The sequence below is a fragment of the Dasypus novemcinctus genome, chromosome 4 (assembly GCF_030445035.2).
Source record: "Dasypus novemcinctus isolate mDasNov1 chromosome 4, mDasNov1.1.hap2, whole genome shotgun sequence".
NCBI classification, from domain to species: Eukaryota; Metazoa; Chordata; class Mammalia; order Cingulata; family Dasypodidae; genus Dasypus; species Dasypus novemcinctus.
In genome coordinates, this window is record NC_080676.1 from 2,880,412 (window position 1) to 3,024,590 (window position 144,179).

The following is a 144,179-nucleotide window of genomic DNA, read 5'->3' on the forward strand; positions in this document are numbered from 1 at the left end:
TTAATCTTCAAAACAATTTTTTCTACCTCTTATTGTTAAGGTTTAATTAACCCAACAATAAATTCCAGTTCTGTACCCATGGCTTGGCATTTTCTCCCAGAAAACAGGAAGTGAATCAAATGCTCACTCCAATAAGTACACTTGTTATAAAAATATATTTTCCATGGAACTTCAAAAACAAAACTTTAACAAGGTCACTTTCTAGTATCCTATGCCTTGATGATAAATAGTGTTTGCATCAAAGTGCTGTGCACTTTCTAGTTTCACTGTAAACAAACAAACAGACAAATAAACAGATAAATGCCAAGGACCCTGATTTCCTGGGGCGGGGCAGGCGAGGGAGGGCCGCTTGCGAGGCGGCCCCTGGAAGCCGCTGTGACAGCCACGCGTCCTCCCCCTCGCGGTAGGTAACCAACTGCACCGCTCCTCCAAGCGACAGTCTAGGTGGGGTTTGTCCAGGTGAGCTGGAGAAGGGAGTTGGTGGCCATGGGTCATTTCCTTATTGACTCACCATCCCAGCAGCAGCCCAACCCAAGCAGCCACCCTGTGGCCTCAGGCCCGGTCACAGGCGTCAGGGCCCCTGGGCCCAAGTCACCACACTGAAAAAGCGACTCGGGGACTTCAGCAGGACCGCGCACGTGTAGCTGAGGGGATAAATGAGCACCGTGAGCCGGACTCCAGGAGACACACACAAGGGGTGGAGGTGGCGCCGGGGGTGGCCCTGGCGCAGGGCTGGGCAGAGGAGGGGAGCGCAAGTGCGGCCGCGGCGCGGCTGTGGGAACGGCGCCCTGCGAGCGGCCGTGCGGACACTTCCCACGCACAGCCCTCTCCAGCCACGGAGCAGCACCAAGGGCTCTCCCTCTCAGGTGTGTTTCTTAGATCCCAGCCTAGTCTCTGGTACCCGTTTCTCCAAGCCTTCTGAATACAGTTAGGGTTTTCTGCCCCTAGGAGCTCAGATAATGCATTCCGTATGTGCCCATGTCTCCGTGGAGAGAGGAAGGGCTGCCTTTATTTGATGAGTCAGAGTACCTGCTCGCTCCAGGAAGTCACGATACTCAACAAGCCCTAAGTGCTAGAGGACAGTGCCCAGGAAGGGATGAGCGCGCCTCCCTTGCCTTGGGGAGCTAACCACGTACAGGGGAGTAAGTCCAGCCCTCTTGAGACAGACCAAATGGCGATGTCTTTGCCATTCACGTGGCTTTGTACATCTGTACTTGCTGAAGGAAAACATTTTTCATGATATTTTTTTCAGAGTGTTTGAAATAAATGCTTGAGTGATGTTCAGATAAAGGACAAAGTTGTCACTGGCTACCAGGGTGGGTGGATCCTCGCGGGGCAGACGCTGGGGGCAGGAAGCCCAAACAGAATGATCTTGTCAGTGTCTGGGTGGGGAGCAGAGTGGAAGGGGGAGCTGGCGCCACAGACCCCGCCGGCACCCCAGGAGGACGGGGCGGGGTGTTGCAGGGCTGGGTGACTCGGGAGGAAGCGCAGCAGGAGTGCAGGTGGCTCTGTCCTGGTCCATCCTGGGCTGGGGAGAGGCTGAGCTCAGCGCCTGGCTGGGGACGAGTGGTTGTATGCCAGCCAGGCGGGGGTGTCCAGGAAGGGAGGCCCCGGGCCTAGACCAGAGCCCCACTGCGGGGGTCCTGGGCACAGAGCAGTATCTGAGCACAGATGGAATCATGAGAAACGGGATGTGGGAGAAGAGGAGGAGGGCTGGGGTGGAACGTCCGGGCCCAGCACTGAGGAGTGGGGAGAGACAGAAGCCTGTGCAGAGGGCGGGAGGAGGAAGAGCCCCAGGGAAATGGTTTCAGCAGGTGACGTGGTCAGCAGGAACAGGAGGAAAGGACGGACAGAAGACCACGGACCAGCAGACGCGGTGGTCTGGGGGGATCCAGCCCAGAAAGGACACCGTTCCCGAGAGGCCCTGGGGCCCTCAGAGCCTGCAGCTGACCCGCCGGCCGGGGCAGGCTCCTCTTCCGGCACCCTGCACGCCGCGCAGCCCGGGACCTCTCTCTGTCTAACTGCTCTGGCCTTGGTCAGCTTCCTGAGGCTCCCAGCGGGCCTAGAGCCCCAGCCAAGGGAGGTGCTGCCCTCTGGGCGCTCCCTCTGAGATCCCCTCCTGGGCTGCGGGTCTCCAGCTGCTGGACAAGAGCTGTGCCATACTGTCCCAGCCAGCCCGTGGTCAGGAGGGCTCCCGTCACAGCACGGCGAAGGCGGCTGGGAGCAGAAGGGTCTGGAGTGGGGAAGGGTGGGGGAAGCCTGTCCAGGGAGGGTGGTGGAGGGAAGGGGGATGAGGGGAACAATCCAGACATAACGGAGCGAGGAGGAGCGAGAGGGGGGAGGCTCGAGCTGGTCTCCAGGAGCCGGCTCTAAGTGTCATCTGGAGAGGAGGGGCCTTTGGAGGGGTAGGGTCCCAGTGTGAGCCCCGCACGCGTTTTCTGGAAGCCGGGGACCCCTCGGGAGCGGCAGCGTCGGTGTTCCTGAGGGGTGTGGAGGTGCGCAGGGCCTGAGGACCTGCACGGGGCTGAGAGGGGCCACTCTTCAGCTCCAGGGTCTGCAGGGCCTTCCCGGGGAGATTCAGGGGCAAGTGTCCCCGAAGGAGCCCAGCTCTGGGGAGGCCTGGGAGGTCTGGCCTGGGGGCACCTTCTGACCCGTGGGCCCCCACTTCTCCAGCTCCTGTTCTGGTAGTGGCCATGGCAGGCGGGCCTGGGGGCCTGGTCGGACCCCACACTGTCCTGGGAAGAGAAACCCCCTTTGACCTAGGGGGATGCAGCTTTCCAGAAGACGGGCACTTAAAGGTTTACCTTGGGAAATGGAGTGTTTTTTGCCCCAAGAAACTGATTCTTGAATAGAAAGAACTGATTTTTGCAAATAAAAGCTTTAATAAAAATGGGGGAAGAGGGACAGAGGGAAGAAGGCTGATGCCAGTTTGTGCCACCCGTGGTTTCCTTCCTCCCGGGTACGAGTCAGCTCCAGGGTGTGTGCACAGCTGCAGTCACGCCCTGGGACCGAGTGCTCTGAGTCACCCGTTTAGAGGGCTCGGGCAGGGGGCTGAGGCCAGAGACGCCCGGCTCTCACTACCCCAGCAGGGCCAGTGAGAAACCACACTCAAGGGCGGAGGTGAGGGCCACGCAGGTAAGCCGCTGGCCCGCAAGCCGGGTGTGGTGCGCAGCTCCACAGGCGGTGGCTCGGAGCCCCTGGGGCCTCCTGGGGCTCTACAGGGGCCCTCCCTTCGTGGTGTGCTGGCCCTTGAGGAGGGCTTTGGGCGGGAACCTGCAGGCAGACCTGTCCTCCCCAGACGCTGAGCCGATAGCAGTGGGTTACGTACCACACCTGCCTCCCCTCCAGGCGGTGAGGACGGGGCTGGCGCCTTCGCGTCTCCATTCCCAGCGCTTGGACAGACCAAGAATGAATTCTCAACCAGCTGATCAGATCCCTTCAGGACAGGAGAGGCTCATCTTTCCTGAGTGGGGAGCAGAAAAGAAGAACTTGTATCTCCCCCCCCCAAACCCCTGCCATACCCCAGACCTGGCTGGCGGGTAAAGCCGTGATTGGGCCACATTGCCCCCCACTCCCCTTAGCCCACCGGCCTTCTCAGGGCTGACCATTCAACCCGCACACAGCCACAGCTTCACAGTGGACACGGCCTGACTACAGAGGACGGCGGGCGAGCTCACCAGGTAGATCGCCTCTCTTGTGAACTTAAGACGAAAATAAGGAAAGTGCCAGTTAGCATCAGAAGCTGAGACTGTAGGGTTCAACTGTCCTATGTCAACGTCAGTTACAAGCTATAAACAAGCAGAGGGAGAAGCCATCAGCCCTTAGAAACAGAGGACGGGTGAGCTGGGTTTTGCAGGTGAGGGGAATTCCCTATATTGACGGGAAATGGTGCAGCATTAGGGAAGAGAGCATGTGAAGGCGTGTGTGTGTGTGTGTGTGTGTGTGTGTGTGTATATTGACGGGAAATGGTGCAGCATTAGGGAAGAGAGCATGTGAAGGCGTGTGTGTGTGTGTGTGTGTGTGTGTGTGTGTGTGTGTGTAAGGACTGATTCGGGATGGCCAGGGGAGAGGAAGGTGTGTGTGAGGCCTGAGCCGGGGCCCGATCGTGGAGGGTGCTGTGTGCTGAGGGGCGCTGCCCGCTGTGCAGGGACACCAAGCATGCTCTGCGACTGCCTCCAAAACCTCCCGTGCCCGGCCACCTCCCACATCCATGGCTCCCCAGAGCCAACCCAGACCTTGAGCACATCTGCAGCTCCTTTCCCCTTAGTCTCACAACCTCCACATGGCAACCCGCTGGGCCCGAGGCTCCCGGGCGTTCCACTGTCTCTCCTCTATCAGACCTCCTCTGGCCACGCAGCCTGCCCAGCTCGAGCCCACTGCCGGCCTCCTGATCCACACTCTCCAACACCAAGTTCTCTTGCACTGCTGTCCTCACACATCGGTCCAGCAAAACTCCAATCGCGGGTCAACCCCGCGGTCAGCTTTTCCTTCTGTGGCAGGCTGCCAGCTGGCCCCCAACTCTATTCTCCTCTCCCACAGTAAAAGGAAACTTATGGCTGCACAGCTAGAGCCATTTCCCAGTTTTCCTTGCAGCTAGATGCCTAAGTAATTGCCATTGGACTGGAGTAGAAGTGATGTGTGCAAATTCTTTATCACTTGCCCAAAAGGAAATTAATTGCTCGCTTCTGTTCTTACCCCTTCCAGGAGCTGGAACATCAATGTGGCAGAGTCCCAGCTTAGCCCAGGCCATGGCACAGCAAGTGGAAGGGACCTGGTCCCTGAATGAGTCCAGAGGACGACCACCCTAACTGGCCACCCTCTTTCCTTTGGACTGTAATGTGAGAGAAATAAACCTTTATCTTATTTAATCCACTCTTTCTTATGGCAGATTCTACTACAGCCAAATTAGTGGATAAAAATTCTGTAACCGCTGCTTCCTTGTTGCCAACCTCAGCTGAGTCCCACTCAGTTTTTCTTGGTCATCTCCCTTTCTAATTTCCCTCTGTGAAAGCTTCAGAGAACTCAAGCTCACCAGGCTCCTACACTACCTCTCACTCGACCAGCAGCGCCATCCTTTTTATCCTTGAAAGTGTTGAGACTGCTCGGCAGGATCTCCTGCCCAGCGCGCCCCACCCCTGGGAGCCTTGCCCCCTCTTATCCCAGGGGTATCGGGTCCTTCTCTGCGCTCTGTCAGACTCCCTGGATTAAAGTCCCAGCTCCACTCCTTGCTACCTGTGCAAGATCTCTCAACTGCCAACTTGGAGACGTTACAATGGAAATGGTAACAATACTGCTTTACAGGACTGTTGAGAAGATTAAATGAGATAATGCATGTTAAGTAATTGGCACACTGCCTGGGACACAGTAGGAATAGCCACCTGCCAGAAAGACTGCTAAAACAAATATGGCCACAGCACTAACAGATGAAAACTATTTCCTGAATCTCCGCCACCTGCAGAGCAAAGTCTAAGCGCCTCAATCCATTAGGCCTTTCATAGCGTATCTGCCACATTCCCCTTCTATCTTCTCTTGCTACTCTCTTCCTGGAACACTATTCTCCAATAGTACCAAACTGCCCAGACAAAAGAAAATTAAAATCAATTTTTCACTTATTCAACAGATATATATTAAGTGCCCAATAGTGGAGTGCCAATGAGTACTCCAATAAAATTAATTCTCCTTCCTGAAAATAGCCAACATGAAAGAAAGCCTATTTCCATCTTGTGTCTAGGAAGTGATACCGAGTTCAGTTTCCTTATTTATGAAATAAAAGGGTTAGATTACTTTCCTTCCAGCTCTAAAACAAGAAGCTGTGCTGATGTGGCTATGGAAAGAAAACAACACGACACACAGACACAAACCCACGATTATCTATCTACTTTTAAATTCTACTACTTTTAAATCTTAACTACATTCTGTTTAAATGCATCTGAAATGTTACAGCTTGTGGAAAGGGACTAAGTTCTTTCAAGTGGGACAACTGAAGCTCGAACCTGACAGCGCGGCTGGAACGGAAGGTGTAGAACAACGGAAGAGGGCCTGCTGGCTGGGGGGGCGGGCTGGGGAGCCCCTGCTGGGGGGGGCAGGCTGGAAGAGGGCCTGCTGGCTGGGGGGGCGGGCTGAAAAAGGGCCTGCTGGCTGGGGGGGCGGGCTGGAAGAGGGTCTGCTGGCTGGGGGGGCGGGCTGGGGAGCCCCTGGCTGGGGGGGGGGGCGGGCTGGAAGAGGGCCTGCTGGCTGGGGGGGCGGGCTGGGGAGCCCCTGCTGGGGGGGGCAGGCTGGAAGAGGGCCTGCTGGCTGGGGGAGCGGGCTGAAAAAGGGCCTGCTGGCTGGGGGGGCGGGCTGGAAGAGGGTCTGCTGGCTGGGGGGGCGGGCTGGGGAGCCCCTGGCTGGGGGGGGGGGGCGGGCTGGAAGAGGGCCTGCTGGCTGGGAGGGCGGGCTGGGGAGCCCCTGGCTGGGGGGGGGTGGGCTGGAAGAGGGCCTGCTGGCTGGGGGGGTGGGCTGGGGAGCCCCTGGCTGGGGGGGGTGGGCTGGAAGAGGGCCTGCTGGCTGGGGGGGCGGGCTGGAAGAGGGCCTGCTGGCTCGGGGGGGCCCGGAAGAGGGCCTGCTGGCTGGGGGGGGCGGGCTGGGGAGCCCCTGGCTGGGGGGGGCGGGCTGGAAGAGGGCCTGCTGGCTGGGGGGGGAGCCCCTGGTTGGGGGGGCGGGCTGGAAGAGGGCCTGCTGGCTGGGGGGGGCGGGCTGGAAGAGGGCCTGCTGGCTGGGGCGTGGGGGGGCAGGCTGGGGAGCCCCTGGCTGGGGGGGGCGGGCTGGAAGAGGGCCTTTTGGCTGGGGGGGTCAGGGGGGGAGCCCCTGGCTGGGGGGGGCGGGCTGGAAGAGGGCCTGCTGGCTGGGGGGGGAGCCCCTGGTTGGGGGGGGCGGGCTGGAAGAGGGCCTGCTGGCTGGGGGGGGCAGGGGGGGAGTCCCTGGCTGGGGGGGCGGGCTGGAAGAGGGCCTGCTGGCTGGGGGGGGTGGGGGTGGGCTGGGGAGCCCCTGGCTGGGAGCCAGGCCCAGGTTTCCACAAGGCCCCCAGTGCCAGGCGACAGCCTCCCGACAACTCCTTTTCCTGCCTTCCTGGAAGAGGCAAGGACTCCAGGGAGTACACTTAGGGGAGTAAGACAGTCTACCCTGCTGCCCAGGAACGCCTGTCAGGCCAAAGAAAGCTGCCCCTCTCCTTTCAGCTAAGGCACTGGGGTGAGGCGGGCAAGGCCAGAGGACACTTCCTCCAAGAGTCCACCCTGAAACCCAGCACGGGCTGATGGAGACATCGCACCTCCTGGTGAGGAGATTGCAGACCAGTTAGACCCAACCTGGCCTGACCAAAGCCAGGGCTGGAGGATCCTTCCTTAGAACATTAACTCTGGTGCTGTGGAGCCAGGACCCAGGACCATTCCCATCTCCCCTAATTTACGATTTTGATTGAATCTTCTCTCGTTTTTTTCAAGTCTAGCTTGCAAAGGAAGTCTGGCTAAGGGTTTTCTTTTCAGAAAATGAACTTTAAGTTTTGTTAATTCTATTGGTGTTTTTTTTTTTTAAGTGGTACCAGAGATTGAACTCAGGACCTTGTACATGGGAAGCAGGTGCTCAATCACTTGAGCTACATCTGCTTCCCTATTGTTTTTTATTCCTCGATTTCATTTATTTCTGCTCTAACCTTTGTTATTTCTTTCTTTCTTTGTTTTGGGGTTAGTTTGCTTTTCTTTTTCTAGTTCTCCCAGTGTGGTTAGGTTTTTTTATGCTAGCTTTCTTCTTTTTTTACTGTAAGGGCTTATGGTTTTACATTTCTCTTTCAGTACTGCCTTCACTGCATCCCATAAGTTCTGCTATGTTGTGTTCCCACTTTGTCTCAAGATTTTTACTGATTTCCCTTGTAATGTGTTCTTTGACCCACAGATTAAGCATGCGTTATTTACCTTGTATATATTTGTGGATTTCCCAGTTATTATGGATTATGTTATTGTTTCCTCTTCATTCCATATGGTCCGAGAAGATGCTTTGTGTAATTCCAATCTTTAAACATTTATTAAGACTTGTTGTGGCCCAACTTGTGGTCTATCCTGGAGAATGATCCATGCCCCTGAGAATGCATATGTTGCTGTTTGGGGGTGCAATGCTCTCTGTTAGGTCTAGTCCATTTATCTTTCAAGTTCTGTTTCCTTATTAATCTCTTGTTTAGATGTTCTATCTATTGAGAGTGGGGTATTGAAATCTCCAACTATTATTGTAGATATGTCTATTTCTCCCTTCGGTGTCTGCTTCATTATTTTGGGGCACTGTGGTTAGGTGTAAAAATATTTTATGATTGCTGGATTGTCCCCTTTTATTATAGTTTCTTTTATCTCTTATAACAGCTTGTGACTTAAAATCTATTTTGCCCACTATTAGTATAGCTACCTCAGCTCGCTCTTGGTTACTATTTGCATGGGATATCTTTTTGCATCCTTTCACTTTCAACCTATTTGTGCCTTTGGGTCTAAGGTGAGTCTCTTGTAAACAGCATATAGTTGGGTTATACTTTTTAAATTCTATTCTGCCAATCTGTATCTTGTGATTAGGTAGTTTACTCCATTAACCTTCAGTGTTATTACTGCAGAGGCAATACTTCAGCCATTTTATGCTTTTTTATAAATTTGTCTTTTCCTTTATTGCAACTTCCTTTTCTATATAGTTAATCTTTTATGATGTATCTGACTGATCCCCTCCTTGTTACTGTACATTTTTAAGATACTTTGTTATTATCCTGGGATTTATATTATACAACCCACATCTATAACCTACTAATTTGAAATGATACCAACTTAGCTTCAATGGTATACATGTCTTCTGGTCCCAAATCCCTGTTTCACCTCCTTGTGTTGTTATTTTTTTCACTTTACCACTTTATATTTTGCTTGTCCATTATCAGGAAATAAGTGTTTTTAATTGTTCAACTGTATTCTGACCCATATAGGAATTAAAGAGTAGAGTTGTATATTTAGGATACAGTATTATTGGGTTTTGCATTTATCCTTTTATTTATTTATTTTTAAAGATTTATTTATTTATTTTAATTCCCCTCCACCCCCCGGTTGTCTGTTCTCTGTGTCTATTTGCTGCGTCTTGTTTCTTTGTCCGCTTCTGTTGTCGTCAGTGGCACGGGAAGTGTGGGCGGCGCCATTCCTGGGCAGGCTGCACTTTCTTTCACGCTGGGCGGCTTTCCTCACGGGCGCACTCCTTGCACGTGGGGCTCCCCTACGCGCCCTGCGTGGCAGGGCACTCCTTGTGCGCATCAGCACTGTGCATGGCCAGCTCCACACGGGTCAAGGAGGCCCGGGGTTTGAACCGCGGACCTCCCATGTGGTAGACGGACGCCCTAGCCACTGGGCCACGTCCGCTTCCCTATCCTTTTATTTACCCTTACTGAGGATCTTCATTTTGCCACATTACTCCAAGCCACTATTTCCTGCCTTTTCCTTTCAACCTGCAGAACTCCCTTTAGTAATTCTTGTAGAGCAGGTCATTTGTTGATGAACTCTCTGTTTCTGTTTTTCTGTGTATATTAAACTCTGATTTTTGAAGGACAGTTTTGCTGGATAAAGAGCTTGATTGCCAGTTTTTCTCTTTCAGAACCTTAAATATATTACACAACTGCCTTCTCACTTCTATGGTTTCTGGTAAGGATTTGGTTCTTAATCCTAGTGAGGATCCAATATCTGAGACAAATTGCTTTTCTCTTGCTGCTTTCAGAATTCTCTCTTTATCTTTGGCATTTGACATTCTCATTGTTCTGTGTCTCAGTATAGGTCTATTAGGATTTTTAATTTTTTAAAATTTTTACTTCATTGAGCTTCTTGGATATATGTATATCTTTCATAAGAATGGGGAAATTTTGGGCTACTATTTTCTCAAAAATTCTCCTCTCCCCTTTTCCTTCTCATCACCCGTGACATGTATGTTTGTGCAGTTTGTGCTTTTACTCAAATCCCTAGACACTGCTCATTTTTTTTTCTATTCTTTTCTCTTTTCTTGTGACTGTATGATTTCAATTGTTCTGTCTTCTAGTTTGCTGATTCTTTCTTCTGCCTTTTCAAATCTATTGTACACCTCTAGTGTATTTTATATATATACACTTTATAGTGTATAGTAATCTCTATTGTACCTTTCATCCATGTTTTTTATAGTTTCAAATTCTTCATCCTTACACCTTATCTTCTTAATATCCTTCAGCTCTTTATCAATATTTTCCTTTAACTCCTTGAATTATTTGTTTGAAATTCTCCAATTAGTTTTCCAAATTCTTCTTCCTCTGAGGTTTTAATGTGTTCCCTTGACTGAACTATGTCTTCTTGTTTTTTAGTATGGCTTATTGTGAATTGCTGATGTTTAGGCATCTGATTATCTTGATGAGTTAACTCTGATGGTCAGTTTCTCCTTCTTGTCTAGTGTTCTACTGTTGATTGGCTTTGTGTTAAGAATCTTGACACTTGGTTGAACTCACTCTAGATCTTTCGAATAGCCCATGTTTAACTGTTAGATTTTCTCAGCATTTCTTTACCTGATTCTTGTCCTGGGTATACAGTGTGTGTGTGTGTGTGTATTTTTTTTTAGGTATTGGGGCCGGGGATTGAACCCAGAACTTTGTATGTGGGAGCCACATTGGTCCCAAGTCAGTTTTTTCATTTGTTTGTTTGGTTTTTTAATTTTAGGAGGCACTGGAAATTGAACCTAGGACCTCATGTGGGAAGCAGGTGCTCAAGTGATTGAACCACACCCAGTCTCCTTAATTAAGATTGCACTATTTTTGCAATTGTTTCACCTCCAGAAGAAGTCTTCCTTTCCTCTATTCCTTCTCCAGGAAACTTGTCTTTGTTTTTCTCTCCAGCTCTTAGGATTTGTTTAAATTCTCACCCTCACTCAGTGCCCCACTTTTTCCTTAGAATTTTCAGTTCCGGGACCTGTCCTGTCTGATAGCCATTCAGTTTAACCCTACCCCCCCCCGCCCCACCTTTTTTTTTTTTTCCCATGAGGCTTTTCTGCCTCTGGTTTCTTCCCCTTTAAGGTATCCTGCCCTTGGGAGCCAGATGGGGTCAATCCAGAAAGGTGGCTCATTCCAGAAAAGTTCATTTTGGATTCAGGTGGTCCTGCCAACAGAAACTGGATTGAGTGCAACACGTGTCAACAGTTCTGCTACAGTCTCTTCCCGCTAGACCTGAGGACCTTTTGTATGCAGAATACAGCACAAGTAGAGGCTCGTGCTCCCCCTGGGCTCTGTGAGCTTGGGTCCCTGTGCCTGGATATGCGTGGGGTTCTAACTTGCGGCTGTGAGTGGCACTAGTCTGTGGTCATGGCAGGAGGGGCCTGGGTCACTGCCTCTGCACAACTCCCAAGCTATACGGGATCGAGTTAGGGGGAGGGCAATGCACCAGCAGGTCTGGAAGGGAAATTTCCTACCTTATATTTTTTTCTTCGACTCAGCATTTGCAGAGTTCTTCTCCAGTCTTTAGCTTCCTCCAGAGTCCCAAACAAGTGGGATTTGTCTTTTTATTTGCTGATTCTCCAGAAGCTTTTTTCCAGGGATGTCATATGTTACCATGTTGATGACTCTGGGGTTAAAATTTAATATCCTAAATATATAACTATCATATTTGATTTGATACAAACTTGACCTCAATAGGATATACATACACATTTCCTATAACCCTCTCTGGACAGTTTGAAGTTATTTCATGAATCCCCCAAAAAAATTGTTTTATACTTAATCCATTCCTGTGGGTGCAGTGCCCTTTTGATTGTTCTATGTCAGTAATGCCTTTTGATTGTTCTATGTCAGTAAAGTGTGCCTCAAATTGGGTCTCTGCCGTCTCACTGGAGGTGTATATAAATGGAGACACACAGAGACACACAGAAAAAGGAAACTGCCACCTTGATCCTGTCATGTGTGAGAGAGAACTGCAGGAAAACAGACACCTCGAGAGGATGAGAGAGGTGCTGGAGTCTAGGATCACACAGCACAGAGGCATGGAAAGAGGCCCCCAGTGGGCTGGGCCCACAGGGCAGCTCAAGGCTGAAGAGATGAGCAATATGTCTGATAGCTCATAGCTGAACTTGACAAGAAATTGGAGCCGAGAGGAGGCCTGGAAAGAGAGAAGCCCTATGCCTGGTTGCCCACAGCTGAGCTCTGGAAGGTGGTGAGCCTGAAGGGGAAGGCAGGGACTTTGGCAGAAATCAGCTGCCATCTTGCTGCCCCCCATGGCAGGAGCCCAGGATCGTGAGTAGCTGACTTTGGTAAGAAAGATTCTTTGCTGATGCCTTGGTTTGGACATTTCACAGCCTCAGAATTATAAGCTTTTACTCCCCCAAAAATGCCCATTATAAAGCCAACCCATTTCTGGTATTTTGCATCAGCAGCCCTTTGGCAAACAAAGACTCCTCCACCCTTCCCCCCATGATTTTTTGTACTTGTCACCTTTTTTCTTTGTACATTGTATCTCCAAAATCATAGATTTAGCCTTACTTTTCATGCATTTGCACTTCAGCACCTGTAGAAATTAAGAAGTGGAGTTACATATCAAGTAATACAATACGATACAATAATATTGGCATTTTTATTACCCAAATGGTTACCTTTACCAGAGATCTTTATTGCTTTATCCTGCTTTGAACCACTATCTAGTGTTCTTTCCCTTCAGTCTGAAGAACTCCCTTCAGCATTGCTTTAGGGCAGGTCTAGTGGTGACAAATTCCCTCAGCTTCTGTTTATCTGGAAATGTCCTAAACTCACCCTCATTTTTGACAGAAAGTATTGCCACATATATAATTCTTGGTTGGCAGTTGTTTTCTTTCAGCACTTTAAGTATTCCAACCCACTGCCTTCTTGCCTCCATGGTTTCTGATGAGAAATTGGCACTCGATCTAATTGAGGCTTCCTTGTACAAAACACACTGCTTTTCTCTTGCAGCTTTCAGAACTCTCTTGTCCTTTGCAATCAGTATTGTGAGCAATATATGACGGGGTCTATTTTCTTCTTGTTTATCCTGTTTGGTGTTCTCTGGGCTTCTTGAATTCACATCTTTTGCTAAGTTTGGGAAGTTCTCTGTCATATTTCTTTGAACATTCCTTCTGCACCTTTCTTTCTTCTCTGTCTGGGGCTCTGACAATGCATGTATTGGTACGCTTGATGGTGTACCAAAGATGTCAGGCTGTTTTCCCTTTTCATATTTGTTTCTTCTTTCTGCTCCTTAGCCTGACTCATTTCATTGTCTTGTTTCAAGTACACCGATTCTTTCTTCTGACAGTTCCAATCTGCTACTGAAACCATCCTGGGAATTTTTCATTTCAATTATTGTGGTCTTCAACTCCAGTAGTTCATTTTGATTCCTTTTTAAGATTTCTATTCACTATGATTCTCATATTGCTCATTCACTGTTTTCCTGGTATCCTCTAGTTCTTTCCTGCATTTTATTTTCCTTCATCTCCTTGAGCATTTTTTAAGATTCATATTTTTAAAGTCCTTGTTTGGTAGGTCCACATTCTGACCTTCTTTGTCAATGTTTTCTGGATTTTTATCTGCTTCCTTTGGAAGGGCCATCATTTCCTGTTTCTCTGTCTTGCACTCTTTTGCATATTGTACATTTTAATATTTTAAATTGTTAACTCTGGGATTTAGTCCCTGAGATGTCTGTTCTTGTTTTTGTAACCAGGTGGTGAATATTTTCTTGAGTCTCAGCCCTCCTATCAGGAAGTTGCACTGTATTAGTCATGAAAGGGGTGCTGATGCAAAGTACCAGAAATCTGTTGAGTTTTATAATGGGCATTTATTTGGGGTAGAAGCTTACAGTCACATAGAGCAAATTACCTCCCTGACCAAAGTCTATTGCCACATATGGAGCAAGATGGCTGCCAGTCTCTGCCAAGGTTCAGCCTTCCTCTTCAGCTTTCATGGTCCCAGCTTCTGGTCTCAGCTGCAGGCTGGTATAAGGCTCATGTCTCTCCCTGGGGCTTGTTTCTTTCAGGGCTCAGCTGCTCTGTTCACTTAATGTCAGTTGTAGACTATCAGGCTCTCACTCTTTCTGGGGCCTCTGCTGTGTCTATGGAGCCATTTCTATTCCCCTGTGTATTTACTTCCTGGGGCTCCAGCATCATAACTCCCGTGTTCTTCTTATCCATGTCTTTACTTCCCAGGACTCCAGCATCAAAACTCTAACTCCTCTGCCTTGTTTTCTCTGAGTCCCCACCTGCCAAGAGGGCAGGACTCAACATCCTACTGATGTGGCCAACTCAAAACTCCAATCTAAATCAAGTAAAAGAGAAACATCTGAATCTAAAAAAATCTAATACACCCAGAGGAACAGGTGAGTTTACAAACATAATCCAGTGTCTATTTTTAGAATTCATAAATAGTACCAAATTGCTACACTGTCCAAGGCAAATGTAGAGTGCAGGGTCCTTGCTGTCTTTCCTGAGGCAGTATCTTGTCCTGGGTCTGTCCTTATTAGTTATTTTGGAGCTACCCTGTTTACAGGAGTATGACTGCCCCCTCTATTTCCCAGGGGACAGACCTCCTTCTCCCAGGTGCTTAAAGCAGACAAGCCTTTGCCCAGGCTGTCTAAGGGGGTTCAAAGCAGCTTCAAACTGCCCTGGGGAGGGGATCAGGATGGGCACCGGTAGCTTCTTCCACAGCTCCAAAGCTCAGTTTTCTTGACCTGATCAGCAAATGCAGCCTTTGACTTGTTCCCTGCAGCCCTGAGAGCTTGCCTTCAGCAGTCCAAAGTTGCTAGTCAAAGCATTATCAGTGATGGGCAATGCTGACTCCTGGTCTTGGGGAAGAGGATTTTTTATGTCTTTTTCTGTTACCAGGGAGCTAGCTAGGGGCTGGCCCCCAGGGTACCTGCTGAGACTGGGGGATGGACACTGCTAACCCAAGTTTGGAGAAGGCAGTTTAGTGGGCTTTACTGAAATTTACCAGCCTCTTCCTCCTGCTGGTGTCTGGTTGCTGTACAATTTTCTACTAGCCTCCAGAGTTTCGAAATAGTTGTTTCCAAGGTTCCTGCCAGTGTAGGAGCTGATTTCATGAAAGGACTGAATCCTGGAGCTTCCTACTCCGCCATCTCCCCACAACCCTTCTCCGTGGGAAAGTTTTGCCTCATAAAAAGGACTCAGCTGACTCAGCCTTTTAACCTTCTTCCATCTTCCTAACTAGAACAAGGTGTAGGCACTGGGTGTCTTCAAGGATAAGAACCATATGTGAACAATGGCAAAGCTGAAAATAGGGGGGAGGATGCTAGGTAATGAATGATATCCTGGGGTTAATGGATCAGTTTCTCTCTCTCTGGATTTAACTATGAGAGAAAAATTAACCTGCATTGGGCTAACTGATTGTAATTGGCTGTTACATGCAGTCAAATGCTATCCCTTAGTGATACATGCCTGTCAAATACACTTATTACTGGAGAGGGCTAAAGGTAAAGTAGACTCAGAAGGAAGCAAAAAAAAAAGTTGACAACAAATGTAAACTTGAGGCACTACGGAGTTAGCCTAAATTTCTTAATGAACAGTACTCTCAAGAAGAGAGGCCCAAAGATTCAGTTTACTTATTTATAAAATGTATATAATCAATATATTTATGACGCATGTTCACGTATCCAACAGAATTGAGTTCAACGTTATCCTAAAATTTTAAGGGCAAAAATGAATGTAGAAATAAAAATTAACATTTGTTTACATTTTTTATTTCTAGCCCATTAATTAAATCACCTTGTATTTTCTAGCTCCCATAAATTAAATCACCTTTTTATTTTACGGAGTGGAAATAAGGGGCATAGGAGAATAACACCAAGAAAACAATATTCCACTAAAGTCAATCACTGGATTTGGGATAATTGTTTTCACATGTAACTCTAAATAAAATTGACCTTGTAGTAATCAGGTTAACTACAGTCTAAGCAAAGTAAATACAGGGAAAATGAAATAAGAAGGTGGAGGGGGATCTTAAGCCAGAACTGGGGTTGGGATGTGGTCTTGTCTGCCAAGTTGTCTCTATTTACTCCATGCTTTTTGCTTTATATTACATAAAACTTAAACTCTTCAAGTTTGAATATAAATATTTGTAATGGAACACAGTATTTTAAATAAGCTATGCTCTTAAGGAATTAGACTTTTTTCCATAAATAAAAGCCTCTTTAATTGCTCTTGTGCGAATTTTGACTTTTTACTTATCCATTCATTAAATATTCAACCCTACCATGTATCAAGTACTACTTAAGCAATGGATAGAGAATTGACTAAAATGTACATCCCTATCTTCAAGAAACTCACAGAGTATTAAAACAAACCCCTTCCTTACCTTTATCAGAGGACAAACCCAGGAACAGGGCTGAAAGGCAACTACAAACAAAGCCTGGGAGGATGCACGAAGATGGCAGCAATCTTCTGAACAACCAGGTAAACTGGTGTACAGCACGAGATTCTGGGCAGAACAGCATACACAAAGCAAAGCAGAAGACACGTGTAATCAGTGGTGTGCTTAGGTAGGAGGAAGAGAGTTGGCCAAGCAGCAGGAGGTAAAACTGGAGAGATGAGTGGAGAAGAGAACACCTAGGAGTGCTGAACTCTAGCCTAAAGGTTTTAGGAAACCGCTGAAAAGTTTTAAGCAGCGGAGAGGTGTTCAGTTTTAGAATCGTTACTCTGGCAGCAGCTGGAAGATGGATGAAGGCCATTTAAGCATCTACTGAGACATCCGGTCAAGAGAAGGTGATGGCCGTGAGGAAGGTGACAGTGATGGGGCTGAAGTCCTAGGGGCAGCCAACTCAACAGAAGCAGATTTTTTATATACGGGGACTGTTTTAAAAGTTTCCCACATCATCTCACTTCCCTCCCTTTCACCTTTTTCCCCCAATAAAAACAACATTCACTGTAACCACAGGTGCTGGAGGTCAGAGCAGTGAAGCTTGGTTTGTGGGTCAAATGACAAGAAAGAGGAGTGTCCTATACACCAAAAGAATTTTCTCCCTCTCTACTGGATCATTTCCATTAGCATATGAAACATTTTCTGGTACTGTATCTTCCACCTAGAAAATAAACCTCCCCTCCTTTCAGCCTTCCCAGTCACACAAAAAACTTCTTTGATCGTCTCTCTAGTTACTACTCTATTTCCCTCCACAGCAAAGCTTTTCAACAGCACTGACTTCAGTATGATCTCCACTTCCCCACCTTTTATTCATGTGTCAACTTGTTTCAATCCCTACTGCTGATCAGTAAATTCCATGTCGCCAAATCCCATGGAGACTTCTCTCCCCATCTTGAAACAATCTCGTTTGGGCTTCCATTTTATGTCATTTTCTTGTTTTGTTACTGCTTTATCCTACTGCACTGGCTCCTTCTCAATCTTTTTTTTTTTTTAAGCTCTTAGAACAAATTTTGGAGTGTTCAGGACTTGGCTCTAGGATGTCTTGCCATCTGTACTCTCTCTAGGTGAGCTCTTCCAGTACCATGGCTCTTAAGTGCCTTCTTTGTGTTACAAATATTATGCGCAACTGAGACCTCTTCCCTGAAGGTCAGTCTCTCATCTTACCTATACAAAGTAGCCACTTAGATGGCTATTCCCCCTGCCAGAGGAAAAAAACCTGTTCTGCCTCTAGTTTTTCCCATCTCAGTATGTACTATGGTCATACAAGCAGATGCTCAAACCAACTAGCCATCCTTGAGCACTCCCGTTTCCTCTCTACCCCATCCTGCAACACGCCAAGGATGAAGGTCCTGGTTGTTACCTGCAGAAACGCACCCCAGTTTGCTTCTGCTCCGTCTCGCTCCCCACCCGTCGCACTGGCCAAAGCCACCACCTTTTCCTTCCTGAACTACTGCAAAGATCCTTAAAGGGCTCATTATTCCACCCTTGCCTTCTTGCAATACATACTCCAAAAAATAGTTACCATGTTTTGAAAATGACAAATGAAATCTTATAACTCTTTGAAAATCCCTTTAATGGATTTCCGCTGTTTAGAATAAAATATAAATGTGCCCCATGGTTTCCAAGGCCCTGCTATCTGGTTCCTGTCTCCCTGCCCATTTGGTACCACTCTCTTCCCTATGTTCTAGCCACACTGGTCTCTTCTTTCTTCTTGCAGTAGGCCAGCTTGCTCCTGTTTTAAGGCTTCTGCAGTTATGTTCCTTCTGCCTGGAGCTTCTGGTCCTTCCGGTCTCAGGTGGAATGCTGCCTGCTCAGAGAAGTCGGGCTACCATGACACATGAAATTACTCTCTAGGACATAACAGTGTTTTTTTCTTTCACAGCACTTACCAAATCTTATTTGTGTTAATTACTTGTTACTTCTGACTAATTTAAGACCCAGGAAGGCGGAACTTGATCTAGCTTGCAAAAGTACATGTTGAATGAAAACCCCATTCCTCATTACTTCTACAAATAAAATTCCCTTACTGGGGCTGTTACAAGAAAGGACAAAATACATTGATGCTCTAAGTCACTAGAGCTAACTTATAATATCACATGAGCACTTTGCCAATTTGCTTCTTTCCTAAAAAAAAACTGTAATTTCTGCAAAATATGTCCCATAATATTCACAATCTAAGACAAACATTCAGAAAGAGACCATCCATGGAAATCTTATAATATTTTCTTCCCATGTCAGTGACAACTCCAAGTAGCTTAGCAAGAAAAGTCTATCCAAACTTTTAAACCACCCACAAGTATAAATACATAAAATAAAAGAGCTTAGAAACATAAAAAGGTAAGGTTAAATAAAGGTACCATAACATCCCAGCCTACTCAGAGCACACTGCTTACTACTTGATAACTTTGGATACAAATAAGCAGTTTTTCTCTTTAACTGATCCTGTATATGGAACTGTCATGTCTAAACAATGCACTCATTTGAACACGAAAGAGAATTCACTGAATGCTGGAAAGGACACAAGAGTTGGACCGTTTTAAGTATCTACCTAATGCACAGTAATTGGTAAATAAATATCTGATGACTGAATGCTGTGTGGATTGAATCATGTCCCCCACAAAGACATGTTCAAGTCTTCACCCCTGGTCCTGTATATTCAGACTTGCTTATAAATGGAATCTTTGAAGATCCTATTGAAATGAGGCCACAGTGAATCAGCGTGGGCCTTCATCCAGTATGACTGGAGTCCTTATAAGCAGATAAATTTGGACAGTCCAGAATAGGAGACAGACGGAGACAGACTGCCATGTCGGAGGCAGAGAATGAGTTACGGGCTGCCCGCAAGCCACCATCAGAATGCTACAGGCTTTGCAGAAATCACACCCCTACCGACACCCTGAGTTTCAACTGCTAGCCTTCAAATGGCAAGACAATAAATTCCTGCTGTTTAAGCTCATTAGTGTTTGGTAATTGTTGTAGCAGCCCTGGCAAACTAAGACAAATGCCTTCTACGAAAGCAAAACATGAACAAATATCTGTAACTTGCACACTGTTTAAGTTGTTGTTTTTTTTTTGAAACAGCCATTTGGGGCTGAGTACCTCATAAAACCACGGGACCAACTTTAATAACAAATGGTAGATGGAAAAATCATGCACTTGGCTTGTTGAAGGCAGAGCAAGGACTTTGTAGGCTATTTTTCCAGATGTGCTGCTGATCCATAAAGCTCCTTTAAGAAGAGGGAAACCTTGCAAGTGCCTTGCAGTCTCCCTTTTTACACCTGTGAGGACAGGAATAGAGTGGACACCTGCAAGTAATCCTTTCAGCCCTATCTTAGGCCAGTTAAAAGTGACCACCAATACACTCATTTTTAAAGCTTTGTAGTAAAGTTTCAGTGTTGTCATAACCTCCTTGTAACAATAACTCAAAGTTTTTATTAGAAACTGGAGGCTGAGTAGAGGCAGCTCTAATTGTGTTCGAACTTTGAAGTGTAAGTTGAAACCACTCATGATATAAAGCACGAATACCTAGTTTTTGCATGTTCATGGGCTTATCATGTACAACGAGCAATCAAAAATATCATAAACAGTATTTCTGATACTATAATATAAAAACAAATCCTTTAATAGTTCACATGTTTTAAAAAAACAAATCTTATACTTTAGCCAGCCTTGAAAATAAGCACAAAATTTACCAGTTTACTCTGTTTTACCCATGCCAACTCCAGCACCCACTCTGTGCATAGCACTATTCTAGGTGCAATGAAAGGGATTCTTAACCTTAGAAATGTAGTATCACTTTCTGGAATTGTATTATCTCCCTTTTCAGAGAATAAAAATAAATAAAACAGCTATTGTTTACTATTAACCTCCCCAAGCCCACTTCTGACTCATGGAAAAGCAAATTTCTGCCCAATTTAAGATATAATGAACTCAGCTCCTGATTCCCTCAAAATAAAAAAAGAATTCCATTTTATTAAAAAAATAAAATAAAAAATAAGCCATTTTTCATATAAGAGCAGTTTCTGTTTCTAATAAGAATTACAAAAAATTTAATTTGAGCTCTTCTATACATTTCTACCTCCAATAATGCCTTTTCTTGTACAAGGTATACCAGACTTCTTTTTGTTGCTTTTCCTTTCCTAAGAAAAGTGGTGTATCTTGAAGGCAAATCATTTCCAAGATTAGTGATAAAAATATGTTAAAAAACTTTAAAGGTGGATCACCTTCAAATTACCTTGATGAAGACAAAAAAAAAAAAAAAGCAGCTATTTCCACACTAAAATAGCTATTCCAAATATCTGTGTTTAAACAATTTTAAAAACTGTTTCTTTTGTAAGAATGCACCCCTAGTCCAAAGTAACTATGTTTTAAAAATCTTTAGGCCAAAAAAAATTACAAAAACCCTTTCAGGTCAATCTAATAAAAGTGATATCTAGAAAAGATTCCACATTATTAAGTCTGTCTTAAAGAGTTCAGATTCTAAAGCATTTCTAAGGCACAGTGTGGAAGACAAGTGTGCTTCTGCTGGCGTTGTGCTACACACGAAGCATCTGTGACTGGCCCCCAATGAGCCCCGACGGGCATCTTCCTCGGGAAGCTGCTGGGATTGTGAGCGCGATCAGACGTAGGCTCCCAGGGCTGCATGGAACTCAGTGAGACACTGGACCAGCTGCTGGAACTTGGGCCTCTCCTCTGGGTCTAAGGCCCAGCAACAGGCCATCACAGCAAATCTGCAGAAGTGACAAAATGGAAAATCTGGCTAGTAAGGAGATACTGCTCCTGACCATTTGATCATTTATTTTCTCTGACTAAATGTGGGCATGCAGAGGATAAGAAATTAAAAATCAACTTTGCTATCTGTTGAACAGTTCTGGAATGTAAAGAGTTTATCTGGGTTATAGGTATGGATTTCAATTTTCCACAAGATCTCTATCAAAACCTACCAGTGATTACAGACATTTAAAGTAAATAATTAAAGCACAGTTAAAATAATAATCTATATTATTATCTTGTATTTAAGTTCTGAGAAAGAACTTGCAAGAAGAGGAAGGGAAGCCTTTAGCGTCTAAGCTGTAAGAGTCATGAATCTATAGTAAAAACCAGTGCAAAAGTTGCTTCCTTGCCATGGCCTAGAAACCTTCAGAAGGTTTTAGAACTAGAGCATACTCACCCATGAATAGCCTCCTGTCCCTGCCAACCCCAACTCCATTACATGGGAAGATGAGATTGTGATGAAAACAGGAAACAGGAATTAACTATTTCACTCACTAGCTCAGACCATTTTCCTTATGCATCAATTTATACTAATTGACAAGGCAAGATGACAATGAAAAAAGCTTTTTATAACTAAATATGTCCTTAAGGCTGCATAAACAAATGTCATCACTTAACTCTACAGAAAATAATCTACAGTCTCCAGTGGGTTTCTTCACTGCAAATGTTAGTCCTCTGGGTTAGAATAAGCACTAAAAATATAAAATACCAGGAGAGCCCTAATGTTAAATGCACGAAGTGAATATGCCTGCCTGACTTTGTGGTTCTCCTTAAGAGTCATATCTGAAGGATCATTATTATCACAAGGGAGAATATGTATGAACTTGTATGAATATGAAAATCTGCTCTTTTTATTTATTTTTTCTCAATATAATAATAAATGTAATAAAACACGGTCTTTGAGCTCAGGAAAACTCACAGTTCATCAGGACAGTTGATTGGCTGGGCTATCCGGTAGCCATCTTTCAGGTATGCGGCCATCTCGAAGGGATCAATGTCCACATATGGTGTTTGGCCCAGAGTCATGAGCTCCCACAGCGTCACTCCGAAGGCCCACTAAGGAAAAGAGCAGTAGCAGAAAGAGCGGGACGTTTAAAACAGCCGACAGGGTGCTGCTGCCTATTCGTTAGCTAGCCAAAGCCCCAATCAGCAGTTCAACTAACCTTCTTTTAAAAACTTGATTTCAACTTCAAAACTAAAATAATAGACAAAAGGTAGCTTAACAAATCAGGGAAGTATTTCTTTTAAAAAAATTCTGTCCAGGAACATTTCATTTATTTAATCCTAAAAACAAACTCAATTGTTTCTCCAGTGTTTTAAAAGATGAAAAATGGGCACTAACTGATTAAATGACATGACCGAGGTTTCCTTGTGGGGAGGGGAGGGGAGGGGAGGGGACGGGAGGGGAGGGAAGGGAAGGGAAAAGAGCCTGATCATATTCACATCTCATAATGCATCCTTTACTCTGAATATTAGTATTGTATATTCTACGGTTATTAGATCTGTTGGAAGAAATAGTTTTTACTATTTCTTAGAATTACCCATCACCCAAAACTGTTAACTATATCTGATTTTCCAAATATGGAATTTATAACTTTAGATATTCTACCTATTCTGCATAACTGAGAAGAAAATAAGTGTAACTTTGGTCTAATTAGAAAGAAGAACTTCCTGAGAATTAGTGAAATAAATGAAACATGTAAAATACAAGTAGCCATGAATTTTTACTATATTCAAAATAATTTAAATTAACAACAAAAGTGTCCTAAAACAATGTTCTTCTGTTTTTGCCTGAGTAAATGATCAGATTTATTTAAAATCAATACGAGAACTATTGATAGGAGCAGGACTCCTAAGCAGTGGCAACAGGGTCCGTTCACACTGACCAGGGCCCCACGCCGTGCTGTGGCCCTGGGCAGTGCATGGAGGACAGGCCACGTGTCTGCACGGAGCTGCTGCCAGCTGGCTGGGAAGGACTCAAAGCGGGGATTCCCGCTGCTCTGCTGCCTGGTGGGAATGCTGAGACGAGGGTCAGAATAGCTGAAGCCTGATGAGGAAGAAGAAGGAAACTAAGCCTGGATACCATGATATCATGTTTATGAGTGCCTACAAGTTCTGGGTGTTTTGCATCCTTCATCTCATTAACTTTTCACAAGAAACCTGTGAGAATTACAGACAGCCTGCTATTAATATTAAAGGAAATGAAATTAAGGCACAGAGAAGTAACTTTCCCCAAAATACATTTTTAATAACTAAAAGGATGGACAACCACCACACCAAGGAACCAAGAGAGTCTACAGCTGCAGGCACAAGAGTCCCATCCACCAGCCATGTGGGATCAAAGTCCCCTCTCAATTTAGAGGTAGAGTGGGCATCGCCATCCCAGGGTCCTGAAGATGGAGAAATAAAATATGGACTAGAGTGGACTGACTGATATTCTACTATAGAATTATTGTGATTCTAGCAATGGAAGAAATTATATCACTGATGTGGAGACAGTGGCCACAGGAGTTGCTAAAGGCAGGGAGGGAAAAGGAGGTGTGATATGGGGGCATTTTCAGGACTTGGAGTTGTCCTGAATGATATTGCAGGGGCAGATGCAGGACACTACACATCCTGCCATAGCCCACTGAATGGACTCAGGGAGACTGTAAACTACAATGTAAACTATTATCCCTGCTATGTAGCAGAGCTCCAAAATGTATCCATCAAATGCAATGAACGTATCACACTAATGAAAGAAGTTCTTGATGTGGGAAGTGTGGGGTGTGGGGAATGGGACATACAGGACCCTCCTATATTTTTTAATGTAACATTTTATGTGATCTACGTATCTTTTAAAAATATTAAAAAGACTAAAAGAAAAAAGGTAAAAATGAAAAAAACACAACTCAAAAATAAGTCTATTTATGAAGTACAGTGCATTAAATTTCAGATATTGAAAAATTACATTCTATTTTTCAATAAAAACAAAATGCAGAAATACTTTTTAAGAAAAGGTTTTTAAAACTTTTTATCAGTGAACAATAGTTTTCTTATCAGAACCCACAGAAATCAGAAAATAATGGAATGACAACTTTAAAAATATTTTTAACTGCCAGTGGAGAATTCCATATTGAACCAAAATATCCTTTTAAAAAATAAAGGCAAAATATAATGTCTCTCACACAAAAGCTGAGAGGATATCTCACTAGCAGACAGAGACACAACTGTAGGATATGTGAAAGCAGTACTTAGTGTGAAAGGAAATATGATACCAGATGGAAACTTGGATCTTTTTAAATATTTTTTCCTCTTTATTTTTTAAAAATGTTACATTCAAAAAATAAGAGGTCCCCCCACCCTCCTTGTTCTTAGTATTTCTTTTTTTTTAATTTTTAAAAATTCATTTATTCATTTATTCATTTAAAATATTACATTCAAAAAACAGGAAACTTGGATCTATACAAAGAATGAAGAATGCTGAAAATATATGGGTAACTATTAAGGTTGTTTTTTCCCCTCATTTTTAATCTTCCTGAAGAGATAAAATGTTTAAAGCAAAAACAGCAAAAATGTACCCTGGGGTTTATTACATATATAGAAGTAAAATAATGTCCACACAATCTGGTAGTGCCTCAGAAAATGGAAAATAGAATTACCATATGACCCAGTAGGCAATCCCACTTCTTGATATATAACCAAAGAACTGAAAGCTGGGGCTCAAACAAAAATCTACCACAATGGAATATTATTCAAGTGTAAAAAGGAATGCAGTTCTGATGCATACAACAATAAAGATGAACCTTGAAGACATCATGTTGAAAGAAATAAGCCAGACACAAAATGACATATATTGTACGACCTCACTTACGTGAATTACCTCAAACAAGCAAACCTCAGGGAGACAGATGGTGGTTTACAGGTCACCAGGGGCCAAGGGTAGGGCGGGGAAAGGGGGTGGAGTGGGAGGAGGGAGTTATAGCTTAAGTGGGGGGCAGTTTCTATTTGAAGTGATGAAAGAGTAGGAGCAATGGATGTTGGTGATGGTAGCACAATATTGTGAATATAATTAATACTACTGAATTGTACACTGGAATTTGTCTAAAATGGGAAATTTTGTGCTGTGTATTTGTTACTTCAATTAAAAGTTAAAAACAAGAAAAGTAACCCCGCAGTAGCATAAAGGATGGAGGGATGAGTAGGAACGTTACAAGGTGCTTACATTATATATGACGTGGTATATATTTGACAGTAGGTGTACTGTAAACCCTAGCACAGGTTTCTCAACGTTTGCATTACTGACAATCTGGGCCAGATAATTCTTCATTGTTAGGCGCTGTCCTGTGCATCCTAAGATACTTATTAATTGCATCCATGGCCTCTACCCTCTAGATGCCAATAGCACCCCGCTCCCCATTTAACATTCAAAAAATTGCCAGGATTAAAAAGATACAAATTACCAATATAAAGAATGAACAGGGGGACATCATTATAGATCCTATAGACATAAAAAAATATAAGTGAAATATTATTAATTTTATGCCAATAAATTCAGTAACCTAGATGAAATGAACAAATTCCTTGAAAGATACAACTTACCAAAAAAGACCCAAAAACAAACAGAAAATCTCTACTGCCCTATAACTATTAATGAAAGTCAATTCATAATTAGAAACCTTTCCACAAAAAAAAACTCCAGGTCCAAAAGGTTTCACTAGTGAATTCTATCAAATTTGAATGAAAAAATAATACTAATCCTACACAAATTATTTCAGAAGAGAAAGAAATATTTCCCAACACATTTTGAGGCCAGCAATCCTTTAAATACAAAACCAAAGTGTTTGGCCTTTTGGAACCTAGTATCTTTTTCATTATGGTGGGGTAAAGCCCACTCTTGGGATGTGTGCTTTAGGGGAACAAAGGGACAGATAGAGATTGATGTATAGTTTTAAAAATTCTACAGAGATACAGAGCCTACTGGAATTACTGGTTTAAGGGGAACATTCTACTCTGATCAAGAATGGAACAATGGTATCAAATTAATAAAAGTAAAAGGAAGGTGCCTGCTTACATCCAGGTACTTGACTATCTTAAATTTTTACTTTATATAAACTTTAATAATTATAGTGATTAGTAAGTACAGTGCTTTTTAAAAAGAAAATGTGTCCAACTTCCATAGAGAAGATAGTTCATGCATAGATGGAACAGAACCTAAAGAAATGAAACTTGTTGGGAGGCTGTTATCACCCCTTCTTCCTGAGACTAAATGGGCCTAATATTCGCTGATTGTTCCCCACAGGGAAAAGAATAATCAATACAAACTAGATTTTGGAGGAAGAAACAAAGGGAATTGGTATCAAGTGGATACTGTATCCTTTACACAGGGAATAACCCCATCCACTGACAAGGAAGGTACACACTAACAACTTCTGTCAGGGGACTTTTGACAGTAATGTTGGTGGTGTCTAAGATCTGGAATTGTGCACGGATATCACAATAGTGTATCAGCATTTAAACATGACTTTAAAAATTTACTTCTCTGACATTGTTAAGTCCACATTATTATCATGAAGTATTCACCTAAGGTTCTCTTAGTACATATTGCAACACTAATAAACACCACAAAAAAAGAACATCAAGCCAAAGGGCACACTGCAGTTTCATTTCCTTAAAAGCCAACAAAAGTGATTAATTACATGTTGGCTCACCAACCCTTAAAACAAAACCCAAAACCAAATGGCACAAGGATGATTTGTGGAAAACTTGCTCTCTAAAGCCTTCCGATAACTGAACCATTTAAAATTTAGGCACTTATTCTATAATTTCCTTTTGTTTGACGTCTTTGGAAAGAGGGCAATGAGAAGGTCAAACTGTTTTTTCCAGAGTTTTACAAGAGACTGCTGATACTTCCATTTAAAGGATATTTAGAGAATAATAATGTTCCTGCATTCATCTTATTCCTTCCCCCCAATTTGTTATTTAATAGCTTCCTAATATATAGTATGTAAAACAGATTTTTCCCACTTACAACATATACTGGTGTGACTTTTTAAAAAGTATAAAAATGAAATTCTTTTTAGTGTTAACCGAAGTTAGGGCTATTGAAATAAGAGATTTCCATTCCATTACTTCAGGAATTTGTATCAATACAAAAATTTCTGTTTTGAAACAGTGACGACCTTTAATTTTTCATGCCAGTATACTATATACTGGTGATACAAGAATTTCCATTTTAAATTATCTCACCTGACTACAATAAAAGTACAATCAGGTGTTCCATGGCTAGACCTTTCTTTTAATTCTAGAAACCTAACATGCCTTTTTTACATATGAATATGGATTCAGAGGGCCAAACTGTAATTAATTTACGTATGTCAAGTGCTTTCCAAGTTGCCTAATGATAAGATACACCTAGGATGTTTGTTCAAAGTATAGATTCCCCAATCCTAGCCTAATATTCTGAAGCTTAGAACCCAGTAATTTTAACAAGAGTCCCAACTGCGTTTCAGGATTCAGCAAATTTAGGAGCTAGATTAAGCTACGTCAGCGGTGGTGGAAAGACAGTGAAGAACTATTTTTATTTTGTTATTTTTACTGTAGTATGGCTGACATACAACAGAATATACATAATGTGCTCAATTTGAGATTCTGGCATATGTATCCCCTGAAAACTTTACCAAAATCAAGATAATGAATACATCTATCACCTCCAAAAGATTCTTCTTGCTATAATCCTTCCTTCCAACCCCTCCCCACCACTACCTTTATCTGCTTCCTTTCACTATAGTTTGTATTTTCTAGAATTTTATACAAATGAAAACATAAAAACTGTACTTCTTTTTTTGGCCTACTTTCTTTCACTCAGCATAACTACTCTGAGATTCATCCATGATGGAGCATATATGACACTTCACTCCCTTTTACTGTTAAATATAGTATATAATAGTATAGCTGAATAGTATGTACATAGCACAGTTTGTTTATCCAATCATCTCTTGATGGACATTTGGACTGTTTCCAACTAATAAAAATAAAGGCATTATGGACATTTGTGTACAAGTATTTGTAAGGACATACACTTTTGTTTATCTAGGAGCAGAATAACTGGATCAGATGTACTTATATGTTTAATTTTTAAGAAGCTTCCCAAATGTTTTCCACAGTAGTTGGACCATTTTATACTCTGACAAGTAGTTTAAGTGAGCTCTAGATTCCTTCAAATCACTAATGTGATTTGTTCAGTCTTTAAATTTTTAACTTCCAAAGGGGTATGCAATGGTATCTCACATGGTTTCAATTTGCATTTCCCTAATAATTAATGTTGATCATATTTTCATGTGCTCATTTGACGTGAACATATTTATTGGTAAATTACCTGTTCAGATATTTTTATTTTGGGTTGCTCCATTAGTGAGTTTTTAGAGTTTATATATTTTAGATGTATGTCCTTTATCAAATAAATGACTTGCAATTATTTTCTCCCAGTGTGACTTTTCTTTTCATTCTCTTGTTTATTTCAAAGAGCACAATATTAATATTTTGATAAAGTCCTATTTGTTCTTTTATGACTCTTGCTTTTGGTGTCTTATCTAAGAAATCTTTGCTTAACCCAAAGTCCCAAAGATTTTCTGCTACATTTTCTTCTAGAAGTTTTATAGTTTTAGATTTTACATTTAAAAGTCTGTGATCCAGGTTGAGTGAATTTTTACATGTAGAAAGAAGACGACAATGTGAGGCCATTTAGGATTTTTTTACACAGTCCACTGTACAGCTGTCTGGGAATAAGATTAATACTTTTGGCTGAGAATGTTCTTAAAATAAATGACCCAAAACAATCTCTTCTTAATGTTAATAATATTAAACCCTAAATCTAAGTTTATTTCCTAAATATTAATATCTCAAATGATCCTTTCGTGTCTACATATTTTCCAGATGTCTTAAATTTCTTTTAAAAGGAATTAGCCTTCCATCACCCTAAGCTAACAGGAGTAATAAGCACTCTGTTGTAGATGCAATTTCTAGGTAATATTACAGATTTCCCTCTTCTTCTAGGTAAACTTTAATGTTCAAAAAATAAATAATATAAAGGGACAAGAAAGAGAGTCTGAACTTACCTTGCATCCTAAAAACTGTTCACATAACTTAAAAAGGATCTTAGTGTGGAAGTCATTTCCTTGACTTGTTTTTCCCAAGAAAATGCTTTTTAAATACAATTCCATGCTACAAAGACCAGAAAACCAGCAAAAAAGAAACTCTAAACTGTGCATTCCCGATTACATTGTCTCTTAATGCAAGATAGTCTCAACAGCAGAATTATGCTAGCTACTGTAATTAGATAAGTAATTTGAAAAAAACAAAAATCTAGAAATCTATTTTGAAATTTTAAAAAAAGTCACAAAAAAAGTCTATGGTCCTATCCACATCTGACAAAAACAATAAAAACAATATCCAGAAATTCTTAAGAATGCCTATGATGATGTCATGTCTTGGAATAATATTAGAAAGAGATTTATGACTATTCAAATCTAGATCTGCAAGCTTCCTAAGTTTACCAGTTAAAAGTTGAGATTAATATTATAGGAATCTTGACATAATGAAATATGGAATCCTTCCAGTTAAAAGTTGCAAAAACACAGCCCAGAGACACAATGTATTTTTCTTAAGATGGAAAACATGAATATATTTCTAAAAAATAATGTAGAAATTTTAACTACTAAGAAATATGAAAATGTTAGAGTATTTTTAAAGGACTGAGAAAATATTCCTTTCAAGGTAGCAATATCCTTTGTTGGGTGCTTCATTTATACCTAAAAATATGTTTTTTACCCTTACAGAGAAACTCTGGTGGGAGTGGGGTTATGTTACTTACTTTGCATATGATTCCGAACGAAGTTTTTCAGCCTCAAAATAGACATGATGCTTTTAATTCCCAACTGCATCCATAAAAGTGGAAAAAGAGCATAACAATTGTGTAGACACATTTTCAATACAAATGTGAAGAAGCTCTCTTTAACATTTGTGCTTTAATATACTTGACTAAAAAAATACTCAATCCCACAAAACTGAAAGATCGAATTTTCACACTAACAGTCACATGATAGTCATAAAATGAAAGGATGCTCCCACTCCTTTCAATCCTAATTATTTAAGCCAAAAGATATTCAGAGAATATCTAATTAAAAAAAAAAAAAGGAAACAAATTTATAGGAATCAAAGAAGAAAAATCTGAGCATTTTAAGAGTAAACCATGGGGAAGCAGATGCGGCTCAAGCGACTGGGTTCCTGTCTACCGTATGGGAGGTCCAGGGTTCCGTTCCAGGGCTCCGTTCCAGGGCTCCTGGTGAAAGTGAACTGGCCCATGTGGAGTGCTGGCCCATGTGCATTGCTGGCCTGAGTGGAGAGCTGGCGCAGCAAGATGACGCAACAAAAAAAGACACAGAGGAGAGACACTAAGAGATGCAGCAGGCCAGGGAGCCACACAGGTATTTCAAGTTAAGTTTATGCCAAGACACACTGAAAGTAATGATGATTTTGGAGTGATTCTCTCGTTAAGTTGCTCATTTAAGTTCATGGTGATTTTTTAATTTAATGTGTTCAAGCAGCAGCAAGGTATCTGATATGACTGCATTCTGACAGAAGACAAATTTTTACATAAAATATGTGAACTCTTGCAAAATTTTTAAAATATCATAATCATAAAAAGATACCAAGTTTTACATATGATTTTGAAATGTTCTTCCTAACTAATAAATCATGTATCCTCAACATGAACTTTGCCAGCTAATATAGGGCAATGTATCCAACCGAAGAAAAGCCAATAACATTTTTTAGAGATGTATTACTAATTCCAGTCTCACTGGTTGAAGTATATCTACCATCTAATCTAATTTTCACTCTGGGGTTCCTGGAAAATATTTTTGAGCATAAATGTTATTGAAAAATAACATTTTAATGATGTATGGTTACATATGGTTTTCTAGGTAAGGTTTTATGCATTTATGGTTAAATACGGACAATGTAATACTTTGCAAATGTTAAAACAACAAAGGACATTATTAAGTAGAGATATGACGTGGTCTCCAAAATATATTTTCAAGTGAGAAAAGCAAGGTTCAGTAGGATACATATAGTATGCCATAATTTTATGTATAAGTAGGAGAAAAATTAGAACAGGTATGTATACTTCTTTATTACATATGCACTGAAAACCTCTGGAGGGATACATTTGGAAGCAATAATAATAATTACCTTGGAGAAAGGGAAATGGGTAGTTAGGGAGCAGGATCTGGAAGGAAACTTTTCACTTAGAAATAAAAATATTAAAAATTACGCATTGTGGGAGAGGATGTGGCTCAAGTGGTTGAGCACCTGCTTCCCACATGGGAGGTCCCAGGTTCAATTCCTGACCCCAGTTCCTCAAAAAAAAAAAAAAAAAAAAAAAAATTAAGCAATGCGTATTTTGTGGGCCTCCACCTTGCAAGCAAACAGCCACTATTGGCCATATTGCACACACCTCTGAAATATTAGCTAATAATAATCCACTATCAAAGAGAATAACTGAACCATCTCCAGTCTCCTGGAACTACATCATGAAGTTACATGAAATACTTGCAGACTATCATCCGAGAAGCACCCTTAAAACGACTATAAAGCCATGAGCCTAGCTACGGATTCACAACTGCCACTTCATTTCAGCTTAGGCAGCTGGTGCGACAGGTGACATTCCTTCCCAGATCATTCATATTTTTTTAATTGCCTTTAACAGATGCATAGATCACAAAAAATGTTACATTAAAAAATATGAGGTTCCCATACACCCCACACCCCACCTCCCCACTCCTCCCACATCAACACCCTCTTTCATCCCTGTGGCACATTCACTGCATTTGGTGAATACATTTTGGGGCACTGCTGCCGTGCACAGATTATACCTTACATTGTACTTTACACTCTCCCCCAGTATATTCAGGGGATTATGGCAGGATATATAATGTCCAGCATCTGTCCCTGCAATATCTATGAGGACAACTCCAAGTCCCAAAAATGCCCCCACATCACATCTCTTACTCCCTCTCCCTGCCCTCAGCAACTACCAAGGCACTGTCTTCACATCAACGCTACAGTTTCTTCCATTGCTAGAGTCACTACAGTTCTATAGTAGAATATTAGTGAGTCCACTCCAATCCATATTTTATTCCTCCACCCTGTGAATCCTGGGATAATAATGTCCACTCGAAATCAGCAGCCACCAGACTCTGGAAGAAGTGAGGAAGGTTTCTCTCCTACAATCTCTGGGGGAGCATGGCCCTGCCTACACCCTGATTCCAAACTTCTGGCCTCCGGAACTGCTACAGAAAAAAACCTCTGTTGTTTTAAGCCACCAATGTTGTGGTAATTTGCTACTGTACCCACAGGAAACTAATACACTGAGGAAAAGAATATTTAAATAGCAATTCTTAGAGCATATGAACTCAGAACTAAAAACCTAACCCTAAATTATAAATAAAATACATCAAGACTCAAGATACAATGATATGGTAAACCCAATTCTTAACAGTTGAAACTGTGAAGTAAACTACTCTGTAAGATTTTACATGTAATAACAACAGACATCACTGAGTGATTCACTGAGTGAGTGAGCAGAAGTTTAACTTACTATCTTACTGTTCAGCTACATTAATAAAAATCACCAGGCAAGAGTTGTGAAAGTAAACTAAGCTTATTCTTCAGAACCACCCAGAAACAGACAGAGGTCTGAGAAAGTGACATGTGGGGAAAGATAAAATAATGGCCAACAATACTAGGAAGAGGTCATTTGAAAAAAGAACAATATATCTTTATGACCTGGAAACCACTGGGTCATTTCAGAGTTTTTCCCAAAAAGAAAAACACTTCAATACTGTAACTTCTCTAAGCCTCAATATCCTTATCCTTAAAACTGGGATAACAGTGCCGACCTCACAGTGTTAACAATGCCCCCCTTAGAGGCTGAACGCGAAGATGAAAAAAAATTGCACATAGTGCTGATCCATGCATAGGGTCACAGCTTCTCTGCATAAACTGGCTAAGTCAATGCTAACTACACTTGCTTTATGGGAGAAAAATTTCAGCAAAGAGTTAGCTACTACATACAAAAATGAAAAAGGGAAACACGTTAAAGCAGAAAGCTTTTTCTCCATTTTCTTGCTATCCAGGGATCCCAACACTTACCACATCACTGGCACTGGAAAATTCATTATTAACTAGACTTTCAAGAGCCATCCATCGAACTGGCCTGTTTTCATTGTCCCCTAGACAGTGATAGTCCATGGGGAACAAGTCTCTTGAGAGGGCATTGTCTGTGATCTTCACTTGAAGCGTATCATCAATTCTGAAAAGTTAAGACATGAACAACAAATGCAATCAGAATATTTAAAAACCATGGATCACGGTTACCCTTGAATACAACATGATCCCCATTGTGACTCCTGGAGAGAACTCCAAATCCAGGGAGCACCAAATATCACATGAGAGTGACAAGTTCATGGCACCTACACACAATTCCTAGCAGCTAGATCTTTGTGGATGACTTCCCTTCTGGCCAGATAGCTCATTCCGCAGGCAATCTGAATGGCCATGTGTACCAGGTCCTGTTGAGAAATTGCCTGTGAAAACAGAAAATGACAGTATTTATAGTCAACACAGAAATTATGATGGCTGCCACTTAGTTACACATTCCTACTCCTTATAAACACACTCCTTCTCAAACACACACTGATTTTTAAAAAGTTACTCTTACCAAGAATATGTTCCCATAGTTCCCTGCACTTATATTGACTATAGTTCTTGCCATCCTTTAATTTACTATTCACTTGACTGTCTTTTCTCATCTGTCAGGTATGTTATGTACCCAACATCTAGCACATATGGTAGCTGCTCAATAAAATATCTGTTCAATTAATGCTGAATTCTCAAAGTAGTATTTCAAATGCTTATTATCCAAGAACTTCTTTTCTTTTAAAAGAGTAGTTCTTATTAGGAGATAATCCCTGGGGACTGTTTTAAAATTAATATAAGTCTACAGTACTTCTTACTGATAAGCTCCTTTAGAGGCATGTCAGTTTATGGACTGAGGAATGAAAGCCTTCCCTAGCTGATGCTGATGGGCCACAGCTCCCAGCCACATGTTTGGAACCCCAACTTTAATCCTGTATATACAAGACTCATACTTCATACTGAGCCAAATAGTTGTGCAACCTTTGAATTCATTTTCTCCTGGCAACTGTACTAAGTACATTGTTAAAAATCCTAAAACCAATTTAAAAGGGCTTTGTGATACAGCTAGCGGCATAAAGAATTTGGAAGCTGGCCAAACACTTCACAGCTATGTACACAAGCAGTGATGAGAGAGATACTCTTAGGTGACTAGTCTTAAAGCCAAGCATATTAAGAAAATACCCAATTGTACCCCAAAATCTAAACCTCTAGTCACCACCAACTTTTGGTATAATATGGACCAAATGACTCTGTAAAGTCTATTTCCATTCCTAAAAGGAAGATCTAGTATCAGTGCCTTCAAAGAGTTACTAGGAAAATGACTACGATGGTTACAGAGGGCTTGAGGTAACTACGAATACACACACAGAGGGACTGTAAAGAAAACATCAGCCTCAGCAAAGCACAGGGCTTAAGACAGGACTCATAAACTGTATTTTCTTCTAAATCAACATGTTATAAGTATTTTCTGGTTTCTTTTTTAATACCTTTAAGCACTTCATATATAAGAATGCTACCACCTCCTTTCAAAGATACTATCAGAAGCTACTGGTAAATAATTGGTACTTAGGCAAATTTTTCTCACCTGAGGATTATTGGCCTCTACTAATTTGCACTGCCTTAAGAACAATTTAAGATTCCCCCAATTCATGTAAGGCAATATCACCATGGGCTTTTCTCCTTCTTCTATACACACATGAGTAATAGGAAGAAGATTTCTATAAAATAATAAGAAATTGGGAAAAAGACAAGTGAAATTTAAAACCCCATGAGCTAAAACAAAAAACAAAAAAACCTCATGAGCTTATTAACGAAAAGTTTATAATAAAATATAGCCTACTTAAAAATCCCAAACGTACTTAAAAACACAATTAATGCTCCAAGTGTAATATTATAAATGCTCTGCATTTTAAACAAGACTTAAATGTTCCCCATATGTGCAATTTCTTGATAGGGAAAAGTTATAAACTCAAAGTTATTTCCTGTGGACTGGATTCTCTAGATATACTCCGGCCTCACTAAATCTTTACTCCACAGAGTAATCAAAAGCACCTAAGAAATGACCTTGCTATGATGAAATCCCATTTATTCCATCATCAAACTTAAAAACATAAAGCCCCAATCCAGAAATTGCCACAAAAGCTAAGAAGTCCTTACCTACTCACATGGGATTTAGAATCAGGTTTTTGAATCCTTATTTTACCATTTATACCTGTGTGACTATCTTTCTCTCAGCCTTAGTTTCTCTACCTATAACACGGGGATCCGACCAGTAAAAGGCTACTGTGATGACAAAATAAAAGCAAGCATACAGTAGGTAAACACACACTTCATTCTAATAGCTAATGGCATTTCTTCCAATGATATCTGACAATAATGTTAAATTTTTCCAAAGTTATATAACTTTCTGCATAATTACTTCATCTTCCCCACTAAGCTGAAAATGGACAGTAGACAAAAGCTATCATGGATTCTTATTTTTAAACCCAACACTCTGTGTTCTGTTCCACGTATAACAAGCACTTAATAAATATTTGATAAACACAGAAATAACAATAGCCTTAAAAATGTCCATACTCTTTTAACTTAGCAAATTCTACTTCTCAGGATGTTTAACACGGAAATATCAAACATAAAAAAAGCTACATGAACAAGGATAGTTAATGCAATATTAGTAGCAAAAAATTGCAAACAACTTGAATGTCCAAAAGCAAGGTAAGAGTATTCCCAAATAAGAGAATAGTATGTAACAAAAAGGCACAAAAGGATGTGACGAATACGAGTAAAGGCTTATCTTATAGGAAAGCAAGATACAAAACTCATGTATGTTTGCTGGATAATAACAGATACAGAGGAGATAATAAAATTCTGCACAGAAATATACCAAGAACTAAGTGTTATTTTTGTTGAGTTGTAGAACTTTACTTTTCTGTATTTCCTAAATTTTCTCAATTGAGCATGCATAACTTTTAAAACCAGTCATAAAATTCCTGACTAACACTGCACAATGGGCAAATCTGTGGGCTCCCCTCCTAGTGTGCAGGAGTTACAAACACAAGGATAGCATGAACCCTGAAGAGCTGGGAAAATGAGGACTCACATGAGGCTTCAGTAAACCATACAAGGTTAACTCTGTACGATTTCTGCCTGTGTTACAGGCTAAGAATGGTGATGACTATTAGCCCCATTTTACAGGCAAGGAAACACATGGGGAGAGAAGTTAGGTAGCCTGCAAGTACATGGAGAAAAACTGAATCCAAAACCCTTGTGATTTCCTCTGGACCACTGGATATTCCTCCCCCCAGGGAAGCAATGGGGAGTACAGGGGAGATTACAGAGTTTCCTGTCACACCAAGTCTCATGCACACCGACAGTACTCTAGCACTTTACATTCAGGATTAACCTGAGCATACCCTCATTTCAGGAGCAATGTGGTGAGTGAGCTGTCCATCCTCTTCAATCCCCAAAAGATACTTCTGATCCTTTTTTTGTGACTGATACTCATTTAGCAGAGTTAAAGGCATTTCATCCAGGCACAATGAGTCTACAGGATGAGGTCACATCTTTTATTCTACTATCAGAAGATTAAGAACCCACTGAGAGAAGTAACAAGCTGCATGAAAATGTTTCCCAGTACAAACAATAGCTCTTCATTCTTCCTGTTTTATAAAGGAAAAGAGGAAAGTGAAGAAAGTCTGGGATCTGTAAGAAGAGTGGATGAGAGCAGAAGAAGGTGTAGTAGAGGAAGAACAAGATATAGTAGAGTAGGTACTGTAGGGGTATGAAACAAAAACTGCAACCAATTCTCCTTCTTGCTGAGTGTACTTGCAAAGTAAGAGCTGTGAGGAGTTCAGCATAAGAAGTGCTCACCATCAGGCATTCTTGGATCAGTGGAAAAGTAGAAGCTCAAGAGAATACTTGCGGAAACCTGACGTGTCTCAATTGATAAAGCATCTACCATATGGAGGGTCCAAGGTTCAATCCCCAGGGCCTCCTAACCTGTGGGATAAGCTGGCCCACATTCAGTGCTGCTGCATGCAAGGAATGCCATGCCACGCAGGGGCGCCCCCACGTAGTGGTGCCCCATGTGCAAAAAGTGCACCCCACCAAGAGTCACCCTGCTTGAAAAAAAAGAGCAGCCCGCCCAGGAGTGGCACCACACACAGGGAGAGTTGACGCAGCAAAATGATGTAACAAATAGAGACGCGGTTTCCCGGTGCTACCAGATAATGCAAGTGGATGCAGAAGCACACAGAGTGAATGGACACAGAAAGCAGATAATTGGGGGAAGGGGAGAGAAATAAAATAAATCTTAAAAAAAAAAAAACTTGCTATGAGGCATTTCTGATACAACTGTAATAGTTTGAAATTTATCTTTCATTTATACAGCTATTTTAACTTAAAATAAAAATCATTCTCACAAATTCTAGTGGATAAAGGAGTGAAAAGATTTCAGAATGCTTCAAAATATCTCAACACCATTTCAGCCTTTACTCATGGGATGTTAAAACATGCAGTAAACACACTGAATTAGCACAACCAGTAAAAAGATTTTAAAAATCTGAAACCAGGTGTTATTTCCTGATGAGGATGTATTGAGTTTGCTTATAAATCCCCATGTGACCTCTGAATATCATTATTTTATCCCAAGTACCTAGCAGAGTTCCCAACACAAAATGGGCATTTAAAAATTAGAATGAAAGAATGAACAAACAAATGTGTACACACACAGCCATGAAGAGTCAGACATGGGGGGTGGAGGGTGGGGTGGAGGATGTACTGTAGGCCCTGGTCTCCTTAGAAATGAAATAAACTGCACAGTGAATGGCAAGTGTAACAGACTTTCTGCACACTGAAAACAAGTTTTTCTTATTATAAACTACAAGTTCTGGTGTCTTATTGCCAGGAAAAACAATCAACCATGACCAAACTAAAATCTGCCTCTAGAAGACTTCTTTCAAACACTCTATGTCCTGTATCAAATAATCCCAGTTCAGTGCGTCATTCCACTCCATAGCCTACGGGTAGCCTGAGCTGCTAACTCACCCTGGTAGAAGGCTGGAAAATCCCATAGCTTACACCCACATGCGAGAATGACTACAAACGCTTGCTCTGAACATTTTTCAGCCAAAGCATCTTTCAAGGGCTAAAGTAAATAAAAACTATTTCTTGGGAAAATCCTGGTTTTGCCTACACTTACCCGGCAGCCCACTTCTGTGCTGAGGTGGGGCAGACCTTTCATTAGGGCAAGAACACCATCTAGGTCCATAAGCAGTAGGTTAACGCTCCGTATTAGCTCTAAAAGTTTTTGCCTCTTCCCTCTAGCATCAACATAACAGAACATCAAACACTCCCAACGCCACCAAAAAGGACATTCCAACTGATCATGACCCAACTCTTACAGAAGCCCAGAGGAAAAAGTATGGGTTTTTGTTTGTTTTTAATATAGTCAAGGGATGAGTTATCCATCCCCAACTCTGCGAATCATGGGTTCTACTACTGATCAATGGAAGGCAAAATTTTTTAATCACATGACTATAATGCTTTAAAGGAACACTGTCACTGTCCCTCAATTATGTGCATTCAATGTTTTAAAATGTTCCTATAGGACTTATAACTTATTTCTTAAAACTATCCAAAAAGTATGTCTTTTCATTATACTAATTAATGTTTCCAATATATGATAAGCGAAATGAGACATCTGTCCAGGAATGTGCAACTAGGAAATCTTTTTTTCTCTCCCAAGGAAACTGTTTCTTTCCTTTCTGGTAGTAAGCTTTATCAACTTTGATTATATCTATCATCCTTACTGCCAAAAATCTGAGAGTCTTTTGTATTCAATCGCAGCAAAAATATTTGTCCTTATTATTAGCTTATTTGTTTTCTACCACTACAACCTCAAAACAGTTTTCTTTTTCATTACCATTTTATTGATATTACTGTTGCTGCCTTCTTTTCAGGCCCTCAGATCCTTTTGAATATGAACTAAAATATTAAACACTATAAAAATAAAGCTCTGTGCAGTCATTTTATTTTTTAGGATGCTAGTAAAAGCCCAGAAATTAAAATTTAAATGTATGATTCATTTTCTATCTTTTTTCATCAGAAGTTTATACCTATCTTCCAACAGGGAGCTCATCCCTGTTGGAAGATAGGTTTCATTTTTCTTTTTTAAAGATTGATTGATTTTCCCCCTTCGCCTCCCCCTCTCCATGCCCTGATGTTTTTGCTGTCTGTGTCCATTTGCTGTGTGATCTTCTGTATCCATTTCTCTTTTTGTCTTTTCTTCTCATTTTTTCTCCTCTAGGATTGATCAGGATTCAATCCTGGGGATCTCTGATGTGAAGAGAGTTTCCCTGTCAGCTGCACTACCTCAGTTTTTGGTTTCTGCTGCACTTCACTTTGACTCTCCCCTTTGTCTCTTTTTGGTTGTATCATCATCTTGCTGTGTGACTCACTTGCACAGGTACTAGTTCACTGTGGAGGCATTTAGCTTGCCACATGGGCACTGAGGGTACTGGTTCACCATGCAGGCACTCACGCAGGCCCTTGGCTCACCACATGGGCACTCGGCTCACAGTGCAGGCACTTGGCTCACTGTGCAGGCACGCTTTCTCTTCTTCCTTTTCACCAGGAGGCCCCAGGGATCTAACCCGGGTCCGAGCATATGGTAGGCGGAGGCCTGATCACTTGAGCCCCATAGCTTCCCCACAGTTTCATTTTTTAAAACACGTGACCAAATTTTCAGCAGGCATACAAATTAAGTTGACTCTGTATTAGTACTAAAAAAAAACTTTGCCCCAATGGATACTATCATACTTTATGATGCTATATTTAACCCCTATTGGTACAGAAGGTAGAAATTTTTGTAACTATTTTAATAGCTCCGTGACAGAACTGGTAATCAAGCTTTAAAAAAAAGCTCTTCATATAAAACTACAATTTTGGTTTTTTTTCACCATACTATGACCTAATGACCATATGTAAGGAATTGGTTAAATAAAATATCATTACATAGTCAATGAACCATTTATAGACTTTTTAAACATAAACGAGGACATGGATTTGTAGTTACTGACATGAAAGTTGCATACATTGTTTCACTAAACTAAAAAGCAGGTTAAACAATAGGCATGCTCTTCTTGTCGAAGATAATAATGCTATTGTTTTTATATAGGAAAATGCCCCTTTTAGGGGGACAGGGAATATATCCTGGAAATCCACTGAAAGTGTTGAGATGTCCAATTTACTTTAAAATATTTTCACATATACAAATAGGTAAACATATACTCACCAACATCCAGCAAATAAGGCAAAATGTTAACTATCACTGAATCTAGGAGGTGGGTTTAAAATCTGGTAAAATTATTCATTAGAGTAACTTCATAACAAAGATGTTTTTAAATGTATGAAATATGCTCATAGAAATGCATAAATTATTTCTGAAAAGTTCAGCTGTGATTATCCACATGTGGTTCACACACTGCCCTTCTTTATACATTTTCTCCTTTATAATTCACTGTGTTTAAATTTTGTACAATGGGCATCCATTTCATTTTTATATTCAGAAAAAAGCTAGTAAGCAATTCCAAAGCTTTCAATTCAGAACTTATCACAATGTTCCTAAAATGAAAATGCAGCACAAAATGTTACCATGGTTAACATGTAAATGCTGGTGGTTTCCCCTCTCACCTGTGATGAAGACCTCGTAGCTTACAACTTTCAGTAAGCATCATTGTCACCTGAATTTCAGAAGCTTGATCTACATGAAGAAAAGAAACTATCGTGAATGATAATACTATATACGTGACATTAGTATTTACTGCTCTAAGTAAATAATTATGTTGAACTATGAGGTAAATTTTCTTTACAAATTACAGGATGGTGAATCTAAAACAGGTCTAGTCTAAAGTTCCACTGGAATAGATAGGAGTCTCATTTAACTAGTCACCTTGAAGAAACCATTAAGAATAAATTTGACTACAGAAAAATTAGAAATTCAGTAGGGTTCCTTAAACAAAGTAGAGAGAGAAAGAACACCCCTGGAAGCACATTTGATAAATAGAGGACTAATTTTTTTTTCCTTCCTTAAAGAACTTATTCAAATCTCTAAAGAAAAAAAATAGAAAAAGAGGCAAAAAATTTAAAAGCACAGTTTATATTGAGAAGATAAACATAAGTAACCAACAAAATTACAAAATTATTTTCAGTCTCATTCCTAAGATACTGAAATACTGGAAGAGATGAAAAATTTAGCTATAGGCCAGTTTGGGCAAGAGTGTGAGGAAACAGGCTTATCAAAGCAACTTGGGGTACAGGAAGAAAACACAAATTGCTACAATCTTTCAGGAAGACAAAAAACATGTAATAAGATTTTAAACACATATACCAGGTTTGCCTCATCAATATTACTAATATTCTACCCTACAGATATACCCATAAAATCTCATCTACATGTACTATAACAAGAATGCTCAAATATAACAGTTAAAAAAATCAAAATGAACAAAGTGTCCATCATCAGAGAACTACGTAAATTAGAATACTGGAATATTATGTGGCTACTTAAGAAAAACGGGATAGTACTTTAAATTTAACAAGCAAGGTGCTGGGAAGCAGATGTGTCTCAAGCAATTGGGCTCCTGTCTACCATATGGGAGGTGCCGGGTTTGATTCCTGGGGCCTCCTGGTAAAGGAAGGCTGGCCTGCGCCAGAAAACTGGCGGCCCGCACCACAGAGAGCTGGCTCAGCAAGATGACGCAACAAAGGGAGACACAGAAGACAGAGAGTGAGAGACCAAGGGAGATGGGTGGCTCAAGCAACTGAGTGCATGTCTCCCACACTGGAAGTCCTGGGATTGGTTCCCAGTGCCTCCTAAAGAAAAAGACGAGAAGAAAAGACAAGCAGACACGGAAAGAACACACAGCAAATGGGCATAGAGAGAAGACAGTGAGCGCAAACAACAAGGGGGGGGGGGGGTGGAATAAAAAATGTAAAAAAAGAAACAGTATCTTCTTTAAAAAAAAAAGTAATGTACAAAACTCTGTGCTTGGTGTGATCAGTAGTTTTAAAATCAGACATACATGGTTTGTTTCATTTCTTACCCATGGAGAGAATCATAACAAATTGTAATGGTTATTTCTGATGATGGGAAGAGATTTACACCTTTCTGTTCTGTTCACACTTTCTAACCTATTTCTAACCTATGTACAACTACACTAAAAATAATAATAACCACAGTTCTGAATGGAGATTATAACCCATCATTTTGTTTTCTTCTTACCACTCTGAAGTTTAAAAAAAAAAAAACCATTAAATTAACAGAAAAATGTCACCGTTCATATAATCAAAATTAGAATAATTATTCCACTTTACTTTTAGTTTCTAAACTAATGGTTTTTGGTCCAAAATGACAAAATAGAATTTAGTTCAATGTGGTTTTTTTTAAAGAAAACATTATAAAGCAATTTACCAATATCTCTCACTTATACCTCCAAAAGAAATTTTGAGCCATCAAATATCTGTACAAATCACTAAGATTCATTTTATAGAGATTATTATCTTAATATTATAGAAGAATTTCTCCACTGCTTGAAAAGAATACTTCTACTATTTTCATTATAAAATTAAAGATGTTCTAATTTTTTAAGATTTATTTTTTATGTATTTCTCTCCCCTCGCCCCCTCTGGTTGTCTCTTCTCTGTGTCCATTCACTGCGTGTTCTTCTGTGTTCGCTTGCATTTCTTGTCAGCAGCACCGGGAATCTGTGTCTCTTTGTTATGTCATCTTGCTGCATCAGCTCTCCGTGTGTGCGGCACCACTTCTGGGCAAGGTGCACTTTTTTTGTGTGGGGCGGCTCTCCTTACGAGGTGTACTTCTTGTGCATGGGGCTCCCCTACGTGGGGGACACCCCTGCGTGGCACAGCCTTGTGTGCATCAGTACTGCGTGTGGGCAGAACACCACAAGGGTCAGGAGGCCCTGGGTTTGAACCTTGGACCTCCCATGTGGTAGGAAGACGCTCTATTAGTTGAGCCAAATCCACTTCCCTGTTTTAATTTTCGAAAATGGTTTTTATCAAAACAAAATTAAGAGTGAAATAGCTTTAAAAGCACTTTTAACAGAAACCAATAATTTTTATGTCAACACTAATAATAAAAAAATAATAATTTCTTCTGACAAATGCAGTAAGAGAAGGAAAAAGATATAAAGTTTGGCAAAGCCAAGATCCATGTCCCAGTCTCACCTAGTAAAATAGTGAACCAACAATAAAACTCAGGTAGGCACTATGAATATGTATCATGTTTACCTCAAAGTTGAAAAATCTCAAATTTCATTTACTTTCATTTACATCTAACAGTAGAATTTCACTCCCTTCCTCATTCCATCTCCCATTATTCGCTATTAATGTCCCCTTTCCAGTCAACTTTTCCTATTTAAGACTTTTGTGGCTATCTAACATGGGGGATGGGGAGAAAGGCAAGGGTCTGAAACATTTTATACTTCTTTGGAAAAGGTATTTCACCTCAATGTCTGCTGGAATAAATTCTAGTTGTCTAAAAACTGTTTAAAATTTGGGATCACCAAATAAATAGCAAAATAGCAAAAGTAAGTTAAGTAAGTAAAGTAAGTAAGTAAGTAAAGTAAGTAAGTAAAGTAAGTAAGTTAAATAAATAAATAGATAGATAGATAGATAGATAGATAGATAGATAGATAGATAGATAGATAGATAGATAGATAGATAGATAGATAGAAACTAGTAATAACCAGAAGTCCTGGCCAATTAGTAACACTGTACCTTCCACCTCGTAAGCAGACCCAAGTACAAAAGGCAATTTTAGGATGTGTCATTTTATATACATTATTTTCAAGGTTTTAACTTTTATAAGCATGTTCTATTAAGCAAGGGACACCAGAACTAGATTAATAGTAAGAAAAATTCACTTTCCTGGATTCCTTTCCAAATCTGGTCCTAGTCTTTAATTTTAAATAGTTAAAGTCTATCATCAAAATATATGTATTTGAAGACAAATACATTCTAAAAGTTATAAGCACAAAATGATAAAAACAAACCAATAATTTTTACGTATTTCCAAATTTCATAAAATTCAGCAGTTACAAAAGAAAACAAGAATGTAAAACCTTAGCCGCAGCACTTGAAATTACCTGGTGAAGGATGGGAGATTTAAAAAATACTGATGCTGGAGTTCCACCAATGGAGATTTTTTTTTAATTGGTCTAGGCATGTGGAGTTTTCAGTGCTAGCCAGGTAATTCTAAAGTGCAGCTATGATTGAGAACCTCAGCTTTTAAGGTGAGACTACTTAAAATATGGATTATTATTTCATAGTAAATAATGAAGTCCAAAGATGTGTTTCCCACTTTACTTTGAAATGATAAATTATGAAAATGTATATTTTGTCCGAACTTTTCTAACTATACACTAAGGTTGAACCAAGAAGTAAGTCCTGTTGATTGTTTTGAAAGGGGTATTTTTCTGATAAAATTACACAATGGCTAATATGTCAATCTAGCAATTCTCCTACATCCCTCATATCCATTTCACAAAGTCCTGCATATTTTACTAGACATGTAATCTCATTTTGTAACCATTTTGCCTAACATTTGCATTGTATTGTCACATGCTGGCAGCAGCTAGCAATCATAGAGAGGTGGCCAGAGATGATGAGTGGCAAAACTAGAGTGCTAGGGAAACGGACTTTGGCCCAGTGGTTAGGGCGTCCGTCTACCACATGGGAGGTCCACGGTTCAAGCCCCGGGCCTCCTTGACCCGTGTGGAGCTGGCCCATGCGCAGTGCTGATGCGCACAAGGAGTGCCGTGCTACACAGGGGTGTCCCCCGCGTAGGGGAGCCCCTTGCGCAAGGAGTGCACCCGTAAGGAGAGCCGCCCAGCCCAAAGGAGGGAGCAGCCTGCCGAGGAATGGCGCCGCCCACACTTCCCGTGCCGTTGACAACAACAGAAGCGGACAGAGAAGAAGACGCAGCAAAAAGACACAGAAAACAGACAACCGGGGGAGGGGAGGGGAATTAAATAAATAAAAATAAATCTTTAAAAATAAAAAAAATAAAAAAATTAAAAAAAACTAGAGTGCTAAATGGGAAGAATGGGATGTATTTGAGTAGGGACTAATTTTATAAGTGGTCAGGTCATTAAAAAGCAACAAAGAAAAAGCCTGAACAACAATAACCCCATACTGATTCATTTGTTTTATGGAATTCAGTTTTATAATATTTAAGTGTAAAAATAAGATTTCCAATTTCAGTATCTAGAAATTAATATTGGAATATCCATTAAGTCTCTGCATAAAATGACAAAGTTTTTAAAACACCAAATCCTTAAGCCTAAGGGCAAATCACAATGCTCTCAAAAAGACTTCTTTCTTGGGTAGCGGACTTGGCCCGGTGGTTAGCGCGTCCATCTACCACATGGGAGGTCCGCAGTTCAAACCCCGGGCCTCCTTGACTCAAGTGGAGCTGGACCACGTGCAGTGCTGATGTGTGCAAGGAGTGCGCCCTGTAAGGAGAGCCACCCAGCGCGAAAGAAAGTCCAGCCTGCCCAGGAATGGTGCTGCACACACGGAGAGCTGACACAAGATGACGCAACCAAAAGAAGCACAGATTCTCGTGCGGTGGACAAAGAAGACACAGCAAACAGATACAGAGAACAGACAACCAGGTTGGGGAGGGGGGAGGGAGAGAGAAATAAATAAATGAATGAATGAATGAATGAATGAATGAATGAATGAATAAATAAATAAATCTTTTTTAAAAAAAACAAAACTTCTTTCTTGCATTCTATCCTGCACTTCTAATCATGAAGCACAGAATAAAAAAGATTCATGAAAAAAACGTTGTAGTACTATGTAGTTTCAATTGAGAAAATTAAAATAACACTCCAAAAGAATAAATCTAGGAGATAATCACATAGAATAATCTAACAATTTTGATGCCAGTACATTACAGTGTGGCTAATACACTACTTCCTCTCCAGCTCTCATGCAAACCATAACCATATCTTGGCTAAGGACTCACTGTGCTTTCTCTTGTTTCCGTCCAGCTCATAGGGAACATTACAATAACAGAAGTTAACACTTGGAAACAACCAAGTGACTGTAATTCAAGTGTATACAGAAAGAGAAATCTTATCTTGTGAAACAGTCCCAGTATCTGCATTGTGTTTTCTTATCAATATTATTTTCTTTTCCCCGCTTATAACCGTAAATCAATCCAATTCTGTACAGAAACCTGTTTTGTTAGTTTAAAATTCATTCAGAATTAAATAATGACTCAGTTCTAAATTACCCATAGGCTATTTACAAACCCTAGAAGAAATGTTAGAATTAAAAGGAAAATGTTTCCTTAAAAAATGAAGAAGGAACAGAAGGCAATTATTTTACTAAAACTATGGTTCAAATACTACAATTACAAAAAAGTAATATGCAAAATGTCTCTCAAAACTGGTCAGAAAACCTAGTGAGGTCTAACTTAATATTAACCTTTAAAAGTGCCCTGGGGGCTGGAAGGAGAAGGGTAATAAAATAAATACTAAATTGAATACTAGATTTATTTAGAAAAAATAAAAGGGCCGTGTGTGTGGTTGTGGGAGTGTATGTATGTATTTGCAGAATCCTTAAACAGGCAATTTTGTTACATTAAAAGCAATTAAATTCCAAAGGTTTTTCTGTTAAGAGTCATACGATCCTACATTTTAGAAACAATATATATCCTTCAGAATTTTCATGAATGCATTTAAATTTAGAAACACAAGCTCTTATAAACTAACTGTAAATGTCACATAATTTTTTCACTTCCTAGTCATAAAACTGAATTTAATTTTTCTCTCAATGTCTGCATTCAAGATGCTAAATTTGTCTTTCAGAAATGAAAACCTGGGAGCAGATTTGGCCCAGTGGTTAGGGCGTCTGCCTACCACATGGGAGGTCCAAGGTTCAAACCCAGGGTCTCCTGACCCGTGTGATGAGCTGGCCCATGCGCAGTGCTGATGCGTGCAAGGAGTGCCGTGCCACACAGGGTTGTCCCCCACAAAGGGGAGCCCCACGCACAAGGAGTGCACCCCATAAGGAGAGCCACCCAGCGTGAAAAAAGTGCAGCCTGCCCAGGAATGGCGCAGCACACATGGACAGCTGATGCAGCAAGATGATGCGACAAAAAGAGACACAGATTCCGGGTGCTGCTGACAAGAATACAAGCGGACAGAGAAGAATACACAGCGAATGGACACAGAGAGCAGACAACAGGGGGGCGCGGGAAGGGGAGAGAGAAATAAATAAATAATAAATCTTAAAAAAAAAAGAAATGAATACCTTCTTGTCATCCCAATATACATCAGATGCTGTCAGATACTAAGCACCCTACAGATTACCACATTTTTCTTTCTCTCAAAATAAGGAAATAAAAGACAACTGATTTTTTTGACAAATAGGGAATAAACCATATACATAAAATACACTGGTATATTCTTTTTAGGGAATCCCCAATTGAATAATTTATACAAATCAGTAAATGAGAAGTTAGGTATCACATTTCAAAAGATGGCCAAAAGGAGAATATGTGAAAATAGGTATTCTGTTCAAGAAAATATAAATTAGTGTTACCCTTTAGAAAACAATCTGCCAATACCTACCAACATTTTAAACATACACACTACTTGGCTCAGCAATTCCAACTGTATATATACCAAAAAATATATATACAAGGATATTCCCTGCAGTATAATACATAAGACAAAAAAAGGGGGAAGGGGGTGGAAGATAAACAGTGGCTGTCCCCATAAGGCACTGTGGGTCTGGAGTCATTTTTATTTCCTTCTTTATGGTCTTTAGTCTTGCAGGGAGAAGCAGACTAATAACAACGTTTTTAAAGCGGGAGAAAGGGGGGATGGATCCAAAGGATTTTAACCTAGGACAAACACAAAATTAGACAGAACAACAATGAAGTCAATGGAGGCAAAGTTTAACTACAAGTCTGAGTGATACCTAATAAATGTTTAAGGTCTTAGAGTCAGGCTTGTATTTTCTATAACTGTTAAGAACAACCCACATCTAGAGAATTAGCCTCCTTATGAGCTATATGAGCAAAGGTCCGTCTGGGCACTGATATTCTGAGACAAGACTGAGCTGGCTTGGGCCACTTTAGACAGCAAAGCACTATGGAGATAATATGAAAAATATCCTACCTTTAACTGTTTTTACAAATGCTTGTTTTTCTTTATTTGGATCTTTTTCATCTATTAAAGTCCCATGGAAAATACGCCCAAAAGTACCTAAAAGGAAAAACAGTGATTAAAGAGATCATATGATAACCTTTATAAAATTATAAGTAAAAAATTTCTGGTACAATATAATTTGAAACAAACATAGCAAGGGCATGTGTGAGCAATACTATACTAACTCTAGAGTATAAAGACCCAAATTCTTGGTCTTGTTAGAAGTCCTCTATTGCTATGAAAAAAAATATACCATTTCTATTTTAAAATAAAAGTTAAAGAAACGTCATATCTAAACTAAGTATATAACAATCCTTCTAAATTATTGTAAATAAACTAGTGATACAGCAAGGAGCATTGGGGCTCTGTAACAGGGTATCCACAGAGGGATTTATGAGATTCTAGGCTTAGCCTCAGAGTAATGTCGAAAGGAGAAAAACATACTCTCTTTCCTGTGGCAGAACTTAAAACGGGAGCTTCAAGGGAGGGCCAAGAGCCACCTGTCCTGGATTCATCAGTCCTGGGTTCCAATTCTGGCTTGCCCACTCACTCCTTAGAGACTTAGAACCTCTCAGTTCTCAGTTTCGTTAATGGTAAAACGTGTTTCTAAAAGGCTTTATCATAGGAAGAGGAGTTATGACCTTGTGAGGGGGAAGGGACTGTTAAAAGTATACTATGAAAATCTCTACAGGTATAATTCTGTAATTGCTAAAAAAAACGCTCCCTAAAGAGGAGATGATTGTTATGGGTCCAATCAGGTCTGCCACAAAAACAAGTTAAAGTCCTAGTCCCGAGTTCTATGAGTGTGAATTCATTTGTAAACAGGATCTTTGAAGATCCTGTTAGTTAAGGTGAGGCTAAAATGCATCAGGGTGGGCCTGAATCCAACATGAGCAGAGTCTTCATAAGCAGAGGAAATTTGGACACGATCCAGAATAGGAGAAAGTAGACAGATGGCTATATGTCGGAGGTAGAGACTGAGTTATGGATTGACAGCAAGCCACCACCAGAATGATACGGCCTGTAAAGAAAGCACAATCCTGCCAACACCGTGATTTTTTTACTTCTCGTCTCTAAAACTGTGAAACAATAAACTGTTGTTTAAGCCAAGTAGTCTGTGGTACAGCAGCCCTAGCAAACTAAAACAATAATAATTGAAAATTAATCTCATTTTACTATTTTTTTCTTACTAGAACCTGTTTATTTTCCTTCCTTCACAATTGAAGATATGTTCGCAAAATACTTTTGCTTTGTTGCAGATGGCACATATACAAGGAGGCCTGTGCCAATGCCTTTCTCTGATTTGGGACTGTTGCTGCCTGCCTCTCAGGTTCCACTATGGCTCAGAGGCCAGGTAACTTGGATCCGTGATGCAGAAAGAGCTTTGGGTCACCTTTCTTGAAGACATCCTGCTAAGGGCTGAGTAAACATCTTCAGACACTCTAGTCCTCATGCAGAGCTACACTCTCTGTCAGTCCCCTCTTTAAGAAGGTCTTCTTGTCTCTCCCCGCTCAAGTTTACCTAGAACTTCTTCACTCTCCCCAGAGCAGCGATACAAAAGCTTTTACTGTCTCCTCTTTCCAATACCTAGTTCTACTTTTAAAAACTTATTCCCAAATATGATTTACATATACTTAAAACCAAAACTATTATAGGTGTGATAAACACACACAAAAATACATTTGTGTATATATACTATATCAAGAGGTTGAAGCAAGGCATATTCCCATCAGCAGTGTGAAAGAGATCCTGTTTCCCCATACCCTGTCAGGCTGGATGTTAGGTATCTTTTGAATTTCTGCCACTCTGTGACAGACTCTTGTGATTTTCATTTACCATATTTTCAGCAAACCTGATCACTTTTTCGAAATGCTAAATGGTCCCTGTGTTTCCTTTTCTGAAATCAACATAATTTTAAAATAAACTACTTTGGGCCTGAAAACATTAAGTAAAACCTCCTGGTTCAGACTTTTCTCTTTTCTTCAAATTACACCACCAAGACAGATTACATATTTTATCCCCTTAGAAACTAGAAACTGCAAATATAGAACTTATTCTTTATTAGTCTCTCATTTCTTTTAATTCTTTAAGAAATGCTCTATATGGTCTACTTATTCTCTTTCAGACTACAGACAGACTTGAAAAGTAGTTACACTTAGAAAATAGACAATCACAAGTACCATTCCTACATTCAAAAACAGACAAAAAAAATGTGCTTCCATTAATCACCATTTGACACTGGAATCATTTCAAGTTCCTCACTTGGCTATGAATGACCTTCAAGCATCCTAACCACAAGATGAATACAGAACATCCAAAACGTTCCAAACTGAATTATGGCAAGAGTAAAAGAGTAAATCTCTATTAAAGAGCTCAGTGAAGTCATTTTTACTAATTTCCTTCCTCTTCTTTCAGAATCTCCCCCCGATCAATACTCTCAAAGTAAAAGCAAGCACCAGTAATAGAAGGGAGACATTAATATCTATCAAATACCTATGTGCTAGTTCACTTATACAGCATTTCATTTTGTCTTCATTAACAAGTGCAAGAAGAGACATCATAGTCCAAAATTTAGAAAAGAGAAAGTGGATCTTGAAGATGTTAAGTGTTTCACCAAGGTCCCATAGGTAATAAATCATGGAACTGAAAGAGTGGAACTTGGGTCTCACTATAAAGTCCATGCACTGGACTAAAATTCCCACACTGTCAGAGAGACATTGACTTAGAATATTTCAAAGAAACTTGCTAGGTAGAGACTGTCTTTAAATAAGAACTGAACATATAATATACCTTACAGGTAGCAAACACTAATATATATGCTTTGATACATGCCAAAGTCAAGAATTATACCAAAACTGTATTAAGGAAAATTAAAGATATAAAGAAAGGGAAAATGAAAATCAATTTTATAAAAGAAAGAAATTGTGCATTGCTTCTTGCAAGGTAGGAGCTTATATTTTATCTATCTTAGAACAGACACAAAATGAGATAAAATTTTTAGGATTATTTGAAACAAACATTTTTAAAGTGGTAACATTAATAAAGCTACCTTGAAAAACTGACTTTGAGATAATAAATACCTTCTTGAAGTACATCTTTTAGAGTTATCCTCTCTCTGGTTATTGCTATATCTTTCACCTTGGCCTTGGCCTCCAAAAGAGTGACACTTCTAAGGTCGTTCTTCTCGATCCGCAAAGTAGGATAACCTGAGGAGCCAACAAAGCCAAACCAAGCAATATAAATACCCTTATTATGGCCTTGGGATCAACTAGTTGAGTTACAGCTCTGGGCTCAAGTCAAGGGAATGAATGGATGTGGGAGTCATGAAAGGAAAAACAGCATCTACATGACCAGGAGAGCTACATATGAAGGTCACAGTAAAACTTTAAGGAACAGTTCTTCCACCAAAATACTACCCCAAAATGTCAAAATGCAGAATTAAAACAAGAAACTCTAAAAACAGTATTACTATTTTCACTATTCAATTGCCTTTCTGCCAAAAGAAACAAACTTTGATTCGTGGAATTTAATTCAATCTCTTATGGAGTTTTTCTCCTGAGAGATTTTCCAATATAGTCTTATAACAAAAGAATTTTTCAAATGAAGAGCTGTTTGAAAGAAATAACTTTTCTCATAAAATATATCAATTTTAACATTCTGGTATTTTTACCACTTGGTCATACCATTGTGTGATTCAACTTTTTGTTCTTAAATTCCCTTAATTCCCATTCATTCTTAATGCATTGGGAGTATTTCCATTTCTGGGAAATGCCAAGATTTGGATTTTTTTAAAACAAGTAAATTTCTTACTAATGGAAGATAAAAAGATAATAAAATAAATGTATTTCCATTGCCTTTTTTAAAAGGTATTTTGTTTCTGGCACACATAATAAATTATCTACTTAATGTAATGTCCACAATTAAAAACAAGTAAATTTCTTACTGATGGCAACAAAAAGTTTTTAAACAAATAATCTCCACTGACTGTTTTTAAAAGTGTTTGGTTTTTAGCATATATAATAACCAAATTACCTACTTCCTTAAAATCCTATCTACAATAAAGAATCAACTTTAACAAGCAAAGCTTGACATCTAAACCTTAAAAAACAATGGCATGCCATTTCAGAACAGTCTGAACTACTTCCGTGTCTGTCATTATATATCCTGAAGCTAGGGGAAATACTTTGCCTTCTTTCTGTTTGTAGTGGTGATAGTAGCTGCTATTAAGATAATCTCTTAAATTTCTTTTAATCTACAGCAACCCCTCCTCCCTTTTTCTTTTTCCTTGCTACTGTCTTGCTGAAGAAATGGATCAGTTATCCTGTCCAATGTTTGACATTCGCTTCTTTAAGTATCATCTGCTTCTTCAAGTCTTGTAAACTTCAAGTCAGTTCTACAGACCTAATTAAATTCAGGCTAACTTTTGTAGGGGCAAGAATACTTCATGGTTGATACTCAAATCTGGGGTTTGAAAATACCTAGTTGTTCCAATTTTAGTGATGTTAAGTTCCATCAGGTGGATTCAGGTGGTGACGGCTGAATCCCTCCATAGTAAAATTCACCATTACTCTTTGTTTTTAAGGTTTTTATCATTGATGGTCTTTTCCTGAATCAAATATTTTATTAGGGATTACAAATGTCATTTTCTAATTCTGGCACTTATTCTATATTTAATAGCTAGAATCCTTCTGTAAAAAAAAAAAATTCCCCTCAACTATGATGATCCAGTTGCCCTGAAATAGTTAGTTCATATAAGCAATTCTCAGAGTAAGGCTTACTGGTTACCTTGGTTACCTCTCATAATGATACCTTTTTTAAAAAAGGTATTAGGAACTGTTGAATTTTTATACATTTTACATATACATTTTCTACATTTTGAAACATTTTACGTTTCAACCCAATACAGTTCTTATTCTTTTTGATGTTCAAATTGTCCCATCTTTGAGCAAGGAGAGATCTTTGGCAGCTCCTTTGATTTCTGATTCAGGAACATGTCCCAGGCTTATCTTGTACATTTCTTCCCCCATATTTGGCGTCCGCCATTTTCCCAAAGCACCCTGGTTCTTTTTAATGGGAAACAGTACTGAGAGACCACAATGGGGACTGGGTGAGGGCAAATATTCTTAGTCATATTACTAACAAATAAAAGCCAGCACAGGGAAGGCAAAAGTTCTTGCCCATGGGAACCTAATTCATTGACAGCACCACTGACCTGAGTCCTGACTTACGGCTTTCTGGCCCAATGTTTATCTTGATGATTATGTTGCTTCTTATTTCTATGTCAATTAATTCCTTATCATGTCTAAATTAAATTCAAAGAATGGTTATTTTTCCAAAACATCTACATGTTACAATGTATGAAACTTTAACCAAAATCCTGTCAAAAAAAGGAAATCAGAGGCCATGCTCTCAACTTCAACAGATGCTAGCTTCTTATCACAATTAACTATGTAAAGTCTCTACCAAGGCCCACAAGGCCACCAATCAATTCATTAAAATCCAAAGTCCCTGTCTTCATACAGCTCAGGAGCTTATTCCACACAACTTTCTGAAAACCCTCCTCCTGAATTTCTATAGATGTGATTCAGTAACCTTTTGAATAATAATGTATGAAAATCTCCCCAAATCAAGACTAATTCTAGCAATTCAATTAGTTTTTAGTTTTTAGTTTTTTTAAAGATTGATTTATTTATTTAATTCTCCCCCTCCCCCGGGGGTCTGTTCTCTGTGTCTATTCGCTGCATCTTGTTTCTTTGTCCGCTTCTGTTGTCGTCAGCGGTACGGGAAGTGTGGGCGTCGCCATTCCTGGGCAGGCTGCACCCTCCCTCACGCTGGGCGGCTCTCCCTACGGGGCGCACTCCTTGTGCGCGGGGCTCCCCTACGCGGGGACACCCCTGCATGGCAGGGCACTCCTTGTGCACATCAGCGCTGCACATAGGCCAGCTGCACACGGGTCAAGGAGGCCCGGGGTTTGAACTGCGGACCTCCCATGTGGTAGACGGACGCCCTAACCACTGGGCCAAGTCCGTTTCCCAGTTTTTATTTTAATATCCTAATTTTAGACGGTTTTATCTGATGCTCTAGAAAACGTTAAGTTGAAGATCAAGCCTAAGTTTGCACACATTAGGTACTATGTAGCCAGTAGGGTACACATGTCCCACAGCCACACAGTACCACTGACAGACTACAGACAACTTTAGTGTATCAGCTTTAGAATTAAATTAACTCTTACTGGTAATGGGAGTTGCATTGTTGGGCGTGTCAGCTCTCAGATACTGAGTCGTCTGGGTGGATGGCTGAGACAGCCCTTGGGAACTACTGCTGGCACTGATGCTGCAAACAATTTTAAAGAAAAATATTTGGCAAGTCAACTTCAATGAGAAATTTCTTCTTCTATACATAAAAAAAAAAAAAAAAAACCTACTCCAAGCCATTATAATCAGCCTAAAATCTTGATAGAGATCACAATAATGCATAGTTCTCCTTCACAAGTGTTTCATATTAGAGTTTAATATACCACATAATCTGGAGCTCTACTTTTTCTTTCCTTTCTCTCTCGAGAGTCATTTGTCAGGTTCACCTTAACAAAGGCATTCAGAAATGTAGGTATTAGTCTTCAGACACTGCAGATAGCAGTTCTGAACCTCACACAATGATATTTTAGGGAACTACAGGAAAAGAGCTCAGGCCACATCGATTAGATTACTATTCAAAAGAAGAGAAGTGGGAAAGGTCCCTTCTAATAATGCCCCAAATTAAAACATATGAAAGACTATCAAACTAAAATCTAATGTGCGAGTATGCTCAAAAATTGGGGAGGAGTATCATACCAGGTTCAAGTTTAATCATACACTTTGGCTTCTTCTACTTCCCCAATCCCACTTTTTCAGACTTTATGGAACTTTTCAGAAAAGTTAGTGCATTTCATTATGTTCTCTAAATTAATACAGGGGACCCAGAAGACAGTAGACTCAAAATAACTGCTAACCCTGTGTTCAAGATTACTACAAATCAAAGACTCTCAAAAGTGTATTTTTGTCTCTTTAGTAGGTTACAGCCTTGCCAGTTCTCAGGAAAGTCACCCTTAGGCACATTCCAGTTTCACTGCCTCAGCTCTCACAAGTTTGTAGCACTAGAGAAGTGAAGCACAGAAATTCTGCAACGAGTGAACCCAGAAGGCACGATGTCATTTCCTTCAGGTTAGGCCTTCCATGCCTCCCTTAGCTACAGAGAGGCTCTCAACCTTTCTAAATATGCAAAATCCTTTTATTAACTGACTAGTCCCTATACAACAGTTGTGTATTTTCAAAACCTAGTGACTGAAAAAATGACAAAAGATTGCTATGCAGTTAGCAACACTTATAAATGATTTCATCAATTTCAAGAGCCTATACCTCTGAAAAGTGTTCGCATGTAATATCCCAGGCAACAAGAACTGTAAGACCCTAATAATCCAACCTACTGTTATAACTAAAACACTTCTGAAAAGCTGTAGTAATAGTTAAGACAGAAATTTCCTACAATAAATATTCAGAGAACATTTATGGTACGTAAGCTACCCTGCTTACTAGCACAGCCATCTGTCTGAGGACACGTGTTGCTAATGAAATGCCGCTCGGCATGTCTTCCCTTAAGATGCCCATCACTTTAGATGGCCTACTTAGCCCTATGACTGCTCAGCCCTGTTTCTTCAGCACCTTTGTCTGAAGATGATTTGTAGCTCACAGGGAATGTAACAGGGATCATCAGGCTGACATCTGGAGAATAACTGTAGGTTGGAGGTTAATCAGGAATGGATTTTCATAAGTCTATGTATGTGCTGGACATGGGACAGTACAGTGAACACACGGAGCGCATAAACCTTAAAAGCAGAACTGCCAGCACCACCGTTTACTGGCTGTGTAACCTAGAGGAAAATATTTTATCTTTCTGAAGCCCCAGATTTCTCATGGATAGAAGGAGTATAATACCATTTCCTAGCAAGGTTGCTAAAAAGGCTATATAAAAATATATATATGGGGAGCAGGTATAGTTCATGGTTGAGCTCCTGCTTCCCAAATATGAGGTCCTGGGTTCAATCTCTGGTACTTCAAAAAAAAACAACATATATATATGTATATATATATATATGTATGTATGTATGAATGTAAACTATCTAGGACAGTGTCCCACAACATATATTTACAAAATATTACTAATTTTTTTATTACTACTATTATACATTTACAAATCTCAGATTGAAAAAGAAACACACGGCACTTATTTTTGTAGTTCTGACGACTACTTATTTATCAGGCTAGAAAGCGAAGTTGTTAGAAGTCCAGGATCCAATAATGGGGAGGAAGAGAAATTTACCTTCCTCAAGAAGGGAAATAAAGGACTTGTGTTTACCCAAAAAAATGGGATTAAGTAAACCTGCCTCCCAGGATTTTTATGAGACTCAAATTTTATAATACATGTGAAAGTGCTACTTAAATATTACCTGCAATCAATATACACTAGTGGTTAAATAAAGACATTACAAATTTTTTTACTATTGTGTTTTTGCCAGCGACTTAACAGTAGGTGTCACTCTTGTACTACCTCAGAAACCTTGAAAAGATTGTGGGCACAAAGTCAAATATGTTAGGGTACATCCAAGTCACTAGTACACTACCAACTTTCTGAAAACAAAATTCATAACAATGGCACTTAAGTGTGTGAAGGGCTGTGTTCTAGGAGCTAGAATATTATCTCATTAAAACCTCATAACCTGTCTATTAAGTATTTGCCATGTTATCTCTGCTTTATAGACAAGGAAAACTTGAGACATGGAGAGCCTACATAACTTTCTTTCTACAGGCCTCAAAGCTATTAAGTAGAATAGCCAGAAATCAAGCAGAGATAGTCTGGCTCCAGAGTTTAGGTTCTTAACCATTAAGCTATTTTCTGAAAACAAGTAATAACAGAAGATGCTTTCATTTAGGCAATTATCTGGAAACTAGAAAGAACTGAACACCACTTCATGGGTGGCAACTAATTATCCCAGCAGGCAGAGGTAAAGGCACAAGGGACAAGGGATTGAAGGTTCTTACAGAACTCCAGCCTAGCATGTGTATAACCTGTTAAGGAAAATGCAACTCTGGTGCATATCAAGACTGACTTCTCAGTGTCATGCTTCAGGGACCACTCTAAGTCTCCTCACATCCTCCCGCAAAGTCCTATCAAAAGGCTCCTGGTACCTCTCGTCCCCCTCAACTACCTTTAAATGCCACCTCTTGCTCTATAAAACCTAAATCTAACTTCTTCATCACAATATACACAAAAACAAGCTCTAAAATGCTTCAACAATGTACTTCCCTCTCATTCTTATTCCCTTCCTCTTCTTCCTCTACTTAGGTAAGGAAAGTAAAACAGTAAGAGCAGAGTACTTTGGGGCAGGTATTGAATCCAACCAGCTCCCGCCCCCTCACGTTCTTGCTCATGCCACAAATATGTTTACCCAGAATGTATGACACTGTGCTGGAGCTGGGAAGTCAAAAATGAGTATGACACTTTGTTCCCTAATTGGAAAGAGTGCACATTCCACTAGGAGAAATAAGACACGTATATAAAAAAATATTATAGAAGGAAAATATAAAATAACTGCTACCCAAAAAAGAAACAGAGAGGAAGGAGAAATGGATGGTTAGGAAGGGATTACAATAGAACTAGAATTGGAAGAATGGACAGGGTTTGGACTGGTGAAAACTGAAGGGAGCTCTATGACCAAAAGGAAAACACAAACAAAGGTTTTGAATGGCAAAAGTGTGAAGCAAAAGAAAGGAACAAGTAATCAGTCATTTGAGTGGGGTAAAAGGGGAGAAAAGATTCAAAGAGTATGGGAGATACAATGCCATATAAAGGAGGATTTTGAAAGGCAAGTCATGAAGCTGGGAATGCCTTCAGTCAGCAACTGGGATTCACTAAGGAGGAAAATGAGAATTGCATGTTGGAAAAATAAAGCTATCATTCCATCTTCACCTCTCACCCTATCATGGCTATATTGTATTCCTTGTCATCTCTGACTCACCCAGGCTGAACAAGCACATTTTATGTTCCCACACTATATTATATATATCACAATCAACAAATTTACGCCTTTTATAATTATGGGTTAATGTCAAAAATTAAATCCTTGAAGCCGTGAGATATATAATCTAGCACTTAGCATAGTATCTAACACAGTGTATCTCAAACTGGCTCCACATGTGAATCATCCAAGAAACTTTCAGAAAAATACTGATGCCCAAATACTACCCCAGACCAATTACATCAAAATCTCTAAAAAGTAGGACCCCAGTACTGATATGTTTTAAGAGCTTTCCACATAACTCTAATGTGAACCAGGTTGAGAACCACTAGTTTAATTCATAGCAGGTACTCAAGAAATGTTTACTAGATGGAGAGATGGAGAATGATGGACAGAGGATGTAGGAGGAAGAAAGGAGTCTACTTTAAAAAAGCACCAAGAGTCTGGAAGAGGGTCATGTAAAAGGGGATGGAAAAGACATCTTTGTCTCCATATATTCCCCAACAACTAATCAACTGTAATTTCTGGCTGCACATATTAAATAAAAATAAAAACAAAATCAGAGACACACAATAACAGTGACCAGAAAATCTGATCATCATCCCTTACTATTCACCAGCGTGCACCTCTGTACATGGGTGTGTATGGACTCCCTTGTATATGCAAATAAGTGTTTTTGTTTTTTCCCCTTCCCAAATATATACGATACCTGTCATCCAGTTCAATCCTTTTCATACTATGAAGGTGCAAAACAGCTAATATTATTGCTACAAGAAATATTACTGCACAACAAACCCCTACACTGATATAAAACACACGCGTAGAAGTGGTTGGAGCTGCATGTACAGGATCATCTGCAATAAAAATGAAAAGCACATTAAACTTTTAAAACCAATATTGATTGCTTTGTCACCCAATATACACAATAAGTATGCTTTTCTTTTTAAAAATATTTTAGATTTAAGTGCCCATTCTTTGACAAGAAACTGATGAGTAGCATATTGGGGTAAGTTCACACAAATTTTTTTATGCTTTTATTGTTGTTTAAAAAATGTTTTAAGTAGAACTTTTGGTTAACGAGTATAATAGTCACCTCAAGTGGTATATGCAAAATAAACCATCTATAATAGTCCACTAGAACTTTCTACAGTAACACAAATGTTCTACAATGTGCTGGTCAATACAGTAGACACAAGCCACCTATGACTGTTAAGTACTTGCAATGTACAGGACAACTGAGGAGGTGACATTTTACTGTTATTTCATTTAATTAATTTGAAGCTGCATGTGCCTAGTGGTTCCATACTGAAAAGTATAGGTGTGCAGATTATTCATATTTCCTCAACAGTGATGCCTGAATTAGAGGGTAAGACATCTTTTTGCTGACAAGGACCACTGATTCACAGGGAAGGGAATAAATACCAGAGGGACCCCCACAGGTTAAAAAGGAAAAAAAAAAAACTTTAAATCTTTTGAGAGTAGAAATTATTTTGCCTATTTTAAAAGATAAGGGAAATAAGGCTCTATTTATTAAATAAACTATTAATAATATTCAGTTTATATGATTAAGAGAGGAAGAAGGCATCAGCAATAGTTAAAATAACCCAATGACAAAAAGACAATGTAGACACCTAGAGGGAAACTGGGAAAAAGACAAACAGAGACAAAGATATACACAGAGAAGAGTGAGTGGAAGACATACAAATAGAAGCAGAATTGGTATGACTAAAAATTCTAGTAGGTATTCACTCATTCGTCGTGCGCTTTATCAAGTCCTAACCTTGATGCTGGGGATTCAGCAGTGAAAAAGGCCAGCCAGAGGTTCTGTCACCATGCTGTTCAGAACTGTATATGCGTGTGTGCAGGGGAGGGGGGGGGCACACAGTAAACACACACGGGTGAAAATAAGACCAGCGCTGCTTGCTTGCCCCTCTGCGCAGGCTGCTCTTCCCCCACATCTTTACTAGGCTCCAGTACACGCAGGACTCTCTCCACTGCCATCTCCTCAGAAGTCTTCCCTGACTACCTCTCTAAAATAGCCTCTCCCTAGCCTATTACTTTTCTTATCCCTTTATCTACTTTATTTATCATCATAGCACTTTTCACTACAGACACATTATATGTTCATGTGTACTTTATTATGTATACTTTATTATCTGTCTCCTGCAAATGGCTCTATGAGACCATTCTGTTCACTGCTGTACCCCAGCATCTGGTACAGTATGTGGTACGTACACAGTAAGCCCTCAAATATTTGCAAAATGAAAAATAAGTGGACAAATTAAAACGAAGTGCTAGAGAATAACCAAGTGGTTACTTTAAAGTGAGAGGTCAGGGGAGACCTCTCAAAGGAGGAATGAGCAGGAGGAGGCAGCATATGGGAAGCGAGGGGTGAGGTGCTTACTGCAACCTGAAAGAACAAACGGTACGAAGAACCTAAAGTAGGAATAAGCTTGGCATGCTGGAGTATCAAAAAGAAGCTACTGTACTAGGGTTAGAGTACAATCAGAGAGGGGAAGAGTGATCTGAGATGAGGCTGGAGAATGAGGGAGGGGCCAGATCAAGGGGAGTTCAAATGCAGGGTACTTTCAAAAGACATTTTCCTTTATTTAGAATAAATCCCAATGAACTTTAAATGGGATGGGAAATCATCACAAGGTTTCAAGCTCTTAAAAGAATGACACGCATAATCATACTTTAAAAAAAAGATTACTCTGGATATTGTGAAGAATGCTGTACAAAGGAGCAAAGTAGAAGCAGAGAACAAGTCTGCTGCAGTGGTATAAGAAAGAGGTAACTGCAGCTTGGACAAGAGTGTTACAGTGAAGGCAAGAAATAAATGGTTTTGGAAGCTGAAACAATAGGCCTTGCTAATGGATTATACTGGGGTAGAAAGAAATAGAAGAATCTAAATTTTAGCTTAAGGAATTAGGTGAATAATGGTACCTTTATAAAGATAAAAAGAACCAGTCAGGGGGAAGTGAGAAACAAGAGTTCCATTTTGTCCAAATTAAATTAGAAATACCCAGAATGCATCCATGGAAGACATCAAATAGACAGATGTATTAAGTCTGGAGTTCTGGGGACAGGTCAGGACAAAAGATAGAAGTTATAGCTTTCAAAATCTTGGAAATAAGAAATAAGGTTGCTTTCTAATATTTAAACATTGAATCAGCAAACAATAAATCAGAACAGGTTAACACAAAGAGACCGAAGGACTTCTTTGATACCTAGACTTAGATGTAGCCTGAATGAATGGATTACTTTCCTCAAAAATGTCTGTATGCCAAAAGAGGGCTGCTTTGTCTTGGGAGGGGCAGAAAAGAAAAGTCCAAAAGGCAAATGCTGGCAGTGCCCATCCAGGTGTACTTTAGGCCAAGCAGAGTAGACCACTCTGCCGGGCAGTCTTCCCAAATGCACATGCTCTATTATCTCCAAGTGCAGGCTTGTGTATACACTGTTCCCTTTTATGCTTCAACTGCCACGACCCAGTCACCCTCTTGTCTCGAATGAGATCTTGCTGTCCTCAGGAAGTTGTCTCTCATTCTCTCAGAGTGGGTTACATGCCCCCTATCAGAGTTCCCAGAGCACCCTATGCGTGCCTTATCATAGCTTGCCAAATTAGGTAGTCATAGCCTATTGCCTTGCCCGTCTCACCTTCCACATTGCAAGTCCTTGGGGGCAGATTGCTCAGTTTAATTCTCTGCCTCCAAATGTGCCACCTGTCATATCAGATGCTCAATAAATTTTGGATGGATGGATAGATAGGAAGGGAGGGAGGAAGAGACAGGCAGAGGCTAAGAGTATGCAATATGACTGTTCTTTGTGGAATATAATGCCCTAGGATAAAAGAAATGGCTTAAATCACCAGAATTTTTCAAGTAAATTTTGAAAGCAGTATCTTTAAACATATATATATATATGTGTGTGTATATTTGTCTTTTCCAAGACAAATCCAAATGAACTATTCTAAAAAGCAGGCAATGTCACAGCATTTTACCATTCAAAAAGGTCTTCTTTGTGACTCCTAAATATGGTGTGCCTCCTGAAGAGATGAAAAAAAAGAAACAGGACGCACAGAGCACCACCTGTGAACAATTCTTGACAAAAAATTGGTTCTCCATCTAGCAAAGTACAAAATCTAACTACCAAAAAAAAAAAAAAAATTCTAACTACAAGGTTAAAGGAGAGAGAAAAATATGTTAAATGAGTCTCCAAGGATTCAGTCAGACTAATGCAGAATGTAGAAGACTCTATGGGACAAATGGTCCAATTTCTTCAACAAGTAAATAACATAAATAAAAGGGAAAAATGGGTTTATAAAAATAAAGGGGAGAAAAGCCAAAAAAAAAAATTTTTTTAAGCCTTTTTGAGACCATAAGTGTGAAATGTAAATAAATGTGAACAATGACTAGCTATTAGAAGGTATTACAAAATTTCTGATTTTGTTATATTTGATAAATCTAATAAAAGGTGCATAGGTGTTGGGTGATCATGCATTTTGAAAAGGCCTTATTATTTTAGAGATCTATACTGCAATATTTAAGGGTGAAATGATATGGCGCCTGAAATGTACTTTGCAATACTCCAACCCCAGGACCCAAACAAGGAGAGAGGAATCAATGAAACAAGATTGGCAAAATGTTGCTACTACTAAATCTGCTAAGAGGCATGTGGAGGTTCCTCAGAAACATTCTCTTTACTTTTGTATGCTTGAAAATTTAAAAAGGAAACCCCAAAACCCCAAAAATCATTTTTAAAGTCTACTTCCACAAAAAGAAATTAGAAACCTCTTAAGATACTGTTACTAAAACTATCTCAGGAAGAAAAGACTCAATGATATGTCCATGTCAGAAAAGGAAAAAAGAAGCCTACGTCATAGTATCTAAATACAACCATTAACAAAAAATAAAAAAAGACTTTGAGTTTCTGCTCTGTGGATTTAAATAAGATGGTATCTTTAAAGCTTGCATCTTCACCTGGATGAGACTGGCTGAGGGTTAGCTCCAAACTGCAAGTCAGATTTCACAACCCTCTACAAGTAGACAAAGATCCTATGCATATTTCATGTTTATACTTTAATTATGACCTTAGAAAAAATGTAATATAAATTCTTATGAAAGTTTTTCAGATCACTTGTTATAAAATATGCATGAATTTAAATTCTCAAATTATTGAATATTCCAACAGTTTCATTTGACCTATAAATCAATCTACAAAACATCAGTAAAATAAATAGCATAGTGTCATTTATCATTTGGCAAACTGATAACCACAAGGGCCTTCAAAACTTTGTGCAACTGTAATCATATGCAATCAGCCACATTTCATCCCTAATAATTGAGTAAGATAATATAGCAACACTTACAAATAGTTCTGCTAGTGTTTTTGTCCAAGCCTGAAGTTTTTACTTCTTCAAGTTCTGAATTAAAGGAGATAAAAGATGCTTTAGAAAGTCGTCTTCTTTTCCATGAAAATCCTTAAATACCATTACTGCATGTTTTGAACTTTCTCTAACATGGTTTTGTGATCTATCAGAATACTGCCTGATTAAGTAACATGGTAATTGCTGCAAGATGATAAAAACTGTATTACCATTCTGATAACCGTCACTAAAACAACCAATCAATAGTCTACGTCAGCAATAGCCAAAGGGTGTTATTTACTTGTAAATCAAAGTACAAGAGTTTCTGTGGCCTAAGAAGTTTGAGAAAAGCCACAGACTATATTTTCCCTTTGGAGGTTCAAAGTGCACATCAGCAGAGTGTAAAGGCTCTAAGGAAATTCCTGAGTGACAAAACTTGTCTAATCCAGTAATTCCCACTCTCCTATGATAAAGGAATCTTTTCTTGTCTGGAATACCTATTAACATTCCATTACTATGTCTTCTGTTGTAGACACTGTGCCTGTCTCTAAGCACATTCAATCTAATCTTCAAATGTGGTGGGCTAGAAAACCAGATAAATAAACACATTAGCATCACATATTAAAGTAAAAGTAATGAATGTATACTGAATGACTGAGATGACCAGAAGTATGATCATCAAATAAACAGGTGTTGGCATATTAAACCTAAATCTAAAACAGAATAGAAAATGACACCCACACAGAATTTTAATGCTGGTTTTTGCCTAAATATTAAAGGAAACAGAGAAGGTATGAGATCATTCTGAGTATCAGCTGATGAGTAGCCTTCGCAGTTACTGGTACGGGTGGGATCTAGACCGCACCACGTTTGGTCATCACTCTGCCATCAGGCCTTAACAGGTGAAGCCCTGAAAGGTACAGCCAGTGCCTCTGTGGGGATTAGAAACTGGGTGGTCTACACTCTTCACTGACTGGCTGGGCAAGCCTGCTGGCCTCTCTAGGCTCAGTCTCCTCATGTGACCTGAATGAACAGTGACTGGGATGGACTAGACAATCTCGAAGGTCCCCTTTGGATTTAAAGTTACATGAAAGCAAGCACATAACAGAATATACTAGATGTGGAAAACATATCAAAACACCAAAGCAAAAAGGTATCGGCTGTTTAAAATGTCTATTTTAATGCAATACGGCTTCTTTATTGACATGTATCTCACATTAGTCATTAAATTCACTTGCTGACCTCACACACCTTCATAACACTCAACACCAGTTTCAATTAGAAAGCTTTTTCAGAGACAATTTAACAAAGAGGCTAAGAACAAGACAGCTATACCATTTAGTTGTCTGACCTTGGCAAATTAGATTCTCTAAGTTTCAGTTTCCCACATGAAAATGGAGATAACGAAAGAACCTAATGACAGGGTTACTGAAAGGATTAAATAGTTTAATGCACATAAGGTACCTGGAACTTAGTAAACACTCAATAAGCTTAGGATTTTTTTTTCCTACCTTAAACACTAACTATTTGTGCAAACTTGTAAATTCATGTCATTTTACCTCTCTGGAATTTAAAGTGACTGGGTTAAAGGAAAACTCTAAATTTCCTTTTTATATGACCAAATGTGCTGGAACACTTTCATACCCAATATCCACTATAATTTCCTGAGTACAGATAAGTTAATATTTAAGTTTCTACATATCTACATTTATTAAGTATCTACATAAGGTATCTCAAGTGTTAGGCTACATTCAATTAATCTTTAAAAAAAACAAAATACCTGTAGCAGGTATGCCCATTTTACAGACAGAAAAATTGAGACGTAGAGGGATCAAGTAACTTATTTCAACATTCTTCAAAGAACACAGATGTGATCCCAACCCAGGGCCATGCTCTTGGACGAAAGTTAATTTTATAAAGGAAATGCAGTTAACACTCAGTTACTCAGGAGCTCCTATCAGATTTACCTGGTTCCTTTACCTCTTCTGCTACTTTAGTAGTATGTCACATTCCTAATGGAAAACATTCTAGCAATTCTGATGAAAGATTTTGAGAAAGCAGGAAATAAGTGGGGCCTGAATGAGAATTCTGACTATAAGCAATCTGGGGATTATCAAGAAATTTCATCTGTTATTGCTTTTTCTTCTCTCACTTCCAACTATATCTAAGATATGATAATAAATTAAATCTGTAAAAAAAAAAAAAGATGACAAAATCTATTTTTTGACCTTCTGACATCTATATAAAACCCACATTTTGGTAAATAAATTTCTTACTTTTGTAGCACATTTTCCTTCGTTTAAAATTTAAGACTGTAAAATTTTTTGAAGAATTTACTGTCAAGTTGAGTTGCATTAGTATCATAACCTCAGAATCTACTTTGCCAGTACAGGAAAGCTCGACCCGAAACACTGTTTAAAAAAATAAAATAAAACAAAAAATTTAGTATTTTAAAAACTCAACATCAGTGCCCCCAAATGGTTCTATTAAATATTTTAGATGATTAAATGATTTTGCTGCATTAAAACTAAAAATATATCCCCATTCCAGGGAAACTTTCAGAGAATTTATCTTCAGACTACCACATCTTTAGCCATTAAGTACTGTTCATTTTATATATATACACACACACACACAAATTAGAGTTAAAGAACCAACCAAGACACAATGAAGAGATGATTATTTTCAACTTTTGCTCATGATTTTTGATGTATCACTATGCCTCATAAGTCCTACTATTAGCATAACCTAAAGCTAAGAATTAGGCAAACTCTGCTATGTTAGCAGCCACTTTAGCAATGAAAATTAAAAAATGATTTGATAAATAGGAAAAACAATTCATTACCAAAATGCAATTATGATTGCTCTTAATGAAGAGATCAAATATAAATCTGTAAATGAATCTAATAAATCTTCAACTATGAATACAAAAACACTTTTCTAAATAGAAATTGGCTTTAATCAATATCTGCGGCAATGAGAAAATAGGCATTAGTGTGCAGTTTTTTTCAATCTTTGAGTTTTAGATACTTTTTCTACAAATTTAAAATAAATCATTCTACCACCTATACGTGTACAAGAGCTGAGCATTTCTGAATGTCTTTAGTAATGCCTAAAATTTAACTAAACATTACTTTCTTAAGCTTAGATCAATGAACATCACTAACAATGATTAGGACTGTGAGAAAAAAACTGCAGAACATTATTGTGGCTTATACTTTCCATTTTAAAACTACCCATTTTCTCAAAATTTCCCAACTTGTTCAAAAGGTTGGTTTTTAAAAGTAGTTCTGTTGGTGTGACTACAGTTGTGTACTGAGTGCCCATCCTGTCCTAGATGCTATTCTGGGCAAATGGTAAAGAGCTGGAAATGACAGAGCTCCCGCCCTCAGGGTGTTCAAAGCCCAGCAGGGAGAGACCAACACAAAGAATTACAGGACGACAAGATCAGTTCAAAACAGTGAAATACAAGGTACTATGGGACAGAAAGAACAGAAAAAGAGTTATCAATTAGAGGGAGAGGCAGAGGCAGAAAAAGGATAGTACAGATTTTGAGCCTGACAGAATGAGTAGAATGAATAGGTGTTCACAAGCAGAAATGAGGAAGATGGTTCCAAATACAGAGATCAGTACGTGCAAAGGTGAATATCAGAACTGCTGCACACTGCAAAGGTCAGGCAAGAACAGCAACGAGGCTAGACAGGCAGGCAGGGGCAAACGGTAAGACCTCCAGTGCACCACCTGAGAAGTCTGAATGTATTCAGGTGACAGAGGTGAGGGGTACTCATAGGCTTGACATGGTCAGGCGTGAGTATGCAATCATCAGCCAGGCCACAGGGTGGGAAATAATCAAAAGGGAATTAGAGCACACAGGAATCCATGCGGAGGCCACTGCCAGCAGTCCAGAAAAGAGACAAGGAAGAGCTGAGCAGAGGCAGTTCTAGAGGTTGAAGAACATGGAGCTAATACTCAGTATTTACAAAAATTACTTATGTCCATCGAGAAAGACAGACCACACATCAGCAGTTAAAATGCTCTTTTGGGAATGGAGGGGACACAGTTGGAAAGACCTTTGAGGACTGATACTCACCTGATAAAGTGCGTGGAACTTCCCCCTGTACAGAAATGTTGACCTGGGGCATGTCCATAGCCACAAAATTGTCTACTTGAAATCCCAGCTTATATTCAACCTATAAAATAAAAAGAAACTAGATCTGTGATAACAGAAAGGACACTAACAGTTTGACGTCACTGACAGTGAATGAGCCCTTCGAATGAAAAATAACCTAGCTATAAAAAATAAATAAATATATCCATACTGCCAGAAACAATCCTAAAGGAGTTTTCAACTGGATACAATTTAACTCAGTAAGCCATCCTCTATCATAAACACAGAACAGCAGCACTACTCTCCTACAAAATCTGCCATCTAGGATACAGAAAACCTGCCGAGGACAATGCAACCAATGGCACAGAAGTCATGGAGAGCTAGATGTGAAGAGCCAAGGAGTTGAAATATGTAATTTACAGATATCCCCTCTGGATGGTAAAAGCTAAACTGGGAGAGCCTATATGTCACTGACTAGTGAAAGTCTGCTTTGCAGACCTACTCAGTGCACAGATTCCAAAGCACAAATTTCTCACAGACAGGTAAGTCACATTCTCCAACTCAGCTTTCACCATTAAGAAAATTCACATCTGGATCCTATCTAACCTCTAGGTTCTCTAGCAATTCAGAGGCAGAAGGCAAGAGAGGTGACCAGTAAGATGTCCCTAGAATACCTACAGTATCTATGAAAATAATTAGCCTAGGGGCAGATGGGGCTCAAGCAGTTGAATGTCTACTTCCCACATGGGAGGTCCCAGTTCGGTTCCGGTACCTTCTAAAAACAAAAACAAACAACAAGCAAACAAATGAAAAAACCAACTCAGGGGAGCCAATGTGGCTCAGCAGCGAAGCTCTGGCTTCCCTCATACAAGGTCAAGGGTTCGATCCCTGGACCCAATACCTCAAAAAACAAACAAACAAAAAACCTAGCAACCCAATGTGGCTTAAAAGAACCAAACAGCATCAATAAACAAATACAGCTCTGTTCCTACAGAGAGAGATTTATGGAGAAGCAGCTCAAACTGCAAAGCAATGGCCAATGTTCAGAAAGGCTGCGACTTCAGGACCTTCAGTGAGGCCTCGTTTTTAAAGTTCCTCTTTGTCTGCTCACTGCTGTCTTCTCCCATTCAAAGGTCTCAAGGACAGTTTTGGTGAAAGGCTGGGATTGGTAGAAGCCGTCCGGCAGTGGCTTGGGAAAGAACTGAGGAAAAAAGTTTCATTCTTTAAGAAACTTTACTAGAAAGAATGGGAGACAGGCAGTAGCTGGGAGGCAGGGAGGATCAAGTTTTCTGTTTTTTTTTTTAATGGAAGAGATTTAAATATGTTTATATGCTAATGGAGCCAATGAAATAATACAGATGAAAGGAAAGAGTATCAATCAGGACTATGAAGGAAGGGGTGGTGCTGGGCCCTGGCTGGGCAGGGGATGTTACCTATGGATAAGAAGGGCTCAACCCAATGACTTCCGTTTCCCCTCTGGGTTTCTCCTTTCACAATCTATCTGAAAGTCCCAGTGCTTAAACATTGTAGGAATATGCAAATATTAACTATTTGTTTGCAGTGAAGATAGGTACAGACAAGTGTTGAAGGGTATTCCCTCTCCCCCTAGAACTAATAGCATCACTGCCACCGAGAGGGGCTAGAAAGCTACAGCCAAACAAGTGTGTGTGTGGGAGGGCTGATGAGCAAGATTCACAGAGAACGCACTAGCTATATCCCTTGATCCATACTCTCTCTCACCACGAAATACTGGAAGGGCAAGTCCACAAAAGAAATTAGCACAGTCAGCAAGACTAGATGGAACCAAAGTGATCCTTTTCGGAGCTTCAGTTTTTGTAAAATGAAAATAACACTTTACCAGGGTCAAGTAGGATAATTAATACATCACACCTGTCAGTCTGGCACTGGTCCCCTCCAGAAAACACAGACCTCAGTGGAATCAGCAGTTACTGCGGCACTCAGTGTGGCTGCCCCATGGCCACTCTGCACTTCCCCATAAGCATCAGCCCACCGCCTCTTGCACCCTGCAAGGACACTGTTGTCGCCCTTCTGTTCTGTCCCCCATCTCGGAACCCCACTATTCTAAACACCCTCCAAACTCTCAGCCTCTTCACAAATGTCTTCCCCACCTTTTTCCCCAAGCAGACTTTCCCTGGAGATTATCCACTCCTCCCTTCTCCTGTGTATCGTCTACCTCCTACAAAGCCCGGCCCTGGACTGTGAAGTCAGCGTTCTTACAGGATCATAAGCTTCTTTCCAGACATCCCTTCCTCATGCAAAATCCCCTACACTCTGAAACTCACACCTTTTACCTATACTGGCTATGCCGAAGATATCAAGAAAAGACACGGGGTTTTCTCAGGTCATCCTTGCAGGCTTCAATATTCAGTATTCAGTGTCTCCGTACACCACACTAAAGAACTGCTCCATAACCAAAACAAATGCAAGGACCCCATCACAGTCGCTGACATCCAGCTCTAATTCCTACAAAACTAATTTTTTGTCTCCACTAGTCCAGGTCAGCAAGATTTATGAGACACTACTGTGAGTGAGAGAATGTGCTTACAGCTAGGCTACAATAGCCCATTAAGCTACCTTCCTCCTCTCTAAGGCCAGCTGTGATCACCTGATTTCACTTTCCATTACTCAGTGTGTGTCCCAGAGAAGACAATGATTATTGACACAGTCATATCAGCACCCTCAGAGGGTTCACTCCCTCCTCCACATCCTTAGAGACTTGCCCTATCCTGCTGCCCAACATTGTTGGAGGAAATCACATCCTGGGAGAGAAGGATGCCCTCATGCAATGACAGCCCCCAGTTTGAGGCTAGGACCTTAGTCCTGCTCAGGATCCCTTCCTCACCCACCCATTTTCTCACTCCAAATCTCACAGCACCTCACTGCAGCACCTGCTGCCCTCCCACTTCCTCACTCTCAAACAAATGCTCTCTCCCTGTCAGCTAGCAAATAAGAACTCCTTCTACCTTCCTTTTTAGCACCAAAATATCTACTAGAGCACCCATCCTTTGCACTCCAGTCCAAGGAAAGGTCCATTCTCCTTGCCAAATGATAAACTCTTTTCTACTAGTACACCAAGTTTTAGTCTCTTTCACCACTGGTGGAATCTTATACCATCAAATGGTCTCTCTCTGTCCTTTATCTTTTAATCTCTCCCATATGTTCAATTACCTACTAAACAAATCTACCCACAGCCCTCAAATCTAGCAGATTCAAAGCCAAACTTATTATCTTACTCCAAACTTTCTCTGCCTTCTTTATTCTGGGCCTCAGTTAATGGCAAAGTCACTCACCCAATCTCTCAGACCACAAATCTAGTGATTATCCAAAACCCTCACAACCAAATAACTAATACTGGCAATTCTATCACAGAAGGTCTCTCTGTTCACTAACTCTATACCACAGCCCTGGTCTAGGCCCTTTATTTCCCCCATGAATTAGTATTAATAGCACCCCAGTACTCTATCTACCTCCTGTCTTAACCCACTCAGGTACACTCACGTGCGCGCGTGCACGTGCACACACAAACACAGAGTGTAGCCATAATTATCTTCCTAGAAGCCAAAGCAGCTTAAAATCCTCTGAGTGGCTGCCCATTGCCAGCAGAACAAATTACTCTGGTTATCATATATAACTCTTCGTAACCTGGCCTCAACCTGCTTTCCAAGTCATCCATTACTTTGCTCTTTCCTCCCACTACCCCTAATACTCTAAACTCATGTCTCACTTAACATTTTTCTATTCCTCAGGACTTGCTATGAGTAGCCCTTTACACAGTCCTTTGATTCTATCTGGAATGTTCTTCCCTCCCTCTTCCCCCAGGCAAATTTCTGTTCAACCTTTAAGACCCAGATCAACCATCCCCATTTCAGGAAGGCTATCCTTAAGTACTGTGACCGACACCTGCATCAATGCTCTGGACTCTTTACCCCTTAGTGCTCTCTGTGATCACGGGATTGCATGTTACCTGTTAATATGACTCCCCCACTAAACTGAGATAACCACTGGCAAATACCCAGGCAACATCTCCTCCTTTGGTACGCTCAGCATCTAGCACAGCATCCTCCGATGGATGAGTAAATGAAAGAATTAATTAATTAGAGAATGAGTGGACAGATGCACAGAAAGATGCAACCATAGCAAGCAGCTTTCCGCTTGTGACTCACAACCTGGCTCTAAGGACGTGGTAAATAAGGCTGATGGCCTGGAGAGCCAGGGACACTCACGTTCCTCCCACCACAGGTGAGACAGGGATCAGGACCCCTAGGAAAACAGAGAATTGGCAGGGCGGGGGAGGGGCCCACAAATGGGTCAAGGTCCTAACTGCATTCCTCAGAGGAAGGGGAGACAAGACTGCACCCCAGTATCTCAGTGTGGCAAGGGGGTAAGGAAAAGGGTGGGAAGAAGGGAAATGAGCTTGTGAGTGGAGCTGGGTAGTCGGGGCATGGGAGAAGTGCCAAAGTAAAATGCTGAGAAGGCAAATCCTGCGGCCGTAACAGCAACCTGGAGGAATACAGAGTGTGAAAGCATGGAAGCCTGCCCTCTGCCCGCTCTCTTTTGAAGGAGTCTTAGCATGCAAGGCATGGAGAAAATCATTCCCTTCTCCTTCTGGAATCTTCAGGATATAAATTTTAAAATTGCCGTATCTGGGGTCAGAGGAGATATGGCCAATTATTAAAGTCAAATATTCTCTATGTTGGCATGTATCAAGCTATAAGAAATCTCACTTTCAATCATCCTTTGAAGAAACAGGTCTGTTCAAAAGCTAACATTTATAGTCTTCTTGAACAAAGGAAATTTGAAAAGCAGCTGTTTACCAGAAAACAGAATGAGCCAAAATATTTCAGAAAAGGAAGCAGAGAAAATATAAATATTTGAATAATTTAAAAAATAAACATTTTTGGTAATCTGCCCTTACTTGGAAACAAATAGCAACTGCAAATAAGCCAGCTGATGAGTAAAGCCATTTCCTGCTGAAACATGGACAATACAAATTTAAATAGTTCTTTTAATTTCTCTGAAATTACAAGAAATGCTGCCTTTCTCACAGAAACCTCCGGCGGAAGGAGACACAAGCAGGCTCTTCCCCAGGAACTGCTGAAGGAGATCTGGACAAGCTCCCTGCACAGCCTCCTGACAACGATGGAGAATTCCCTAAACCAGAGGATGGCTACGGACAGAGGCGGGTAAAGGGGTATCCTGCTGCATTCAGTTGTCTTTTTCACTCTCTACTGATACTTAATAGATACAGTTACATGTTTTCTCTGGATATGAAAGAATGTTTGGGAGTACAGAAGAAACTATCTGTTTAAACCACTGCTTTATTGAGTTTGTAGTCTTATGAAAGAGAAGCAAAACCAAAGTTCTCATCCTATCTCAAAATGCAATTAACACAATGTTATGTTATTTAACGACACTCACTAAAGCATATATAACATACAGGTCAAGAATAAGACACCGCTACAATCTGTTTGGGAAGACAAAACAGAGTCATGTAAACACTGGAGAACAACTTTATTGGCAGAAGATCTGATGTGTGAAAACTAATGCTAATAATCTACAACGCTGAACTGAAATACCACATAGTCTTGGGATCTTTGAAAGCCAATAGTTTGGGAAAATTGAAAAAAAAAAAAAAAAAAGAGGTGGGAGTTTCTGATAAAGCTTTAGAGCTTGCTGTTAGGGCCTTCTTCTCAAGGTTCATGACTGCATCCTGAGCCACCAGTCAGGTGTAGTGTAGAAACCTTTGCCCAGGTCGACCCTGCTCTTTGTGTGGCTTGTCCATTTCAGGTTATCTCTCCCTTCTTTTTCCTCTGTTCCTATTGTTACTATCTTAAGCAAGTCCCTTCTCAAATATGGGTCTCAATTTCCTTTATCTTTTTTTTAAAAATTTTTTTAAGTTTTGTTTGTTTATCTATTTTCTTCCCCTCCCCCCCCCCACCCTGCTGTTTTTACTATGTCCACTCGCTGTGTGATCTTCTGTGTCTATTTCTCTTTTTGTCTTCTCTTCTCGTCTTTCTCCTCTAGTACTCACTGGGATTTGATCCTGGGGACCTCTGATATGAAGAGAGGTTCCCTGTCAACTGCGCCACCTCAGTTCCTGGTCTCTGCTGTGCTTCACCTTGACTCTCCCGTTTCTCTCTTTTGTTGCGCCATCATCTTGCTGTGTGGCTCACTTGCGCAGGCACTGGCTCACCACATGGTCACTTGGCTTGCTGTGCAGGCACTAGGCTCACCACACGGGCACTGGTTTACCACGCAGGCACTCACACGTGGGCACTTGGCTAAATGCACGGGCACCTGGCTCATCACGTGGGCACTCAGCTCACAGGTGAGCACTCAGCTAAATGCGCGGGCACCCACGTGGGCACCCACGTGGGCACCTGGTTCACCACGTAGGCACTTGGCTCACAGCACAGGCACTCAGTTCACCACACGGGCCCTGGCTCATTGCACAGCACACTTTCTGTTCTTTTTCACCAGGAGGCCCCAGGGATTGAACCCGGGTCCACCCATACGGTAGGCGGAGGCCTTATCATTTGAGCCCCACCCGCTTCCCTTAATTTCCTTTAATAGTAACTGATCAATAAACCAATACACAGCACATTATAATATAAGATATAGTCATTTGAGGGGAAAAAAGGAAGGGGGGCAACTCTACACGAACAGAGAGACTTTACCAAGATAATTGCCCAGTGCTCTGCAAACTGCAGCAAAGTAGAAGTGTTGTCATAAAGAGAAAAAAGATACACACATATAGATGCTTATGGTATGTGCAGACTATCCATAGAAAGAGAGGCAAAAACTGGGTAACAGTGATTGTCTCAGGGAAGAGGAACTAGGTGGCTGGATTGCTGGGGGATGATATGAGGTATTATTTTTCACTGTATTGCTTTATGCTTTTGAATTTTGTAACAGGTGCTTATATTGCCTACTCAAGCAATTTTTAAATTATGCAAACTTAAATTAATCAACTGCACTAAAATCCCCACAGAGACTACAATTTTGACTAGAGCTACAATGATGACAGAGGACTGAAACTAGATTAACAAACATTCCTTGGTTTTCACTATAAAACACTTGAAGGTACAGGAAGGTTAATTATGTTTCTCTAAATCCTTAGCAGTGAGAAGATGAACTTCTAAAATACATTTAATTAGATATTCAATCTATGAAGGCCATTAACATTTAAATTTTTCCAAATTTACCACCTCACCCTCTTCATAAGAAAATCCCTGAAATATCTCACCTGCAAAACTGTAGCTGATGGAAAGGACCCAGGAACCGTACTCTCACAGTGGAACTGTATACAAAGGAATGTTCCCAGCCTATGTTTTCATACTTCCAGAAACAGGAAATTCACCACCTCCTAAAGCAGCACCTCCTAACTTTTAAAAGCTCCAAGTACTTAGAAGGAACCAAGGTCAGCTGAAAACCACAGCAACAGAAATTTTAAATTCCTTATAAGGATTCCACAGCAAATCAGAGCTGGCAGAGGAAAGAATCAGGGAACCTGAAGATAAGACAATTGGAATCATTCAGTCTGAGAAGGGAAAAAAAATGTAGAAAAGAGAACAGAGCTGAGAGTCCTGTGGGAAACCATGAAGCACACCAATACAGACTGTGAGAGTCCAAGGAGGAAAAGAAAGAATGAGGCAGAAAGAACATCTGAAGAAATAGTGACTGGAAACATCTCACATTTAATGGAAAATATGAACAGTCAAATCCAAGAAGTCCAATGATCTCCAAACAACATAAAATCAGACACACATGGAAAGATATTATAATTAAATTGCTGAATGACAAAAATAGAGAATTCTGAAAGCCGCAAGAGAGAAGCAATGTGTCGTGTACAAAGGAGGCTCATGAGATTAAATATGGGGAAGCGGATGTGGCTCAACTGAAAGAGCATCCACCTACCATACAGGAGGTCCAGGATTCGAACCCAGGAACTTCTGGCCCATATGGTGAGCTGGCCCACACAGGTGCTGCCGCACACAAGATGTGCCATGCCACACAGGGGTGTCCCCTGTGTAGGGGAGCCCCACACACAAGGAGTGCGAGTCTCTAGGAGAGCCACTCAGTGCGGAAAAAAAAAAAGCCCGCCCAAGAGTGCGGAAAAAAAAAAAGCCCACACACATGGAGAGCTGACGCAGCAAGATGATGCAACAGAAAGAGACACAGATTCCCGGTGCCGCTGAGAATGCAAGCAGACACAGAAGAACACACAGCAAATGGACACAAGAAAGTAGACAATGGGGAGGGGGAGGAGAAGATAAAGAAATAAAAAATAAATCTTAAAAAAAAAAAAAAGATTAAATATGGATTTCTCATAGGAAACTGTGGAGCCAAGAAGGCAGTGGAAAGAGTGCTGAAAGGAAAACCCTGCCAACCAAGAATTCTATACAGGGCAAAACTGTCTTTCAAAAATGAGGGAGATATTAAGACATACCCAGATAAATGAAAGCTGAGGGAGTTTGTCACCACTAGACCAGGACTACAAGAAAGATGAGGTTGAAAGGAAAACACACCAGACAATTGACTGAAGCCTCAAGAAGAAACAAAGATCTCTGCTAAGGGTAATGGCATGGGTAAACATAAATGCCAGTAATACTGCACCTTTTGGTGTATAATTCCAAATTTTACTTCCTATAGTAAGTAAAATGCAAATGTATAAAAAGTAGTCATAAAGCAATGATTTTGGAATCATAATGTATAAATATTTAATTTGTGACAAGAACTACATAAAGGGCGGCGGACTTGGCCCAGTGGTTAGGGCATCCGTCTACCACATGGGAGGTCTGTGGTTCAAACCCCGGGCCTCCTTGACCCGTGTGGAGCTGGCCCATGCGCAGTGCTGATGTGCGCAAGGAGTGCCCTGCCACACAGGGGTGTCCCCCGCGTAGGGGAGCCCCATGTGCAAGGACTGTGCCCCATAAGGAGAGCCACCCAGCGCAAAAGAAAGTGCACCCTGCCCAGGAATGGTGCCGCCCACACAGAGAGATGACACAACAAGATGACGCAATAAAAAGAAACACAGATTCCTGTGCCGCTGACAACAACAGAAGCGGACAAAGCAGCAGCAGCAAATAGAAAAGAACAGGCACCCGGGGGTAGGGGGTGGAGGGGAGAAAAATAAATAAATGAATCTTTAAAAAAAAAAAGACCTACATAAAGGTGGTAGGATGGAAGGGTACAGGATTTAAAAAAGAACATGATTCAACTATATTTTGTTTATAAGAGATTCACCTTAAATTCAAATACATACATAGGATGAAAGTGAAAGCATGGGAAAAGTATCCATTAAAATAGTAATCAAAAGTGATAAAGATGGCTACCCTAATATTAGAAAAAAAGACTTCAAATCAAAAAGTGTTAAAAAGGACAAAGTGCACTAAGTATTGACAAAGGATCAAGTCACAAGATATAACAATTATAAATATACACACATCTAAAAACTGAACCCAAAAATATATGAAACAGAAGATTTGAAGGAAGAGATAGATGGTTCTATCTTAATGGGACTTCAAATACAACAATTTCAATAACAGATAGAACATTTGGAAAGAAGATCAGTAAGAAAATAGAGAACTTCAATAATACTGTAAACCAACTAGACCTTACAGACATTAATAGAACACTTCACCAAATAACAGCAGAATACACATCATTCTCAAGTACACACAGATCATTCTCTAGGATAGACCATATGTCAGGCCACAAAACAAGTCTCTATAAATTTTTAAAGATTACAATCAGGAAAAAAAAATCTTCTCTGATCAAAGGAATGAAGCTAGAAACCAAGAACACAAGGAAATCTAGAAAAATCAAAATACGTAAAACTTAAACAACATACTTGTAAACAAAATAGTGGGTCCAAAAAAAAAATTACAAGGGAAATTAGAAAATATCAAATGCAGAATAAAATAAGAATACAACATACCAAAACTTATGGGATGAAGTAAAAGGCAATGCTCAGAGGGAAATTTAGAGTAATAATTAATAACATTTTTTAAAAATCTAGGAAGTGGATGTGGCTCAGGCGACTGGGCTCCAGTCTACAACACGGGAGGTCACTGGTTCAGATCCCAGTGCCTCCTAAAGAAGACAGGGAGATGGCACAACAAGCAGGTGCCACAAGGTGATGCAGCAAGATGACACAACAGAAATGCAGGAAGGAAAACCACAATGAGAGACAGAGCAAAGCAGGGAGCAGAGGTGGCTCAAGCAATTAGGCACCTCCCTCCCACATCAGAGGTCCCGGGATGGACACCCAGTTCCTCCTAAAAGAAAGAAGGAGATGAACAGACAGAGCAAATGCAAACAACAAGGGGGTGGGAAGAAATAAATAAAAAATAAAATAAATCTTCAAAAAAAAAAAAAAGAACTAATTCTTTTTTAAAATGATGATAAAATAAATAAAAAAGAAAAATCTCAAATCAATAACCTAACCTCGCACATAGAATAAAAGAAGCGCAAACCAAGCCCAAAGTGAACAGTAGGAAAGAAAAACAATACATATTAGAGCAGAGATCAATGAAACAGAGAACAACAGCAAGAACAATAAAAAAAATAGAATCACGGAAACAAAGTTGGTTCTTTGAAAAGATCAAACCTTTAGCTAGACTGATAAAGAAAAAGAGAGAATGTAAAAAACAAAAGTCAGAAATGAAGAGAGGTACACTGCCAATCTTACAGAAATAAACAAGATTAGAAAAGGATATTAATAATTGTAAATCAACAAATTAGACAACCTAGATGAAATGGGACAAATTCCTAGCAACATACAAACTACCCACTCTGACTCAAGAAGAAACAGAAGATCTCAATAACAAGAAATTCAATCAGTAATCAAAAACGTTCTTAACAAAGAAAAGCCCAGGACCAGATAGATGGCTTCATTGGTAAATTTTACTAAATATTCCAAGAATTAACACCAATCCTGCTCACTCTCCCCCCCCCAAAAAAAAAAAAAACTGAAGGGGAGGGAACACTTTCTTATTTTTATTCTATGATACCAACATCACCCTAATAACAAAGCCAGATAAAGATAGCACAAGGAAAGAAAATTACAGACCAATATCCCTTATGAATATAAATGCAAAATTCCGCAACATAATTCTAGCAAATTGAATTCAACTATACAACAAAAAGGATTATACACCATAATCACATGGGACTTTTCCCAAGAATATAAGGGTAGTTCAATATTTTAAAATTAGTCAACATAATATACCACGTTAATAAAATGAAATAAAAAGGCATTTGACAAAAGTCAGCATCCTTTCTTGATTAAAAACACTCATAAATATAGGAATAAGAGGGAAATTCCTCAACATGATAAAGGACATTTATGAAAAAAATCCATATCTAGCATACAAAAGTGAATGCCTGAAAGCTTTCTCTCTAAGACAGGGGTTCTTAATCTTTTTTGTTCCACGGACCCCTTTTCCAGTCAGGTGAAAACCAAGGACCCCTTACTAAGTCTACGCTATACTGTGTATTATTTAATAAATAAATCACACCCACACCAACATGTCCCCACAACAATAATGGTTTTTTGAACTTCAATTCGAGTTATGGAACCCTGGTTAAGAACCCCTGCACTAAGATCAGGAACAAAACAAAGATGCCCCTACCATCACTGCTATTCAATATTTTTATTGGAAGTGCTGGCTAGAGCAATTAGGAAAAAAATAATTAAAAAATAAAATAAATAAAATAAAATGAGAAAAGAATAAAATGCATCCAAATGGGAAAGGAAGAAGTAAAACAATCCCTATTCACAGATGACATGATCCTACATATAGAAAATCCAGAAGAATCTATAAGAAAGCTACTAGAACTAATAAACGGATTCAGTGAAGTGGCAGGGTACAAGATCAATATGCAAACCAGCAATGAACCTTACAAAAGAAAATCAAGAAAGCAATGTCATTTACAGTAGCAACTAGAAGAATAAAACATCCAGAAAAAAATTTAGCTGTTCTGTCTATGGCTTTTCTCTCTTCTGGGTTTGTTGATTTCAACTTGTGGAGGCTTCTCTGTGTCTCTGCCACTTTTTTATGTTCTGTGGCTTTTTATCCTCCATTTATAAAGGACTCCAGTAAGAGGATTAAGACCCACCCCGGGCCCCTCAACTTAATCAAAGGCTCTTCTGTGAAGTAATCTAATGAGAAGTTCCTGCCTACAACAGGTTTACACGCACAAGAATGGATTAGCTTTAAGAACAGGATTTTCTGGGATCCATCTTGCTTCAAATTGTCACTGAAAGAGATAAAAGGACAACTAAAGACAATAAATGATCCCAGAGTGGATCTAAAAATGGAGGAGAAAATGCCCAAAAGGACATTATTGGGACATATAAAAAAACTAGAGTATACACTATGAGCTTTTTTTTTTTTAAAGATTTATTTTTTTATTTATTTAATTCCCCTCCCCTCCCCTGGTTGTCTGTTTTCTGTGTCTATTTGCTGCGTCTTATTTCTTTGTCCGCTTCTGTTGTCGTCAGCGGCACGGGAAGTGTGGGCGGCACCATTCCTCGGCGGGCTGCTCCCTCCTTCGCGCTGGGTGGCTCTCCTTATGGGTGCACTCCTTGCGCGTGGGGCTCCCCTACGCGGGGGACACCCCTGCGTGGCAGGGCACTCCTTGCGCGCATCAGCACTGCGCATGGGCCAGCTCCACACGGGTCAAGGAGGCCCGGGGCTTGAACCGTGGACCTCCCATGCAGTAGACGGACGCCCTAACCACTGGGCCAAGTCCGTTTCCCCACTATGAGCTTTTTACGATGTTAAATTTCTTGAACTTGATAACTGTCCTTAGACAGGTGGTAGATAAGCGAATACAGGCATAGCTCGTTTTACTGTGCTTTGCTTTATTGCACTTCACAGATACTGTGCTTTTTTACAAACTGAAGGTTTATGGCAACCCTGTGCTCATTTTGTGTCTGTTACATTTTAATAAAGGTATGTGCACTGTTTTTTTACATAAAATGCTACTGCACATTTAACAGTCTACAATATATTGTAAACATGAATTTTATATGCACTAGGAAACCAAAAAATTCATGTGACTCGCTTTATTGCAATATTTGCTTTACTGTCATGCTCTGGAACTGACCCACAATATCTGTGAGGTATGCCTGTTTTCTTGTTCTTAGGGAATGTACACAGAATATTACATGTTCAAGGACCATGATGTGTACACCTACTCTCAAATGTTTAGAAAATAAACAGATAGAAAGATAGGTGGATAGAGAGATGGAATTATAGTGCAAATGTGGCAAAATATTACAATTTGGCAGATTTGCATATCTGGGTGGGGGTTATTTGGAGTTCTCTGTATAGGTCTATATTATTTTTGCAATTGTCATGTCTAAGTTTAAAATTATTTTAAAATAAAAATTTAAAACTAAAGTATATGCTTGTTTGTGCCTATCAGAGAGAGAATACAAATGAATGATAAAGTAAACAAATGAAGTGTGGTGGTTTTGGAGCTACGTACCCCAGAAATACACGTTCTTAATCTCAATTCATTCCTGTGGACGGGAACCCACTGTAAACACGACTTTTTGTTGCGGTTACCTCAGCTAACTTGTGGCCCAATTAGCTCAGGATGGGTCTTAATCCTGTCACTGGTGTCTTTTATAGGCACAATGAAATTCAGACACAGAGAAAAAACGGTAGTAAGAAGCCAGAAGTCGATGAAACTAGAGAGGCTGCCATGGGTGACAGAGCGCCACAGTCATCTAGGAGAAAGCATCGCCTTGATAATACCTCGATTTTGGGTTACTAGCTTCAAAATCATGATTCAATAAATTCCCATTGTTTAAGTCAACCCATTGCATGGTATTTGTTTTAAAAAGCAGCCAGGAAATAAAACAGGAAGCAAAATGTTAACCATAATTAAATCTGGACAAAGGGTGTATGAGAGTCCTTTGTACTACTTTTTATAATTTTTCTTTATGTTTAATAAAATTATATCAAAACAAAAAGTTACCAAAAAAAAGAAATAAAAATTCACACTGAGAAGTATATCAGCCTGGTTCTTAAGTGTCCAGCTGCCTACTATTGAAACTAACATCGGAGATGATTATGACTCGGGTGAACCTATTCAGATTTACCTATTCTAAACCATTTACTTTGGCACTTCAACATATCACTATTCCCATTTACTAAATGTTTTTGTTTCACATGGATTTTTTTCTCCTAACTTCTATTTTTATAGTTTTTATCCTAAAGCCATCTATAAATTCCTAAAAGCATTCCATGTATTTGGATATCCCAAGGCAATAGTGCTAGGTAGCTAAGATGCTCCAGGCACAGCACATGAACTTTACCCAAAATCCAAGCAAATTCAACTTTAATCACAATATTTTTGCAGCTGTGTGTTAATGTATATAGTTCAGTAACGTATATGTGTGCTTATATAATAATAATACAAATATATGTATATTTATAGTCAGAACAGCAAACAAATGTACTCAAAATAGTGAGTGTTAAGGAGCAAATAGAAAATGTCAGGAGTACTGATTGATTCATTGGTACCAAGGAGAAATGCTATGTCTAGCAAAATTTTAGACATGCACGCTCTTTGACACAGCTATTTCACTTCTTAGTGGTAATTTACTACTCAGAAATAATTCTACAAAGTACACAAAACTTTCTGAACAAAGATGTTCTTAACATATGTACATATATACACAAACACATCCATATCTACATACACATATAATATACCTATATGCACCCGTATACATACATATATACACTCATATTTTTTCTGTTTTTATATTAATAACAAAGGTAGAAACAGCAACAAATGACGAACTGTCAATTGTTTTCATCATCCTCTTACCACGGGTTTTGCCTGCCAAATGATGTGAAGGAACTTTGTGTAACAGTGAAGAGAAGCATTATTTGAAATAGTAAATGCTATTAAAAATCCACCTATCAATGGGGCACTGGATAATTAACAATACATCATGCATCCATCCATACTATATCATTGCTATAATGCAATTAAAGAGAATGAGTGAAATCTATAAGTAGAGAAATGGAAAGATCCCCAAGATATATTACTAGGTAGGGGGGAAAGTACTGTACAAAATAAGTGTCATAAAACCCCATTTTTGTTTAAAAAGGGATGAAAAAACCTTGAAGAATTTACAACAAACTATAAACAGTAATTACTTCTGGGGGTAAGAAGACAAAGTCTTTCAGTTCCTAAAACATTTCTGTAATATTTGAATTTTCCCAACATCTACTGTTTTCTAAGGAGAAAAAATAAAGATTAAAGAGCTAAATCAAAGTGGTCAAATTTAAACAACTTACAACAATAAGGACAGAAACCACTCTATAGTACTTAAAGTAAATATACACACACACAACCAATTCTTTACTTATTTTTAGTAGCAAGATTATTCTTATTTTCCAAATAAAATCCTACTCAAAAGTTTATGCATAAAGCTGATAAGAACTAAAGCTATTTGGAGGTCTACACTTGGGCTCCTATTCTTTGACCTATCAGAAAATTCATCATGTTCAAGAGGACAGGCAGTCAAAGGAAGCTGGGAAGTTCCTAAGTATTTGAGTGTCAGCCCCTTATGAGTAGAGGGGTTTGCCATAACGCACTCAGGTGCCTCTGTCTGTTGCACCTACTTTTGGTGTTTCCCCATAAATAGAAGAACAACACCCATTATATCAAACAGCCTAAAACAACTACCTCACCAATTTCCCAGTCCCCCCATCACTTCACCATACCAGCAAGCCATTGTCAGGTCTGCCACCTTCTCAAGCTAGATCCACATCCCTGTTTGAAAAGTCTGAAAGGATTTAAGGATTTTGTCACGTACTAATCACTTAAATGATGGCCATCTTCATTTTAAAAGGATTGAAATTTTTAAAGGAATATGCTAAAGATTTAAATTCATAAATCTGAATAGACCCAGTACTGACAGACCCCCCCGCGCCCCCACCTTTTTGTGAAAAGGCAGCCCGCCTCAGTCCCTGGGGCCTGCATGACCCTGTCATGGGGTCTGTGGTTAACCCCCTCTCTTACCTTGGACTTTGCATGCCAAGTGAAGTGCAGGAAATTTGTCTCACTGGGTACTAACAGGTTAAAGGACAGAGCGTAGTGACTAATAAGGTCGTTTCTCACATAATAAAGTTCTGCATCAAGACCTAGAAAAAAATAGTGAAAAAAGGTGAGAAGGAAACAAATACTTAAACTACCCTCATAATCATGACCCATCAGAATTTCAAATATTTTTAAGAGACTGAAGGTAATATTGCAAATGTACATCACAAGCAGCTCTCACAGGAGCTACCATATAAAGCAAAAGGACACTGCACTGGGCTTTATTATGACCAATTAAGATGAAGAAACTGGGGCTCAAAACAAGGAGCTCTCCAGCTAAAAAGAGATGCACTGGGACCAGAGCTCAGGGGATCACTGGGGCTTCTGAGTGCCAGCGTTGACTCTTCCTTCTGGATACAGTGCTTTTCAGAGTAACACAAGGAAGTGCCCCTTCCCCTCAAAACTGATGTGGATTTGGGAAGAGAAACTCAAAAGGGAAGAGAAAGGTACCTAAGCTAAAACTAAGAGTGCACTAAGGCCTCAGGCTTCCCTCGGATAACTTGTGCTTCCTGTGTCAGCACAATGTCCTTGCGGTGTTAGCATGTGCCATGGTATGCTCTGCATCAGTTTCCATGCAACCACATATTCTCTCCTCTACTTGGACTACCCAAGAGGGTAACATGATATTTCTTATTGTATCCTCAGGATCAGTTCCCTGCACAAAAGTAGACACTCAATAACCACTTGCTAAACAGTGTAGTGCAGATTAAACAAATATCCAAAAAGCCTAAGAAATGATGGAGAAGTAGCTCCCAAATTTCACTCATTCCTAGGCCACTTCTCCCAGCAGGGCTAGTTCCAACCTCCAACACATACCGCATTCACCAATTTTGTCATGCCTCTCTATCCCACCTGTATTCAATATTTTTCTTCAAAATTGATTCCATTTTTCACAAACAAAAATTTCAAAGGCAAATTAAATAACTACCCTTGAGTGGAAAATTGGTAGTAGCTGTGGAAAAAACAGTTAAAAGAAAACAAAACAACTTTACTAAGTTCTAATAAAATACTGGTGCCTGCCAAGGCAAGGAGTTTAAACCCAGCTCACTGTTAACAAAAGGGAAGGAGGGGAGTATTAGCAAGTGTAGAGAATTAAAGGCTTCCTCTATGATAAACAGAAAGAACTGAAGACCTAGAAAAACAGTGAGTGACCTTCTCTCTAAACGATTTAATTATTAAAAAATTGTATCCAGGTATCCCTCTAGTAGTAGAGAACATGTATTTCACATGGTGGAGGGGGAAAAAGATACCAACTGGTAATACTGCACACATACTGAGCCTACACTTTGATCTGAAACCTCACCATACGCAGAGATCAAGATGGAGATCTCACTTTCTAAAAATATAGATATAGAAGCAAAGAACTCTGCTACAGGCATTTCTCCTGCAAAATGAGTTCTCATTTCTAAACTAGATCTAATCAATACCATCACTTGATCAGAATGATATCTGAAGCTTACATAGTGAACACCAGCTGCAGTAGCTGGGTGGCACTGTTTCGTTTACACTATGAGGTCATCAAATGCATTGGGAGAAATTTTCTAGAAGCCTTCTGTGCATGGCTCTCTTTGCTGGCAGGACAGGAAGTACTAGCAAACATGAGGTAGGAAATTTGGGGGAAACGGAGAAAAGGAAATGAGGGAGAAAGGGGATGAAGAGAAGAGAAAGCAGTTATGGAGATGGGGGAAGGGAGAGGGAAAATGGAATGAATCTGGGTACAAAGAAAATACATCAGCAATCACAGTAATTGCAATAGTAAATTTGCTTGTTTTTATAAATAGCTTGGATCTTAGGCTTAGGTAGATGGTGTTTTACAAGACACACACTTAGCACAAAATTTAAAAATACACACCCAGTGAAAGAAAGGAAAGGAGGGAGGGAGAGAAGAAGAAGAGGCAGTACTGCTATAAGACGAACTAGAATTCAAGGTAAAAGTGTTATACAAAATGAAGGAATATTTCATATTAATAAAACCATAAGAAGAAATAATAGTGCAGCTAAGAGAAGAACTTCAAAATACAGAAAGCAAAACCGATAGAAAAAACACAAGACGACACATCTACAATCATAGTTGGGAACCAGCATCCTTTTAGAAATGAAAAGGTCAAACAGATAACATTTGATGTAGACATAGATGATTTGAACAATTATGGGACGTGAAAGAAAATGGGAAGGGAAGACCATACACATTAAAAAAACATATTCTAATCAGAAATCACACGGCTACCTTCTTTGATCAAAATACCATTAACAAAGAAGTTAACTATAAGGATAAAGCCAGAAGATGATTATTTTAAAATTTAATAAAATAGAACCCTTTTAAGACGATAAAGAAAAAGAGAAAATACAATTTACTGATATTGGAATAAAAGAGGGAATCGTACTAGATGTTATGGGCATTAAAAATATAAAAAGATTATAAACAACCTTATGACAATAAATTCAACAATTGAGATGAAACAGAAAAATCCTTTGAAAAACATAATTTATTAAAACTGATGCAAGAAATAGAAAATCAAAATCATTTAAAACTCTCCCCCAAAAGAAAGCTTCAGGTCCAGATAGCTTCATTAGTGAATTCCATCAAACATTTAAGGAAGATGGCACACCAGTTTTACATAAACTCTTTCAGAAAAATAGCCAAAAGAGAACACTTCCCAACTCATTTTTGAGCCCAGCATCACACTGATAACAAAATATGATGAAAAAATTATGAAAAAAGAAAACTGGAAACTAAACATTCTCCACAAAACATTAGCAAATGAAACCCAGTAATATATAAAAAGGATGATACACCATGACCAAGTATCTGGGAAAGGTTAACCTTTGCTTCAATATGTGTTCATCAATTGTAACATATGTACCACACTAACGAAGGATGTTGTTAATGGGGGAACAGCCATACAAATGAACAGAATCAAAAAATAAAACCACAAGTATACAGCTAAAGGAACTGCATTAAAAACACCAGCACAATTCAATGGGAAAGTAAACTATTTTCATCAAGTGGTGCTAAAACAATTGGATACACATAAAGGAAAACAAAACAAAACCCTGACCACTATCTTATATATTACACAAAAATTGATTTGAAGGTTACAGGCCTAAATGTAAAGCCAAAACTATCAAGCTTTTAGAAGAAAATGTAGGTGAATATTTTCACAGTCTAAGATAAGCAAAGACTGCTTTGCTCGCACACACATAAAAATGATCCAAAAAGAAAAACTGATAAATTGGACTTCATTTAAATTTAAAACTTAGGGTTCTCAAAGATATGATTGAGAAAATGAAATTCAAGTCACAAACTAGGAGAAAATATTCACAACCCATATATCTTTAAAAATAACTTATTTCTATAATATATAAAGAATTCCTACAAACCAAAAAAATAAAGACAACGCCATTAAATAAAATGGACAAAAGACAAGAACAGACATTTCACAAGATAATTACAAGCCAATATATATCTATATGATGAAGGTGTTAAAGCTCATTAGCCATCAGAGAAAAACAAATTAAAACCACAACACCATTTCCACCCACTAAAATGACTAAAAAAATTAAATGTTGGGGAAGTGGACGTGGCTCAACCAGTTGGGCACCTGCCTACCACATGGGAGGCCTCTCATGCAGGAGGTCCCAGGTTTGCTTCCTGGTACTTTCTGGAGAAAACAAGCAAACAATGAGAACAATGAGCAACTAGATAAGAGAACCATGGGGGGGGGGGGAATAAATAAATAAATCTTTTTAAAAATTTAAATATTGACAAAGAAGTGGAGCAATTACCATTCTCATACAAGGCTGGGAGTATAAAAAAATATTCAACAGCTGGCAGTTTCTTCTAAAGTTAAACATATACCTACTCTATGACCGAGCAATTCCACTCCTAGGTAATTAATTATGCAAAAGAAATGAAAACATATGTCCACAAAAAGACTTGTATATAAATGTTCATAGCACTTTTATCCATAATAGCTAAAAGTGGAAACAATACAAATGTCTATTCATCAGTGGTGAATGGACAACCGATTCTGGCATATGCATGCAATGGAACACTACTCAGCAATGAAAATAAAATAACTAATGGGAAGTCGATTTGGCTCAACTAACAGAGCGTCCACCTACCACATGGGAGGTCCAGGGTTCAAACCCAGGGCCTTCTGGCCTGGTGGTGAGCCGGGCCATGCACAGTGCTGATGCGCACAAGGAGTGCTGTGCCATGCAGGGGTGTCCCCCGTGTAGGGGAGCCCCACGCTCAAGGAGTGTGCCCCATAAGGAGAGTTGCCCCACGCGAAAAAAGTGCAGCCTGCCTAGGAGTGGCATTGCACACATGGAGAGCTGATGCAGCAAGATGACGCAACAAAAAGAGACACAGATTCCCAGTGCTGCTGACAAGAATCCAAGCGGACAAAGAAGACACACAGCGAATGGACACAGAGAGCAGACAATGGGGTGGGGGTGGAGGGAAGGGGAGAGAAATAGATAAAAACAAAATCTTAAAAAAATAAAAAATAACTAGTGAGACTGTTAAAACAGGGATGATTCTCACAAACATCATATTGACACAAATGAGTATAACCACGCTAATTCCATGTATATGAAGTTTTAGAAGAGGCAAAACCAATCCATGGCAATATAAATCAGATCAGTGGATACCTGGAAGACAAGAGAAAGGGGACTGATGAACTGATTACCAAAGGACACCAGGGAACTTGATGCAGAAATGGAAATATTCTGCATCTTGATTGGGGTGGTGGTTACATATGTCAATGTGTCTTTCAAAACCAAACAAGTATGCATTTAAATCTGTGTATTTCATTGTTATGGAAAAGTTTACCTAAAATATTTGAGGGGTGGGGGTGAAAGAGTAAACACTTCACAATTTTGACCTCTCTTTTACAATCTCAAAATGCTTACAAACTGGGAAGCGGAAGTGGCTCAAGTGATTGGGCTCCCATCTACCATATGGGAGGTCCAGGGTTCAAAACTTGGGGCCCCTGGTGAAGGAGAGCTGGCCCGAGGGGAGAGTTGTCCCACGCAGAGTGCTGGCCACGCAGAGAGCTGGTCCACACAGAGTGCTGGCCCATGCACAGTGCTGGCACGCACAGAGCTGGTGCAGCAAGATGATGCAACAGAGAGACAGAAGAGAGACAAAAAAGGACAAAGCAGACCAGGGAGCTGAGGTGGTACAAGAGAATGATCGCCTCTCTCCGACTCCAGAAGGTCACAGGATCAGTTCCTGGAGCCGCCCAATGAGAAGACAAGCTGACACAGAAGAACACACAGCAAATGGACACAGAGAGCAGACAAGGGGGGTGGGAATCTTTACTAAAAAAAAAACAAAAAAAAAAAAACAGCTTATAAATCATGGAATGTTTCTGACATTAACATAAAAAGTTTTAGAAAAAAGAATTAAGCAACCAACAACTTTCACATTTAAACTTTAAACACCTAACAAAGAAATAAAGAACTATTTTCCTAATAAATAAGAGTTATAATTATTGTTTATAATAACATGGAAGCATGTACGTTTCCCAGACATAATTCAAAATATCAAGAACATTTAGGGCTTCTGAAAATTCAACTCCCTACAATACTTAGAAGACAAGGAGCTGTAAACAGTTAGCAAGAAAATAAGGGACAAAAAGGCAAACACATTCTCAAGTTAGGCAAGCAGACATTCAATTTAAATGTGTGGTTTTTTAGTCCTACTAGAAGTTCTCCAAATTCTTGCCTCTCCTAAAATGAGAATGAGGGATAAAACTGCGGAAATGGAATGGTAAATGACTTGATCTGCATGAGCTTCCATTTTATCCAGGGAACTATGAAGAAGAAAAGGGTAAGCTGACATACCAATGATCCTTTCTGATAAGCTAACATACTAATGATCCTTTGAGGCAGCAAAAGAAACCTCTGCCCCTCTGAGGAAAGGAAACTAGCAAACAAGTCAAGGCTGGCTTGACAAGGAGAGTCTGCTGACGGTAATCAAATGTCCCAAATCTTGCAGAAACATTCCACTCCTGCAGTTCGCTGATTAACTCTTCATTGCCCAAGGACACTCCACCCTGATTAACCCACTTATCCCTCACTCCTCACCACCACCCCTTCTGCACAGCCACATAAGCTGCTTCTCCAGCTTAGCCTTTCAAGCAGACACCCTCATTTGGTGCTACTCCACATGAATGCTGCTGTTGCTCAATGAAACTTCCTTCTTGCTTTACAGAAGGTCTCCCATAATCAACACAACCAATTCCCTTTCCAACCTACTGGAGACATCTGTTGTCCCTAAACTGCTCAAGGTCTCTCTAGTTCTACTAACTCCAACTCTAGGCAGAAGCCATGGTTCATAATTATGGAACATTTTCTTCCACCACCACCAGAGCAACTTCCCCACAACATTCCCGTAGAAGGGTCAGCAAAGACTGCAGTCTGCTAACTTTGTCAGGCTTCTGATGTCTACAAGGACCTCAGCTTGTACCGGGATGCTTCTCACCCTGGTCATCCATCCCTGACCGCCCTCTTCAATGATCCCTTTCTGAACTGTCATCCTCTACTGCCTCTATGACTTCCAACAACCTCCTCCCCACCTTTCTGAAGCATAATTCTTCTCTGGCCCTGTGAAGTCCAAAGGACCCATTCTCCCACCCTTAATTGGTATTGTCCTGAGTCCCCACAACCAATTTCAGAAGATTACTCGTGCATCCTTAAACAAAAATCTTGTTTCTATTTAGGCTGATGCCATCTAAGTATGCTACCCTCTATCCTTCTCAATATTTCAGCTACCTCATGTTTTTTGAGGCTTCTGGAACCACTTTATAAAATTTCCAACCATCCCTCTCATGACACACTATGGTAGACTACCAATGTACTTGATACCAACCCATTCTTAACCCTTAAAATAAGATTCAAATTCCCATCTATCACATTAGCAAACACAGTCCATTCTGTCTTAAGTTGTGTTCCTATAACACCAATTAGCTTCTAAGTGGTTAGTAAATAAACCAGTATACCATGGAAGTTGTGCTGGTTTGTATGTGAATTTTCTGAAGGCAAGCAGGAAGAAAATTATAACCTTCAGTGAGAAAGGAAAAGACCCTCACTCAGCTCAGCTACCGCCAAGCAAAAGCCCTCTCAGCTCTATTTTAAGAAAATTAAAAATGAGCACCTGCACCTAGGGTTCCCTCCTCAGAGGAGCACTCTCAGCCTTTACATGGTTCTTGGATCACATCAAGTTACACCCCTTACTGTGCCCACCTTTATGGCAGCCCCCCTGGATAAGAAAGCTACTTTCATCTGCACTGTCTCAAGATTCTGCCAGCTAGGAATTTCCATCTTATAGTTTTTAAAATATCTTCAACTCTCCTTTGAGGCAGCTCTAGTCATGCCAGGAGGATAACGGGCCTATCCATGTTATATCGTAAGGTACCAAGTATGTTTTTGTTGCACTCTGGTTTCAGAGTTGTAGAGGTCTTGAGCAGTCAGCCTTTAACCTTATTTTTCCTGTATGTCCTGTTATTTTTAGTGAATATGCAATCTTGAAAAGTTTTGTTCAGGAATGCATTTCATGTTGTAACAGGCTTATATTCTTTAAATATAATACGGCAGGATATGACAAGCAATTTGTGATTATATATCAAAGCTTTATAAATATTTACACTCTTAAATGTAGTAGTCCCCTTTTTGAAATTTCATCCTAGGAAAACCAAAGATAGACAAAAAATTCTACATATAAAAATATTAATAAAAAAATACACCAAATGTAAGATATGGGCTATAGTTAGTAATATATTTTGATGATGCTATTTCATCAAACTATTTCATAGCTTGTAACAAATGTTTCACAACAATGCAAGGCGTGCATGCAAGCCATGTAAGATGATATACATGTTTGTTTTGTAAGTCTCCAACTTTTACTATACATTTATTGCTTATGTATGTTCATGATGAATGATACACTTCAATAAAATTTCATTAAAAAAAAAACATTATTCAAACTTGTGGAAAAATAAATAATATAAAGGGCCACCAATAGAGCAGTGATTAATAAGCTGAAATACATCCATAAGAGAGAACAACAGATTTTCTTTGGAGAAGGGGAGAGGTAACACTCTAGGCCATTATACCCCATCAACCAAATCTCTCCTTGTTCACCTACTTGATATACTGGCTTCGCCTTTGAAGACAGCTTTTAATGACCAAAAATGACAAAAAAAATACTGAAAAAGACTATGAAGCCATGAATATAACTGTTACAAATAAATCTTAATGAATTGGGTTTTACTTAGAATATATAACATTAGAATACATAACATTATAGTCAGGATACAAATAATATATGGCAAATTTTCAACAAAGTCAGGTACCAAGAACACTTCATGAATATAATAGTTGTTCAGTAAATGTCCTGAATTAATGTTAAACATATATGTAGATGCATGTTGTATGTGTGTTTCCACTTAGAAAAAGGAAAAGAAATACCAAAAACTGTGGTTGATTATAAATGGTAGATTACGGGTGATTTTTATTGTATGTTTTTATTCTTTTTCTTCTCTTAAATTTTCTATGAAAGTTAATCTGGAAAAAATAATAAAAGTTGCTTTTCAAAAACAAATTTATACCCAACGATATTCATAGCAGCATTAATCAAAACTGCCAAAAGATGGATGCAACCCAAGCAAATGTTAATCGATGAATGGATAAACAAAACGTAACAGATACACATAACAGAATATTATTCAGTCATAAAAAGGAACAAAGTTCTGAAACATACACTAAAATAGATAAACCTCTAGAACATTGTGTTGAGTGAAATAAGCCAGACACAAAAGGAGAAATGCTGTATAAGCTCACTGAAATAACTAGAATAAGCAAACTCATACTCAGAATCTCAAATACAGGTTATCAGGGTACAAGGAAGGGGTAGGGAATAGGGAGTTAAAATACACACATACATACAACTTAAAAAAGAAACATAATATGCACATATCTGTCACAATTCACTAAAACAAAATTTCAATTATTGCCAAAGTAACAGAGCTAGAGAAAAAGACCCAAACAACAAAATTTATTAAAAATCCATTTGTAAATGAAGTATCTTGGTATCAATGTTAACCCCAGCAATGATATATTAGTAAATGACTAAAACGTCTTCCTCCAATGTGTCCTTAAAATACCCAGAAAGACAGAAAAGGCAAAATTTGGCAAAGCACTATGAACTGAAGAGATGAGCAAAGCCTGGGAAGAATTTCCTCTTGCAACACTGGCAATGGGGTAGAAATGAGGAGTAAATTCTTGTACTACCCAAACTCACTGTCTGAATGAGAACAAAATGGAGAACCCAGATGATGACAGGAACTGCAACAAAGCGCTGTTTTTCAGGGCAGGCCAGGAATTCTATTCCCAGACAAATCATCATCACAGACATAGACCACAGATTCTTGGAAGGCCTCAGACAGTGTACCAATTATGTATTCTCTCCAAATAAACATATTTCAAAACATATTGAGGTATTAATATAAATTTTGTTTTTAATGAGGCAGAGAATCGTTTTATACTAATAAAAGGCAAACTTCATGATGAAGGTATAAGCATCAGGAATCTTTACTGCTCTAAATCTAAATATAAACCATCAAAATATATTAGCGGGGAGGAAAGTGGATGTGGCTCAATCGACTGGGCTCCCGTCTACCATATGGGAGGCCCTGGGCTAGCTTCCCAGGGCTTCCTTGTGAAGGCGAGCTGTCCTGTGCCCGCATAGAGCTGACGGCCTGAGCCCGCAGAGAGCTGGTGCAGCAAGGTGACGCAACAAAGGGAGACAAGCAGACACAGAAGAATGTGCAGCGAACGGACACAGAGAGCAGACAGCGAGCAGGCAGCAAGCAGGGGGTGGGAGGGATAAATAATATTTTTTTAATGTATTAGAGAAGAAAGCAGTTGGGTACCCACCTCCCACATGGAGGTCCCAGGTTTGGTTCCTGATGCCTCCTAAAGAAGATGAGTGGACAAAACAAGCAGACACAAGGAGGGAGCCATCTTGGGGGAAAAGTATATTTGAAATACTAAAAGAAACCACAGAAATACAGTACAATTGTACAAAACTATCAGTCCATGTTGATATTATCTATTACAAAAGACAGTAATAATTAATATGGCTTGACAGATATACACACACATCAAGATAATGCTCTATAGGAGCACAACCTCTTTAAAAGTATTCATAAAAGGTTGATAAAAAGTGATCAGCTATAAGGAAAAGCAGTCAGTTTCTTAAAGTAGGAAATGTATAGGCCACAATCTGACCACTGGGCAATGGGAAGGAGGCAGGAAAGAGGTAAAACAAACTGTAGATTTTGAGGCACTATCTTAACCACTGTATAAAAAAGGAAATGACAAACTAAAAAATGAGAACATTAGGTATCCAAACCGTATGGACTTTGATATGGTAAGACTACACTAAGAAGTTAACTCTTAGCTTTTAATGTTTTTATTATGTTAAAAAAAAAGGCTCTATCAGTTAGCTTTTGCTAGGTTAACACCAATGTCAAAAGTTAGAGACCCAAAATAACCACGATATTTCTAACAGCTGTGTGGGCTGACTGGGCAGGTCTTTTGGTCTGAGGCTGGTTGACTGAGCTGGAGGGCTAGGATGGCCTCAGTCATAATCAGGGGCCGCAGACAAGACAGGATGACTGGGGCTTGTCTCTCCACACGGTGTCCCCATTTTCCAAGACCAGGCTTGTTCAAACGGTGATAGAAAGGTTCCTAGCAGCAAGAGAACTCTGCACAAGCACTTTTCAAGTCTGCATGAATTATCAGCCTCTATCACCTTTGTTACTTCCCAAGTGACAGTGACCAGCTCAGTCAGGATAGGACAGAACCACCCAAAAGCCTGCAGGCCTGCACATGGAGAGGGGAATTATGATGACCATTCTGCAAACAATCTATCACACGGAGAAACGTGAATGAACTAAGAATTTAACTAAAGTGATAAAAGAACAAAAGAGAAAGCCCAAGAAAAGAAAAAGGAAGGAATAAAGATGCAGCCAGTAATTACATTAGAAAACAGAAAATTCCAAGAATCCAAGAATTTAAAAGGGAAATCAATAAAGTCCCTAGTGAATTATAGGAAAAAAAGTTAAAAGACAAATAAAATTGGAATTAACCCTTAAAAGATAATACAAAATGAAAAAGAAAAAAGGGGAGGGAATAATACAACAGATGATTTAAAAATTATACATGAATTCTTTTTATGAATGAATCTATGCTAATATGAACATCTCCACAGAATGAAATGTTTTCTGGAAAAATATAGATCAGCAAAACTCACTCATACTTGATCTCTGTAGGTTATTTTTTTTATCCCCCCCCTCCACCCTGGAACTTTTTTTGATTGCTGTCTGCTGTGTCCATTCGCTGTGCATTTCTTCTGTGTCTGTATTTACTTATTTTCCCTCCCCCCTTGCAGTTTGCTTGCTGTCTGCTCTGTGTCCATTCGTTTCGCGCTCTTCTGTTTCTGCTTGTCTCCCTCCCTTCTTGTTGTGTCACCTTGCTGAGTCGGTTCTCCGCAACACCTGGGCCAGCGGGTCTCTGCAGCGTGGGGGCCAGCCTGCCTTCACAAGGAGGCCCCAGGACGCGAACCCCGGGCCTCCCATATGGTAGACGGGAGCTCATCTGATTGAGCCACAGCCGCTTCCCTCTGTAGGTTATTTTTAATTGATACTTTATTCCATAGTAGGGTGTACTGTAATTTATTCAACCATTTCACTCCAAGTGGCTATTCAGGTAATTTTCAGGGTTTTTTTTGGGTTTTTTTTGCCACTACAAGGTAGTGTTTCTGACCCTTAGGAAAGACCTCTGAAAGTGAGATTGCTGGGCACCTGTCCTTGCCAGCAATGGACATTATAACATTATTTTTCCAACTCTGATGGATAAAAAATGGATTTCATTGTTTTAATATGAATTTCCACTAATACCAATGAAATTGGGCATCTTTATTTAGATGTTTATCGGACATTTGGAGTTCTTCTGTCAAATAACACGTCACATAACTTTGCCTTTTGCCTTCTCTCTCTGTGTCTTTTTTTCTTCGCTTACCATTGTGGAAGGCTGAATAATGGACCCCTAAGATGTACACACCCTCATCCCTGGAACTTGTGAATGTTTACCTTATATGGCAAAGACTTAGCAGATGTGATTAAGTTAAGGATCTTGAGATAGGGAGATTATCCTGGATTACCCAGGTAGGCCCTAAGTGCAGCCATAACTGTCTCCATAAACAGGAGGCAAAGGGAGATTACAACAGAAGAGGGGCAACATGATCACGGGTGCAGGTATTATGGTAATGAGGTCTTAAGTCATGGAATGTGAACAGCCACCAGAAGTTGGATGAGGCAAGAAACAAACCTCTTCTAGGACCACTGGAAAGAACACCACCTTGCTGACACCTTGATTTTAGCCCAGCGATAATGATTTCAGACTTCCAGTCTTCAGAATTGAGAGAAAGAGAGTTCTGCTGTTCTAAGCCACCAAGTTGATGGTAATTTGTTACAGTAGATCTACAAAACTAATTTCATAGGGATACTATAGGTAATCTTCATTTTTTAACAGTATTAAACCATTTATCTCAAATACTTATACTATTATATAAGATCTCAGCTATATTAAGAAAAATGACAAAATGGAAAAAAGATTGCAAAGAATTTACCAAAGTTGCAAATATATGGTAAAATAACATATAACACTTTTCTTCTTCTATATGGTCTTATTTGCTTCCAAATGGTCTAAATGAGTATTTTACTTTGATAATAAAGAAATAAAATTAAGGAAATAAAAATTTAATATGTCAATTTTTACAAAAGTGTGAAATCTGTAGAGAATAGCGTACTTTATTTCTGAATTCAATCTTTTTCTTTTCTTCCCCAACATATACTCAAATATTAAAAAGATAAGAAAAAGAAAAGTAAAAGGCAAATGAAGACAGGCGTTAGATAACCTACTCCCTTCTGTTACTAATCATCAGTGTTCCAAATGTGGCAACAGCAATTACAGGCATCCTGAAAGCAGGGCTGATGGATGCAGGGGTCACCACCGTTAGGGAGTGGTAGGGTAACTCCACAGAGGTGAAGCCGGCAGTCAGGGAAGCAATTTATTCAGTAACATTTTACTGAGCTGTGTGGCATGCGAGGAGGAGGGTGACAATTTAGGAGAACAGGAAAGAGTCTGGTTCCTGTAGAAAGGAGTGGCGAGGAAGGAAAGGCAAAGCAAGGAATCCAAGGACAGAAGAGACAATCAAGTCTGTGGTGGTCATTTCAGTAAGTAGCTTATTTGGACAACAGACCTGGGAACTGGGACACCAGCATTGTCAAAGGAATAGCTGAGACAGAAAATCAGGGAAGGTTTGGATATCCCTTTGAGATAAAGGGTGGGAAATAAGGAAGTCACTGGGAAGTATCTTATAGAAGTCAGGTGATTCAGGCAACCCAATGGGTTAAAAACCATGTAAGTAAATGTTAAAGATATCAAAAGAGAAGAGGATGTCAAGTCAGTCCTGGAGCAAAACAATCGAAGTAGGAGAGAAAAGATATAATGTAGAATAAGAGCTAGTAATAGAAATGGATTCTAGCCCCCGGAAATGATTATGAGGAAATTACCACTGACAAGAGAAAATCAGGTTTCAGTTGCTAAAGAGACTTTTAAAAAAATAAAAATTTACAAAAACACTACAGAGTCAGAGACTTTAAAACAGAACTGAAGTTACACAAAATAAACTTGAAAAGGTCATTGGAAAAGAAGTCTGATCCAGCAGAGTGAAGTGAGTAGAGGGTGAAGAAGAGATCCACTGGAAGGCAGACAGGACAGCCACAGACTGAAGAGGTGACATTTTCTCATTAGAATGCACAGAATTTTTTTCTCTTCTTAGAATGAAAAACATTTCAGTTGTTCAATTACATTAACCAGACTCAAAAGCTTGCTGCCAATTCCAGCAAAGAATGTTGCTCTCGTTAGAAAAAAATGTCATTTGTTCATAATTTTATTTTTGAACAACCCAAACACCAAGCTGAAAAACCAGATACTTCTACAAAACTCCCAACACCCATTAGGAAAAATTCATTTTTTCCTAGACAATTTTAAGTTTGAACTTAATTAAAATCTATACTCTACACGATGTGGCCTATCTAGCTCAAGTTCAAATAATTCAATAGAGCAAAATTTTTTTCCAAAGGGAACAGAGAGAGTCTGCAACTGCAAGTAAGATAGCTCCATCCATCTGCCCCATGGGATCTAAGCCCCCTCTCAATTAGAGGCAAGAGTGGACATCACCATCCTAAAATCCTCAAAATTGGGGAATGAACAATTGGCTAAAGTAGACTTATTATTATTCTATTATAGACTTATTATTCTAGCAATGGAAGAATTCTATCATTGATGTAAAAGGCAGTGGCCAACAGAGGTTCTGAGGGATGGAGGAGGGAAGAACAGGTGTAAAATGGGAGCATTTTCGGGATACTGGATTTGTCCTTCATGACATTGCAGTGAAGGACACAGGTCATTGTATATTTTGTCATAACTTACAAAATTGTGCAGGGACAAAGTGTAAACTATAATGTAAACTGCAGTCTGTGGTTGCTAACAATGCTTCCATAAGGGTTCATCAATTGTAACAAAGGTAGCACACTAATGAAGGATGTTGTTAATGTTGGAAAGTGGGAAACGGACTTTGGCCCAGTGGTTAGGGCGTCCGTCTACCACATGGGAGGTCCGCGGTTCAAGCCCCGGGCCTCCTTGACCCGTGTGGAGCTGGCCCATGCACAGAGCTGATGCGTGCAAGGAGTGCTGTGCTACACAGGGGTGTCCCCCGCGTAGGAGAGCCCCACGCACAAGGAGTGCACCCATAAGGAGAGCCGCCCAGCGCGAAGGAGGGAGCAGCCTGCCGAGGAATGGCGCCGCCCACGCTTCCCGTGCGGCTGACGACAACAGAAGCGGACAAAGAAACAAGACGCAGCAAAAAGACACAGAAAACAGACAACCGGGGAAGGGGAGGGGAATTAAATAAAAATAAATCTTTAAAAAAAAAAAAAAAGTGGGAAAGTGTGGGAGGGGGAGGGAAGGGGTATATGGCAGTCCATTATATTTTTTATGTAACATTTAAGTAATCTAAAGCTTCTCAATAAATAAATAAAGTTAACTAATGGTTTCCCAAGGACTACTACAGTTAATTAGTGCCAAACTAACAAACCAGCTTCCTTTGCAAAAAGAGTCACCTTTCATCGTGCTTAACAAAATCCATTGCAGTGCCTTCCCCAGCACTCTTGCACATCTGAGCAGGGCTGGAATCTTATTATATTTGTAGCCATTGAAATGTTAGATGCATGAATGGATGGCTGGTGACAAAAGCAACTACATGAAAGATGGATTTTAAGGGAGATGAAATACTAAAGAAAAAGCCAATCAGTTAAGGCAAGAAAAAAAATGTGACGTCATGGAAAGAGAACTAAGAGGTTCACAGTTCTGACATCACCTCCTGTCCTGTCCTGTCCTATCTGAGCGACTTGTCAATCAATTACTTAACTACATTCTCCAAGCCGCAATTTTGTCAACTATAAAACAACAGAATTAGATCAGGCTGTGTCTATGTCTCTCTTCAGCCACAAAATTCTATTAGTCTATGATATCATCCATGTTTTCAAATGTCAGCCAAAACTGTATTATTCTGATGTCATCCACAGATTTAAAATGCCAGACAAAACTTAAAATTCATTTAGTCAAGACAATCTTGGAGGTTCTAAAGACAGACTGGTATATGAGCTATTAATCGAGGAAAAGGCTAAAAAATCCCTTAATTTCATATAAATGTTTTATTATTTTTTTATAATATTTTATTTATTTAATAAATAACTGAAAACCACTCAATATCTTGCTGCGTCAACTCTGTGTGTGTGCGGCACCACTCCTGGGTGGGCTGTGCTTTTTCGCATGGGGCAGTCTCCTTGTGGGGCACACTCCTTGAGCGTAGGGCTCCCCTACATGGGAGACACCCCTGCATGGCACGGCACTCCTTGCACGCGGCACCACTGCACGTGGGCCAGTTCCCCACACAGGTCAGGAGGCCCTGGGTACCAAACCCTGGACCTTCTATATGGTAGGTGGGCCCTCTATCAGTTGAGCCTCATCAGCTTCCCTAAATATACTTTTAAGAGAAACCATAATCATGATACGTGTGCCTCATATCATAATTCCTGAAAAACAAGTTCTTAAAGTCTTTACATATAATTTTGTAAACAGTTCTTATTTCAAATTTTCCTAGTTTATGGAAATGAACTTAAAATAGATATAATGAATGGATAAATTACATTAATCAGAATCTACTAAATCTAGCTAATCACATTATTCCTAGAAAATTAGCTGCAGACCTAATATTAAACTACATCATAAGATAAGGAATTAGGGAGAAGGACTTGGCCCAATGGATAGGGCGTCCGCCTACCACATGGGATGTCCAAGGTTCAAACCTCAGGCCTCCTTGACCCGTGTGGAGCTTGCCCATGCGCAGTGCTGATGCGCACAAGGAGTGCCCTGCCATGCAGGGGTGTCCCCTGTGTAGGGGAGCCCCACACACAAGGAGTGTGCCCCATAAGGAGAGCCACCCAGCGTGAAAGAGAGTACAGCCTGCACAAGAATGGTGCTGCACACATGGAGAGCTGATACAACAAGATGACACAACAAAAAGAAACACAGATTCCCAGTGCCACTGATAAGGATAGAAGCGGTCACAGAAGAACACACAGCGAATGGACAGAGAGCAGACAACTGGGGGTGGGGAGGGAGATAAATAAATAATAAATCTTTAAGAAAAAAATAAGGAATTACAAATACAAGACTGTAGGAAAGGGGTCTCCTTCCTCTATAAGTAAAAGTATCCAGAGCTATTTAAAAAATAATCTTATGGATTAAATAATATTTTTCATGTAATTTTCTGCCACATTCAGCATTTCTTGATAGAACTAGGCTGACAGTGTATACACATAAACAGAGAGTGTAAGTATAAGAATTAGATAGAGCTTTTAAAGGAAAAGAAGATATGTATGATTGACACATAAATATGCTCCACCCCTCAACTCCTCCCAAGGATGCCTCCTCACCTCTGGACTAAGACTGGCATCCTCTAAGGACAGGGAAGTGAGACCACCCTTACTATCTGAAGAGGGTTGGGGTCAGCTTCAAAAGAGGTGGAAGGAAATCTTCTGATCCTTCCAAGGGAAAACTAGGAAACATCTGTAGTCTCTGAAACCTTTCCTAAATTTGCCACTTCAGGAAAACAAAAACATGATAGGTGGCCAACATTAAATAACTCACTTAAAATCAATTCAGGGGAATGGTTATTAGTTGGCGCTGCTTCAATAGACCAGGCTACAGAGTACAAAGACATATCTACTAATCATCTGTCCTACCCCATCCTCCAGAGATGCCTGGGTTTCGACTTTGGCACCTAACTTTAATTCTGTGATCCCTAAAAACAGAAACCCAAATCTATCAAAAGAGCTGTGTTCAGGTTTGCCTCCCTAGTGTCTAGGATGATCACCTTTGGGAGATGTTTCATGGCATCAAGGGGAAAGGGTGGTCACTTCTGATTTCAAATGGATAACTACTTCACAGTCACCTTCCCCATATGATATACACTAGCAGATGGATAAGGAACTATAAAAAGAGCTGGACACTAAAATGCAGGTCAAGGAACAAGCATTTGTGCGAAATGAATATATGTCATCTAAAAAAGTCATAGAAGAATTTCCCCAAAGATATGATTTGTAAATACAACTTCAAAGATGTAAAGGTGCTCCCCAAATCCTATCTGACGATAGTAACAGAAACATAATCCATAATCTCCAGTGCTATAACGTAAAATATCAAGCATTCCCTGCCACAGTGTCAGAATGTTCCAGTAACTGGTAAAACGATACTGTGGAAAATAATTTGTCCTTGGTTCCTGCTCTATCTAAAGAAGAAAATGATCTGACATCATTACTTTCGGAGATCTGCACAGGATTGCCTTGAGGATTCAACTGAGTGCTGATGAGAGCATAAGGTAAGGAAACCATACAAGGAGAGAAAGACCCATACACCCAAAAGCATAAGAAGTAACAGTATCCAGCCCTTACACCAGACCAAAATATCCACCTGCAAGACTGGAAAACCTCATGATTCACAGGTCCCTGGGGAGAGTACACAAGAGGGTCTCAACTCAGCAGGGGGAATGATTAGCCCTACCCTCAGCACTCATCTTGTCTCATTTAACAAGTCTTAAAAACAAGACCTGAAAGAACAGATTGTGTCCAACTAACTTAACTGCATTCCAGAACAAACTCCAAGAATAATTAGAGAAATACAAAAATATCCAGCACACAAACAAGGTAATTTTCAGAATGCCTGGCATCCAGTCAAAAAATTGCCAGGCATGCAAAGCACGAAAATAACATGTGCATGTGCACACCACAAGTGCCTGTGCAAGAGAGACAGATAAATTAATCAACTGACATCAACCAAGAACCAATTCAGATGTTAGAATTAGCAGGCAAGGATATTAAAACAATTATTATCACTGTATTCCATATGTTCAAAAAGTTAAGCAGAGACATGGAAGATATAAAAAGATCTGAACCAAATTTCTAGAGATGAAAACTTTAATGCATGAGATGAAAAATACACTGGATAGGAGTAACAGGAGATTAAGCATTTCAGAAGAAAAGATCAAAAATTTTATTCCACAGTTTTTAATTATTGGAAAAGGCTCTTGCCAGAATCTGTCCTAGATACTTCATACCCCTCCAATGCACCGAAGACCACAGTCTATTGTGAAATTACTATGTGCCAAGCCCTGAGCTGCGTTCAGTGAAGTAGAGGAGGCAGAATGGGTGCAGTGATACAGATTTGCTTGCACAGGGTGTGGAACTATGGAAGTCAAGATGGGAGGCACCCATTAGAGAAATGCAAATCAAAACCACAATGATACACCATCTCACACCCACTAGAATAGCTATTATTTAAATATATATATATATATATATATATATATATATATATATATATATATGTTAGTGAAGATGTGAAGAAATAGGAACTCTTGTACATTGTTGGTAGGAATATAAATGGTGTAGCCACTGTGGAAAAGTTTGGCAGTTTCTCAGAATGTATAGAATTACCATACGATCCCACAATTCCACTTCTAAGTATATACCCAAATAATTGAAAGCAGGGAGTCAAACAGATACTTGTTCACCAATGTTCACCATGGCATATTCACATTAGCCAAAAGGTATAAGCAACCCAAGTGTCCATCGAAAGGTGAATGGATGGACAAAATGTGATCTATACAATGGAATATTATTCAGCCATAAAAAGGAATGTTTTGATACATGTGACAACATGGGTGAACCCAGAAAATGTCATGCTGAGTGAAATAAGCCAGAGAGAAAAAGACAGATATTGTATGATATCACTTACATGAAATAACTAGACTATGCAAATTCATAGACACAGAAAGTAAAATACGGGCTGTCAGGAGCAGGAGTGGGGATGGGGAATGGGGAGTTATTGCTTAATGGGTACAGAGTTTCTGCTTAGAGTGATGGAAAAATTGGGTAAATGAATGTTGGTGACGATAGCACAACACTGTAAATGTAATTAAAATCAATTAACTGTATATCTGAAAGTGATTAAAATGGGAAATTTTACATGTATGCTACCACAATAAATTTTAAAAAAAAAACACCAATGCAGGAGATTCAATTTTGTACCCCAATGTAGACATGTTCTTAATCTTAATCCACATTCCTGTGTTGTAAATCCATTGTAAATAGGATCTCCTGAAGATGTTATTTTAGTTACTGTGTGTCCCAGATGAACGAGGGTGAGCCTTAATCCAGATTACTGGAGTCCTTTTTAAGCAAAAGAAATTCAGACATAGTGAGAGAAAGCCACAGGGAAGAGCCAGAAGCCAAAAGTTAACTCAACACGGAAGCAAAAGGAGAGGACACATGGGATAGAAGCCAAGAACCCCAAGCACCACCAGCAGCCAGTACCAGTATGTTGCAGACTTTGGAGAGAAAACGTCAACAAACCGACACCTTGATTTTGGACTTCCAGCCTCAAAACCATAAACCAATAAATTCTTGTTGTTTAAACCAATCTATTGTGCCTGTTGTGTGGTAACTGTCATAGCAGTCCAGCAAACTAAGACACCCAGAGAACAGTACAACACTGTGTGAACCCTAATGAAACAATGGATGAGAAGCGGACGTGGCTCAACTGATAGAGCATCTGCCTACCATATGGAGGGTCCAGGGTTTGACCCCTAGGGCCTCCGGACCCATGTGGTGAGCAGGTCCACGCACAGTGCTGCCGCGCGCAAGGAGTGCCCTGCCACACAGCAGCGCCCCACGCACAATGAGCACGCCCCTAAGGAGAGCCGCCCAGTGTGAAAGAAAGTGCAGCCTGCCCAGGAATGGTGCCGCCCACACGGAGAGCTGACACAGCAAGATGACGCAACAAAAAGAGACACAGATCCCCGTGCCACTGACAACAATAGAAGCGGACAAAGACGACGACGCAGCGAATAGACACAGAGAGCAGACAACCCAGGGTGGGGGGAGGAGATTGAAATAAGTAAATAAATAAATCTTAAAAAAAAAAACAACCAAATTTACTTAAACTTCCATTCATAAACGTAAGCTCAGTTTAATTTCCCTTTTGCATAATAACTTGGTAGGCAATGGGAGCTGATCAAGAGAATGATGACCCTCATGAGGTACACAATAGTAAAATTTAAAAAAAGAAGCATGATTCATTTATTTATTCATCATTCCACTTTTACTGAACACAGACTTCATACCAGGTACTGTCAGCGGATGGGAATGTAAGGTAAAAAAGTGTCAACAAGGTCTCTGCTCAAACAGAGCTAACTCTCCTGTAAGGGGAGACAAACAAATAATCAAGGAGGAAGCAGATGTGGCTGAGTGGTTGAGTAGCTGCTTCCCATATGGGAGGTCCCAGGTTTGAGGCCCTGTGCCTCCTTAAACAAACAAACGAGGGAACCAACGGAGAGGAACCAATGTGGCACACAGGTTGAGCACCAGCTTCCCAAAAGCAGGGTTCCCAGGCTCGAACCCTCGCCCCAGTACCTTAAAAAAAAAAGCCAGCAGGTGCTATAATGAAAAAGCAGGGCGATGAAATGGAGTAGAACTGGAGGGCAATCCTAAGAAGGCAAAGTAGGGTGGGGGGTTGTGAAGGGGTGGGGAATACAGACAAAATAAGACTGGCCATGAGTTAATAATTGTTGAAACTGGGTGAGGGGTACATGAAGGTTTCATGATACTAGTCGGTCTATTTTTGAATGTTTGAAATTTTCCACAGTATGTTTTAAAATGTAAACATTTTAAATGGGGGGGCTAATTTTGAAATATAAATGCCTCCTTTTTAGGGCAATAAAACAATTCCATATGATATTGTGGTAGACACATGACACTATTCATTTGTCAAAATCCAGTAACTTATGTTAACGTACACAAAATTTTTTTTTAATCATTTAGGAGGTCAAGGGATCTTTGAGTATCTAATACACAATGCCACCCTTCCAGAAGCAGCTTTTGAAGAACTCAGAGGCACCCATAAGCTTGCACCAAGAGTCCCTCCAAGGCCCCAAATGTCTAAGTACCCCCAGCAGAGAACGGAAAACCTAGTACATGTGGTATCTTTGCCTTTGTCTAGAGCAGGGGTTCTTAACCTTTTCTGTTTGATGGACCCCTTTTCCAATCAGGTGAAAACCACAGACCCCTAAGTCCAACTATACTGTGTAATATTTAATAAATATATCACACCATACCAAAACATCCCCATAAGAATAACTTTTTTTGAATTTCAATTCATGTTCACAGACCCCTTGTTAAGAACACTTGGTTTAGGTAAAGGGTTAAAGGCACTCACACAGAGGCTGAAAACTACTAACATTTCTCCTTGCCAGGAACTTCCCAACTAAAAACTGAATTGCTATTGCTCTTAATCTATGGCTTCCCTACAAGGACATTTTACACAGTCATTACCATGAGCAAATAATAAATACCACCAGCAATTTTTACAATTTTGAAAGTTGAGACAGTCTCAAAAAAAAAAAAAAAAGGTAAACGTGGCAAATTACGTCAAATTATGTTACAATACTAACTTTCTACAATACATAATTCATTTCATCTAAAGTACACCAATATTTTATGTGCCACTAAGAAAAACAGCTGTCAATTAACTGATGACTCACCAGTGACTTTAAGATGGCTCCAATTTCAGAGATGTTCAAAGGTGGAAAAACTGTATATCTTATACTCCAAGAAACATGGCATTTAAAAGATTCATTAAGCTAGGTCCCATGTCAGATCTACTAAACAAATCATTTAGGGTAGGTCTAAGAACCTGTGTTTTGTTGCAACTCCTCAGAAGATTCCAGTTAGATGAAAACTAAGAAAACAGCTAACCTTCAGAGACAGCTCAGTAGAGTAGAGAAAGCACGTGCTCTGGAGTCACAAAGCTCCTCACAGCTCTGTGGCCTCCTACGAAGTCCGTAATTTCCCAGACCCTCAGCTTTATCTGTAAGAAAGAATCAAGGCCACCTAGTTCCTACAGTTGATAAAACAGAGCACAGGTCAAGCAAGAAACGTTAATCCTCACCCTTGTCCCTAAGTACAGGCGATTCCTAAACAGAGCATGTGTGCTGTCTACGCTGCAACTTTACATAAGAACAAGAAGGGGACCTGTGAAATTATTTTTCAGAAATTGTCTACCACTCAGCACTATCAATTTGCTGGACATGGTAAAAAGAATCATTCAATAAGCATTTATTATCTAATCCAGCAATACACATACATTTGTTTTGGCACATAACATTTTATGGGGTCTTATATAAATTGAAACTGTTTAATAAAATAACAGACTTATCAGAAAATATTGTACCTGATTTACACCCAATAGGGACAACACAAAAAGCACACTTTTAAGTGTGCTATATTTTCAGTGCATCTAGTAGCTCTGTTTCTGTTTTGTTTTTAGTATAGATGGCAAGTTTTTTTTCAGAACCCTAACATAACTGCATCAAAACCTCAAAAATAATGCTGTGGAGAAACAGACCTTAAAAGACACTAGTAATGCACAATATGAGGAGGAAGTCACGAAAAAAAAATTCCATGTACAATAGCAACTAAAACAATCAAATATTTAGGAATAAACTTAACAAAAGACGTAAAGCACTTGTACTCAGAACACTACAATGCACTGTTAATAGAAATTTTAAAAAGACTTAAGTAAGTGGAAGAACATTCTGTGCTCATGGATTGGAAGACTAAATATCATTAAGATGTCAATTCTACCCAAACTGATATACATATTCAATGCAATCCCAATAAAATTTCCACCAGCATTTCTCAAACAAATGGAAAACACAATTATCAAATTTGGAAGGGTAAGGGATACCAAATAGCCAGAAACATCTTTAAAAAGCAAAGCAAAGTTGAAGGACTCTCACTTTCAGACTTTAAATCATATTACCTAGCTATGGTAGTAAAAACAGCATGGTGTTGGCATAAAGACAGACACACAGACCTATGAAACCGACTTGATGGTTCAGAAACAGACCCTCACTTCTATGGTCAAGTGACTTTGACAAGCCTGTCAAACCCACCCAGCTGGGGCAGAACAGTCCATTCAACAAATGGTGCTAGGAGAACTAGGTATCCAAGAAAGAAAGAGGACCCCCATCTCACACCTTATACAAAAACTAATTCAAAATGTATCAAAGACCTAAATATAAAACCAAGAACCACAGAATTCCTAAAAGAAAATGTAGGAAAACATCTTCAAGACCTGTTGGTAGGTGGTAGATTCTTAAAGGAGGTAAGAGGAAGGCTGAGAAGGGCTACTGATGCTTAATGTATGTAGAAGTTTTATTATTATTAATTTATTTCTCTCCCCCCTTCCCGGTTGTCTCTTCTCTGTGTTCATTTGCTGCATGTTCTTCTTTGTCCACTTCTGCTGTTGTCAGCGGCACGGGAATCTGTGTTTCTTTTTGTTACATCATCTTGCTGTGTCAGCTCTCCGTGTGTGCGGCACCATTCCTGGGCAGGCTGAAATTTCTTTCACACTGGGCGGCTCTCCTTACGGGGTGCACTCCTTGTGCGTGGGGTTCCCCTACACGGGGGGCACCCCTGCATGGCACGGCACTCCTTGCGCACATCAGCACTGCGCGTGGGCCAGCTCCACACGGGTAAAGGAGGCCCGGGGTTTGAACTGCAGACCTCCCATGTGGTAGACGGACACCCTATCCACTGGGCCAAGTCCGCTTCCCCTATGTATAAGTTTTAATTAACTTTACTGTATAAGTGTGGAAATGGATAGAGTTGATGATGACACATTATAGAGAGTAACAGCTGATTATATTGGGAATATGGCTGGAAAGGGTAGTCTAGGGATGTAAATGACAAGTGAAAAAAGCTAGAGAATAATCTAGTGACTGAGTAACACAGCAAACCCAGAGGAGAATGAGAATTGTGGTTGATGGTACAGATGCAAGTGTCCTTCTGTGAGCTAGAGCAGAGGTAGATCACTATTGCAGAGTGGTGGGAATGCGCAGAAGCATGAGTAAAATAGAACCAGTGTGACAATGGACTGTGGTTAACAGCAATACCGTAATATTCATGCATCAATGCTAAAGATGTACTGTTGGTAACAGGGACTATGGAAAAAGTATGCAAAATGCATGCTATGAGCCATGGTTGGCAGTAAGAGTCTGATGCCATAATCTATAACCTCCGTTCCACCACGGTGGGTGTGCTGATGAAAGGTGTTGTACAGGAATCCCACATATGTGCATGGTTGTTACGTAAGTTTAAAACTTCTATAGTAAAAATACACGTTAAAAATAATAATAGGGTGGGTTGGGGGGGAATACACCAAATGTAAGATACGGACTATAGTTAGTAGTAAGATTTTGACAATATTCTTTCATAATGTCTCACAACAATGCAAGCTATTGGGTGGTGGGCTGACGTCTGGGGACCCCTGCATGACATTATGCAAGTTTGTTTTTTAAGTTCACAACTTTTACTACACACTTATTAAGTACGTTCACGTATGAATGATATACTTCAACAAAATTTTTAAAAATTAAAAAAAAAAAAGTAATGCTGTGGAACTTTTCAATTTAGAGTGCTCAAATAAAAATCCACATTTCATTTTTTTCTAAAGCTACCCTTAAAACCCAAACAGCATTTTAGGCAGCACCTTCAGAATTAAATATTCAACTCAGGAAGTGACACAGAGGGGACAGGTTTAGCCATAATTGGATAAAATTCTCCCAGATGGATATCATTAAGAAAAAAACTAAAACCCACAATTGTGCAATGTCTCAGTCTTGCTCTCCCAATGAAGAACACATGCATTCAAATTAATCATGCACCAATACCAGTGACCACCCAAAACTCCTACTAGAGTTAAGGGTTTGCTGCTCAGGGCTAACCCCACCTCCACCAGCACCCTATCCCCTCAGGGTTTGGCTACTGCGGCAGGATATGCAAGACATATCAGCAAAATGGACACTCTCATCACTCTCTCCATCTAAACACTTGCCCTAATATTTCAGAGAAAGAGAAGAGCTGGGAGGGGAGGAACCTGTGGCTCATCAGTTTTTCTTTCTCTCAACCAATCCTCCCGAAAGGGAAGGGTCAGTCCTTTGGCTCAGCTGCCCAAAGGTGAAAGGCTCGATTCCTCCATGACTCCACCCTGTTCTTTAACCCTCTGTTCTTCTCCAAACTCCCTGCAAATTCCTCACAAATCCATCCCATCCCTTCAACTGCTCATATTACCACAACACTGACTATTCCACCTCCCAGATCATCTTTTCAGCCTCCAAGCCACCCTTTTCACTGGGCAAAGTTTTTCTATAACCCAATCCTGACTATGCACACTCCTTTTCTAAATTCTGTAACAGCTCTTCCTTACCTGTAAGATAAAGTTCAAACTCCTAATCCAACCTCGACCTACCTCTCCAGCTTTATATTCTGCCACTTCAGAGCTCTCCCAATGTTTACCATCTTAGCCACGTTAGATTTTTCCTACTCTTGATTTTACCCACAATCTACTTCCATACTTCCAAGTCTTTGTTCATGCTATTTTCTCTGCCAGACATAAGCTCTTTTCTACCAATCAAACTCATCCTTCAAAATGCGGCTCAATTATCTCCTTTTCTGGAACATCTTTCCTAAACTCTCAAGTCTCTCTCCCCTTCCCCCTTCCCATAGTCAAAAAGCTACAATAACTTACTCATATAAATCAGTAATATAATTCTTATTTCAGAATTATAGTTGTAGATTTAAGAGTTGATCTCCCCTAGAAGATTCTGAGTTCCCCAAAGAAGGGAATCTAATAATTTTCAATCACCATTTTCAACCTCAATATATGGTACCTGGGTGGGCTTCAAAACGTTTTTCTGGACTGCCTTGGTGAGTAATGATCTCAGCTAATACTGACCCTATTTTAAACAAGATGTGACTAAGGATTAACTCTTTCAGAGGGCATTTATTTTAAAGGAAAAGCAAGTTACCCAAAGTGATTCTCTAATTGGAGAGAGAGGGATTTTATTCTCAGAAGTCCCCTTGGCCCCTACAGATTCCCTATCACCACTGCCATGATCAGTTGCTACCATACCCCCCACCCACCAACATTTTATTCCCAAACTTCAGGCACTGCCCAGCCATAAAGCTCTGGATTTCCACAGAGCTCAGTAATATCAAAATTATCAATTAAATAGAGAACATGAGTAGACACTAATCAAGATTACAAACAAGCACATGTGGTAGCAAACTTGCAGATTTCACTCCTTAAGTATTTTGGTTAATCACAAGTTCCTCCAGAGTTGGCAAAGAGGCCATGTGGATTTTAGACTCAGGCAGGACTAAGTCAAGAGCTGGCCCACTATACACTGTCCAAAGAGTCCCAAATCAGGGTCGTCATCTGTAAAATGGGGGAATGGATGCCATTCCTACACAGTAGCCTAGCCTCGTAAGAAGAGTAATGAGAGCAATAAAGCAAGGCCTGGGGACACAGGGTGGCCACACAGAGATTAAAAGTTCCTGAAGCTTTGGAGTCTTTGTGGCAGATGGACTTCTCATGAGAACTGCATTCCCTACAAGGCAGAAAAAACCACCCTTTCTGTGGCTCCCCCTTGTCAGACCAGAGACTCAGGCCAGCCTTCTGAGGCTCTGGAGCCTCCAGGGCTGAGCCTCTCAGTGGTCCTCTGATGACTACTTATATTGCAAAAGTTTGCTGATATGTATGATTTGTTGTCTTCTTTCCCTTTCGGTTTGTCCTTATGATAATACCCTTGTGAATTCTTTACTATTATTTTAGTGGAGATTTAGGGAGGTAACAGAGATGAAGTCTTGTGGTCATTCCACAACGTGTAAATGGCAGTTATGATTGGCTTTCACTATGGAAGAGCTGCTGAAATGCAGCAGTTTTTTATAGTAACAATGTTAGAAGGTTAGTTGTGATGGATGTATAATAGCAGACACTTTTTTGAATGTTGCTGATGTGTGCAAGACTTCTGCCTGTATCAGGCACAAAGGCAGTCCCTATGTTAGGTAGGTACTGTTATTTCCATTTTCAGATGAGGACACTGGACTTGGAGTAGATATGTAACTAGCCCAATTGCCCTCCTAAAGAAAAGTCCACCCAGTCACTCTAAGAGAAGTCACTAAATCACCAGCAAACAAGTTCCCTGCCCCAATAAACTTGCCAGCATCTTATTCGTAAACAGACAGCCAAACAACACCAGAAACTTGTGACCAAAACAAACATTAAAAATGGATCCTAAAATGAACAGGCACATTAAAGGAAGAAGAAATTTTTAAGTTGTAAATTGTAAAAACAATATTTACAATTAAATACACCATAGAGATAAGTGAGGATATTATATTCACAAAATAAGAATAAGATGCTATGAAACAGAAACAGTACAAAAAGAGCTTCTAAAATTTAAAAACATTATAATTTAAAATTTTTTCATGAAAGCTTGAGAAGTTCTTCCCCTCCCCACCTGTATTAGTCAGGTTTCTCTAGGGAAACAGAATCAACAGGCGATATCTGTCAATAGTAAGAGATTTTATAAGAGTCTCTCACACAGCTGTGGGGATACACAAGTCCAGGTTCCACAGACAGGCTGCAACCAGGGGCTGCAGTGAAAGTCCAGTGAAGGTCCTTGATGGGAGACTTTGGCTGTCCAAAGACAAGCTGGGAAATTCTCCCTGAATGCTGGAATCACTTCCTTTTAGGCATTCAACTGATTGGACAAAGCATCACTCATTGCTGACAGCAATCTCCCTGACTGATGTAAATGTAACCAGTTAACTATGCAGAAAAGTCACCCGGTGACTAAAGTCCATAAATGTCCTTGTATTACAATTAGCCCAGGGCTTGCCTGACCAAACATCTGGGCACAATTACCTAGCCGAGTTGACACAATAGCCAAACCATCACACCGTCCAAAAAAGTACAAAGTAATAAATGAGAAGCAAAATAAATTAGGGAGATCAGAAGATCAATCTCAGGATTGAAAACCAATAGAAATTTTAGAAAGAAGGAACACACACAAAAAAATAAAGGGTAGGAAATTATCAAAGAGATAACAGAAATATCTGAAAAACTGAAGGATATGCGTCTCTAGATTGAAAGGGCCCACTAAGCCATAACAAGCGAGGAAGAGGAAGAGGAAGAGGAAGGAAATGGAGAAAAAAGGGAAGGGAAGGAAAAGAAAGGAAAAGGAAAAAATCCATATAAAGGCTTATATAAATTTCAGAATGCAAGAAAAAGAAAAACCCTAAGCTTCAAATAAATGAAAAAAGGAAGCAGAATGTCTTTAGACATTTCACAAAAATTCTTTGAAGCCACAAAAGTGTGAAAATGCAATCAAAATTGTGAGGAAAAATTATTTTCAACCTAATATTCTAAATCCAGACAAACCATCTATGACATAGGAAGCTAAGATATACACCTTCAGATGTGCTAGAACTCAAATAATTTATCCCCCTCCTAGGAAGCTATCAGGATTTATTTCACAAAACGAAGAAGCAAACCAAGAAAAAGGAGGGCAAGAGGTTCGAGAAACAGGATCCAAGACAGGAGAGAATGGATGAGAAGTCCCAGGAAAAACAATCTTACTGTCCAGATTGGAGCAAAAGAATAGTAAGGTGCTGAGTAAGGAATCTAAGAAGAAAGCACCTGGCAGTGACAGATGATTGAGAGGATTTGATGTGTTTGAGCACCTGGAAAAAATATCAAAAAGTATTTAACATACCTGTTAGAGCATTGATACATGGAAAACTAATTTTTAAAATGCTAAAGATAATTATTTACCCTGGAAAAATTTTTTTAAATGTATAGAAAAAAAACATAATCATAGGTTAGTATTTAACTCAGACGTGAACAGTAAATATGTACATAGTGACTGCTGGTAACAATATTTGGGGAACTGGGAGAGAAAAGAGGATAAGAGCTCAATTATAATACAGAAAATCCGATGCTTATTTTACACTAATTCAGAAATATAAACATCTAAAACAAAAAAAAAGAGAAGAAATAGTTGAGATAGTAGCTGTCTCTGGAAAGTACGGCCCAAAGGATAAAAAGGCCAAAGGTAAGAAACTGCTGTTTTTAAAAACCTTTTAGTACAGTTTGATCTTCTTAAAAACTATGTGCCTGCATTAATTTGATCAAACACAAAAATTTCTCATATCAAGGACAATCAGTTCAATTTATAATAGGGGTTCTTAACCTTTTTTGTTCCAGGGACCCCTTTGCCAGTCAGGTGAAAACCATGGACCCCTTACTAAGTCCACACTATATTGAATATTATTTAATAAATATACCACACCTGCACCAACACATCCCCACATGAATGATGTTTTTTTAAAATTTCAATTCAAGGTCATGGACCCCTTGTTAAGAACTCCTGGTTTATAAGGTTGTCATTGTCAACTTCATTTGAAACTTTCTTGCTCTAAATTCCAAACGTATTTTGTTTTAGAAATATTATAAAATCATGGTTGTTATATTTGTACCTGGAAAAAAATATCAAGACGTATTTAACACATCTGTTAGAACATTTGATTTCAGCTTTCAGAAGACACTTAACTCATAGTGATACAAAAAAATGTGGTACAGAAGGCCTATTTTAAGTACTCTTAAACATCCTAACAGTTTCTATGGGAAACTGCCTTCTGAGAACTCAGGATGCCTGATACACATCTTAATCCTATTCCCTTGTTCTTTCCCATCCAGGACTGCCAAGAATATGTTAAAAGCAGAATGCATGGGGGAGATGGTAAGGATGGAAGGATCTAGCAGGATAGCTAACCAAAAGACGGGCACTGTAAAAAATCAACTCTGTTTGCATTAAAGAAAATACAGCTGGAGGTCCCTCACGGAGCAGGTAGGAGGCCTTCTGGGTGGTGATCTTCCCTCTCCTCCCCCCAACAGTTCATTCCTGAGCATAAACTGGATGCTCATCAATCAAGAGCTTCCTCTGCCAAGAACAGAGCTAAGAAAATTAGTCCCCCATCTACTTCTGAAGAAGGTAATGAGCACATCATTTCAAGTATGTGTTCTAGCATGCCATAATCAAACCTCCAAATACAGAATATCTTCAAGTCATTCAATAAAGCTTTGACTGCAACCTATCAATAAATACCATGTTTGATTTTTTTAAGACTGAACTGTGTGACCTTAAGTTTCTTAAAGTCTCACTTTCCTCATGTTAAAATGGGGGTGACACCTACCTCACTGAGTCACAAGAAAATTAGAGGAAATAAGGAAGGCACTTAGAGGCAGGTATATCACTGTAGGCACTCAAATATGCCAGGTCCCCACAGTTCCCGTCTCCTACCCCCACCCCCACCCGACTGGGGAAGGAGGAAAAGAAACAGATGCCAACGAAAGTACAAAATATACAAGTGCTTTCAACCAGAAAATCTTTACAAAACCATGCATAAGACACTTGCTAAATTATGGTGATTTATAAGCATTCATCACTTTTCCTAAGACTCAGTCTTATGTTACAAATAATAACCCAACTTGCAAATTTAATTCAGCTAACAAATTAAAACAGGGGATTAAGAACGACACATTACAAAAACACAACATACTTTGGTTAAACACTACAAAGCCATATCTGCAACAACGTCTAAACAGTCTGCTAAAAGCAATTCCAACATTGAGTGGATCTCAACATATCTCAAGAAATTTTTATCTAAAAAAAAAGAAAGGTGGACAGATAATGGATACTTAAAGGAATGATTTTTTCCCCCTCAAACACTCCAACACACCAGTACCTGAGATGAAAGAGCCTGCCAGGATATACTAAAGAAAGTGAGAGTCGAGGTATACGCCAACTACCAAAGACCTTTTTGGGACCAATTCTGTTCGACTTTCTTCTAGGGAGCCGTTTCTGGAATGCACAGAGTCTCAACACCAGAACACCATTAGTTCAAAACTGCATTCCCCCAACGACAAGGTAGAAGGGGTCCGCCAACTGACCCAAAGTCAAGCCCGCCTTTCCGCGAAGGCCTTTAAGAAGGGCCCAGAAACAGAGGGTCGGTCCAGACTCCAAACCTCCAACCTAGAGCCCAAAAAGGCCATGAAGAAGCGAGAAGTTCTGCTCTTGGCGATTCATTTTCCCTACTCTTACGGGTCCCAGGATGTGGGAACATTTGGTGCCCTACACAACCGCTCTTTCATTTTTTAAAAAAGGGCAACCAGCGAGGGCGCGCGGGCAGCGTGGGCCCCGCGGCGCTCCGAAAGCGAAGCGTGTGCAAGTCGGGTCTCGAGCACGCATCCTGCTCCCCGCGCCCAGGCCCCGGCGGGACACGCGCGGGAGTCCCAGAAACGCTTCCGGCAGGACAGTCGGAAGGTCCGCGCGCTGTGCGGGCAGAGAAGGCGCGCCGCGCGGCCGGGAGGAGCGGGAGCCGGGCCGGGGCCCGCGCCTCCCGCCAGCACGGCAGCCCAGGCCGGGCGCGCGAGCCCCGCGGGCGCAGGGGCGCGGACCCCGGGGCCGACTCACCGAGGAGCCGGCGCACCTCGTCCTCGCTCAGGTAGAGGCTCACGCTGGGCCCCGCCGCGGGCGCGGGCGCCGGGGGCCGCGGGGCAGGCGCGGCGGCGGCCCCGGGCCACAGCGCCAGCAGCGCCAGCAGCAGCAGCGGCGGCGGCGGCGGGGCCCTCAGGCCGCGGGCGCCCGGGAGGCGGCCCCGGCCCGGCGGCCCCCGCCGCGCAGCGCCGCGCATGGCCGCCGCCCGCCGCGCCGCCGCCGCCCGCCGCGCCGCCGCCGCCCTCCCCGGCCCCGAGCCCCTCACAGCCCCGAGCCGGGGGCGGCCGCCCCGCTCATGGCGCCGCCGGCCCGTGGCAGCCGGCCGCCGCTTCAGACCGCCCGAGCGCGCCGCAGGCCGCCGCGGGAGCGCGCCCGTGCGCGCCGCCGCCGCCCCGGGAGCGCGCGCGCCGCCCCTCGCGCCGGCCGGGGAGCGCGGCCCGCCTCCCGGCGCGGCGGCGTCGGAGCTCCCGCGTCGCGCTCCGCCGAGGGCCCGCGGGCCGGCTCCTGCACCCCGAGTCGACGCGCCCGCGGCGGGGTGAGCGCGGGATCCGCCGGGCGGCCGCGGCCGCTCAGGTGCGGGCAGCGACGTGCCTTTCTGTGTTACCAGACGGCGCGGATTCCTAGGAACGCCCTCCCCCCAGAGCCGCCCTGGAGCGGGCGCGCGGCTTTGCTCGAGCTTTGCTTTGTGTAGGACGCTCACGGCTCATCCGGCTTCAGGTGCATGCTTGAGAACATACCACCAACAAATGCTTACTCCATGTTTCCATTAGTGCTGTGAAGGAAGTCAGTGGTTCTCAAAGTGCCGGGAGCGTGTCCTGGGCGTGCGGCCCGGCAGCCTGTGATTCCCCTGGCCCTCCGGGTGCCTCTGGCGCTGGCCCCTCCACTGAGGCAATGTCCGCTCTTCCTCTCTCCTCTGGACTACTACAGTACCCGCCTCACCAGCCCTGCCTCTTTCACCCTCGCCCCTTCAAGTCTGTTCTCAACACAGCAGCCAGGGCCATCCTGTGAAACCTCAGGTGATCATCTCTCTCCCTGGATCTGAGACCGTCTGACTCCCCATTGCACCTACACTGAAAGCTAGAGTTCCCTCCGGGACGTCACGGCAGTTCTCACTCTCCGCTGTCCATTCTTCCCTCATGAACTCATCTTCCACTCTTCCCCTCTCACTCAGCTTCAGCCACAATGGCTTTCTCAATGTTCTCCAAACACACCAGACACATCCACCTCAGGGCCTTTGTCCTGCTAGTCCCTCTGCGGGGGTGCTCTTCCCTCTGACAGCCACATGGCTAGAACTCTCACCTCCTTCAAGTCTACACTCAAATGTTAGCTTCCGAATAACATCAACACTGCAGACCTCCATAGTTTACTCTACAACCCTTCCCACTCTCCTTTCTTCTGTCTCTGCAGAACCTCTGCACCCAAAGACCTCCCCGCAGCTCCCAGAGGGCGTCACTTCGCCTCCTCTTGCCAGGGTGTGGGTGGAAACTTTGAGATTTCCCAGTAAGCCTCGGCACGAAAATGCTAGGAAGCCCTGACCTCAGACTCCTGAGGTTTCCTCGCCGGAGGAAGTGAAGGCCACAGGCCCCACCGCACTGCACACGACGCCCCCGTCTTGGTTTTGTCTGTCACAGTGGGTGATCTTAGTCTCCTCCCCAAGAGACAAATTTCAGAAGGCGCAGAAAATATCGTCGCCAGGACTTGTTGCTGCTCCACTAAAATAGGCCATCCTTAGGCCCGGGGTGCTGCTGAGTGGGCCATTAGGGGTGGGGGGCAAGTATGTCCAGATGAGGGACATGAGAAATACGGTGCCTGCTCAGAGCACAGGCTCATGCCCTCAGGAATAGATGCACTGAGCCCTGGGAGCAGCCAATTGTACCCACTCAGCTGGGGGAAGGGGACTGGAGATGGGAAACATCCTTCCCTTTTCAAGGAGCAGCTGGAAACAGAGCTGTATAGACTACAGTGCACTTTAGTTTTGTAGACCTTCTCCCTCCAAAGGCAATATGTTAAGCCATTTGCATTGTAGAAGAGTCAAACAGCATGGAAGTAGATGGAATGAAACAAGCACATCCTCCCTCCAGGCACACCTCCTCTCTCCCCCACCTAACTTGGTGCATGTTCATATGGTTCTTTCTCTAGACAAGGGGCAGGTGAGGGCTTTGAGGGCTTTGAGGGCTTTCGTTTTGCAGAAATGGGATCATACAAAAGTGTTGGACTACGTGCTTTGCTCTTACCACTGATCCAAATAAGTTAGGATGCTTCCATGACAGGGTATACATGGCGTTCTTTTCGTTGGACCAGGATGGATTTTGCCAGTTCTGCGTTGGACCTCACATCCATGCACATACATCTTTGCATATATGTGTAGATATTTCAGAAGGATAGATTCTCGGAAGTTGAATTGCGAAAAAAAAAAAAAAGAAGTTGAATTGCTGAGTCAAAGGAAGTTACCTTTTAATGTTTGAAGGATTCCGCTGAATTTCTTCCAAAAAATTTCTATTAACATGCATTTCCACCAAGATAATGAGATAGAAAAGGTATATCAGTGTTTTCCATTTTGCTTTTGACAGTCTGAGGAAATAACTAAAAATAGCTCATTGTGTTAATCTGCATTTTCCTCATTACTAGTGATTTTGACCATCTTCTCATTCTCTTCCATCCACATTTATTTTTTGAAGCATCTGTCCACATCTTTTGCTGTTTTTTATATTGGATTGTTGGTCTTACTGATTTGTAGGTATTTACTTTTATTGTATGCCTTTCATTTAATTTCCCTATGATGTCTTTCACAGAATTGAAATTTGGGTTTATTTTAGATAAATCTGACCAATTTTTTTCCTTTATGTCTTCTGCATTTTATGCTGCACTTAAGAATGACCCCACAATTAATATTTTTTTGTATTTTTCTAGTGCTTTTTTATATTCTTTTTTTCAAAAACTAAAACTTAGCTCCTGGAGTGGATGTGGCTCAAGCAGTTAGCACCCGCCTCCCACATGGGAAGTCCTGGGTTCGGTTCCCAATGTCTCCTAAAGAAAACAAGCTAACAATGAGCAAAACAACAAGCAAACCACAAGCAATCAGGCAATGGAGCCAACTCAGGGGAAAATGGCTCCGTGGTTGAGCACCAGCCTCTCACATACAAGGTCACAGTTTCGATCCACAATCCTGGTGCCTAAAGGAAAAAAAGAGAAAAAAAATTAGCTCCTTAGTCCATCTGAAATTTATGTTTATGCATGACACATAACACAATTTTATTTTAATTTTTCCATATGGGTAGCCATTTGTCCCAAATACTATGTATTGTATTTATTGACTATTCCACTCTTAGTGGTTGTATCCAACTTTAAACAAAACAAGAACCTTAGCAGGCTTTCACTTCCCTCTTGCATCACATACCCTTCACCAGGAGGCCACAGGGACCGAACCCAGGTCCTCCTATATGGTAGGTGGAAGCTCTATCAGTTAAGCCATATCCACTTCCCCCCATAGGTTTTGATATATTGTGTTCTCATTTTCATTCATCTCAATATATGCGCTGAATTCTCTTGTGATTTCTTCCTTGACCCACTGATTGTTTAAGAGTGTGTTGTTTAATCTCCATAAGTTTATAAATTTTCCCTTTTTCCATCCATTATTGATTTCCAGCTTCATTCCATTGTTATCAGAGAAAGTGTTTTGTATAATTTCAATCTTTTAAGATTTACTGAGACTTGTCTTATGACCCAACACATGGTCTATCTTGGAGAAGGATCCATGAACACTTGAAAAGAATGTATATGCTCCTGTTTTGAGGTGCAGTGCTCTACAGATATCTGCTAGGTCTAGTTCATTTATCACATTGTTCAAACTCTCTATTTAGCCTCAGTCCAGATGTTCTTTCCAATACTGAGAGTGGTGTATTGAAGTCTCCAACTACTACTGTAGAGACATCTGTTTCTCCCTTCAGCTTTGCCAGTATGTTCCTCATGTACCTTGGTGCACTGAGGTTAGGTGCATAAATATTTAGCATAGTTATTTCTTCTTCCTAAATTGCCCCTTTTGTTAATATATAATGACCTTTTCATCCCTTATAACAGTTTAACATTTAAAATCTATTTTTTCCAATATTAGTATTGCTATTGCAGCTCTTTTTTTGGGGGTTACTAGTTGCATGGAATACCTTTTTCCAACCTTTCACTTTTAACCTGGTTGTATCCTTAGGTCTGAAGTGAGTCTCTTATAGACAACACATAGATGGCTCATATTTTTTTATCCATTCCATCAGTCTGTGTCTTTTGATTGGGGATTTCAAACCATTAACATTTAATGTTATACCTGTAAAGGCATTACTTCCTTCATACATTTTGACTTTTGGCTTTCTGTTGTCACATCATACCATAGTCTATCTTTTTACCCTTTAATTTACTCTTTCTAGTAATCTTCATTTCTACACTCTTCTCCAAGTCTCTTGCCCTTGTTTTTTCCTTTCAGGCTGCAGCAATCCCTTTAGTATCTCTTGTAATTATGGTCTTTTGGTAACATATTCTATTAGTTTTTGTCTGTGAAGATTTTGAACTCCCCTTCATTTCTGAAGAAAAGCTTTGCCAGATATAGAATTATTGGCTGGCAGTTTTTTCTCTTTTAATACCTTAAATATATCATACCACTTTCTTCTTTCCTCCATGGTTTCTGATGAGAGGTCTGCATTAATCTTATCAAGTTTCCCTTGTATGTGATGCTTTGTTTTTCTCTTGCTGCTTTCACAATCCTCTCTTTATCTCTGATATTTGTCATTCTGAATAGTAGGTGTCTTGGGGTAGGCTTATTCGTGTTTATTCTGCTTAGGGTGCATTGTCCTTCTTGGATATTGATATTTATGTCTTTCATAAGGATAGGGAAGTTTTCAGTCATTATTTTCTCAAATATTCTTTCTGCTCCTTCATTTTCTTCTTCTTCTGAGACACCAATAATGTGTATGTTTTTGCATTTTGCATTGTCATTAATTTCTCTGAGACACTGTTCCATTTTTTCCATTCTCTTCTCTTTCTGTTCTCCTGTATTTTCCAGTTCAGATGCTCTGTTTTCAAAATCACTAATTCTATCTTGAAGCAATTCAAATCTGCTATTATGTGCCTTTAATGTACTTTTTAAAATTTATTTTTATTTATTCCCCTCCCCTTGCAGCTTGCTTGTTGTCTATTCTCTGTGTCCATTTGCTACACACTCTTCTGTTTGTTTGTTTTTTTTTACTTGTCTCCCTTTTTGTTGTGTCATCTTGCTGAGTCAGCTCTCCATGACACTTGCTGGCTGGTGGCATTCTGTGATGCTTGCAGGCCAGCGGCTCTCAGCAGCGTGCGAGCAAGCCTGCCTTCACAAGGAGGCCCTGGGATGCAAACCCAGGGACTCCCATGTGGGAGACGGGAGTCCAACTGATTGAGCAACAGCTGCTTCCCTCTAATGTATTTTTAATATGCTTTTTTAAAAAAACTTTTAAAAAGATACTTAGGTTACATAAATGTTAAATAAAAAATGTATGGGATTCCCATATACCCCATACTCTACCCCTCCCACACTTTCCCATATTAACAACGTCCTTCGTTAGTGTGGTATATTCCTTACAATTGATGAACACATATTGAAACATTGCCACTAAGCGTGGATTAAAGTTTACATTGTAGTTTAATCTCGCTCCTGCACAATTTTGTAAGTTATGACAAGATAGGTAATGGCCTGTATCTGTCATTGCAACATCATTTAGAACAATTCCAATGTCCTGAAAATGCCCCCATATTACACCTATTTTTCCTCTCCCTCCCTTCAGAACCTCCAGTGACCACTGCCTCCACATCAATGATAAAAGTTCTTCCATTGCTGGAATACAATAAGTGTTTAGTAGAATAACAGTAAGTCTACTCTAAACCATTATTCATTTCCCAATCCTGAGGATTCTGGGATGGTGATGCCCATTCTGCCTCTAATTGAGAGGCGCCTTATATCCCATGGGCCAGATGGATTGGACTATCTCGCTTGCAGTTATAGACTCTCTCTTTTTCGTGGGATGGTCATTGTCCATCATCATTTCCTTGTTCGTTGTCCTGGGTGAGTCCGATGAATTTGAGAGTAAGTGTTGCAACTCTGTTGAGATCCAGGGCCCAACTTGCACATGGAAAGCTCAAAGATTTAAGGCTCTTGGACATAAACCTTTCAACTCCAGTACTAACTACAGGTTCAAATAGAAGAGGCAGAAGAGCCTTGTATAGGGAAACCACAAATGAATCCAGCTCTCGCACTGGGGAGCAAAACTTCCAAGGTAGGTCCCAGTGGCTAGGTGCAAAACTCCTGAGCTGTCAGTCCTGCCTATAGTGTCTGAATGTCCCCAGAGCCCAGAGGATTCCCACTATTTGAGGCAGTATTTACTGTGGCAGTCAATGAGATCCTGCTGAGATGTGCATAAGGGTAACCTCTGGAATGACCTCCCAACTCACTTTGAAGTCTCTTAGCCATATAAACTTATTTGTCTTTACCCTTTCCCCCTTTTAGTCAGGGTCTTTTTCCACTTGTATTGCTAGTTGGTACTTGATGGTAATCCCTTGGTACCAGAGAGGCTTGTCCCTAGGAGTCATGTCCCACACTGGAGGAAGGTAATGCATTCATATGCTTAGTTTGGCTGAGAGAGAGGCCACATTTGGGCAACACACAATGAACAGTATGTATTGGACTCCCATACTAGGGAGTCCTGCTGTGTTCTCAAATAGAGGGGTGGGAGTCTATCTAGAGGAGAGGGGAGGACAGGCCAGTATGTCAAGCCCTCAATGTTGTCACAAGTAACTATTAATCTTGTTCTTCAAGGAGTGAAGCTTGGTGGTTGCCCTAGGTCCTGGGGGGAGAGGGAGAGAGGAATAGAATAGATGGAAAATGGGAAATTTTAGAGGGCATTGGAATTGTTCTACATGATCTTGTAATGATGGATAACAGGCCATTTTAAATTTCATCAAATTTTATAAAAATGTATGACCCAAATGTAAACCGTAATGTAAATCATTGACCATGGTTAGTAGCAATGCTTCAATATTTGTACATCAATTTAACAAATGTACCATCCACATGTAAAATGTTATTAATAGGGGAAGGGGAAAAGAGGGAGGATGCTGGGCATATGAGAAACCCCTATATTCTGTTTGTGACTTTTCTGTAACCTAAAGCTTCTTTGAAGATAAAATGAAAAAAATAAGACACTGGGGGAATAAATGGAAGAAAATGTTACATATATAAAGACAACAGATCTTACAGTGATGAAAGACATAAGGTCAATTTTTTAAAATTTTTTTCATTATTTTTAAATTTTTTCAATTTTTTAAAATTTTTTGTATTTTATTTTTAGAACTATTATTATTATTTTACTTATTAATTTTATTCAGTTATTTTGTTGGCTTCATTTTTGAAGAAGTTTTGGATCACAGAAGGGTTGCAGCTGTGGTAGGGGAGGGTCATTGGTGTCAGTGATGGGGGATGCATGGGAGGAGGCTCACCTTGGGCATATGAATGAGTTCAAGTGTTCATGGGGCGTTGTCACAGTAAGTGGAAATCCACACAATAACCAAAAGAATATCCAATTCCCATCCTGGGTTGTTCTGCCACATACTCTAAAGGGACAGCAAGAATCCCCCAAGTACAGGGGCAGTGACTACTGGAAGGAGGATCGACCATTAATGGACCCTTGATATTGATGACTGTACTTATGCACCTTTTCTTTTGAAATTGAAACTTAGCCTAGTATTATAGGTTGCCTAAGAGTTTCCACCTCAATTGTATTTTTGTTTTTGTTATTTTGGTTTTTTTAAGACAGTACCAGGGATTGAATCTGGAACCTCATTTATGGGAAGCAGGTGCTCCAACCACTGAGCTACACCAACTTCCCTATAATGTATTTTTTTTTATCATTTAATTTTTTTAATTCATTTTGTAAAAATATTACATTCAAAAAATATGAGGTCCCATTCAACCCCACTACCCCCACCCCACCACTCCCTGCCCAGCAACACTCTCTCCCATCATCATGACATATCCATTGCATTTGGTAAGTATATCTCTGAGCATCGCTGCACCTTATGGTCAATGGTCCATATCATAGCCCATACTCTCCCACGTTCCATCCAGTGGGCCCTGGGAGGATCTACAATGTCCGATAATTGTCCCTGAAGCACCACCCAGGACAACTCCAAGTCTCGAAAACGCCTCCACATCTCATCTCTTCCTCCCGTTCCCCACACCCATCAGCCACCATGGCCACCTATAATGTATTTTTAATCTCATCCATCTTGTCTTTCATTCTCATATGGTCTGTTACTTTTCTTTGCAGACTTTCAAATTGTTCTTTATGCTCACCCAGTGTCTTCTTAATATCCTTTACCTCTTCAGTCATATTTTCTTTCAATTCTTTAAATTGATTTATGAGAGTTGTGTGGTTATCATTAATTATCTTAAATCCTGAATCTCTTCAGGATATTTGGTTTGTTCCTTCGGCAGGGCCATCTCTTCCTGTTTCCTAGTATCGCTTGTAATTTTTTGCTTATGTCAAGGCATCTACTATGTTGGTGAATTTACTCTAATGGCCAATTTCTCTGTCTTACCTATTGTTATTTTTTCACACCTTTTCTTTGATATTTGGTTCAACTTATCATAATTCTTTAAAATTGCCCAGCTAACATTATCAAAATCGTGCCAGGGTCTCCCTAATGGGGTGCAGACTTTCTTCCAGGGTTGGCGTAAAGAGAGCTTTAAAAGCAGTTTTTGTCCATGTAATTTCGGCCATCAGATGGCACTCACTGGCGCACCTTTCTCAGAGGTGTTTTCTTTCAACCTCCACTTTCCAGTGTTTCTGATTCGGCCAGAACTGAGCTTCAAAATGGGCTCTGCTGGCCAAATTCACTGAAGAGAAGTCCTCCAACTCACCTTCCCTCTTCCCTCATAACAGCTGACAGGGAGGAAGATGTCTGTTCCCCTCTCAGTGGGCTGCAGTGAGCCAGGGGTTTTACCTAGGCTTAATGTCTTGAGGGTGGGAAGGGGAGCCATTCCCGGCTGATGTCAGGGTTTGGTAACTCACGCATGTTGTTTCTTCCTCTCTCTGTCCCTTGCCCTCCTTGCAGCACTGACCTGGTCTATTGACCCCCAAAGCAGTTCCCTCGGACAGCTTTTGGCGCTTTCTCCATTGCTTTTGTGAGAGAGTTGAGCCCTGCCTACCTACTTTGATGCCATCTTCCTGGAACTTCTCCTCATAACACTTTAAATAATTGACCAATTGCAGGAGATATAGTAACTAACATTAAAATAGGCAGGTAATCCAGTGAGCAGCTATAGCATAGGAAGTGATCTTCATCTGTAGCAAAAAAAAATTTTTTTAATATGTCTTTTTAAACCACAAACGTCAGACTTGAATTGTTTGGCTCAAAAATATAGAATTTCAGTCAACCCAGGGTGAAAAGAAATTCAATAAAAACTCTAATCCTATCATCAAAGTATATTTTATATTTTCTTTTGGGCCCTATGAGAGTCCTACCACCCTATTCATTGCCTTGAGCTGAAAGCACGGGAGAAGCCTGCTCATGATCCTTTAGGCTGCCTATGGAGGCATGAGCTTCTCACAAAAGATGAAGGTGGGTGATCACCTGGACTTTAGGATGGGGATGCTCATGGGGATGATAATCTAAGGCCAAGGTTTAGGGAGCCTAAGAATGGGTGTTAATACATGTGACAAATATGAGTTGTCCTTTGAAAGCCATTCTCCCCTTTGTTCATAATCATAGCATTTTCATTTTACAAATTTCTCAGATCCCTGTGCCCTTTGCAATTCACTTTTGTCAGTGGAATTTGAGCAAAAGTGATGAGTGTACTCTAATCCATATTTTATTCCTCCATCCTGTGGACCCTGGGGTGGTGATGTCCACTCCACCTCCAAATCCAGAGGGGGCTTAGATCCCACACAGCTGATGGATGCGATTCTCCTGGGGGGGGGGTGCGATATATGGGAACCTCTTGTATTTTTTAATGTCACATTTTTTGTGATCTATGTATCTTTAAAAAAACAGACAATTTTAAAAATGACTATTAAAAAATAAGCATTGACTATAAGTAATGCTTTGTGAAATTTGCAAACAATCAAAAAAGAAATGTCTGAAACATCAATCCATTCATACTTGACATCAAATGTATGAAATAAAACAGATTTGTGATGATTACTTTAAAATAAAATTATTTATAAAACAAAAAAAATATATTAAAAAAAAAAAAAGTGATGTGTGCAACTTCTACTTCACTTGCTTAGGAAGGAATTGCCTTCCCTGGACCTCTCTTTCCACTTTCCCCAGGTATGGCAGTGATTGCACTTGACTGTGAAGGTGGAAACAGTGCCTCAAAGAGGTATAGCAACGTGGCAGATGGACTGAGGAGCCTGCATGGCGTGTGAAGCACTAAACCAGGCGGACTGTGTATGAAAGCAAAATAACTTCTATTTTACTAAAGCCTTTTGAGGGTCTCTCTATTGCAGTGGCTTAGTCTTAACCTAACTAATTCCGTGTATTTAGTCTGGCAAGTCAGAAGGCAGGACCTTATTCCAGGGGAAAACCTAGGTGATTCTTTTAAATTAGGAGGAAGTCTCAATAGTTGAGGAAGAGGTACAACTGGTCCGGCGGGGGAGGGGCTGAAAGCGTGAATACCTGAGAGTCTTTGTCAAACACAGCACTGGCCAGGTATAGAATTCTGTGCTGGAAATTATATTCCTTCAGAGTTTTGAAAGCATCAGTCCACTGTTTACTAGCTTCTAGTATAACTCTTGAGAAGGATATACCGTTATGATTCTTAACCCTCTGTATAAAACCTTCTCACTCTTCCCCCACCACCTGGAAATATCTGGCGTCTTCTGTTTATTCCTGACATACTAAAAGTTTTCAATATGCACTTTGGTGTGCACCTGTTTTAACCAGTTGTATAGGGCACTTTGTGCATACTTCAATCTGGAAATACAGGCTGCTGAGTTCTAAGATGTTTTATTGAATTATATTCTTGATGATTTCCTCCCTGTTTTCTATTTTCTTTCTAAAATTCCTATTATCTGGCTGTTGGATCATCTCTTTGTCTCCCTGCTAAATTTTCTAGGGAATTTCTTCAACTTTATGTTACAGCTCTTCTCCTGAGTTTTCATTTCTGCTATCATACTTTAAATATCCAAGAGCCTTTTTTGTTCTGTATAAGGCCTTCTTAATGGCATCTTGTTCTTATTTCTCTTGTCTCTCTAATATTAATGATAGATATATTTTTTTAAAAGTGTTAATTCTCTGTATAGTCTTTATTTTTCTTTAAATACTTTGTTTTTGTCTTGGTTTTTATGGTTAAATATTCAAATTTCATTATCCCAATAACTGTGTAGCTTTTATTTTTTTCTGGTCTAGGATCCAATCCAGGATCATACATTGCAGTTATTTGCCACGTCTTTTTAGGCTCCTCTAACCTGAAAGAATTCCTTAGCCTGAAGTTCTTGGCCTTGACCAGTTATTTTGTAAAAAGTTTCTCAATTAATGATGCTTGGTGCTTTCTTATGGTAAAGTTCAGGTAATGCAATTTTTGCATGAATCTCATAGAAGTGATGTTGTATTCTTTTCAGTGCATCATGTCAGTAGGCCCACAACGTCAGTTTGGCCTGTTATCCATGATGCTGACTTTAGTTACTTGGTCAAAATGTTGTCTGATGCTTTTCCTTACTGTAAAGTTACTATTTTTCTCTTTGTAGTTAATAAGAAACTTGTGGGGAAACTCTTTGAAATTACGTAAATTTCCTATTCCTTATCAAACTTTCATACCCTACTTTTTATCACCCATAGATGATTTTCTAACTTTATCATTCCTCTGGTTGGTTGACATTCAACCATAAGGGAGAACTTATACTTTTTTTCCCATTTACTTCTTTTTTCATTTATTTATATCAGTATAGATTCATGAATTATTATTTTATTAAATGGATTATAATCCATTACTATCATTATTTTTGTGCTAAAATTTTCCCAGATTTAGCCAGTGGGAACCCCTTTAGCTAGTTTCTGTGTCTTTTTGATATGTCTCTAGCACTCACTGAACACTTTCTTACTTTATGGAATAACAAAATATTCAGGTCTCTCTGGTACTTTCCTACTCTCACCCTAGAATCAGTTTCTTCTAGAACTCTGGTTCTTTTTAGTGAGAATGGCATTTAGAAACCAAGATTTGGGAACTGGATGTGTTCATTGCTATTGGGATATAATTGCTCCTCAGTCCTTTCAGGGGACAAAACAAGGAAATGTATGCATGCATGTATGTATGTATGAATGTATGTCTATGTTATGTATGTGTAAGCATACATACACGCCGCTGCAAAGTCCATGATTTCTCACTGATACCTGATTCCCATCCCACACCACAGGGTTTATCTTACCCTTCCTCTTCTCCACGATATTGTTCAGTCTATCTCTTTCACTTAAAAGTTTTCCATCAATATTATTTTAATTTCCAAATTCTCAAATTGTTGTTTTCTACTGCAACCCGGTTTTGTCTTGAGAAGTAATAATAATAATAATATTTAACATTTATTGAGCACTTACTGTTGGCTAGGTACTGAGATAAGTGGTTTTTTTTTTTACTGTTTTTAATGGATTATCTCATTTAGTTTTCAAACTAATCTTTTGAGATTCATATTATTTAAGCCCCCAGTTTACAGATTAACAAACTGAAGCATAGATGATGTCATCCATCCATCTAGAAAGTAGTAGGGGTAGGACTTGATTTCAGGCAGTTTGAGTCCTCAGCCCATATTTCTGACCATTTTGAAGAAATTGATTATATGTATTTAAGGTCATCTTTTCTTTGCTCTTTTATTTTTTTAAAAGATTTATTTATTTCTCTCCCCTCCCCCCCGCCCCACTTGTCTGTTCTCTGTGTCTATTCGCTGTGTGTTCTTCTTTGTCCGCTTCTGTTGTTGTCAACGGCACAGGAATCTGTGTTTCTTTTTGTTGCATCATCTTGTTGTGTCAGCTCTCCATGTGTGCAGCGCTATTCTGGGTAAGCTGAATTTTCTTTCGCGCTGGGCGGCTCTCCTTACAGGGCGCACTCCTTGTGCGTGGGGCTCCCCTACGCGGGGGACACCCCTGTGTTGCAGGGCACTCCTTGCGCGCATCAGCACTGCGCATGGGCCAGCTGCACACGGGTCAAGGAGGCCCGGGGTTTGAACCGCGGACCTCCCATGTGGTAGACGGACGCCCTAACCACTGGGCCAAGTCCACTTCCCTTCTTTGCTCTCTTAACCCTGCTCTCATTCATTGGTTAATCTGCTTGTTGAGTTTGCTCCTATTTTGTAGGGTTTTGGTTTTCCTCAGCTATTTCCTGGTTCTTAACTACCTGCCTCTTCTAGTTTTTGTGAACCCACCTTGGTCTTTGAGGTTGCAGGTTTTGGTGATAGGTGTGAGCTCTGAAGGAATGAGGGGCCCCTGCTCTCTTATCTTTTGTTGGGAGGGCCCCTCTCTGCCCTGAGGTTACTGCTACCAGACACACTCTGTCCCTCTGTTCCTAATGTCTAGTTACTGCTTTATCCTGGGGGGAAACACCACTGCTAACCTCTGTAAAGCACATGACAAGCAGGGACAGGGTTCTACTAGCCTGGTTGCTCCAAATTAAATATACTGATTATCGTCTCAGGATATCTCCCCTAGCTCATTCCAGAACCACTCCCAATTCCAAAGCAGAACTTCCCTGGGGTATTTTAGTCTGCGGTTTTCTCTGATCTTGTTTCTCTATTCATTTGACACCATCTGTTTCTGTCTTTCAGAAATTTCTCAATTTTCCTCATCGGGATTCATAAGAAATAAAGTATTTCTGTATAACAAAATAAACAAAGTTAAAAAAGTGAAAGATAAACTTGGGGAAGATCTTTGCAATTCTTATCATAATCAATGAACTATGATACAGAGAGAACTCTTGCCGGCTGATATTAAAAACAACAACATGCATACATACCCACAATTCAACAATAAAAATGGGTATATATTGGACAATTCACAGTAAATGACAAATAGTTTGAAAAGTTTTCAAATACTCAATCCCAGTCACAACAAGAGAAATGCAAGTTAAAACTATCCCAAGTGACTATATTTTAACTTACTAGAATGGCTAGTCACTAAGTTTGATAACATATGCTGTTGGCCACAGTATGGGGAAACAGACACTCTCATACATAGCTGATGGGAATGAAAAATTACTGGAGTCTTCAAGGCAGACAAGTTGGCAATTATCTATCAGGTTTACTCTTGGTCAAGCAGTTCCACTTCTAGGACTTTATTCTAAAGATGTATTTGCACACATAGGAAATTATGTGTGTACAAAGTTATTCATTGCATCATTTGATAATAGCAAATAATTGGAAAACAATCTAACTGCTCATCAATAGGACAATGGCTCAATAAGTCATGGTATAAGTCCACATGGCTATGTAGTTGTTAAGAAAACTCTATTCTGCTTCATATACTGATGTAGAACCATCTTCATTCTATAGAAGACCAGGTACAGAGCAGGATATGGAGCATACTACAATGTACCAAGGAAGGGGCAAAGGCACTGTAACTAATACGCTTGTACATGCACAGTGTAGACGTGGAAGGTTACACACACACACACTCACACACACAAATATTGATTGGGGCAGAAGAACAGGGACAGGGATCAGAGAGAAATTTTTTATTGTATATCTTTTGATTTTTTAAAAAAATTTGAACCATGTGAAAATATTCTCCCTCCCCTCATTATTTGTTTTGTAATTCTCAAAAAACAAAAGCAAGATTAGACTTCTCCTTGTTATCTGCTACGATACGGATTGTCCTCTTCCTCATCCTTTCAAATATGTTTTCTCTGACTTCATGAGATTTGGGGACAAAAAGGGACTTTGTCTGCTCCCTGATCCCAGCCTCATCTCTCTTGTTCATAACCGTTAGTTGTCACCATCATAGTTCAACAGCAGCAACCAGCTTTCCTACTCTGTTCTTCTTCACTGCCAAGGTTGTTGCTATCAGTCATTGATGTCAGGCATGTTCACAACATGCTGACTCCTGTGCTTTCTAAAGCTTAAGGTTTTTGTATGGTTTTTTGTTTTATTTTAGGAGGTACTGGGATTGAACCCTGGACCTTGTACAGGGGAAGCAGGCGCTCATACCACTGAGTTACACCTGCTCCCTTCCTGTGCTTTCTAAGGCATCTGCACTACAGGAGACTTCCTAAGGGTATTGATTCTCCTTGGGTGTCAGAATCACTCCTTGATTGGCCAACCCTACACTTAGGGAAGTTTCACCCAGACCAGAATTTCATTAGCGTGAAGTCCCCTTCCACGGCTTCATTGTCTTACTGAAGTTGTCTCTAATGGTTCCCTCTCTTTTAAAGTTGTTTGGCATAATCGTGAATATAACAGCCTCCCTTATGTATCTGTGACATGATGCATTCTTGAGAAACCTCTTTTCTGTTCCTTTTTTTAAGTGGTGCTCTTAGGGGTGCCCTGCGGCGGCTTGCTCGGTCGGTAGAGGTGGGGTCTGGCTGCGGATGAGGGGTCGGTCCAGCTCAGGACGAGGGGTCGGTCCCGCTTGGGACGAGGGATCGGTCCCGTTTGGGACGAGGGGTCAGTCCGGCAGCAGACGAGGGGTCGGTCTCACAGGGGTTGCGCGGTTCGGCTGACGGGGTCGCCCGACAAAGCCGGCGACGAAGGGGTCGCCCGGAGAAGCAGGCAACGAACAGGGGACAAGGGAGGCCAGGCCCTTGTCGGGGGCTCTCAGGACTGGAGGGCGCGCACGGCAGAAGAACTACCGCGGAGACAAGGTAAACACGCAAGTCCAACTTTACTGAGGGAGAGGCAACAGTTTTATAGGGGCTGGGGAAGGCTGATTGGTCGAAGCCACGCCCTGTTCTGATTGGTTGCCGGCGAAAGGTCAGTGGGAGGTACTGGAAGGGGGAGGGGTGGTGATTAGGGATTGGCTGTCGCTGTTGCTGGGGGAAGGGGCAGGGTTTAGGGATTGGTGGCTGCTGTTGCTGGGGTGGAGGGCAGGCTTGAGTTTCCCGCCCACGCCTGGCTGTTGCTGCTGTCGGGGGGGGAGGGAAAGGGCAGACTGGATTTTTCCGCCCACGCCTGGCTGTTGCTGCTGTCGGGGGGAGGGAAAAGGGCAGACTGGATTTTTCCACCCTGCGCCTGCGCAGGGAGAAAGAAGAAGAAGGGTGCCGCCCCACAAGGCATCGTGTGGCGCCATCTGGGAGGAGGGGCAGCCACGGAAACATGGCTGCCGAGAAGGGGAGACCCAAGGGCACTCTGCGCCCATGCCGAGCTTCCTTCAGGGGTGGCAGTGGGCCCGACCAACCACCCTATTATGGGGGCATCGGAATTAGGCCTACCGCGGCTGCTCCCCCGCCAGGCCAGCAAACCACACTTCAGCCCGAGGGGTGACCGCATTTCCCCCTTCTTTTCAAATAAGGGCCAGGATGGCAGCAGCAACAAGTAGCCGAGGCCCAAGAGGCAGTAAGCAATGAGGGAAGTGGGGCTGAAGAGGGAGGTGAGTATGACGGGGATATAAATGTACAATTTGGGGGGCGGTATCTTGCCGTTGCAAGCAAGGGTGGCCAATGTCCAATTCTTGTTGATCTCGGCGGCTATAAGATCCATCTGCTGTTAAAAGTCCTGAATGACAGCGCGTTACAGGTAGTTGATCTCTTCTTGGCAGCAAAGAGCGGGAGAGGCTGACTGTGTGATGGTCTGGAGGATCGCAGCGGTGAGGACAAGTCGCGTCAGGGCACCAGCGGCAGTGGTGGCGGCAGCGTCGGGTGTGGTGGAGACGTAAGCAAGGGCAATAAGAAGGCCAAAGTCTCCATGAGCGCGAGAGAGGCCGATGTTAACGGGGCGGGCTGACATGGGGCGGCCCAATCTGCAACGCAATGGGGGTTCAAGCAAAAAAAGGAGGGGGGCGGGGGACGAGAAAGGACGCTTTGGATGGCTGAGAAGAGGAGTGAGGTCGAGACAGAAGGAAGCTCTGCAGAAGTATGGGGAGGCAAAAGCAGAAACGTTATTAGATGCTAGAAAGCAGGCCGTGGGCCGGGGAAAGCGGGTTGCGGGCCGTTTAGCAGGGCTGGAGCTGCTTGAGAGCGATGGCGGCATGGGGGGCCGCGGTTACAGAAGACTTGGGGCTGTTTCAAAGAGATCTTACACCGGTGAGTGTCTAGGATACCGGCGAGGGCCCGAACTTGCGGGGCTTGCTTAGCAGATAGGATGTTACCCATTGCTAATGGCCTTTTGGAGCCGATAAGAAAAGGGGCCCTTACCTTGAGAGCGCGGCGATGGGAGCCGAGGTGCGCGGTGAGACGAGGGGTCGGAGCCGATGGGACTCCGACGGTGGTCGCGGGCCAACAGAAGGCCCCTACGAGGGGAGGGCGGAACGACGAGCAGTGGAGCAAGGCAAAGGGGAGCAAGCACGGAGGGGAGGAGGCAGAGGTGAAGGCAGGGGTGGAGGTGCTCAGGCACGCGCTCCTGAGAGTTTTATTGGCACCTCTTAATCATAGCGGGTCGGTATAAGCCCCCGACATGGAAGGAGAAAGCCATCCAGTGATTCTCCCAGACCGCCGTGGATCGTATGAGGTCACCAAGGTTCAGGAGCAGCAATGCAGAGCAAAAAGATAGGGGTGAGAAGAGAGGAGGGCATAGGGCTGTGGTAGGGTTATTTCAGACGTGCAAGCGCGCGCTCCCGAGAAATCCAAGGCTCCTCTTAATCATAGCGGGTCGGTATAAGCCCCTGACTTGGAAGGAGAAAGCCATCCAGCGATTCTCCCAGACTGCCGTGGATCATATGAGGTAGCCAAGGCTCAGGTAGCAGCAATGTTGCACGAGAGAAGCCCCACGGTGAGAAGAGAGGAGGGGGGGGCCGCCAGGTTATGGAGTGAGGCTGTGGTGGGGTTGCCTTGCCCCACGTTGGGCGCCAACTGCGGCAGCTTGCTCGGTCGGTAGAGGTGGGGTCTGGCTGCGGACGAGGGGTCGGTCCAGCTCAGGACGAGGGGTCGGTCCTGCTTGGGACGAGGGATCGGTCCCGTTTGGGACGAGGGGTCAGTCCGGCAGCAGACGAGGGGTCGGTCTCACAGGGGTTGCGCGGTTCGGCTGACGGGGTCGCCTGGCAAAGCCGGCGACGAAGGGGTCGCCTGGAGAAGCAGGCGACGAACTGGGGACAAGGGAGGCCAGGCCCTTGTCGGGGGCTCTCAGGACTGGAGGGCGCGCACGGCAGAAGAACTACCGCGGAGACAAGGTAAACACGCAAGTCCAACTTTACTGAGGGAGAGGCAACAGTTTTATAGGGGCTGGGGAAGGCTGATTGGTCGAAGCCACGCCCTGTTCTGATTGGTTGCCGGCGAAAGGTCAGTGGGAGGTACTGGAAGGGGGAGGGGTGGTGGTTAGGGATTGGCTGTCGCTGTTGCTGGGGGAAGGGGCAGGGTTTAGGGATTGGTGGCTGCTGTTGCTGGGGTGGAGGGCAGACTTGAGTTTCCCGCCCACGCCTGGCTGTTGCTGCTGTCGGGGGAGGGGAAAAGGGCAGACTGGATTTTTCCGCCCATGCCTGGCTGTTGCTGCTGTCGGGGGAGGGGAAAAGGGCAGACTGGAATTTTCCGCCCACGCCTGGCTGTTGCTGCTGTCGGGGGAAGGGAAAAGGGCAGACTGGATTTTTCCACCCACGCCTGGCTGTTGCTGCTGTCGGGGGAGGGGAAAAGGGCAGACTGGATTTTTCCACCCTGCGCCTGCGCAGGGAGAAAGAAGAAGAAGGGTGCCGCCCCACAAGGCATCGTGTGGCGCCATCCGGGGGGAGGGGCGGCCGCGGAAGCATGGCTGCCGAGAAGGGGAGACCCGAGGGCACTCTGCGCCCATGCCGAGCTCCCTTCAGGGGTGGCGGTGAGTCCGACCAGCCACCCTATTATGGGGGCAGCGGCTTGGCCTGCCGCGGCCTCTCCCCTCGCCAGGCCAGCAAACCACACTTCAGCCCGAGGGGCGACCGCAGTGCCCGTTTATGGACTCATCAGCAAAAGAAAGACGAGGCATTCTTCTTGTCCGGCCAAGAGGATCTCCAGCTTATTGCAGCCTTAAGCTCGGCCTGGCTCCCCTGAATCTCAGGAGAGAGGTAACAGACCTGTGCCTCCAGGCTGAAGAAGCAAATCTGATTCGACTGGTAGTGGGATAACTGTGGGAGGCTTGGCCAGGGAAGGGGGATGTACCCACCTACTGGGAAAACCTCGCTGAGGCTGGGAAGGGGGAGCTTTTCAGATTCTGTGAGGAGGCTGGGTGTCTGTAGACAGCAAGCGATGGCGCCAAGGACCACAGGGACCCCCGTAACAGCCCTACATGTGATGAAGGCTCTGGGAAGGCCACGTCTGAGTTCTACCTGGAGTGGCAGTACTGGTCCAAGTTGGAGGCCAAATCTGCATGAAAGAGATGATGCTGGGGGAGTGGATGTGGCTCAAGCAATTGGGCGCCTGCCTCCCACCTTGTTCGGTTCCCAGTGCCTCCAAAAGAAGACGAGCTGATGTAATGAGCAGATGCTGCAACCAGAAGATCCAGATGCTGCAACCAGCAGACACAGATGCTGCAAAAGACACCACAACAAGCAGATGCTGCAGATGCCACCACCAGCAAGACGCTGTTACTAGCAGGGAGCAGATATGGCTCAAGCAGTTAGGAACTCACTTCCCACATGGGATGTCCCAGGTTTGGTTCCTGGTGCCTCCTAAAGAAGACGAGCAGACAGATGAGGGAGCTATCTTGGTGCCTGGTGGGGGAGGGGGGGAAATAAACATAAACAACCATAACAAACATACTTTTTTTAAAGAAGAAGAGACAATGCTTGGTCTCTCCCCAATTTTTGTGGACTAGAGTAAGCCTGGAATTCTAAAATGACCCCAAGCAAAGGGGAGAGAGCCACAGAAAATGACTGGTACAAGACTTCTTGCCAACCATGGACAGTGGGCCTCAGAGCCAGGTATTTTTAAATTAAAAAAAAAAAAAAAAACTTATATGTTGTCTTTGTACTTTGAGTACTATGAAGCTGTTCTTACTGCTCATACTTGTTCTTTCAAAGCTATTCTCATTCTCTTCAGATTCCTCGTGCTCGATCCTATCCTTTCTCCCCAACCCTGCTCTATGGAGTACCTTCCTTTACTCAGATTATCTTTTCTCCTCCACATCAGTCTCTACCCAGTTCTATCAGGAAATTCATGAGCCCCTGCCAGATTTCAGGGATCTCATCCTTCCTATAAAAAATGCCATTTTTATGGGTGGTCGGTTCACATTACCCGAAACCCCTGCTTAATGCAATGCCTGTTTTCCTCGAAGTAAGTGCTTTTCTTCAAGGGAAGCCTAGGTCAACACGTGACTTCCCAAACTCTGTTCTAAGATACACCAGGTAGGCCAGAGGATAACAGTTCCACCAAACTGTTTTCAAATAAGTTGGGGAAACATGGCATACCAATTCCTGTTTTTGTAGAATCAAATGCAGGTTAATTTATTGAAGACTGTGAGAAGTCCTATTAAACGCTGTCTAACTCAGTGAGTTTCGTACTCATTTAAGCACAGGACTTTTCTCACTGCTCACCTATTCATATCACCTCTCCTGCTGACCCAGTTTGGGAAACTGGTTGGTGTAGTGGAAGGAGCAATAAGCTTGAGATGAAGGGAGCTGTGTCCTAGTCCACTTGGCCACCTTGAAATAGTCACTAAGCTTCCTTGGACCAACCTCTTCCCATTTGCAAAATGAGGTAGATAGATTTCTTATTTTTTTATTCAGTCCAATGAATGAATTAGGCCACAGTTAGGCAAGTGGTGCCTATAAAGAGGAAATTAGAGTTAATGCATGGAAAAGGAAAGAGCATTGGATGTCAACAAGGTCTCTTATTGTCAGACAGATTGGGGCTAGGACCCCAACTCCTTGACCCTCCCAAACTACCAGCTATGTGACATGAGCCATTCCATAGTTGTAAATGGAGTAAGAACACCAACTCTGCAGCAGTACTTGGGGGAGGATTATACCCGATTGCAGAGTACCCAAAGGTTCACTTATTATTGCCGTAGTGATGATAACACTCAACGACTAGCTGGAAACACTCTGAAGTTTAGATGTAACATTTGAAATCCCACCTTTGCCCTCAATCAAATTCACTTTCCTCCCTCTCCCCAATATGCTGGTGTGTTCCTAGGGTCTACAGGCTCCCATTTCATTCTACTCAGAATTTGCAGTGTCACCAGGATGCCCTCCCACCTCTCCTCTCAATCCTCTCTTCCTGGCAGATCCAGATGGGATACAGCCTATATTAGTCAGCCAAAGGGTGCTGATGCAAAGTACCAGAAATCTGTTAGCTTGTAAAAAAGGTATTTATTTGGGATAAAAGCTTACAGTCCCAAGTCGCTAGAGTCCAACTCAAAGCTGCTTTCTAACCAAAGTCAGTTGCCGCGTGTTGAAGCATGATGGCGGGCAATCTCTGCCTGCCCTCTCAGGGCCTCCTCTATCAGTCTCTGGCACAGGGCTCATTTCTTTCCCAGCCTTCTCAGCTACTGAGCTGCTCTGTTCCCTTCAGCTGCAGATTATCAGGCTCCTCTCTGTTCCCCAGGCTTTAACTGAGCCTTCTCCTTTCTGTCACATGGCAGGACCAAAATGACCAAGTTCTCACCTCTTCCATATGTCTTCCTGAGTGACTGTCTCTTTATATAGGCCCACCACAGGAGCAGGGGCCCAATTTGAGTCATGCCCTTCTGATGGTGGTCAAATCAAAGCCCTAATCTTAACAGGTAATTTAATCAAGACATGTCAGCTGATTCTAATGTATTCACAGGGTATCACACCTAGAGGAATAGATTAGTTTACAAACATAACCTCTCTTTTGGGGATTCATAAATAATCTCAAACTGCCACCCAGCCCCTTTACTCCATTCGGAGGATTCACACAAGACAGTGTTGATGTAGTAAACTTTTATTAAAGATGCAGGGCAGGGAAACGGACTTGGCCCAGTGGTTAGGGCGTCCGTCTACCACATGGGAGGTCCGCGGTTCAAACCCCGGGCCTCCTTGACCCTTGTGGATCTGGCCCATGCGCAGTGCTGATGCGCGCAAGGAGTGCCGTGCCACGCAGGGGTGTCCCCGCGTAGGGGAGCCCCACGCGCAAGGAGTGTGCCTGGAAGGAGAGCCGCCCAGCGCGAAAAAAGTGCAGCCTGCCCAGGAATGGCGCCACCCACATTTCCTGTGCCGCTGACGACAACAGAAGCAGACAAAGAAACAAGACGCAGCAAATAGACACAGAGAACAGACAACCGGGGGAGGGGGGGAATTAAATAAATAAATCTTTAAAAAAAAAAAAGATGCAGGGCAGGGGGAACTGATGTAACTCAAGCAGTTGGGCACCTGCCTCCCACATGGGAGGTACCAGGTTTGGTTCCCAGTGCCTCCTAAAGAAGACAAGTAGATGACACAACCAGCAGACAATGCAACCAGCAGGGAGTGGATGTGGCTCAAATGATTGGGAACTCACCTTCCACATGGGAGGTCCTCCAAAAAAAGAAGACACAGTGAGCAGACAATGAGCAGACAGATGAGGGAGCCATCTGGGGGTGTGGGGTATTGAAGACATGAACTTATAGATTATATATCTATAAAGATGCAGGGCAAAAGGGAGAAGGTTGAGGAGAAAAGAGGGTGAGGGCAGAATGGGAGGGTTAGAGAGTAGCGCAGAAGCAATCATGAAAGGACATAGAGGACAACTCTGATCTTCACAGGAGGGTCCTATTTTCCTCCAGCTTTCCACTGAGATGATGAGATAGTATCCCACCCAAGGTTTTCCTCAATTCTCTTCCCATTCAGATGCTTTTCAACCCCCAAATCTGTGTTTATCTCTTCTGCAGAAGTTTATCTCTCTTTTTTTTATTTCAAATTATTCACATTCTGCACCTATCCAGGTGTTCTGCAAAGCAAAGAGCCTTGTACTCAGGAGGAATGCCTGCCTTAGGGGAATATTCAGCTGCATCTTATGATTTTAAATATTAGCTTCCCCTCCACTCTGTTATGAGCATAATTATTGCCCAGACATACTTAGGAGACATAATCAGACAAGCATGGACTGTTTGGTGAAGATTTAGAGACTGGAAAATCAGGGAACAGGACCTTTCCACCACACTATGGTGAGAGGGGATTGGGGTAAACAGGACAGGGGCAGTGGGGATGGAGGAGGCTGATGCAAGAAGCATTTATGGACAAGAGAAATTCAATAGGTTTGATGATAGATCGAATAAGATGAAGGGAAGGGAAGGGTGTGAGCAGGAGCCAAGGATGAATCCCACGGGTTTGGCCTGGGAACAGGTAATTACTGGTCCCATTGTGAAGGCTAGAGAATAACAGCAATATTGATGCTGCTCTTCTGGCTGCCACTGATAATGCGGGCCACTGTTGAACAGTAGGGCATGTCGGGCCCTGTGATGGGGGCTTGATATGCACCAGGAGATGCAGTGAGATCATTTAAAGCATCTTAGAACTTAGAAATAACATTAGAGATCAGAGTTCAGGTATAAATATGATTGCTGAAAGAGCTTACAATCTAGGCCCTAATTTCCTTTTGAGCATCTTATTTTATTTTTTAGGTATCTTATTTTTTGTTGTTGTCTTTTTTTTTAAAGATACGTAGGTCACACAAAATGTTACATTAAAAAATACAAGAGGTTCCCATATACCCCACTCACTACCCCCGCCTCCTCCCACATCAACAACCTCTTTCATCACTGTGGCACATTTATTGCATTTGATGAATACATTTTGGAGCACTGCTACACTGCATGGATTATAGTTTACACTGTAGTTTACACTCTCCCCTGGTCCAATCAGTGGGTTATGGAAGGATATGTAATGTCCTGCATCTGTCCCTGCAATATCATTCAGGACAACTCCAAGTCCCAAAAATGCCCCCATATCATACCTCTTCTTCCCTCTCCCTGCTCTCAGCAACTCCCATGGCCACTGTCTCCACATCAATGATATAATTTCTTCCATTGCTAGAGTCATAATAGTTCTATAGTGAAATACTAGTAAGTCCACTCTAATCCATATTTTATTCCTCCATCCCACAGACTCTGGGATGGCGATGTCCACTCCACCTCTAATTTGAGAAGAGACTTAGATCCCACATGGCTGATGGATGCAATTCTGCTGCTTGCAGTTGTAGACTCTTTTGGTTCCCTGGTGTGGTGGTTGACTATCCTCCTCTCCCTGTTAGCTGACCTGGGTAAGTCCAATGAACTATAGCGTAGGTGTTGCAACTCTGCTGAGGCTCAGGGCCCAGCTGGCACATGGATAGTCCAGAGAGTCAAGTCTCCTGAGCATACACAAACCCCAGTGCCAACCACTGGTTCAGTAAAAGTGACAGAAGAGGCATGTGTAGAGAGGTCACATGTGAGTCCAACTCCCTCACACTCAGCAGTACAAATTCCAAAGTAGGGCCCACTGGCAAGGCTCTGAACTCTAGCCATCTTCCATGACTGTAGAACCTGTGTGTCTCTGTAGCTCTCAGGAGCACCACTATCTGGAGTTACATTTAATTTGGCTGTCTCTGGGATCCTGCTGAGATGTGCATAAGTGCACCCCCTCTGATGACCTCCCAACTCATTTTGAAGTCTCTTAGCCATATAAACTCATTTGTCTTTACCATTTCTTCCTTTTATTCAAGGTCTTTTTCTAGTTGCATCACCAACTGGTGCTTGGTAGTAATCCCTCAGCACCAGGGAGGCTCATCCCCAGGAGTCATGTCCCATGCTGGGTTTATGAGCATTTTAAATAATGCTGTTTCTGGAGATCATTAACTACAAGCCAGAGTAAGAATTTTGTTTCATTTTACTTTTATATTTTTACCAATATCATGTTAGTCAATTGGCAAAGCAAAAATTTAGACTTAATTGTTTTGCTTTTTCTTTAAACTGCCTTTATGTTGAAGAAGGCCTGACTGCATGCACTTTTAGAGAGGCTTCTGAGGAAAACAGTGTAACTGATAAGAGATTTAGGTTGTTTTTGTAACATCACATTTTTCTAAGAATAACTAAAACTATAAACAACAATATCATCAAGCAAATCAGTATTAACATAGAATAGACAGTAAGAACTTTAAAAGTCTTTATAAGAATTTATACAATCTCCAGATATCTAAGTAGATATGGCAGTTTGATATTATTTTTGAATTCCAAAAAGACGAAGATTATGTTTGTGAACTAATCTATTCCTCTTGGTATGATACCCTTTGATTGCATTAAATTCAGCTGATGGTGGGAAACGGACTTTGGCCCAGTGGTTAGGGCGTCCGTCTACCATATGGGAGGTCCGCGGTTCAAACCCCGGGCCTCCTTGACCCATGTGGAGCTGGCCATGCGCAGTGCTGCTGCGCGCAAGGAGTGCCGTGCCACGCAAGGGTGTCCCCCGCGTGAGGGAGCCCCACGCGCAAGGAGTGCGCCCGTGAGGAAAGCCGCCCAGCGTGAAAAGAAAGAGCAGCCTGCCCAGGAATGGCGCCGCCCACACTTCCCGTGCCGCTGACGACAACAGAAGCGGACAAAGAAACAAGACGCAGCAAAGAGACACCAAGAACAGACAATGGGGGAGGGGGGGAATTAAATAAATAAATAAAATCTTTAAAAAAAAAAAAAAAAAAAAAAAAAAAAAATTCAGCTGATGGGCCTTTGATTAGATTATTTTATAAGATTGCTTTGGGCTTTTGATTTTGACTAAGTCAGTGGGTGACTCAGGTTGAGTTCTCTCACCCTTGCTGGGTCTGATATAAATGGACACTCACATGGACAGACACAGGAAGAGAGAGCTGTCATTTTTTTTATCCTGCTATGTGACAAAAGGAGAAGGCTCAAACAGCTGAGGCCCTGGGAAGAGATGAGCTATTTTCCCGCAAGCTTACAGCTGACTTTGGGAAGAGAGCAAAATAGCCGAGACTGATATAGGAGGCCCTAGAGACAAGTCCAATGCCAGCTTACACCTGAAATTGGGAAGAAAGCAGAGCTACTGTGCATGAGAGAGGAAGCCCAGAGGGAAGGAGAAACCCTGGCAGAGATCTACAGCTATCTTGCTTCACCATATGGCAACACTCCAGAATGGACAGTAGCTAACTCTGGGAGAAAGCATCTCTGATGGTGCCTTGTGTTGGACTTTTCACAGTCTGGAAACTGTAAGCTTTTACCCCAGATAAATACCCTTTATAAAAGCCAACAGATATCAGGTACTTTGCATCAGCTGCTCTTTGGCCAACTAATACAGTAGATTACACATTTAATTTCTCTTTCATATTTTCTGTTTTAGAAAGTTACTGTTTATCACAAAGAAACTTCAGCAGTATGAGAAGAAAACTATCTAGTAAATTTTATGAGACTCTAAGATTCTCAATTAAGTCAAGCTAATCTTCCTGTTACCATTGTTATCACTACCCTAAAATAATTACATGCTTTTGGAACATTAATAGCCTAACTTTAAGAATATAATGCTCTCAACAATGAAGGTGATTCCTTAAAACTTCAGAGTGGTAAATGTAATATGGATCTTTGCGAGTTTTAAGTGGTTTCCCTTGGCAGTAAACATAAACCTACACATTTGCAATTGCCTTAAGAAATACATACTGTGATTATCCATAGTTTTTTATGACAAACCAGTTTTTTTTAAAAACACAAGTTTAACACCATGATAATTCTGATCAGAATAAAATATAACTAAAATTTAAAACATTGTCAAAATAACATTCTATTTAAACTTTTACACAATTAACACAAGCATTATATTTTTCAGTTTTGGAATACATTTTTCCATTCTAAATTAAAATATAAATATATTGATAATGTTAATTTTCATAAATGTATATATTTAAGCACCTCACTTTTTCTAAGGTGAAAGAATAAATTTTCAATTAAAGATATCCTTAAGGGTTTTATTAGAATTATTAAAAGCTCTCAGATCTGAACATTATATTTAAACAGGCCCCTATTTATCTCAACAACAAATAAATTTGTAAGATGGTTTGGAAAACACTTAACTTCCAAGATAGCAGTATTTTTTTAAAACCATTAAGGGTTTGGAAAGGCCAACATAAAGTATATTAAGCCATTCTGATAAATCAAAGACTTCTTTGTTCTTTATATATTGATCATTTCAAAAGGACTTTTCTATTTTTTTACTTAAATCAGATTAACAGTTTAAGAAAACTGTGTTACTTTTACAGGGAGAGAAAGTCAATCTTTAGCTTGGCATCTGTACACCATTTGATAGACAAATCCTAGTTAGCATAGATCATAAATAGATTAAAGTAGCATCTGACAGGTTTCTCTGCTGTATTAGTCAGCCAAAGGAGTGCTGATGCAAAATACCAGAAATTGGTTGGTTTTTATAAAGGGTATTTATTTGGGGTAGGAGCTTACAGATATCAGGCCATAAAGCATAAGTTACTTCCCTCACCAAAGTCTCTTTTTCATGTGTTGGAGTAAGATGGCTACTGACATGAGTGAGTGTTCAGGCTACCTGGCTTCCTCCCTTCCAGGGTTCCTCTCTTTCCAGAACTTGCTTCTTCCTGGGCTCAGGGTTCCTCTCTTCCTGGGCTCCA

The 144,179-nt window shown here is 40.9% G+C and overlaps 1 protein-coding gene across 2 annotated transcripts; it reads right to left on the minus strand.

The window, feature by feature from the left end:
- Window positions 1-20,016: 20,016 nt before the first annotated feature.
- Window positions 20,017-116,726, minus strand: RYK (receptor like tyrosine kinase). Of its 2 annotated transcripts, none has more exons than XM_004477114.4 (15): window positions 116,492-116,726; window positions 84,274-84,395; window positions 68,179-68,278; window positions 66,365-66,499; window positions 64,092-64,145; window positions 59,433-59,577; window positions 54,905-55,005; window positions 51,753-51,878; window positions 48,643-48,729; window positions 41,120-41,189; window positions 35,013-35,145; window positions 33,707-33,816; window positions 33,383-33,542; window positions 22,110-22,246; window positions 20,017-21,147 (listed from the first exon to the last, which is right to left on the minus strand). In XM_004477114.4, the coding sequence occupies exons 1-15, from the start codon at window positions 116,709-116,711 to the stop codon at window positions 21,036-21,038; spliced, it is 1,812 nt and encodes a 603-aa protein (XP_004477171.3). In that variant the 5' UTR covers window positions 116,712-116,726; the 3' UTR covers window positions 20,017-21,035. The 2 variants fall into 2 exon arrangements, with proteins under 2 accessions (XP_004477171.3, XP_058150964.1); XM_058294981.1 differs by having other exon boundaries at window positions 51,753-51,886; window positions 54,904-55,005.
- Between the last annotated feature and the right edge of the window lie 27,453 nt (window positions 116,727-144,179).

Excerpts from the sequence above, each read along its gene's own strand:
- RYK (XM_058294981.1), bottom strand. The coding sequence starts at position 116,711 with ATGCGCGGCGCTGCGCGGCGGGGGCCGCCGGGCCGGGGCCGCCTCCCG. Across the intron at positions 68,279-84,273 it reads CTTGGCATGCAAAGTCCAAG|GTTGAATATAAGCTGGGATT; the intron begins GTAAGAGAGGGG and ends TTTATTTTATAG. Across the intron at positions 21,148-22,109 it reads ATCAACTGTCCTGATGAACT|ATTTGCTGTGATGGCCTGTT; the intron begins GTGAGTTTTCCT and ends TCACTTCTGCAG.